General features: G+C 48.3%; 2 protein-coding genes across 2 annotated transcripts; both read left to right on the top strand.

Annotated features, from left to right (window-relative positions):
* Window positions 1-10,400: 10,400 nt before the first annotated feature.
* ALPK3 (alpha kinase 3) lies at window positions 10,401-54,829 on the top strand. The gene is made up of 14 exons (XM_065872511.1): window positions 10,401-10,691; window positions 15,835-15,873; window positions 19,615-19,736; window positions 29,778-29,895; window positions 30,482-31,709; window positions 43,723-45,814; window positions 46,466-46,613; window positions 46,989-47,116; window positions 47,266-47,301; window positions 49,546-49,826; window positions 50,385-50,473; window positions 51,277-51,500; window positions 53,837-53,885; window positions 54,493-54,829. The coding sequence occupies exons 1-14, from the start codon at window positions 10,555-10,557 to the stop codon at window positions 54,827-54,829; spliced, it is 5,028 nt and encodes a 1,675-aa protein (XP_065728583.1). The 5' UTR covers window positions 10,401-10,554.
* Window positions 54,830-58,761: 3,932 nt separating this feature from the next.
* Window positions 58,762-111,666, top strand: SLC28A1 (solute carrier family 28 member 1). The gene is given in 23 exon segments (XM_065871772.1): window positions 58,762-58,772; window positions 68,956-69,067; window positions 69,626-69,646; window positions 69,649-69,716; window positions 70,945-70,947; window positions 71,662-71,691; window positions 71,693-71,751; window positions 75,805-75,988; window positions 83,173-83,317; window positions 83,976-84,089; window positions 85,703-85,771; window positions 95,771-95,851; window positions 97,249-97,329; window positions 99,972-100,097; window positions 104,427-104,437; window positions 106,568-106,741; window positions 106,862-106,969; window positions 106,971-107,017; window positions 110,121-110,198; window positions 110,948-111,046; window positions 111,209-111,223; window positions 111,226-111,319; window positions 111,594-111,666. Coding segments are annotated over 23 exon segments (1,803 nt in total).
* The last annotated feature ends 31,126 nt before the right edge of the window (window positions 111,667-142,792 follow it).

Raw genomic sequence — 142,792 nt, forward strand, 5'->3', positions numbered from 1 at the left:
GTGCATCACATTTGCTTGTGGCGTTCCGAAGCACATGCAGTGTCTCTGTGACCTTTCATTCTCATTGGGATTTATCTTGCCATTTGAAGATCATTATTTTGGTGAGGCTATTCCAGAAAAAGTGGCCCAACCCTCACAGGGAACATAGTTCCCTCAGGGTCCAATATCTTCTGATCTTTTTTTTAAAAGATGTTTTAAAATAGTTGTGCTATCATTTGTTATCAGAAAATGCTTGCTGTAACAAGCACTTATCTGCTGGAGTGAATGCTCTACTGATCAAGTTAAACAGATAAGATCCCCACCCTTGTAGAAACTACAATTTAATACACTCTAAGGCTTGACAAATGACTAGTATTTATTTTCCAACTCCTTTATCTCTGTAAAATGATATGCCGAATTACTATAAGCTAATTGGTGTAGAAAGAGCTCTTCCCTTAACTTATGTAAACAGTCTGGCTTTTGAAAACAGCTGTGGTTCAGCAAGTTCAACACACTTTGCCTTCCCCAAGACTGCAGAAAAACCCCTCTGCCTGCCCTGGTCATCACTGTGTATTCAGCTCTGGGCACACTTTCTTTTACTTGTTTTTAATTTTTTTTTTTCATTTTTGGAAAAAATTAATACACATACATGGTAAGACGTCCAAACAATGCAAAAAGAGAATACAATGAAAAGTAAGCTTCCCAATGGAGGTCAGCCTTCAGTTCCACATCCCCCTCTTCAGAATTAATCACTGTTTCTATATCTTATGTATCCTTCCTGAGCAATTCTATGCATTTACAAGTTTTTAAATATGTATATTTATATATCTATTTTTAATACAAATGGTAGCATTCTATACACAGTGTTCTGAAGCTTGCTTTTTTTTTCACTTATATAATGGAGATTGTTCTAAATTCATCCAGTGGGTCAGTCTAATTCATTAAAAGCTCATAGTACAGTTCCTTGTATACACTAGTGGTTCAAAGAATGTTTGAATGACTGAATTAATGCATGTATGCGTGACTGAAAGAATCTGATTTAACCGGTAGCTACAAAGTTCTCTCAGGGTCTGATCTGAGACAGAATCTTTTGGATTCTGGAACATTTCTCCCTGTCTTTTCCAGGGGATTCAGGCTGTTGTCCAAAGCCTGACCTTTTCCACCAACAGTTGCCACAGCAGTCTTAGAAACTGGGAGCCTTCAGTCCCTCTGGAGGAAAGAGCAGACTAAGACTCAAGTCCCAGTATGGGTTTGTTTTTTTGTTTTAGGTCTCTATTTAAAATGCTTTTTTCTTGGGGAATTCCCTGGTCATCCAGTGGTTAGGGCTCCATGCTTCCACTACAGGGGTCTGGGTTTGATCCCTGGTTGGGGAACTAAGATCCTGCAAGCCGCGCGGTACGGCTGAAAAAAAAAAAACAAAAAAACACCGTTTTCTTATTGGAAAATGATATAGCATTATTAGAGAAATAAAAAACATGCATATTTATAATCCCATCTTTGCAGTTGTTTTCATTTTTGCATATCATTTTCCAGTCCTTGTTCTGTTCACAGCTGAGTTTATGGTATAATTATGGTAATAACAGTGGTTAACATCAAACATTTCTATATGACAGACATTATTCTCACATTCCTTCTCCTGTTTAGTCTCATAACAATCCTATGAGATAAATATCAATACTACTATTATTCTTTTGGAGGTTCAGAGTGGTTGACCCTAAGGTCATGGAACTAGTAAGGGGCAGATCTGAGATTACTCAGGTGTGACTAGCACTGCACTGCCTCTGATTTTGTATCCTACTTTTTTCTACTTAACATTATGTCTGGACACTTTCCGTTTCTACATAGCCTTGAGAATAAACTCACTGGCAGTGTAATAGAATGAAGAAATCCAGTGACTAGAAATCAAGAGCCCTAGGTTCCAGTCTGGATTCTGTAACTAAGTCATTTGATCTCTCTTGGCCTCAGTTCTTGCATCTGTCAAATTGGGGGTGGGGCGGCGGGAGTTTTAAATTCCTGGGGATCTAGAGTTGAGCCTGGCTACATTTTATTTTCTTGATCCTGTATATATTTATGTAAAAATAGAGGGGACTTTCCTAAAGGCAAGATCTCTTATTGAATTTCTTCCTTTGTTTAATTGTTTTATTTATGTACTGACTTTTGGCCTAGATATATACAAAAATAGAAGACCCCCCCCACTGTCCCCCTCCCCCGAGGCAATATCACTTTTATTTGCATTTATTTATATTTAAATTTGTATCAGATTTCTGCTTTTTCAATTAGAATTTTAGTTCTTTTATGAGTAACTATTTCTTTTGGCTTTTGTCAAGCCTTTCCAAGTTTGAACTGTTTATTTTGTAATTCCAAAGCATCTTCAGATTCTTCTATTTCCCAGGTATCTATTCATTAGAGACCTAGGTCCAGATGAATTCTTGAACTAGTGCATCGTGTCATGTATTGGCCTTTTAACATGCTCTTATTTTTTATAATATTTACTATTATTTGCAAATTGAAATTGAGTTTTTAGTGCATGAATACTGAAGACTCAACAAATGTGTAATTGATTGTATGGAAAATGTGTCAAAAGGATACGATAAAGCCATTTAAGTCAATTCTAAAATTGGAAAAGCCTCCACCGTAGTGAGTGCTCATGTGACAGTGGGTCAGTAGCACCATCTCATTTCATGGATGGGCATGGTATTTATAGATAGATAGATATAAATAGACTAAAGTCTACTAGATACTACTTGTAAAACTTAATACCATAGTCTTTGCCTCTATTTTCTGTGAAAACGGAGAAAGTTGATTATATCTTTGATGCTTGAAGTGAGTAATTTAGCTCCTCTTTGATATTTTAAACTAGGATCTCCACTGTTTCCAGGCCTCCCTTTTCAGTTATAGCCCAGGGCACACTGTATACAATTCCTATTTTCTTCCAGGGTTTTCTAGTCCTTAGACCAAGTTGCTTGTAATTTTGCCCTAAGACCCATTGTGCATATAGACAAGGTTGCATATTTTTGGTATCTGAGGAGGAAGGTGAGTTCTGCTTTCTAAGAAGCTCTTCGCCTGAGAAGGAGGTGTCGCATTTCTACCCTCGGCTGGATCTGAGGAGGGTTTTGAATATGATTTTTAAATGGGGAAAAGGAGAACATGAGGTGAGGGGAGTGGGGAGGTGATGGTAAGGAAAGGCACAGAAAGTTGTGAAGGAGTAGGCAGGAGAGTTAGAACAGACAGAGAGTTTAGAACCTGGAAATAACACTTGCCTTTTAGGATGGGTGATGATGGTGGTGGTGGGGTTAGAAAGTAGGAGTAGCTGATTAGAAGGAAGTGTGGCAGGTGCTAGCAAAAATGGAGGCAGTGGCTTGGTTTGTCAATGGCATCCCTTGGGTTGAGCAGTAATTGCAGCAACTATTGCCAGGAGGTATTGGCATGTTTTAAAGAATGAGAAGATATAGCTGTTGTGGAATAGGAGGGCCGGCTGAGATACAGAAGGACCCTTAAAAAAAAGACTTGAAAGGAAGGAAAAGGACCAGTTCACTCTGCAAGAAGACCCGGAGAGGACTGGGCTGGGATGGTGTCTTTCTAAGAATGTGGAGTTTGTGCCCTGGGCCTGGCCACCTAACTGCTGCCCCCTGACCACAGAGTCACCCTCTCATGTAATGGTAACTTTATTCTGGAAGGGACCTACATTTGAGGCAGAAATTCCTGGCCCCTCTAATCGGATGTTGAATCAGAATAGGTGGACTGGGGAGGGCACCTGGCTGGGGCAGCTCTACACTTGAGTCCCAAATTCCCTGTCCAATCAAACCAGAATCAGGAGTGGTTTCTTGTTGCCAGTAATCCTTTAATTGGTGTCCACTTACCCCAGCATGGCTGTGGCCACATCTCCAATCCCTGGAGTGCCAGAGTGGCCAGCTCATCCCAGAGCAGCAGGACCTAGAGTCTCCACCCTCCAGGATTAGGGACTCAGCTGCCTTGAGCTGGGAGCTGTGGGAGCTCTCGGAGGGAGGTCAGACAAGCAGTCTAGAGCACTGCAGATTGGCTGGCAGGAAGGGCAGCTTGCAGCAGAAGGACAGAAGTTTCCTACAGGAGGGCAGAGCCAGCAGAAATCTAGGGCTTTGTTGAACTCAGGGCTGAGACCTTTAAAACGAGTGGAATCAAGAGAAGGAAAAATAGAGCAAACTGGTGGGATGGACATGTGTTTGATTAACTTACTATGCTACTGATGACTTGCACTGAGATGGGCCATAGGTCTGGGGAGCTTTGATAACTGGTGTGGAAGCTGATGATGCTCCATAAGGAAGGTGTCACTGACCTCTGACCTCAATTCCTGTGCCAAAGCTTGTGGAAAAGGGTACTTCAGCCTGAGTCCACACAGGTGCCAGAAAAGCAAAATAAGATGTTGAGTCTACTGACCAGAGTGAGGTTGATGATAGTTGTACTTTCCCTCGAAGAGCTCACCTGTGAAGTGTGACATTCATGGCACAGTAGCTTAAGGTGGACATGTTCAGAGGGGACCATCCAGCTTGGTGTGGGACCCTCAGTGCCGTTTCACTCAAGGCGCTCTTGAAGGAACTTGAGGTTTCATCAAGAAAAGAGATGTTTCATGATCACTTTTTTTATACCTTTGCAGGGCTATTATATCAAAAAGGAGTCTAGATTTCCTCTGTGTGGCCTCAGAAGGCAGAACAGAATTAGACTCCATAAAAGGAAGATCCTCCTAAAAGTAAAATGGGCCACGTGGAGGAGTAGCATATTTCTAATCCCCGGAGATGTCCATACACAGGCTGGGGGGACCCCCAACAGAAGTGTCCTAGAGAGTGCTGAGGCTTCACAGTGGCAGGACAAGGCTAGAGGTAGAGGCCAAGTTCTCTTCCTGCCAACCCTGAGTGGTCCCTGCCCCCATTTCCTCCCCTCCTCACAGCTGGGGCCACATGTGCTTCCACTCAGACTTCTTCCTACCCCCGGCCAGGGACCTCTTCTGACCCCTAGGAGCTCCATGGTGACACTCAGGCACTGGCATCTGGCCACTCTTGTTGGGCAGGCCTGGCTCTGACGTCTGCTTCAGCTCTGGTCGTGGGGACGCTTCTGCTTTGTTCAGGAGGCCAAAGTTTGCACTTTATCACCCAATTCTGGTAACCCATTACTGCTTGAAAATGTGACTGGTTTCCTTTGATCTCTTTTGAGAAGTAAAGGTAGTAAAGGGAAGTGAAAGATAAGGTAAATATTCCAGGGAAAACAAACGTGATCATCCTCACAGGTTGCGAGGAAGGAGGCTGGGCAGGGGAGGACAGGAAGAGCTGATAGAGCGGAAGTTTGAACACCTTGGAAGGAACACTGTATATGTTGAAGCAGAGGTTAGTGCAACTCAGAAATGATACAGCTAGCCTGTCCTCCTTCAAAGTGGAAGTTCTCACCAATGGTCTCACTTGTCCCTGTACTTTGAAGGAATAGTTGACCACTGCAAGCGAGGAAGGCGAGGGGAGGTTGGAATCTTGTTTGGAACAGTTGCTATAGGGAAAGGAAAAGGTCAGATTGGGGAAACGCAAAAGGATTGCCAAGCTCCCTGAGATCGGACTCTGGTTGGAAACCAGAAATGTTGGCCAGCCTCAGAGCAAGAAGCCCACAGCCAGACTCCAGGTTATGAACCAGCAAGGCAAACTTAGTAGAAGGTCAAGGGGCAAGTGAAATGAGATCCCTGAGGAAAGCATAGTTGTCGTTGAAGTTACTGTCCACTCTACGCTGTGTCTCTGTGTAGATGGGGATGGGATGGGCATCATAAAGAAGTCAGGAAGGAACTCATGAGCTGAGAAGTTATGGGGGAGTTGGAGACTGGAGTTGCCCTAAAGCCGAAGGCAGATTTGGTACATGGAAGGATAACAGGATGGCATTTTAGAGGTGGAGAAATTCCTCTGATGAGGTTCAAGTGGTGGACATTTGATTGGGTTGCTAAAGGGAGGGGGGGGTGAAGGTCTCTGGGAGGATGAAGTCAATGGACCTGTTGCCAGGTTGTTGACTGAGTTATTAGAGAGGCAGGGGACCAGAGCCTGCTACACGGTGGCACTCAGTGTGAGGTGGCCTGAATTCAATAAGTTCAGGTAGAAGATGATGAGAAATGTGGAATGGTGTCCTGATAGCTAATAAATATGAGGTAACGTATGCCCTTGGCCAGTGCTTCAAAGGAAGGTGGATTGTTCCCTTGGAATTTTGTTAGTATTAGAAGAGAGAGAGCTGAGTAGGAAGGGCAGGGATGGGACTAATTCAAAATAAAAGTCATGTTCAAACTCATCCAGACCTTGATGAGAGGAGCTAACGTAGTTGAGTCGGAATGTCCTGGGAGACCCTGTCGTAGTCTGAGAGTAGCTTCCCTTGTTACACTGAGCTAAGGATGTTAATTAACAGTAGCCCAAGATTTTCTTACCACGGGCACCCAGTTTACTCTGGGGCCCCAGGAAGTTCAAAACAATCGGGAGAGGGGATCCTGGCACCAGTAGCAAGTTCCTACAACACTTCATCAGTACTCCTATTTAATAGCAAACACTGCCTGCCTTGTATTATGGTTATTTCCAAACACAGAACCACAGCACGCGCTCCTCTGTGCTCTCATGTGCAAACCTCTATTAGAGGATTGATGGCGATTCTGTTTTAGTTTTCTGTCTTTCTTTCAGGCTTGAGAGGTTCTCAAGGGTAGAGACTGTAACATTCATTTCTTCACCCTCAGTACTGCCATAATGCCTGGCGTGTAGTAGTCAGCAGTGAGACTTAATAAATACTTGCTGAATCAACAGCTATGACCTTCAGGATCATAAAGGATCATGACCTCACTCCTGTTAACAAAGGAGAAAGATAAAGCTCAGGGATGGTGAGCCACTTGCCCAAGGTCACACAGCCACTCAGTGGAAGAGCAGGATTACAACCTGAGTCTCTGGATTTCTAGCCTAGTTCTTGTTAAACAACACTTTACATATCCTCTCTCTCCTGCTAGGCAGTAAATCCAGGAAAGAGACTGTGGCTTTTCCATCTCTCCATCCTTGAATGCCTTGACACTCCTTACTCAGCTGTGCCCGTATCATCATGAAAGTCTGCTTGTTAAATTGGCATATAGCAAGAAGCTGGGAAGGACAGATTATACAATGGATGACAGGAGCAGAATTCAAAAAGAGTCAGATAAGAAGGAAAGGGAACGTGTGATGAAGAACATGAGATTTAACTTTAAAAGAAAGGTGAAAGTTTGCACTTATGATAAAAAAAGACTTTATAAGCAGGAGTGGGAAAGACTTAGAGGAACAGTGGTTCATGTTGAAACTTTACAGGCTCGGGATCAGTGAAATAATTTGGCTGCCAAAAAAGTTGTTGCTGGGACTTCCCTGGTGGCGCAGTGGATTAGAATCCACCTGCCAATGCAGGGGACACGGGATAGATCCCTGGTCCGGAAAGATCCCACATGCTGCGGAGCAACTAAGCCCGTGCACCACAACTACTGAGCCTGCACCCTAGAGCCCGTGAGCTGCAACTACTGAGCCCGCAAGCCGCAACTACTGAGCCCACGTGCCACAACTACTGAAGCTCGCGCACCTAGAGCCCGTGCTCCACAACAAGAGAAGCCACCGTAATGAGAAGGCGGTGCACCGCAACGAAGAGTAGCCCCCGCTCACCGCAACTAGAGAAAGCCCGCAGGAAGCAAGGAAGACCCAAGGCAGCCAAAGGAGAAAAAGAAAAGTTGTTGCTAATTGTGTGGAGCCCAGACCCAGAGAGGTGCTAATTCAATCGTGGGCTGCTCTGGTTTGACCTCTGTGGGGGTATGTGTGTAACATTTTCAAAAGGAAATTGATAAATTGGAGAGTCACTGGTGTAACTAGCAGCACCATATCCACTGTCGTGAGAAATGGCCTGAAAGGGAATTCTAGGTTCTTCATTGTACTAGGCAAGGCCTTCAGGATCTGGCCTCTGCCTAATTCACTTCTCTCTCTGTTTGCTCAAATCCTTTACACTTGAGTGACATGAATGCCAAGCTGCTTCACACCTCCATATCTTTGTGCATACTATTCCCTCATCTGGAATATTCTGTCCACCTGCCCCCACCCACAAGAGTCTATTTGTGAGTCTATTTGTGATCATTGCCTACGCAATTATCAAAACCCTTCTTCAGCTTTAGTTTCTTCCTTGTAAACTGTCCTAACCAAATCCCCAGACAGAACTAACCACTCTTTCTTCTATACTTTATGCTCCCCTATGCATGGCTTTATAATTGTACATTTCACCTTGCATTGTATTTTGCTTATATTCCTGTCTCCCCTATGAGACCATAAGATTCTTGAAGGCACAGATCCTGTGACCCTTGCCTCTAGCACATGTGCTCTAGCCTGATACATGGGTAATCACTTAAACAAATGAACCAAAACTCCAAGCAGGCTTTCAGATATGTGCAGGACTGTCCTGTAGACAACAGAAGAGATTTTAATATGCCCACCTCCGGAGAGCCAAGAACAAGGATGAATGGGGGCATGTGGTCAAATTTGGCAAATTCGGGCTCATTAGAAGACGAGGCTTTAGTATTGGTTAGGACTCTTAGATTCCACTAATAGAAGCCTAACTTGAATCAGCTTGAGCAAAGGGAGAACTTTTTGGGTATGGATTCCAGGAAATGGTTGAACTGCCAAACTGCAGGAAGGCCATGGACAAAGGTGGATCACAGGAACACTTGCAACAAGGCACCTGAAAGCCATCAGGACGCTGTACCCCTTGCCTTTGCTTCTCTCTGTGTCAGCTTCCTTCTTCCTCACTGCAGACTGGCCTCCTCCACACAGCAAGAAACGTGGCTGCTAGAAGCTGGGACCTTGCAGCTCACAGCTTTCCACCACAGAGCGACAGGTTTTCTTTCCCAATTCCAGGTGAAAACATATTGGTGAAGAACTTTGATTGACACAGCTTGGGTCTGATGCTTGCTTCTGTAGTCAGGGAGATGGGTACCATGAATAGACTGGCTTGAGTCAGAAGGGAGGGTGTGGGGAGTGGGGGGAAGGGAACATGTAGGATCAAGGCAGTTGCCATTGGAACCACACAGTGAAAGTGAAGGAAGAGCCATTTCCAAAAGGAGTGGGGATGTGAGTGTAGCTTCTAGAACAGAGGGGTTGTACTCCTTTGCTCCAACTTTCTTTCTTTCTGGCTGCATTGGGTCTTTGTTGCTGCGCGCGGGCTTTCTCTAGCTGCAGCGAGCAGGGGCTACTCTTTGTTGTAGTACACAGGCTTCTCATTGCGGTGGCTTCTCTTGTTGTGGAGCACGGGCTCTAGGTGCGTGAGCTTCAGTAGTTGTGGCACTCGGGATCAGTATTTGTGGCTCATAGGCTCTAGGGCGCAGGCTCTGTAGTTGTGGCGCATGGGCTTAATTGCTCTGCGGCATGTGGGATCTTCCCAGACCAGGGCTCGAACCCGTGTCCCCTGCATTGGCAGGCAGATTCTTAACCACTGCACCACCAGGGAAGCCCTCCAACTTTCTAATAATTGTAACCATCCAGCTCCAGGTACTTTCTGGATGCTCTCAAGGATGTAGGAGACGAAAGAATGGGTAAACAGACTGTGGTCATTCCCAATATTTACAACCGGGTTTACACAGTGATTAGAATTTTGCTCTCAGAAATTGTTGAATGATTGTTTTTCTGGGCATTAGGACTCAGCCCATTTCCCCCTCGGGTGCTGGGAAATCGAGACTGAACAGGGTGGAGAAGGAGGTTCAATTATTCTAGAGGTGTTTACTGAACCGCTAATCTACTAGATAATGGAGAGGAACATTCTGAGGAGTACTGGCCTCATCCGGAACTGAGGTCACTTATGCAGGTATGTGGGTTTGGGTTTGTCTAAGTGCTGGATCAACAGCCACTGGCAAGGCCAGGGTCAGTCAGGGCTGCTGCCAGCAAGAGGGGTGGGTCCCTGGCTCCCTGGTCTCCCACTGGATCCAGCCCCCCAGGTTCCGAGCAGCTTTTCCGCCCCCTCGCGCCCCCCGCCCCCCGCTTCTTTGGCCTTCCAGGGCTTTGGGTCGCACACCCCACGCAGCTCCTTGGGTACTTCTGCACCTTCCCCTTGGCAAAGGCCGAAGAGCCCGAGCTTCCACACCTGCGAAACGGGGGCGCGAGCAGGAAAGGAAGGTTGGCAGGAAGCCTGGGTCCTAGGGACCCGGTGAAGGGCATATGCTTGGTCTCCTTTCAAGAACCGCACCCCCCTTTCCCCTCTAGCTCCGGGAGGCCTCCCCGGGCGGCTGGTCCCGACGCCAGGGCGGCTGCAGGCGCGGAGGGGGCGCTCCACACACGTCGGGCGGTGGGCTGAGGGAAGGAATCGACGGACCCTCGGGCACGGCCTGGCGGGGCTGGCGAGGCCCCCGCGGCCCGGCGCCCCCCGGCGCCTCGGAGGCCACGCTGGCCGGGCCGGGGGAGGGACAGCAGCAGGTGACGACGGCCTGGCCCGCGGCTATAAATAGGGGCGCGCGTCTGCCGCGGGCGGGAGCGGCGGCCGGCGGCGCGGCTCTGGCGGGCGGGGGCCTGGAGAAAGGGCAGGGGCCGGCGGCGGGCGCGGGCCGGCAGCAGCATGGGGTCACGGAGGGCCCCCGGCCGCGGCTCGGGCGGACGGTCCGGGGCGGGGGGCGACGGCGAGGACGACGGGCCCATGTGGATCCCCAGCCCCGCCAGCCGCAGCTACCTGCTCAGCGTGCGGCCCGAGACGAGGTGAGTCGCGCCCTGGGGGCCTGGTCGGGCCGGGGCGGCGTGTGGGGAGGGCGGAGGCCTTCGGATGGGCCCCTGGAGCGCTGGCCCGAGGCCTGGGGAAATAGTCAGGCCGGACCGGCCCTCACGGCCCCTCACGGCTCCCCTGACCTCTCATGGCCCGTGGGCCTCTAGCCTCCGGCAATGCGAGGCTCTGGGGACGAGGAAGGCCCTCCTTTGGGGTGTTTTCACAGGGGCCTGAACGCTCTCCTTATCTCCCCTACCTCACTCTCGCCCCTCGCTCAGCTACTCCCGGGCCTCGGATTCCACAGCTCACGATAAGGAAAGCCAGAGAGGCTGACATTCTTGCCGGCTGGAAGGGAGGGGGAGAACATTCTCGGGGGTGGGCAGGGGAGAGGGGGAGGTGGGGGTCGCTAGGGGCACTGCCCTGAAGGGGGCTGCTTCGCTCCGGATTCAGCGGAAAAAATAAACTCTTTAGAGAAGGGTCTTCCCCTGGGCCCAGGACTTTGGTCTTCCCTGGAATCTCGGTGGGAGCTGGTGAGGTGAAGGCGTTGCTCGAGGTGCTGGTCGGCCCGGCCTGAAGATTCAGAGCTTGTGACTCTGAGAAAGCCAGTTTCCCTGCCCAGTCTGGGGGACTGGGATGCCAAGGGAAGGGACCGAAATGATGAGCCCTTTACTTCTCTTTCAAGAATTAAAGAGGTGTGGATGCTTTGTTTTGGGAGCTAGGCTACCCACCCGTGTAAAGACTTGCAGACAATAGAGGGGCATTTTGGCACTCAAAGGCACCCAGACACACAGGAACACATTCATTACCATGGAGACGGACACTTCCTGTCCCCTCTGGACAGCTTCGTTTCCCTCCAACTCTGGAGTCTATTCCAAAGGGAATTGTGATGGTTGGCTATTGGGTTAGTGGTTGTGTCACAGCCCCAGAACTTGTCTTACCGTAGGTCACACAGAAAGCAGCCAGTCCTCTGAGAAGCTGTCTGGAGACTTCTTGTCCTCTGTTCTTAAAACAGCACAAAAACAGGCATCAAGGACATTCAGGAAAAGTCCCAGGCACTTCCTCGTGGATTGGCTGAGTTCTGTTGACCTTGGAGTTGGAAAAGTTCATATGTAACCGGAACCGGTTTCTGCATAAAACTCGTCAAATGGTGTCACATGTCTGGGACAGGGCTGAGGGCTGGTGTTAGTGATTGAGTCAGACTCAACAAGGTCCCTGGCTGCCAGAAAGAATGCCCCTTCTTCCTAGCCACTGGCTCTATGGAAAAACTGGCATGACATTTGTATATTTACTCCAGTCCATGGTGAAGCTGACTGCCTTCCAGGAGCCTCACGCTCGTCTCACACTTGTCACAGTGATTTGTCTGGGCTTTGCCTCCTGTGTCTGGCCTTTGTCAATACCAGTGGAACAAGGAGAAGCGGGAAGCAGGGCCCTTCTCAGAGACAGCATTGGGGTGGCTTGAAAACCAGGCAGAACTGGGAGGGCAGGGGATCTGGGCTGTTAGGAAAAAGGCTGGAGAGTGGACACATGTCCACTCTCCAGCTGCCGCCTGAGAAGTTGTATGGTAGATACAATTGCACATGTGATGAGTGCAAAGCAGTGTGTCAGCCTGAGAATTGCAAGTGGATTAGAAATGTCTGGCTTCAGTCCCTTTGGACCTAAGTGAGAATGTTCTTAAATGGAGACTCTTTTCATCAAGTGTTTGGAGGGGCAGGGCTGGGGCAGTGGGAGAGAGGGTTTTCTAGCCCAGGACTGTGGGCTGTGGTTTTGCCTCTGCCACCTGGCCACAGACCCCCGCCCCGCCCCCAGTCCTGAGAGACAAAGAAGGCTAGGTTTCTCTTACCTCTGGAAAAACCTCTGGCCAAAGAGGGGAGACTGTGAAAGTGAATGGGGCTGTGTTGGGTACTTGGGGCGGAGGCAGTTCACAGCTGTCTATCAAGGCCTGATTCCTGTGTTAGAGCAGGCAACCATATAGTCTTCTGTCTCTCAGAGCAACCTGACTGCCTGTGGGTGTGGGAAGAGGGCCCAAGAGATGGAGGAGAAAGAGGGTCCCTTGAGGACTTTGCCAGTCCTGGCTAGTCCAGGACTTTGCCTGGCTCCAGCCTAGATGAGCCCTGACTATCCAAGAATTCTGATCAGGAGGCAGGTTCCGTCCCACTCACTCTTGACTTCAGTGTTTTCGGGTCTACCTTGATACACAGCTATCACAGAGTCATCATTCTCATGGGACCTTGGGAGGGTAGGCTGTCCCTGGGAGCTGATGGACAGCTGGGCTGTGAGCCAGGCCACCAGAAGCCTTGGCCCAGGTCTAGAACCTGTCTTCCTGTGCATACCTTTCCTTCCTCCAACCCTGGAGGGATTTCCAGTCCATAGCCAGCTCAAGGATATTTCCAGTACCCCTGGGGTCAGAGGTTCAACATGCAAGTAATCCCCCCAAACTGTAGGCCCTCCCTCCTAGGGCATCCAGCCTCTAGGACCTCACCCCTATAGGAAGGTGGGGCATGGGTAAGCTAGAGTAGGTTAAGGAACCACAGTCGGGTGGTTGCAGTTATTACTAACTCGCTTCCAAGGGACACTTAGAAGTTCCAGAAATCTCTGACCACTCATTTCTTGGACACTCTGGTCCAAGTGGGCTCGGAGGAGCAGCAGAGCCCATGATATTTGCTATAGCTTTGTGACACCTCTTCTGTTCTGCTTGGGTCAGGCAGGTTGTCTAGGGCTTTCAGGGAAACTGAGGCAACAGGCCAGGACTTTCTGAGGGCCTTTTATGTCCCAGAATATATGAAAGCCAGGAAGAATGGGAGGCCCCAGCTTCCAGGGCCAGTCCTGGTCCCCCACGCTGCCGCCCCCTCTCCCCCCAGGCCTACTTTTCTCCTTTATGAAGAGACCTTTCCTTCCTGGGCCCTGAATTTCCATTCTATAAAATGAAGGTATCATTAAGAACTCTTTTAGCCTTTCTACCCCAACATTTGATGCCTCTAATTCTGACCCACTCACAGTCAGTAAATGGGGAGTTCCCTTCCTGGGTGAGAGCCCTGAACCTTCCTCTGGCCCAGTCAGCAGCGCACAGGCACCTTCTGAAGACAAGGTGCCTCCACAGCCCAGGACTCCTCCTGACATGGCTAATTATGTAAGGGTGAGGCCTAGAGAAAGCAGGATGATGGAGCCAGGGAGCAGAGCGTCACAACCCGCCCTAGAGAGAGCCAGGATGGGGTCACTATCACAGTTCAGACCCTTGCCCACTGGCAGGTGGAACCTATCGTTTTCTGTCTGAATTAGAGAGCTGATTCTCTCCCTCTCCATCCTAGGGAAGAAATCCAGACCCAACAAAGGAGAAATCTCTCCACTCTGAGGAGAAAGGCAAAGGTCAGGAAAGGATGGAGTTGGCTAGTGCCTTGAAACCATGGGAGATGTGCCCTCTTGGCCTCCAGAGGGTTTTTGAAGCTGTGAGCAAAGGCAGCTGCATTCTGGAGCAGCAGCTCCCTCTGGGGGGCAGGACCCTTCCAGACTGAAAGAAATACTTCCCTTCTCTCCCTCCCTCCTCCTCCCTCTTTCTCGCTCTTTCTTCCATAAAACAGAGATTGAAGACCCACAGTATGCCTAGCACTGTGCCAAGAGCTACAGAAGCTACAAGAGCTAGGTTTGAAGGCTGGGTAGGCAGGATTTAGATGAGCAGAAGGAAAGAGGGAGGGCTTTCTGAGCAGAGAGGACAAAAGTGAAGTCTCAGAGGCCAGGAATGGACCTGTCCATGCCAGTTAGGCGACAGGTCTGGTTACAGTGGAACCTGAGTATTGGGAAGTAGAGAACCGTGTGTGATGGGGTGCGAGTAGGTGAGGGAGGGCCTTAAGTGCCCAGTCAAGGAGTTGAGACTCAATATAATACACAGTGGGGGGATTGTAGCTTTTTTTTTTTCCAGAGAGGTGGTGTGATGACGGGTGAAGGAGAAGGGGATTGTGTGCTCATCCAATATGGAGGCACGAAGGTCTAGATCAGAACACAGCAGCAGGAATAGAAAAGGAGAAAGAAGGGCCTAGAATTATGGACTAACTGGACTCGGGGGAGAGGAGGAGGAGTCCAAGATGGCGGATTTACAGCTTCAGGAGAGTGCTGGTAGTATCCACAAACCCAGGAGCCCTGGAGTGGAAGCCATGTTTTGGGGTAGAGGATGAGTTTGGTTTTTTTTGTTTATAAAGATACAGGCTGTCAGTGGTCAGAGATGCAGACAGAGTTCCATTGAGCAGACTGGACTGCTGATAACGAAGGGAGACCTATTCTTATGGTGGGGACAGACTGAAGGGAGTGAGTGTGGTTGGGTGGCCCCTGAGATCTCCCAGAGAGCCGTGGGAGATCGTGGCCCTAGACTCCACTGGAGATATTTCTGTTAGGAAAACTGGAGGCAGAGGCAAAAGTTGACTCATGTCAAGTGGGCTGGATCTCCACTAAGGGGCAGCTCTGTGTGAGTCCTCACCCCCCAGTGGCCTACACAGCCCCTAGCTGGTGTCCACTTTCAGCTGCCCCAGGGCAGGAGGGATGATCAGGGCCTCTAAGTGTAAAGGGCCTTGGGCTGGTCTGACCGAACTGGGTGCCTCCTGGCTCCTGTTGAATTAACTGCTTTGTTCTTCTCCTGTTCTTCACACTCCCAGCTGGTTTGCCTTGCGTGGTCTGTTTAACCGTACTTTAACACGTTAATGGGTGTTCTCCAAGCCACCTGTCTCCTTCCCAGCCTGTGAGGGGATTTCCAGGAACGGGGGCTCTTCTCCCCATAAAGGCCGAGGGTTGAAGCAGGAGCTGCCCCCAAGCTGGCGTGCTGTGGAGTGGGGAAACGTGCCAGGAAGCTACAAGTGATTCAAGGACCTGGGACACACCTTTCTCAAAGCTCAGCCCCTGGGGGCCTCCTTCCTGCCTAACCATTTCCCCGGACTCTGTTGCATTTAACGAGCTCTTGGTTTCAGATACATTGTGTCGAGTGGTGAGGCCACTTGCTAACTGGAGCTGGCCAACTAAGACAGCTGGTCCCTTTTAATAGAAAAGCCCCTGGGCCCCAGATGGTGGCCGATTAATACTTTGCCGACTGTTGTTGATTTCTCCTCCTCCTCTCCTTGCTTTTTTGGCCTAATGATTCCATTTGCTGTTTTTGCTTAGCTTATCAAGCAACTGGTTGTCTCACCCCAGCTCTGGAAGGTAAACGCACCATTGCATTACATTTCTCTGACTGCTTTTTTTCTTGGGTGTGGGCATTGAGGGGCCTCTGGGTGACCGCTTTTGCACTAACCAGGCTGCATGGGGTGAGGGGAAGGTGGAGGGTGGTTGGGGAGGGTGTGAGAGGGCACTCACGTGAGCATGGGTCTCACAGGGGCCAGAGTTGATGCCTGCATGCACCATCCAAAAGGGGTGCTGGGACCCAGAAATAGGCCAGGGTCCCTGAGATGCCTGCAGCTGTATCTCTGTGCCCCTGGGAGAGGCACCATGGGACCAGAACAGAGAACCACCAGTCATGTGCCCCATTTCTCCCCCATCCTAGGCTTTCATGGTTTTTGTAACCACATATCTAGGTTTGACACCTTATTGTTTATCTTCTAACCATGGATACTTCCTTGAAAAAAATTTTTTTTCTCAGTCCCATAAGTTCTCCTTCTGTCATCTCTTTCTCCCAATTTCCCTCTCCTTTGGCTCTTCTCCACCTCTGCAGACTGTGAACCCTGTAAGGTCAGGGAATACCATGTTAGTGTATTCCTACATTAACTTGTTCTCTGAATCTGCTTCAGAGACAGATCGGGGCCTGAGCAGGCCCACGGGCCGGGTTTGCCTGTTGAATGACTGTCCTCTTGCCTCCTTAGCTGGGGACAGCTCTCCACCCCTGGCAGAACTGACAATTATGATCAAAATGGGAACATTTCCTGGCTACTTCCAACCGCTTAGGCCTCATCCCCGACTCTGGCAGATTTGGGGAGAGTTGGCTACAGTTTCTTTACACAGAGAAAGATTTCTGCGTAGCCAACTGGTTTCTGAATAGCTAATAATTAGTGCCTACCATGTACGTTTCCTGTGATAGGCAAGAATACTGAGAGACCTTTGTTCTGGGTGGCTCACTGTCTGAAGGGGTAGAAGAGAGGGTATCACAACTAATTCAAAGCAGAGTGTGGTAAGTGCTAAAAGAGAGAGGGTCTTCGAAGTCTACTTAAAGCAAGGTAAATAACCAAACCTAAGGGCAGGGTTAGGTTCCTTTGAACATGTTGAAAACCAGTGGTGATTCTGGTGTTCTATAGAGACACATGATTAGGCTGTGATATCCTTATGAAGTCACAGAATTGTAAGGACCTGGAGGTGTCAGGGTGGGACCAGACCATTTTCAAATGCATGGACTTCCTGGCTTTCCAGGGGGCAGGAAGCAGCAGACTCAGAGTCCATCCCATGTCTGAGTGGTTTGGAAAATGGGAACAGAAAGTGGGTGACATTCAGTAGAATATGATAGTATATGCAGTGACTCTCCCTGTCCCCCCAAATGTACCCCAGATCCACTCTCCTAGAGGGCATTCTTCTAGCTATACTTTTCAGCAGTTAATATAGTTAATAATATAGTTAGGACCTAGTCTGGAAAGTTTGAGAAGATAAGCATTCTTTCTTATTCAAAAAAAGTAATGAAATAACGTAACTACCTGTTGTTGAATATCTAGTGTGAGCACTGCAAATTTTCTTAAAGCATAATTTTCCTGTTTTCTCACTTACCCAGTAGCTTATTTTCTTAGATTTGCCCAAGCAGCTTCATCCCTAAGAGCCTAAGCTGAATATGAGATCCAGGCTCATGTTCATGAGTAGGGTAGGATTCAGATTATGTAGGGAAGACATAATTAGGTATGTTTTGAATTGGTTGCAAAATCATAGAAGTCGGGCTTCCCTGGTGGCGCAGTGGTTGAGAGTCTGCCTGCCGACGCAGGGGACACGGGTTCGTGCCCCGGCCCGGGAGGATCCCACATGCCGCAGAGCGGCTGGGCCAGTGAGCCATGGCCACTGAGCCTGCGCGTCCGGAGCCTGTGCTCCGCAACGGGAGAGGCCACAACAGTGAGAGGCCCGCGTACCGCAAAAAAAAAAAAAATCATAGAAGTCTGATTACTTTTGGCATGGCACTTTCCTTTAGAAACTGTTGGTTGGGATTTGGTATTCCCCAAAGTCAGAAATTGCTGCTAGTATGAGAGCAGCAAGAAACGTTTTCAGATGTAATTCCCGAGTGTCGGGGAGTTGATAGTCTAGATCCTGAAGGACCCTCTATTTTGAATGGATTAAAAGGGAAAAGAAAGGACAGTAAGTTGTAAGAAGACAGTTCTTACAACCATCTAATAAGTTACTTAGGTTCCAGGTGAGAGCGTGGCAGGGAGTGTTACGGCAGCCTTAACTGCAGTCCCAACTCAAACGTTCAGGCACGTGAGAAGTTGGGATCCCCTTTCTGGGTAGTCTTTGTGGGGAAGGACTCCTGTCAACTGCTCAAAGGCCCAGGTGTCTGCATTCCTGTACAGAAACCATGGCTGGACCCCCTCAGTCCAGAAGTCTTACTTGATCCCAGATACTCTTCCTGGGATGTGACCTTTCTCCTCAAACTCAAGTCCAGAATGATAACCACAGAAATGATAAATTGAATGTGGAGCCCTCCCCACAAAGTAGGGTTTAGCTTCTATTTGCTTGTGTTCCCACAGACTCTTACCTGCCCCTGGTGGAGAGATTACAGGCAGACACACACTGCCCGCGGGCGACTACCCGTTCCTCTGAGGCTCAGAGAAAGGCAGCTCTGAGTGATTTGTCTTCCCCCACAGCAGTTTCTCCTGCTCCCCTTCACATTAGCCCTTGCAGTCCTCCCTGCTGCTCACAAGAGGGCGTGTGAGTTGGGAGGGGGAGGAGGGCTGGGCATGGCTTGTGCCCCACACAACCTGGCTATGTGGTTACACGTCACGCCTAGGGATGCATTGTGTCTCTGCTGGCCCATGGAAGGGTTTGGCATGGTGGTTTGCTCGTGTGTGCACGCAGGAGAGGACTGTAAGTGCTGAGCAGTGCTGGTGAGTCTGTGCTGGACTCAGTGAACGCACAAATGCCCCTGAGTTCTGGAAGATGGGCTATCACGAGGGAACTAAAAGCCCTGGCTTTTGCAGTGGTGGATCTGTTTGTGATTTGGCGGTCTTGCTGGTTGGTCCTGGAGCTGCCAGCCGTGTATTCACTTGAGCATGTGGATTTAAGGGGGGAGCAAGGGAGCCATGACTGGCTTTCCACTGGAAGTCCATAGCCCTCTTTAGGGTGAGAATTCATTTGAGTCTTTCTTTTCTAATACTCCTAGGAGCTAGAGGCCACCCTTGGATCTAGACCCCTGGCATTGACCAGCTTATTCTTTGTCTACTATGGGTCTATGCTCACAAATGCAGGGGCTTTTCTTCTGAGCCTAAGCTTTAGGAGAGGCCCCTGAGCTCCTAGGACCTATGTATACATGGGGTTGGCTGGCTTTTCCCTCTGTGGCATGAATGGAGGCTCTGCTGTGCTGGGGTCTCCATCTCTGAGGCTGGGCCTATCCACGTGTGTGTATCCCCCATGCACGAGCTTCCCTGAAAGGTGGAGTGTGAAGCAAGACTCCACAATAAGGATGGAATGGGGATGCCAGGACTGGTGGTCTGGCATGCTCAGGAGTCTGGTGCATGGTCAGATGCTGCCTACTGTAATGGGTCTGGGTCAGGATCCCATTCAGCCCCTTGGTAACTTCCCTGCTCCCAGCCTGGCCAAGAGGCCTAGGCTTTCTGGAGGAAAGACTTGCCCAGGTGCTGGAGCCATGGCCACAAGATGACGGATGGACATGGTAAGATTTAAGCTACCTTGGGCACCAGGGTGTGGCATAATGCGGTGGAGGTGGGAGAAAGGCTGCTCTGAATAGTTCTTTGCCTTTCCTAGGAGCACCTTCTGCTCCGTCATTGCTCAGCTAACAGAGGAGACCCAGCCGCTATTTGAGACCACGCTCAAGTCCCGGGCTGTGTCCGAGGACAGCGACGTTAGATTCACCTGCATCGTCACAGGTAATGAGGCCATCTGTATGATCCATGCCAGGGCTGCTGCACAGGTCGGGGTCTAAGGGGGCTGTGGGGACAGGCACGGAGAGGGGTTGGCTGTGTGCACAAAACTGTGCAAGTTGACATTTGTCTTCTTAGCTTTCTCTCCAGTTTCATCTCCCTGTGTGGGCTGGGGTCCCTTTCTCCTCCCATTCTGGAGCCACATATACACCCTGCTCTTCTTCAAAACCTGTCTTCTGTAAAGGTTCCTCACCCTCAGACATACATACACGACTGCTGAATCTTATTCCAAGGAAAGAAGCTCTCCAGTCGAAAGAGGTTTTCAAGCCTACTCCTCAAATATCCCCATTTTACAGTTGAGTCGTTTGAAACTTGGGAGTCTCAAGCCTGAGAGACAATAATGTAGAGTGATTCTGACCACAGACCCTGGAGACAGACTGCCTGGCTTGGAATGCTGGCTTGTCCCCTTTCCAATTATGTGGTGCCGAGCACCTCACCTGCAAAGTGGGGACAATAATAGTATGAATACATGCAAAGCATTTGGAATAACACCTGGCATACAGTAAGTACCGTATAAGTGTTAGAAGTGAAGACTGTCATGTGTGCATTTCACTGAACTCCGTGGTGGAATTTGAAGCAACAGGTTGGCAGAATAGGAAGCAGAGACATACTCCTTGGAAGGGGGGGATAAAGGGGTGAGGGTACTGGGAAGCTGGCCCTGGGCATTGTATCTCTCCCCCAAACCTCCCAGCAGTGGCTCCATTGCACTAACCCGACCTCCTTCAGGGCCTGCAGGACTCACCAATGGGTGCCTATCTCTCCCAGCTCTGCAGCCACCAGGTCAAGATTCCCTCCAAGAGCCCATTATTTTCAGTAAATCAAGGGCGTTGGAGGTTTCCAGCTATGACATGTCCTGATTCTGGGGAACCTGTCTGCCCCAACCAGCTAAACATCTTCTCTGGGACTGGGTTCCCCTGGGCAGTTTTCACCTTGCCCAGAACCCTCTGTACTAAAAGCTGAGAACACTTCCGAGGGATGCAGAGATGCGCCTGCATCCCTTAACTTTGTACAGCATAACACCTTTTGCAACGTTTATCTGTTTCCATTGTTGTCAAATTCTTACAAAACCCTGTGAAGTCAGTGCTATTATTAGTCAGATTTTACAAAGGAGGAAACTAGAATAGGTTAGGTGACTTGCCAAAGCCCACAAACCTAGTGAAGAGAAGCTGCTTTTGGTCTCTGAAGCATCTGATGCTGCTTGCTTATGCCTGCATCTGCTATGTTACTGTGCTTCTCTGCTTCCCCTCACTTATCTCCTTTATTTATTTATTTATTTATTGGGTCTTCATTGCTGCACACGGGCTTTTTCTAGTTGTGGTGAGCCGGGGATACTCTTGGTTGCGGTGTGCGGGCTTCTCATTGCGGTGGCTTCTCTTGTTGTGGAGCATGGGCTCTGGGCAGGCGGGCTTCAGTAGTTGTGGCACGCGAGCTCAGTAGTTGTGGCTCGCGGCCTGTAGAGCGCAGGCTCAGTAGTTGCGGCGCACGGGTTTAGTTGCTCCGTGGCATGTGGGATCTTCCCAGACCAGGGCTCGAACCTGTGTCCCCTGCATTGGCAGGTGGATTCTTAACCACTGCGACACCAGGCAAGTCCCTCTAATAGCCTTTTAAAATAACTTTCCACAAGATCAATGCCATTGGTACCCTGTCAGTTACTTTCCTTAGAGACATCCCTATTCTTCCATGTGAACTGGTGGCCTTTTAGGCCTAATACACAGCTGTTATACTGGGTCTTTCCTTTGCCTTTCTTCTGGGTTTGATTCAGTTTCCTGGATCTCATGTCTTCCTTTTTCTTGGCTTACTCTCTGGCTTTATTGAGCTGCATCCTCCGGTGGCTTCATCAGGTCCCAAAGATGGTACAATAGCAGGAGGCATTATGATGACAAGCTCTCAACCTATCTCTCCTTTGAGTCATTCTGCTCCAGTATGACTTAGTTGTTCTCTGCGGCTGGTACACAGTCATCATCCTAGGATCTCCCTTCATCATTGTCCTGTGGATTTCCTTTACCCCTCCTGTAATGGATTTCTTGTTTATTTGTGTTCCACATTTGTCTCTTTCTTGATTTACATCCTTGTTTTGGTAGCTTCCTAGGAGGAGTACATGGTAAGTAAATGTTAGACAACTTTTGTCTGAAAATGTCTTTTTTTCCTGCTTTACTCTTGATGGAGAGTTTGGCTAGGTATAGAATTCTAAGTTGAAAATAATTTTCCTTCAGAATTTTGAAAACATTACTACACTGCCTGCTTCCAGTGTTTCTGTTCAGAGCAGGAAGACAGTTTGATTCCTGATTCTGTGCATGAGACCAGTTTTCTCTCTGGAAGCTTTTAAGAGTGTTTTGATATTTCATAATGATGTATCTTGTTACGGGTGTCTTCATCCAGGGGCATGCTTGGATGCTTTCAGTCTGGAAACTGATGGCCTTTAGTTCTGAGAAATCTGAGATTATTTTGATGTTGATTTCTTCCCCCTGTTTTATCTGTTGTTTCTTTCTGGAACTCCTGTTATGTGCATATCTGCTCCCCTGGACTCATTCTCTTATTTTCTTATCTTTTCTTCCCTTTCATCTATTTGTCTTTTTGTTCTTTCTGAGATTTCCTCAGTGTTATATTTCAACTTTTCTATTGGGTTTTTTATTTATAAGAGCTCTTTTTTAATCCTTTTCTAGAACATCCTGTTCTTTTCACGAATGTAGTATTTTCTTTTAACTCTCTGAGACTGGTAATGATAGTTTTCTAAACGTTTCCTGAATGGTTTGTGTTTCTTCCAGTTTGCTTTTTTTCTCTTTAATTGTTTTGGTCCTGAATCTCCTGCTTATAGGCTTTCCTCAGATATCTAGGAATCTTTGGTTGTCAGATAATGAGTAAGAGCAGGAGACTAAAAAGCTAATTGGAAGTTCTGAGCAAGTAGGAGGGGCCTGAAACCTTGGGTCTTCACTCTAGGGTGACCTGGCCACCACTAGAGTTGGGAACTGACAAAGTGAGTTTCTTTAGTTCCTTCCTCTTGGACTAGCCAGATTCCCTAGCGAGTATTCTTCTAGTGTCTTGCCTGAGTTTTCTGGAAGCTGTGCAGATGAGAGGATTGGGTGGGCTCTCAGCATAAAGCATTTATTTATTTATTTATTTAAAATAAGTTTATTATTTATTTTTGGCTGCATTGTGCGCGGCTTTCTCTAGTTGTGTCGAGCGGGGGCTACTCGTCGTTGCAGAGCTCGGGCTCTAGGCGCGTGGGCTTCACTACTTGTGACTGTGGGCTTTAGAGTGCAGGCTCAGTAGTTGTGGCTCACGGGGTTAGTGGCTCCGTGGCATGTGGGATCTTCCCGGACCAGGGCTCGAACCCGTGTCCCCTGCATTGGCAGGCGATTCTTAACCACTGTGCCACCAGGGAAGCCCAAATATTTATTTTATAGATTCGTTTTTCTATAGAATATTCATGCCCTCCACTGAGCTGGCTTACCCTCAGGGCCAAGTTTTACCTTTCCAGTTACTAAACTGCATCTTTGGACATGGGGGGAAGGAGCAGTTAGTTACACAGTGGTATGGAGTGGGTGAGGGGATCCAGAGATCTGACTGTTTTCCACACCTCTTTTTACCTTTCCTTCTTTCCCTTTATCCCCAGTTCCAGAGATATCTGGTTGCCAGTTCCTATGCCCTTTGAGGATTTCCTGGTGTTCAAGGGGTAGTTCTCAGTTTCTCATTGGGTTAAGCTGTCTTGGGTCTGCTAAGTCAGTTTCTACTTGTCCATCTGCTTTCCAGCTTTCAAAATGTTGTTGTTCCTGTTGCTCTCCTTGCCCTTATTCTCCCCTTTTTTAGTGGCTATATATATACTACATACACACACACACACAATTGTTTTTTAAATAAAGAAAATCTCATTAGTGTGGCTTAGTGGGTTTGGGAGAGAGAATGAAAATAGATGGTATGCTCATGCTGCCTTTTTACCTAGAAGCCTGGCAAGTTCCTTATCATCTTTCAAGGCCCAGCTCAAACAGCTCATCCTCCAGGAGGTCATCTCCAGCATTTCCACAGAGAGCTCTTGCTCTGTCCTTCACAGTACAGCTTCTTGGTCCATATATCTCTCTCCCCAGTGAGACCGTGAGATCTGGGGGATAGAGCACGCACCTGACACATCGTGCCTCTGGAGCAGGCACGAAGAAGGCGCTCAGTACATATTTGCCAGTATGACCACCGTGACCCTGACTGTGTGGACAACAAAATCAGTGTCTTTTCCACTTTCCACATTGCCTGTTCATTGCAGCTGCAGCTTCAGTGCCTTGACAACAGTAGCTGCTGTGGGGGCCTCCCTCCTTTCCTTCTTCCATTCTGTCCTTTGTAGCCATGGACTCTGAGAGCAACATGCTGAAGCCGACATGAGTCTGACTTACAGAGTCTTGGAGTATTTTACTGGATGCCCCCAAGGTCATCATGGGAGTAAGCTTTTCCCTGTCTCAAGCCCAACTCAAAGGAACAAACTTTTATCCCCTCAATTGCCATAATACCCATGTCTCATGATGACCAGCCAGGCCCATGGTCTTCTGCTCAGGAGCACCTGCCATGATGAGATCTACGACTCTGCTGAGTAAGGCTGTAAGATTTCTAGGGCTCTAGCTATCTCTAACATCCACACCTTAGTCCACTGTCATATCTAGTTCCTTCCTCCCCCCTCCTCATCCCCATGTATATAAAAAAAATCTCAGGTTACCTGAGTCTTTTGTAGCAGATTAAGAAAGAATTCTCTGTGATCACCATAGCACTCTGTAAGTAAGCCTTTCCCAATTAACAAGGAGAAAAGGTAGACTGTAAGAGAGGGGCCCGGGGGAGGGGAAAGCATTATGCAGAAAGATCAGAGAACAAAGGAAACAGGGCTAGAAACTGGGTCTCCCCTCCGCCCCCATCTGGAATGGAGGATGGTGGATGGGTGTATGGCTCAGACTGGCCTTTGTATGAGACTGGTGTGGTGATCCTGGCTCGTCCCATGGAGATGGAGTGACCTCACTTCCTCCCACCCTGCTGGTAGCACTCCTTGAATGAGGTTGTGATGAGTCAGTCTAAGCAGGGCCCTGCCAGGAGTAAGTGATGCTTTCGTGGTGGGTCAGGACCTAGTCCAGGTGAGGAAGAGGAGTCTGTGCTAGTGCCCCTGCTGGCTGAGCTCTGAGGGAAGCCCTTCGGGACTTGGAGAAGTGGTATATGACCCTGGGGTTCTCCCCTCTCAGAGTGGGCATATGGGGGATAGCAGGCCTTGATTGGACCTTCTGGCTCCTGTCTCCCCCAGGGGCCCCTCTGGCCAGAGTGCAACTGTCTTCCTTGAGGCTGCCCATCTCTGTCCAGCATGGTGACCCCTTTCCCCCACTCTCCTCAACTCTGTTGTAGATTCTATGTTAGCCTGTGTGTGTGTGTGTGTGTGTGTGTGTGTGTGTGTCAGGACAACTGGGCAGAGGGACTTAGCCTTTAGACAGAACCAAGTTCTTGAAGAAACTCCTTTTAGAGAAATAAGTCTAAGATAATGACTGCCGGGGGCAGAAACTTACATATTAGTCCCAGAGTCCCCAGTGGAAAGAGCAGTGGAATAAGGAAAAGGACACCAAGGGCTTTGTCATGTGCCAGCTGTGCGACCCTGAGTAAGTTACTTGATTTCTCTGAGTCTCATCTTCCTTTTGTGTAAAAGGAAGGGATTGTGTAAAAGGGATTCAAACACCTGCCTTACCTGTTTTATAGAAGAGAGGGATTTGAATTTTGGCTCTTCTGTGTATCAACTGGATGACTTTGGGCAGGAGCTTTAATTTCCTCTTCCTTAAATTGAGGATTAATAACAGTACATTCCTCATAGGATTTATGAGAGGATTAGATGAGATAATACATAAAAAATGTACAGGTCAGTATCTGGCATATAGTAAGTCTTCAGTAAATGTTCACAATTGTTTTCACAGGTTTGTTATGAAGACCAAATGAAATTTTATATTTGAAAGCTCTTTGAAACCTCTAAATTTACATTCATCATTATTCTTCTCCTGAATCTGAGCTTCTCCAAAATGGGAATGGTTAGGATGAGGCTGTAAGTCTCCGAGCTGAGTTCTGGACTCAGGCATGCTGGCTGTGGAGCAGAGGTGTCAGTGTAGGAAGGGGAAGAAATGTTTTGTCCCCAAATAAAGTTGTTTCCAGAATCCATTGTTGCCGTGGAGCCCTAAGCTGTCAGGTTGGCCCCCACCTAGTGAAGAGGCACCAAAAGGTGGCATGGGGGCTGAAGCCCCAGCCTTGCCTCCCTCCCTTCTTGCCCCATCCCTGCCCTCTCGCTACAGCCTGACTGGACTCGGATGCCCTGGAGGCTGAGGCCTGACTGGGCAGATCATGGGGCAGGGAGGCTCTGAGCCGGGCCCTTGTAGGGATGAGATCACCCCATGGGATGGTGAGGACATGCACGGTGATGTAACCAGGGGCTTTAGCTCACTGTGGAAACATGGGGCTCGCTTTACAGTCAGGGCTGCCCAGAGTTTGTTCCTAGCTGACCCAGCTGCAGCCTCACCTCCCTTGCTCCCTACTCCTGTGCACAGTTCCGCAGTGTGTCCTTTGCTTTCCACCCCACACTCTACTGTTGTGGTTCCTTTGTCAGGCATGCCCTTCCCACTCACCTCTTGTTTGCTCACTTATTCCCTTCCTCATTTACTCACTCATCCAGCAGATTTTTTTTTTTATTAAGTAGCTACTCTGTGCCAGGTGCCGTCTTAGGTGGCAGGGATACAGAAGTGAAGGAGAGATGATGCTGACTCACATGGGACATAAGTCCAGGAGGGGAGACAGACAAGGGGATAGTCAGTTACAGTATTGTGATTAATGCTATGAAGGGGGGAAGTACAGGCACTGAACCCACGTTTTCTGAAACTCTACCCACCGTCACAGCCATTTCAAATGCCGCTCATGCCATAAAGCCTTTCCTGATTCCCCAGCCGGAGGTGCTTGTTCCCTTCTCTGTACCCTGAGCCGTTAGTGCATTGCTTCATTCATTCACCTATAAATATTTAACGAGTGTTGATTCCATACCAGGCACTATTCTAGGAACTGGGGACATAGCACGAATAACACGGATGAGTCATGGAGCTGTTCTTTCCCCAGGGAGTTGGAGAAGATAGATGTAAACCAACAACCTCATCAGGGTATAATATGTCAGGCAGCAATGCATTCTATGAAGAAAAAGAAACATAGTAAGAGGGCTAAGAGTTTCCAGGGAGACAGAGTCGCTGTTTCACACGGGCTGGTAGGGAAGGCCTCTCCAAGGAGGGAATGTGTGAACAGAGGCGGGAGGAATCCAGATGTGATTCTCACCTGCTTTTAGAGGCCAGCCAGCAGGGCCGTGTGGCAGGGGTACCGCAGGCAAGGCAGAGAACGGGAGGAGCTGAGGCCGGTGCGCTAGCGTGGCCCACGTCATGAGGGCCTTAATGACATGGGAGCTACTAGGGTGTTTTGAGCAGAGGAGTGCTATCACTTGACTTTATTTACTTCATTTTAAAAGGTTCACTCTGGCTGTGCTGAGAATGGGCTGAAGAGAGGCCAGGATGGAAGTAGTGAGATCAGCAAGGAGGTTGTTGCAGAAACTGAGGTGTCAGATGATGGTGATGGACCAGGTTGGCGGCGGGGAATGGCCAGAAGTGATCAGATCCTGGATACAGTCTGGAGAAAGGGCCCATAGAATCGTCTGATGGAGTGGACGTGAGGAAAAGAATAAGGATTGCCTCCAGGTTTCTGGCCTGAGCCAAATTAGAAGGATGAATTTGCCGTTTACTGATATATGTGGGACTTGGCTTGGAGAGGGGAATAAGGAGCTTGGTTTGGGACTTGTTAAGTTTGATCCCTATTAGACCTCCAAGTGGAGATGTCAGGTACGCAGTCAGAAATAAGAACCAGGAGTTCAGGGGAGGTCTAGGCTAGAGATACAAATTTGGGAGTCAGGAAGATATAGCTATTTAAAGGCTGAAGGACAGGAGTAGATCCCCTAGGTATTATGGCTAGAGAATGGAAAATGGTTCTGAGGCCTGAGCCCTGGCCTAGCTAACACTTATAGTCTTAGGTGGTGATGGTGGGGGAGCGGTGGAAGAAAGAGATTAGGAAAAGTGGCCAGTGGAGTAGGAAAGGCACTCAGAAGGAGTGGCATCCAGGAGCAAGCGAGGAAAAGGTTTCAAGAAGGGACGATCAATGCTGATAGATCGGGTAGACGAAGCTTAAGAAACGCTAGTGGATTTGGCGATGTGTGACTCATGGGTGACCTTGCCAAGAGCAATTCTGGTGCAGCGGTGGGTACAGAAGCCTGATTGGAGGAGACGGAGTGAAGACAGTGAATACAGACAACTCTTTCAAAGAATTTCTCTATAAAGGAGAGAATAGAGAGATGGGGGCAGGAGCTAATGGGGGACATGGGGTCAAAGAAAGTTCTTTTAAAAGAAGGGAGACAGTACAGAGGCTTGTATGCTGATGGGAATGATATAAGAGAGGAAAAGCTTGATGATGCAGGAGAGGAGGAATGATTGTTGGAGAGATGTCCTTGATGAGGCAAGAGGAGATGAGATGCAGTGAGGGTGTCTTTAGATAGGCATGGGGGTAGTTTATCCATAGACAGTAGGGAAGACAGAGAATGTGTACCCAGATACAGGTGCATCCCTCCCTTGTGCAGAGACCTGTCTTATCTTTTCTATAGTACAGTTGGTTCCCTGAGAGCAGAGAGCTGTCTGTCAAGCTCCTATATCTTCATAACCCTTGCTTGGCAGTCAGCACACACCTAAGGGAATATATGTTAGGAGTCTTTAATTTCTAATAAACATTGCAAATTAATTGGAGTCAGCTTAAGAAATGAAGCAGAATTTTTTGGTAAGGCTTAGATGGGCTTCTTATGGAATTGACAAGTAGGAATGTAGCTGTGCCCAGGCAAGGAATGGAGCCAGTATTTGGAAGGATATTGGGACTCTCTCTGTCTTCTATTTTTAATTTTGGCTGCACTGGGTCTTCGTTGTGGCGTGCAGGCTTCTCTCTAGTTGTGGTGTGCAGGCTCAGTTGCCCCGCGGCATGTGGGATCTTAGTTCCCTGAACAGGGATCGAACCCACATCCCCTGCGTTGGAAGGTGGATTCCTAACCACTGGACCACCAGAGAAGACTCTCTCTCCTTTTTCTTATTCTATCCTGAACATCAACTTCATTTTCCATCTCACCGTCGATCAGCTTTGTCTGCTTCTCAGTCCATGTGGCAGAACATGGCTGTACCCCTTTTCAAGACACTAGGGTAGACCGTCTCTAGGTTCCAATTCCCAAATACTAGGTCAAAGAATTGGATTAGATTAACTGATTATGTGTCCATTACTGGACAAATCAGCCAAGTGTCCAGGGAGGAAGGGACATGTGACTTTTACAGTTGGAAGCTCTTTGTGAGTAGGGCTGGAAATCCAGAGAGGAGGGGCTGGGAAAATACCTCAGTCAGTTTCACAGTAGTGAATGGATGGGAAGGTAGGTGTGGATGGGTGGGTGGATGGTTGGATGGTTGGATGGATGTTTTAGCTGTGTCATCAAATACTACTAACAGTTCAGGAACCTGGAATGAAAGAAGGAGGGCTCTTGGCAGTGGTGTTGATATTGGGTATTGGTGAGAGACCTCCGAGGATAGAGCTGTTACTACTGTTGAGGATGTAGAACAGGCCACTGAAGAAAGGAAGCTTATTACTACCAGCCAAAGCTTTCTGGAAACTCCTTGCTTCCCTTCTTACCAGAAGCTAGGCAGTTTCTCCTCTATATTTGCCTTCCAGCTGCTGAAGGGGAACAGTTTTAGGCTTTGACAGGGCCTAGCTTCTAAAAATAAGCTGAGCCATATGATAGCCCTCTTCTTCCTACAAGCCCCGGGGGCAGGTGGGCCAGTCCAGTCTCTTCACGTGGTCTGGGGAAGCCATGGCATCCTGTTCTCTCCTCCCACTACTTTGGAACTGGTCTCCCTGCAACCCAATCTCCTGCTTCCCTCTTAGGATACCCAGAGCCAGAGGTGACCTGGTACAAGGATGACACAGAGCTGGACCGCTACTGTGGCTTGCCAAAATACGAGATCACTCATCAGGGCAACCGCCACACACTGCAGCTCTACAGGTGAGGGAGAGGGGCCTGTTCTGCTCTCTCTGCCCTCCTGAAGGTCCTATGGCCCACGTCTGCCCTTAGAAATGGAGTCAGCTGGATGAAGACGCCCAGACAGGATCTGGGGGTGGAGGCGGGGTTCTGCGGCTAAGCTGAGCCACCTGCTGAAACGTGTCTGCCTGCCAGTGTCTGGGGTCTCCTAAGGCCAGGGCGGGAGTACCTCTGACAGCCAGAGAGCTGAGTGTAACCAGAGGGGGTCCTGACCCATAGCAACATTTTCCATGAGGTCAGCTTCCCAAAAAAGCTCCTGTGTCATCCTTACTTCACAAGGGGCTGTGTGGGTCACCTGCTTCTGAAGGGAGCTCTCCTGGGCCCCAAGTCTAATCTGTCCTGGAACAGCATGACCTTGGCCAGCTCCCACCCTCTTGCCAGCCTCAGTTTCCTCAGCTGTAGTGGGGAATTTTGGAGGTGGTGCTGTCGGAGGTGGGGTGTGGCACTCGGGGCAGGGCTGGCAGGGGGTGGGGCGGGGCGCTCAACTCTGCGAGGCTCTGGCTGCGAGGATTGTGGGCTCTCACCTCCCATCTCATGCTCCTGCCTCTAGGTGCCGAGAAGAAGACGCCGCCATCTACCAGGCTTCTGCCCAGAATGCCAAGGGAATTGTGTCCTGCTCGGGGGTCTTGGAGGTGGGCACCATGACCGAATACAAGATCCACCAGCGCTGGTTCGCCAAGCTGAAGCGCAAGGCTGCGGCAAAGATGCGTGAGATTGAGAAGAGCTGGAAGCACGGGAAGGAGGCCGTGGAAGAGGCCGACACCCTGCGCAAGCTCAGCCCCGACCGCTTCCAGCGGAAGCGGCGGCTGAGTGGGGCCGAGGTGCCAGTCCCCTCGGCCCCCACCCGGGAGGTTGAGAACGGGACACCGGTGGCTTGGCAGGAGGGAGAGACGGAGCCTGGTCAGCACCCAGGTTTGGGCCTGATCAACAGTTTTGCTCCTGGAGAGGTGACCACCAACGGGGAGGCTGCCCCTGAGAACGGGGAAGCTGGGGAGCATGGCCTGTTGACATACATCTGTAAAGCCATGGAGCTGGGGCCTCAGAGAGCCCCCAAAAAGGAGTCTGGGGCCAAGAAGAAAAAGAAAGATGAGGAACCTAAGCAAGGTGTGCAGAAGCCAGAGGTAGAGAGGGCAGCTCGAAGCCACCATTCCTCTGAAAACTGTGTCCCCAGTTCAGACAAGCCTGACTCCTGTGGGACACAGGGGCCCATGGACATGGAGCAGGTTCAGACCCAGCCCAGGGGCAGGGCCGCACAGGGGCCTGGATCCTCTGGAGCAGATGGCACCACGAAGCTAGCCTCTGCTGTGGGTACTCAAGACCAGGCCCAGAATGCCCCTGTCCTAGGCCCAGACCAGGAAGTGTATTTCTCCCTGAAGGACATGTATCTGGAGAGCACCCAGGCAGACAAGCCTCAGGGGGAGGAGGGAGCCCAGGCCCCCAGTGGCAGGACACCTGGAGAGCTGCCCTCAGGGAAGGTATCCAGCAAAGCCAGAGGTGAGAGGGAACCTGCTGTCCCTGGCCAGCCCACGCCCTCAGCCCCACAGCAGACTAGGCCCTTCAACAGGAAGAGATTTGCTCCTCCGAAGCCCAAAGGGGAGCCCACCACCAGCTGCAAGCCTGATTCTTCCCCAAGTCAAGATCCAGAACCTGGGGCTCAGAGCTCAGGGAAGGCCCTGCCTCAGGCCTCTGCCCAAGTGCCCACACCCCCCGCCCGGCGGAGACAGAGCACCCAGGACAGCCCCTTGCAGGGGCAAGCAGGCCACAGGACTCCAGGAAAGGTAAGTGTGGGTGTTGGGTGCCTGGAGGCCGCTCGGGAAAGATGACCTCATGGAAACTGTTGCAACAGCTGGGCAGCCAGTGAGCAGTGGGATATTTATAGAAGAGGGTGGGGTGAGGTGGAGTGCTGGCCAGGAGCAGGGGGCCACAGGCCTGGGCCTCGCCCCAGGCAGTCCCCAGATGCCAGGCGTGTGGGCAGCACAGCCTGACTGTGACCATCTGCTCTGACAACATGGAAGTTCACTGCCAAGGGGACTATGTCGCAGAGGGGGGCGGAGGAAGAGGATGTTCTTTGGGGAGGAAAGAGAATGGGGAGACTGAGGAGCGGTCTGTAGTGTGCAGTGGGTCTTGACCTGGGTGCTTAGTAGAGGATTGAAAAAATATGCACTGTCCAGAAAATTCTGACTTGATCTGGGGTTTTATCTAAGATTTCGGAGTCAGGTATACCTATATGCAAATCTGACTATCCTTAACATTGTGCGATCTTGGGCAAGTCATAAAACCTTAATAAAAACAGTGCCTACTTCATAGGGCTGCTGTGAGAATCAGGGTGCTTGGCCCAGGGCTTGGTGCATGCTAAGAACGAAATAAACGGCAGTAGGTCTGAGACATTACTGTGGTGGGAGGTAGAGGCAAACTGTTTTCCCTGAGAACAGGAGTGCTGACATTCTTCTGGGGATCAGGTAGCCAACAGAGAGGACAGTGGTTTTGTGTGGAGACGGCTAAGCTGAGCGGCATCCAGGTGGCAGCATTGAGGAGTTTGATGGGGGTAGGGGGCAGGGGAAGAGGGAAGAGGGGAGCGGGATTGAGAGGATTAACAGAAGGAAAACAATTTATCCCGTTTGGTCAGTGTTTCATGTTTCAGGGGCAGAGGGCAGGCAGTATTTCACAGGAGTGTAGAGAGAAGGAGTGTTTTTAGAGTGGGGCAGAAGGAAAAAGTGTATCAAGACTGGGGGTGGGTTGGATAAAATAGATGGGATATACTTATACTAAGAAATGATTGGTTGTCTGTCTGAAATTCAGATTTAACTGGGTGTCCTGTATTTCTCTTTGCTAAATCTGGCAACCCCAAGTGGAGACAGCATTTTGGCGGGAACTAAGATGAAATTGTTTCTTGGGGCAGAGGAAGCAGGAGCATGGGTCCCAGGAGACAGGAGGAGCAGCTGAAAGCAGTGTTTCACAGGGGTCAAGGCAGAAGGCAGACGGCTTCTTGGAACAGTGAAGGGAAACATGAGGGACAAGCTGCTGCAGTACCTCCTGGAGGGCAGTGGGAAAAGGATGCTTCCTGGAGGGGCTGCCTTTCCCACACAGAGAGCTTTCATGGGGGCAGGAGGGAGAGACCAGTTTCAAGGGTGGCCAGGGGAGGTGGTTTTCTTTCAGTGTGTGCTGAGGGTACTGAGGTTAGTCTGTGGGGACGGCAGTTCAGAGGTCTTTGGAGTGGGGTGAACCTCAAACCAGACTCTCTGAATCTGTTCATGACTCTCAGCCTCTCATGCCTGGTCTCAGGAGATCTCAGCAGCTGCAGTGGTGAGTTCCTAGGAGCCCAGATGGGGCCGCTCCACATGCGGACAGCAGGGCATATGGTAGGGATGGCCCTCATGGGCCCCTAGGGAGCACATTTGGGAAGAGATCAGGCTGGCGGCCAAGTCTGTGAGTGAATCTGGCTTCTCTGCCCACAGCGGTGGGGAATAGCACATCCAGAATGGCTGCATCCTCCTGACAAGGCCCTCCTGGCCTCTCGCAGGTGGGACGAATGGGCTGGGGCACTGCAGGCACAGGAGAGGCTGTCTGCAGAGGTTCTGCTGTTTCTGCAAAGGGCTTTTGTGGCTTTTTTTTTTAGTACTGAAAAAAATTGTAAAATGTATCATACATGTGAAAAATGCATTTAACAGCTATATGTATTTTTGAAGCTGTTGCTTTTTAGTAGCTGAATTTGATTGGTTTTTCATATTCTCATTCTACCAAATCTTTTTTAAAAAAGCTTATTTTTTGATTATGAAAGAAACACATGACCATAGTAAAAAATATGGGGGAAAATTCTAAAAGCTGAAAGGAAAAAGTAAAAATTCACCTATAATTCTACCATCCAAAGACATCTTGATATATCTACCAATCTTTCTGTATATGTATTTTGTTATTTAAAAATTTGATTTACATTGTTATTCTGATTCAGTTTTATATTCTCCTTTTGTTATTTCTCATTATTTCATGAGCAGTTTTTCATGGTTCCTGAAAATTTTCTGAAAAACTTCATTTTTAGTGGTTATGTAAGATGCCACAATATGCATATTTTAACCATTTCTTCAATAGTGTTTATGCTTTTCTTCCTTATTCCAAGGTTAGTTAAATATATATGTGTATTTTTAAAATTTTTGTTTGAATTCCTTCATTTGACCTTTAAATTAATCTGGAATTGATTTGTGTGTATAGCATAGTATCAGTCTCTAGCTCAATTTTTGGTTAATAAGTATTCCCCCAAAATCAACCTTTTCCTATTAGTTTGTGATTCTTTCTTTATACACTAATTTTATACCCACTAAAGCCTATTTTAGTTCCCATATATACATCGATCATAATCCATTAATCTGTTTGTTGATTCTTACAACAGGATGATCTCATTTTAATCGTTGTAGCTTTCATTTCTGGCAGAGCAACCCTCTTATACTTCTTTTAAACATGTTTCAGCTATTCTCTCTTGTTTATTGCTCTAGGAAAACTTTAGAATCATTGTTTGAATTTTTCCAAACTCCCAGATAACATTGTTTTTTACCTTGTATCCTTATATTCACCATTTTAAAAAACTACATTTTCAAAAGGTGATGAATTATTTTTAACAAGATCAAAAGCATATTACATCCTTTCATGGAAGACTAGTCAGATTTGAATTTTGAATGGCCTTTTAGTAAAATTTGTTAGGTTTATATTTTTAAACAGCTTGATCGAGGTATAATTTATACACCAATAATAGTCACCTATTTAAAATGTACAGACCAATGTACACAATTCACAGTTGTACAGCCATTACCACAATCCGGTTTTAAAACATTTCCATCGGGCTTCCCTGGTGGCGCAGTGGTTGAGAGTCCGCCTGCCGATGTAGGGGATGCGGGTTCGTGCCCCGGTCTGGGAAGATCCCACATGCCGTGGAGCGGCTGGGCCCGTGAGCCATGGCCGCTGGGCCTGCGCGTCCAGAGCCTGTGCTCCGCAATGGGAGAGGCCACAACAGTGAGAGGCCCGTGTACAGCAAAAAAAAAAAAAAAAAGAATGCCCATAATATCCCCAGATAAGAAGAAATTAGATAGGTTAAAGAGAGGAAGGAAGACATTCTGGGAAGGATAAATAGCATGAAGCAAGGGTAAGTGGTAGGTAGGAATGCACACCTGCCTGTCCTAATCTTTTTTAAATTAAAAAAAAAAAATTTCTTAAAAAATTTTTTTTTTTTTACCATACCGCACAGCACATGGGATCTTACTTCCCTGGCCAGGGATCACATCTATGCCCCCTGCATTGGAAGCACAGAGTCTCAACCACTGGACCGCCAAGGAAGTCCCCTGCGTATCCTCACTCCCAGTCTTGGGAGTGAGACAGAAAGGGGAGAGAACTAACATTTTTTGAATATCAGCTTCCAGTAATGCTGGGTTAGATAATTCCAACCAACTTTCCTACTGAGAGCAACTAATAAAGCTGAGCAAAATATTAAAATGTCTTCTTGAAGGCACTGGAGAGCTAACAAAGTGAAGAATCACTTGCCCAGGATCTGGGAGGAGATGGAAATCCAGAATGGTGAGCTCAGCCTTTGGCATAGCTTTTGTCCTGGGGTTGTTTGCCACTCCAGAAGGGGAGAATGAGAGACTCAGCAGTGTTGTAGACAGCCTCAAGGGACTTGGGAGACCAGAATTGGAGCCCATGGTCTCAAGAGTGGTAGCCCTGATAAACCCCCTTGTCTTTGGGTTGGGAACCTTGAAGGTTTGTACCATAGGATTAAGGGAACCAGAAGCAAATTACCCTCACAGGGGTTGAGGCTTAACTCTGAGTTACCTGGGTGACCAAGAAATATCTCAATCCTTGAAATCAGATTAAGGTGGTTCAAGATACCTTGCTCCCAAGCATCTGGAGGACGATAACATCATCTAAAGCCACAAATTATTTTTGAAAAATGTTTCAAATATAATGTTCAGCACCTAAATGAAGATAACCAGGCACACAAAGAGAGGAAAACGTGAAAAAGGGGACTTGCCCAGCAGCCCAGTGGTTAGGACTCAGCACTTTCACGGCTGTGGCCCTGGGTCAATCCCTGGTTGGAGAACTAAGATCCTGCAAGCTGCGTATTATGGCAAAAAAAAAAAAAAAAAGAAACATGAAAAAAAGCTAGCAAAAACAGCAGACAATATATTCCAACTTTTGGAATTATCAGACATGAACTATTAAAACTAAAACTATACATTCTATATTCAAGAAGATAAAAAGGCAAGATTGAAGATTTCAGCAGAGAACTAGAAACTATAAAAAGTGGCAAAGACTTTAAAATGAACCAACTAGAAATCCAGAACTAGAGAATACAGTAACGAATGTTAAATTAGTTATCGTGGTTATGGTAGTTCCAGTTCTGGATAAGATGGAGTAAATACCATCCACCCTGTATCTCCCACTGAATGCAACTAAAAACTTGAGCCAAATGCATGGTGCAGCTACTTGATGACTTTTTTAAAAATATATATTTATTTTATGTATTTATTGTTGGCTGCGTTGGGTCTTGGTTGCTGTGCGGGTCTCCTTGTGGTGAGCGGGGTCTACTCTTCGTTGCAGTGTGTGGGCTTCTCATTGCGGTGGCTTCTCTTGTTGCAGAGCACGGGCTCTAGGTGCGCGGGCTTCGGTAGTTGTGGCTTGCTGGCTCCAGAGCGCAGCCTCAGTAGTTGTGGCGCACGGGCTCTAGAGCACAGGTTCAGTAGTTGTGGCCCAGGGACTTAGTTCCTCCGCGGCATGTGGGCTCTTCCAGGGCTCAAACCCATGTCCCCTGAATTGGCAGGCGGATTCTTAACCACTGCACCACCAGGGAAACCCTACTTGATGACTTTGATAAGGAAATAGTAGCAGACAGACTGAGGAATAAGACCAGAATTAAGTACCACTGATTCAGCAGTATTTACCCTTAAAAAAAATCTAGTATTACCTGGCCTGGTCTTAATGCAATCAGAAACTCAGAAGTAAGCATCAGGATGAACAGAGAGAGCTTTAGGAGAAGCCCTTTTGAACAGGCTTGAGGAATAGGAGAGGAATCTCCTGGTAGTGACAGTAGCAGAGGCCACAGGGGTCTAAAACTTTGAGGGAGGACTGGAAAAGGGAATCCTAGGGACCCAGAAAGTAAAGGGTAGATCATACACAGGAAGAAGTTTGGGAAAGTGACTTCATAAGCTGTTTATAAATTCCTGGGTTTATTCTCACGCTGTTCATGCATGGATCTGGTTCTGAACATTGTATCAAAAAGAACTAAGAGGCCATCATCCAAGTCCCAGACTGGCCACTGGGTGGCACACACACAGGACAGATCTGAATAGCACTGCAAAGACTTTGAAAATGGAACTGACACTGAAACTACAACCTCAGAATGTTGAATGGAACTTGCAGCCTGAACACAACCAAGTAGAGTGTCTGCTAAGACAAAAATATTAACGTTCTCTATAGGATTTATATAAGAAACCAGAATCTCATAATATTCAAAATGTACCGGATATAGTAAGTATTATTTGGCATATGAGAAAATCAGGAAAATCTCAACTTGCATGGGAAAAGGCAGTTAAAGAATGCCAGTGTCAAGATGGCAGATATGTTGGAATTATCTGACTTAAAAGCAGTGACAAGAAGTAAGGTTGAACACTCTGGAAATAAGTGGAAAGATAGAAAGTCTTGGCAAAGAAATACAAGATATAAAGAACAAATTGTTCATTTTAGAACTGAAAAATAAAATAACTGAAATAAAAAAGACTTGCTTGTTGGGCACAACAGAAGAATGAGGACAATAGGGAAAAAGTCAGTGCACTTTGAAGATAGGTCAATCAAAACTATTCAATCTGAATAACAGAGAGAAAAAGACATGAACAGAGCTTCAAGGATCTGTGGTGCAATATCAAAATGTCTAACATTCATGTCATTGGATACCCAGAAGGAGAGAAGAGAGTATGGTGCAGAGAAAATATATGAAGAAATAATGGCTGAAAACTTCCCAAATTTGGCAAAAAAACCCCCACAAACTTACAGATCAAGAAGTTCAGCAAACCCCAAATAAGAAACACCCACAGAATTCCATGCCAGGAAACAGCATAGTCAAATTGCTGAGAACTGAAGACAACAACAGCAATAAAATCTTGAAAGTAGTCAGAGAAAAAACGACGCACTATTTATAGGGGAACAATAACTTGAATGACTGCAGATTTCTCATCAGAAACAATGGAGGTTAAAAAGGAAGTGAAATAATATTTTTTAACTGCTGAAAGAAAATGCTTTTCAATCTATAATTCTACATTCAGCAAACATATCTTTTAGTATTGAAGGTGAAATAAAGACATTCCAAGATAAAGGGAAACTAAGAGAATACAGTACTAGCAGACCTGTTCTAAAAGAATTGCTAAAGTAAAATTTTCAGACAAAGGGAAATGATACAAGGAATCTTGTAAATACCTGGGTAAACATAATAGATTATTCTTCTCTTCTTGAATTCTTTTCAAAAAATTATTTATTTATTTATTTGGCTGCGTTGGGTCTTCGTTGCCGTGCGCAGGCTTTCTCTAGTTGCGGCGAGCAGGGGCTACTCTTCGTTGTGGTGTGCGGACTTCTTGAATTCTTTAAAAAATGTTTGAAGGTAAAAAGTACAGATTATAACATTGTCTGCTAAAGTTTTTAATGTATGTAAATGTAACATAAAGAGGGAGAGGGTAAAGGGACCTATGTGGTGGTAAGATTACTACATTTCACTTGCAATGGTAAGATGTTGACTCTAAGTAGACTGTGGGAAGTTAAGTGTATGTATTGCAAGCCCTAGAACAATAATTAAAATAGAAATATAGTAAACATTACAATATGTAAATTAAAGTGGAATACTAAAAATTTTCAAATAATCTACAAGAAAACTGGAAAGGGGAAACAGGAAGAAATAACAGAGGGAACAAATAGAAAATAAATAATAAAATAATTGATGTAAATTCAAACGTGTAAATAATTATATTAAATATAAGTAGTCTAAACACATGAAGTAAAAGACAGAGATTGTGAGACTGGATCAAAAAAAAAATTCCCAACTCTATACTTTTTAAAAGAAATTGACTTCAATTCCAATGATATAGGTAGGTTAAAAGTAAAATAATAGAGAATATATACAATGCAAACACTAATCAACTGAAAACTGGACTGGCCATATTAATATCAGACAAAGCAGACTTCAGAGCAAAGAAAATTACCAGGGAAAAATAGTGAAGTACATAATAATAAAAGAATCAATTCAAGAAAATGAAAATGAGTTTGCCCCTAACAACAGAGCTTCAAAATACATGAAGAAAAACTGGCAGAACTGAAAGGAGAAATAAACAAATCAACAATTATAGTTGGAGACTTTAACACGCCTCTCAATAACCAATTGAACTAGTAAACAGAAAATCAGTAAGAATAGAAAAGAACTGAATAGCTTTATCAACTAACTGGGCCTGTGCTGAGCCCTCTTTGAAAGGGAAGAGTTCACAGATTAGCAGGTGACACGTGCATAACTGCCACAGAGAATGAGGGTATAATAATAGAATTAGGTACATTTGCCATGGGTACATAGGATAAGAAGCCACGTACGTTTTGCGGGGTGGAGAAGGGAACTCAGAAGTCTTCTAAAACAAGAAGAAACTTGAGTGAGGTCTTCAGGGAAAAGAAGGAGGAGTTCTTCAGGTGAGCAATGAGAAGGCTGAGAATGTCCAGCAGAGAAAAACAAAGTGGTTATAAAATAGCACAGTAATCAGCATGGTACGTTAGTGTTGTTGGATGGAGGGACCCAAGAGATGAGGCTGGAGAGACAGACCTGGGTTCTCTGCTGAAGGACAGCCCTCACTGATCACACAAGGGCCTATTTACTTATGCATTTTCATTCTTAATTGGATTTTGTTAAATATGTGTCATAGGCACATGGTATAAAATCCAAAAAGTATAAAAAGTATTTAGAGAATATTAGATCTTCACCCTTTCCCTACCACCACCACCCCATCCCTCTTCCTGAAATAAGTTGCCATAACTGGTATCTTGGGCATCCTTCCAGAGCTATCTTCTGTACATTTACAAATATGTGTCTCTGTATTTTCCACATAAAGGTGGCATATGATACTTTCTGTCCTATACCTTGCTTTTCTATTTGGGTATTTATTTTATTTATTTGAGGTGTGGATGTACCATAATTCATTGGATCAATCCTGTATTGATGTAATTTAGACATTTTCTAGTCTTTTGCTATTATAAACTATGATGCAACGAGTATCCTTGTATATATGTCAATTTGCACATGAAAGTATATCTATAGGGTAAATTCCTAGGAGTGGAACTGTTGGGTCAAAGAGTATAAGTATTTTTAGTTTTACTAGATAATGCCAAATTACTATCCATAGAGGCTGTGCTGATGCCTGTTTCCCCATACCCTGCCGGGCAGGGAGTATTCTTAAACTTTTTGCTCTTTTAGGCTAGGGCTTTTAGGCTTTAGCCTGTAAGTGATGATAAGCTGCTGAGAGGCTTTTAAGGTGGGGAGTGTCACAATCAGATTTATTTTTTATTTTTGTATTATTATTTTTAATTTATTTATTTTTGGCTGCGTTGGGTCTTTGTTGCTGCATGCAGACTTTCTCTAGTTGCAGCGAGCGGGCATTACTCTTTGTTGTGGTGCATGGGCTTCTCATTGCGGTGGCTTCTCTTGTGGAGCTGGGGCTCTAGGCACGCAGGCTTCAGTAGTTGTGGCACGCAGGCTCAGTAGTTGTGGTGCACGGGCTTAGTTGCTCCGTGGCACGTGGGATCTTCCCGGACCAGGGCTCGAACCCATGTCCCCTGCATTGGCAGGCGGATTCTTAACCACTGCGCCACCAGAGAAGTGCCCAGATTTATATTTTAGAAAGATCACTTGGGCTGCATATTTGGCAGAGGCAAAGCCTAGAGTCACGGATACCAATTAGGAGGCTTTACTATAGTCCAGGCAAGATAGAATTGTTGGCAGCTTAGATTAGGGTGTTGGCAGTGGAGACAGAGAGGAGGGAATGGATATTGAGATACTGAAGAAGCAGGTTCAGTAGGACTCAGGGACTGATCAGTCTGCAGGTGAGGGGGAGTGAAGACAGCTTTAATCAAAAGTTCTGTTCACATGAGCCTTGTGTGTAAAGTCAGCATTTTCTTTGTAAATGTATAGATCTCATGTCCATATTAATATTTTCTAATCCTGGGACTTCCTTGGTGGTACAGTGGTTAAGATTCTGTGCTCCCAATGCAGGGGGCCCAGGTTCAATCCCTGGTCGGGGAACTAGATCCCGCATGCCGCAACTAAGACCCAGTGCAGCCAAATAAATAAATAAATATTAAAAATATATTTCTTAATCCTAGAATATCAGAAGTTAAAAAAAGGTTCTAATATATTCCTAAGTGCTGTTTGTTGGCTCCAAGGTTTTTTTTTTTAATTATTTTTTAAATTTTATTTTTGGCTGCATTGGGTTTTTGTTGTTGTGCGCGGGCTTTTCTCTAATTGCGGTGAGCACGGGCTTCTCATTGCGGTGACTTGTTGCAGAGCAGGGGCTCTAGGCACACGGGCTTCAGTAGTTGTGGCACACGGGCTCAGTAGTTGTGGCTCGCAGTTTCTAGAGCGCAGGCTCAGTAGTTGCGGTGCATGGGCTTAGTTGCTCCGTGGCATGTGGGATCTTCCTGGACCAGGGCTTGAACCCATGTCCCGTGCATTGGCAGGTGGATTCTTAACCACTGCACCACCAGGGAAGCCCAGCTCCAAGGTGTTTTTGTTCGTGTCTTACTGGTTCTCAGAGAAGTTGGAGGAGCGTTTTTACTAACATTCTTCGGTCAGTGAGACTTATATTTGATGGCTCCTGTTATTCACCAGACTCTTTTATATTTTTCGTATTCATACCATTCATTCAGAATTCCATACGCAGTAAAGTAACTTTAAATTCTATACTTAATTTAAATATAATTTAATTAAATACATATTAAGGTCTCATATGTTCCATTTGCTTTGGTTTTGTGTGTGGTTCTTCTGATACTTAGAAATATTTGTACGTAGTAATTTATAATTTAAATTTTATGTAATATCATCCATAATTTTATCTGTTTAGTCAGTGTGTTTTACTTTTTTATGATGAGCAGTGATCGTGCTTCCACTTCCTCCCTACCTTTTTTCCCTTTCATTTTCTATCTCCTATTATCCCAAAGTTTTATTTCTAAGTGACTATCTTTGTATAATTGAATATGCTGTATTTCTGTTACCTGGGTTTTCAGCTTTGAGTCATGCCTTTGATTCCTGGCTTGTATAAGTGATACAATTAAGGCATTTAACTCCACTTGTCATCTTCTTCCCCCTTCCCCTTCTGTGCTAGTTGTATCGTTTCTGCATTGTCAGGGCATAAACACTGACATTCTGATCTGCCACTCTAAACTTTTTTGGTTTTAGGCTTGGTTCTATGGTTAAATATATGTTCAACGTTCACCATCAATTCTTCTGCTGTGGTTTCCCCAGTCATCTTTTGGTTGACCAAAGTTTGTTCTCCAGTAGTTTCCTCCAGGGCCACGGAACACTATTCCTTAAGTTCTCGTATGTTCAAAATCTATTTTCTTAGCAATTTTCGTGTATTTTTGCTCATGTTTTTTGAGAACTGCCTCCGGTAGGCTGCTCCACTGTTCTTTTCCTGACTGTTGGACGTCTCCCTTGTATGTCTTCTGCTTGATTTCCACCCAGTCCTCCATGATCCTACAGCTCTTGCAACCTCCCAGAGTTTCATCTATCTGCTTTTGGCAATCCTTCCCATTTTTTTTTTTTTTTTGAGACTGTAGGTTTTATTAGCCTCCATTTCCACTAACAATGGAATTTGCTTTGATTTTTCTTGTTTACTTAGTTGGTTTTGATTATATCCAACATGAAAAGAGGCAATTTACTGTTTTATGCCAGGATGTTTAGATAGAAGGTCCTTTAATTATATTTAAATGTGTGACCATGTAGTGTAACAACAAAGAGCATGAGATTTGAAGCTAGACACACCTGGCTTCTAAACTAAACTCTACCGCTTACTATCTGATAATGGACAAACCATATTCCTTCTTTGACCATCAGTGTTCTTATCTCTAAAATAGAGATGATTCTTGCAACTATTTGGTATTGTTGTGAGGAGCGAGGTAATACATATGTGATAAATAGGGGCCTAGCATGGTGTTTTGCAAATAGCGGGTGTTCAGAAGGGTAACGTTATAATGTTTCACGGATCTCCTGGCATAGGTGTCATTCGTAATGACTTTAACCCTCTCTGGATGGCATTTTGTAATTGCCACTCACTCAGCATTAATGATGATGCTGTCCCTGATGCTATCAAGGAGACCCCCTGGCACTCTCCCACTTCACTCATAATTCTATCCAGGACAGTTAGTGCCACAAGAGAGGGACAGATTGACTGCTCGGAGGCCCTGGGGAGAGGACACTCTCCTCCGAATGGCAGGGTTGAGGGGTGGGGTAGCACGTGATCAGGGGCTGTCAGGAGAGGCAAAATTTCTTCGGGGAGAGTTGGGGAGGGCCAGAGCTAGACCTGGATTCTGGATATTCCCTGGTGTAGACTCTGGGATCAGGGATTGGGTGGGTGGGCTTGGGACTCTGTCACCCCCAGCAGGCCTGAGAAACCAGGTGGCAGGATTCTCATCATGGCAGTTCTGGATGAGGTCAGAGGAGGCTGGGATGTTGGATTGGAAAGAGATCCTAAGGCATGTGTAGTTAAGTTCTTGCTTCTGTCCATGTGTTCTCAGGTCCAGGAGTCCCAGGCAACCATGGCTCCTACCACATTGGCCAGCAGCAGCTCTGATATGGTCTCTGCTGGTTGCAGCACCTCCAGAAGTCAGGACATCATTGAGCCCATGGACACAGAAACCCAGGAGGACAGGAGAGCATCTGCTGATCAGAACACTGGAGGCAAGAAGAATACAGAGATGGATAGGAAGATGCAGGTGGATGGGAGGACGCAGGGAGATGGAACACAAACCACCCAGAGGACACAGGCAGATAGGAAGACACAGGTGGATGTTGTGACACAAGAAAGTGAGAGGTCAGAGTCAGGCAGGAATTCCCAGGAGGACGTGATGGCACAAGGAAAGGTGGGGACCCAGGCAGATGAGAGGACACAGGCAGACAGAAGGGTGCAGGAAGACAAGGGGACATGGTCAGAGGGGAGTATTCCCACAGCTGTGAAATGTTGGTCAGAGAAGGCGTCCATGACCGGTATCAGCCCACAGTCCAGGGCTCCCAAACGCCCACCTTCAGAGGATCCTAGGTCCCCTCAGATTATTGAATGCTTTGAACAGACCCCAGAAGAGTTCTCCGTCCCAGACAAACCCGAGTTTATGCTCAGACCTGACGAGGCAGCAGGAACGGCCTCCGGGAGCCGTGAGGAAACTGTGCCAGGTCCCCTGGCGGGGGGCCTCACACGCGGGGCACAGCTGCCTCCTGAGGGCAGTTTGGAGCAGGTGGGAGGAGAGAGATATCGAGGGCCGGAGCAGTCAGGTCCAGTTAAGGACAAGGCCGAGGAGGGCCTGTCCCAGGGCCCCAAGCAGGAACAGCCGGGAGAATTGCTGCCTGTGGATCTGGGTGGCTGTCCTCCAGCGGGCCTGAGCCCCCAGGTGCCCACTCTGCCCTCTCTTCCTGGGGCTGGCCTGACGGATAACTCACAGCAGCGGCTGCCCAGCACCCCGGCTTCTCAGCACATGAGCACAGCCGCCTTCCTACCCTCTGGGGACAAGGCCTCGCTGAGTTCTGCCCCCCCACTGCACCTGGGGCTGGGCACCCCCAGCCAGAGTCACCCGCCAGGAACCAGGGCAGCAGACGCTGAGGGGGCCTGCGCCAAGGTGCCCGGCGTGGAAGGGAGGACTTCAGGCCCCCAGACCTGTGACCCTGGCCTCATAGACTCCCTGAAGAGCTACTTGCTCCTGCTGCTGAAGCTATCCAGCTCAGAGACGAGTGGCAGGGGCCCAGGGGCCCAGGAGGAAGCTGCCGCTGGGGATCAGGCACCCTCACCCTCTCTGGCCCCCACCGTGGAAGTGGCCGGTCTGAGTCCCCGGACGTCACGGCGCATCCTGGAGCGTGTGGAGAACAACCGTCTGGTGCAGAGCGCGCAGACTCTGCTGCTGAGCCCCTGTACCTCCCGCCGCCTCACTGGCCTCCTGGACCGCGAGGTGCAGGTTGGCTGTCAGGCCCTGGCTGCTGCCCGGTGCCCTGGCCCCAGCCCCCTCTCTGTCCCTGCCATCGTGGTAGGTGAGGAGGAAGGCCCCGGGGTGGCCTCAGGAGGATCCAGTGAAGGTGAGGGAGAGGTTTCCCTTGAGGGGCCTGGCCTCCTGCCGACCTCCCAGGAGAGCGGCATGGGTGGGCCGCTGGGGGGCGTGGGTGGACAGGCAGCCCCTGGGCAGGGACTGCTGTCAGCAGAGAGCAGAGCCCAGGAACCCTTCCGAGAGGAGGAGATCCCAGGGGAAGCTCTGACAGATCTCCCCGCAGCTACGCCCGAGGAACTGGCTCTGGGGGCCCGGAGGAAGAGGTTTCTCCCTAAGGTCAGAGCAGCAGGAGATGGGGAGCCAACCAAGCCCGAAGAAAGGGAGAGCCCCTCGGGTTCCCCCCGGGGGCCCCGGAAGGGCCTTGCACCGGGGCCCCTGGGGAGTCCAGGACGGGAGAAACGTTCCCCTACTCAGGGCAGAAAGGCAGACCTGCTGGAGGTGCCGCGGGCAGAGGAGGAGCCGGCAGCAGGGGCCCTGGGCTCCAGCCCCAGAGCCAGCAACCTGGAAGCAGAGCTGGCCCTGGAGGAAGGCAAGCAGGGCACTCCAGCCAAGCCAAGGAGAGCCAAAGACCTGCTAAAAGGTGAGCAACAGGTACGGCTTCCCAGGAGCGGGCTGCCCGGAGCAGGGCCCTGCTGGGGTAACCCTGCCTGCTAGAGGTTTAGCGTACCTCTGTAAAGGGTATTCTTATGTAATAATCCCGCAGGCTTTGGAATCGGAAAGGCTGCTTGGAGTTGGAAGTAGTACCAACTTTGTAACATTGTGAGGGTTACATGGGATAGAATAAATCAAGTATTCAGCACGGGGCCTGGCTTCAATAGTATCCTAGCTCTATCATCATCATCACCACCGTAATCGCCTTTTTGCAGACTTGTCCCGCGAGTACAGAGTGGTATGGACAGGATTCAAACACAGGGTCTTAGGTTTAGGAGCCTAGGCTGCAAACTGAAGTTCCTCTCTTGACTGCTGTCTGCGGCCTCAGCTGTGAGGCTCTCCCTGGCCTGGAGTGGAGGTGCCATACTATGTTCTTTCTAGCTAAGATGTGTGCTTTGAAGTCAGGGCAAAAGCCTCAGAGATACAGGTGGGACTCAAATGGGGGCTGTGTGGAGGCTTGAATCCTGTTTTCTCTCAGCCTGTGCCACCAAGGACACCCAGGGAAGCAGGGGTAGGGCTAGAGAGGGCACATGATGGAGGGGAAGTGGCTTGTTCCTCTCAACTGTGCCCCTGCTTCCAGCCCCACAGGTGATCCGGAAGATTCGGGTGGAGCAGTTTCCTGATGCCTCGGGCAGCCTGAAGCTCTGGTGCCAGTTTTTCAACATTCTTAGTGACTCGGTCTTGACATGGGCCAAGGATCAGCGCCCAGTGGGCGAGGTGGGCAGGAGGTAAGCCTGCTGGGTACCACCTCCACCTGACCTGGCTCCCTAATAAATTATAGCAACAATACTGTGGGGGAGATTGTCCCAGCACTTTGGATCTACCTCCTCATTTAATCCTCACAAGAACCCTATGAGGGAGATTCTAGTATTCCCATAGTGAAGGGGAGAACATTGAGGCTCAGAGGTATTAAGTCACTTGCCCAAAGTCACACAGCGAGTGCAGTCCTGACCTGTGTGATGCAGGCCCTGCTCTTCCCAGAGCTCTCAGAGACAGGGCTCACAGCATTCTCTGAGAGCGGGATCTGCAAAGCCTCAGGACCACAGGGTGGCCCTGGGCTGTGCCATGGTGATGGCCTCACGGAGAGGGTCTCCTCTCTGCAGTGCAGGGGATGAGGGGCCAGCGGCCCTGGCCATCGTGCAGGCGTCCCCCGTAGACTGTGGCGTGTATCGATGCACCATCCGCAACGAGCACGGCTCGGCCTCCACTGACTTCTGCCTCAGCCCCGAGGGTGAGTGTGAGCTCTGCCCCCCCTCCCCGGGGTCTCTGCCTGGCCCCCACTGGGGGTGGGGTGGGGAACAGTCGTCTTTGCAGAGGTGGAGCTGTCTCTGGGCAGACCTGCCTGAGGATAGTGGCTTTCTCTTCTCTTTCTCTACACAGTGCTGTCAGGATTCATCTCCAGAGAAGAAAGTCAAGGTAGGTGCCCCTCAGGGGGAGGAATGGGTGGGCCTGTGTCCCTACCCTGCTATCTACAGGGGCCTCTTTAAAGACTTGGAATCTGTTCTAAATGCCATGTTTATCTCCACATACAGCCACCCTTTGCCTCCTAGTTTAGGATATGGTTTGTGGAGGAAGATGGGGGAGGACAGCTGTTTCAGAAGATGAGGGGGGAGGAGGTAGCTAAGGGGACGTCCTACAAGGAGTTCATTCAGCCTGTGCCCTTTACCCATGTCAGAGCCCTTGATCAAGAGCAGGACCGCCCATTTGTCCCCCTGCCGGCTCCCTCCCCGGAGTTTCTCGCAGTGGTCTGTGGCCTCCTGCCTTAGATTCACACAGGGAGCTTGCTGAAAATGCAGTTGGTTGAGCCCTACTGCAGGTGCTCTTAATCGCAGTCTCTGGGGTAGGACCTAACACAACTGCATGTCAGTAGATGCCCTGGTGATTGTGGTACACCCCAAAGTTTGATAAGCATTTTAAAGGCTCAAATATTAGGGGAAGAGATGTATTGCTCCTGCAAAAGACACTCTGAGGATTAGGACCATGAAGGCGGCGGGTGATGGAAAGGTTTCTAGAGTTTCATTTGCCAACTAATACCTTAATTCTTTCCTTCGTTCACTCATTTACTTATTCATTCAACTAGTGCCTTTTGTTCAGTTATCAAATCAGATTTAATCAATATCAAATATAACCTCACCTAAAAACGCCTAAAAACTTAGTAATAATACTTAACTATCATCAAATATCCAATCAGATTTTCCCAACTTTCTCATAAGTGTTGGTTTATTTTAATTAGGAACCACTCAGTGCTTTTGGCTAACATAATCTCTTAAATCTATCAAATGTATAATAGTTCCTCCTCCCTCATTTGTTTTCCCTCCTTGCCATTTATTTGTCGAAGAATTTCTTACATTTTGGATTTTATTGATTATATCACCATTTAACATGTTGCTTCACTGATGTGCTTCCTCTAAACTGGTAATTAGCTTGAGATGCTTGCTCCAATTCAGGTGCAAATTTTGCGTGTGTGTGTGTGTGTGTGTGTGTGTGTGTGTGTGTGTGTGTGTGAACATTTCACAGGTGTGCTGTGTATTTCCTTTGCATCCCATCTGGAGGCATGTGATGTCTGATTGTTTTAGTAATGTTAAGAATGATCACTGGGTTCATTCAGGTGTTTTCTGCCCGATCTATCCCTTTTAAACTTTAAAAAACTGTATCTGATATAACCCCTGTCATCATCTAGGGGTTTTAGCAGTCACTGATTATCACCTAAGTCCTTTATTTCATTAAGGTTTGCAACGTGGAGTATTTTAATTCTGTCATTTCTTCTTTATTCATTAGCTGAAATTTTTTGGAAAAGAAGAAATGGTTATTTGGTAATCCTGATACATGTAGGTCCAACAGAAAATGAAGGAAAAAATACTTTCTTTTCCTCCTTGCTCTTACTAGATTTCAGAATAATGAGTTGGTGCCCTAACATCCTCCAAAGGTCACAAATGAGGGGTTTTTTTTCCAGAGGGAAGGGGTTTTTTTACTTATAATTACGAAAGTATGGATTTTTAACACATTTGAATGTTCAATACTTTGCAATTATTTTGCTGTTGTTGTTGGTAAGATTGTCTCATTTTTTGCCAGTAGAAGCCTCTTCAGGTTGGCTCTTGTGTCCTTTTGACAAGTTGCCAATTGTTTATGATACCTTACTTGCTTTCTGGTCCAGAGATGTTTCAGGTCAGTCTAGGACACTTCCTGCCCTAGACCTGGAATCAACCATTTCTTCAGGGAGTTCTGGTTCCTTTTAGTGGAAAATGGTATTTAGTGATCCCAATTTGAGCACTAGGAGTGCTCACTGCTACTGGATTTGTCTCACAAACTTTTTGTTTCAGTCAAACATGTCGGTTGACATGGAGTCATTTATTCATCTGATCAAAACACTGAGTTCTAAAACAAAGTAATTCTGATATTCTGTATTGATTGCTGCTTCCTCAGAAAACCCCTGCTTTCCACAGACACTGGCTGAGCCCTTACTCTGCACACGTGAGCACTGTTGAATGACGGCGGTTTTACCAGATACAGTGTCTGCCCTCAGGAGGTCATAGTTCATAGGGCGCCTCCCACAAGTGCACACCCAAAGAGAAGTCATGGACAGAGTGGTGGGGTGCTATGGGTCCCACAGCAGTCGGGGGGGAGCTTCTAGTTTTCCACATTTCTCCTGTTCCCCTTCAGTTGGAGAAGAGATTGAGATGACCCCCATGGTGTTTGCTAAGGGTCTGGCTGACACTGGCTGCTGGGGGGACAAGCTCTTTGGGCGCCTGGTGAGCGAGGAACTACAAGGTGGTGGACACGGGTGTGGCCTTCGGAAGGCCTCCCAGGCCAAGGTCATCTACGGGCTGGAGCCCATCTTTGAGTCAGGCCTCACGTGCATCATCAAGGTGTCCAGCCTGCTTGTGTTTGGGCCCAGCAGTGAGACTTCTCTTCTGGGCAGAAACTATGACGTCACCATCCAGGTACTGTCCCATCCCCCTGCCCCATCCTTCCACTCTCTCATCCCTCCCCTTCCCAGCCTGGGTCCTACTGGGAAGCCCAGTATGGAGGAGGAAGCCACCTTAGTCTCAACTTTACCTCGACGAGAGCCTGAGATGTAGTCCAGGCTACATCTTTGGGGCCATAGTTTTCAAACTGTATTTTTCAGCAGAAAACTTCCTTCACTGCCCTCAAAGATATCTTTCACAGAAGCCTTATTTGGGACTTAAAAGGGGAGTGACTGTGGGCGGGGTCGGTACCTTGCTCTCCTGCAGTGGGGCCCCTGGGGCATTGCCATCTATCACTAGGGCTCCAGGAAGCACACTTTGGAAACCACTTTGAAAACAAGTCCAAAGCCTCTTGTTTTACAAATGAGAAAAATGAGGTGCAGAGTAGGGAGAAGGGTAGGAATGAACCCCACCTCCCCCAGGGCTGGAATCCTCCCTGCAGCCTCTAGCAGATGGCCTTCCCACTAAGAGCCAGGCAGATAGGGAACGGGGATGCTTCCTTGCCGATCATAGTTGCTTCTCTTCAATCCACAGGGGTGCAAGATCCAGAACATGAGTCGAGAGTACTGCAAAATCTTTGCGGCTGAAGCCCGGGCTGCGCCTGGCTTCGGGGACGTGCCTGAGTAAGTGCACAGGGAGGGGGCCGTGCAGTGTGCAGACCTGTTGACTTGAGCTTCTGCAGAGAACCATGATTTCACAGCCTCCTGGGGGCCTCCTGAGTCATGATCACGTGTAAATGGGCCCCCAGCTAACCCCATGCTCAGCTCAGTGGTTCCACAAAATCTAGAAATAAAGACCTCAAGATTCACTGCCCACTTTAGAAAAGCTTCTGCTCTGGTCTTCAGTCTCTTCCCACCCACCCTAATTCCCCACTCCTTTGCCCAGTTTTTGCTGATCGCAGGGTTTGGGCACAGCAGGTTCTGGGCCTCTCTGAAGGTGATGGGGTGGGCTAAAGCTTCCAGGCAAACTGGTCAGGATTCTAATGTGGTAGGTGGGCAGGGTCAGTGTGGATTTTTGTAGGAGTCAGCTACACATGGAAACTGTTTTCATTTTGAGACTTGGAACTTCAACTCTTGAGTATTAGGGTCTAGCTGGCATTGAGCACAGTCTGGTTGAATCCTCTCAGAGGTATTCCTTTCTGTTTGGCACTCACCCGTCTTAGTCCCTCACTCAAGCACAGAGGCCTCCTGGGGCTATAGCAGGGTTCAGTTCTAATCCCACTGACCTCAGAGAATGGAGGAGGCCACCATTTCCTTTCCTGAACTCAGGGTGGAACCCCCCTTCCTTGCTGTCCTTCAGGCTCAGAGCTGAGAGTTCTGTTCTTGGAAGGGCCTTCCTTTTGGATCCAAGAGTGTAGAATTGAGGTGGAGGGAGGAGCTCTCTGGGGCCATACTTCCTGCTCACTGCAGGGTGACACTATGTTTAGGATCATCCCACTGTATCTGATCTACCGGCCTGCAAACAATATCCCATATGCTACCCTGGAGGAGGACCTGGGCAAGCCCATGGAGTCTTACTGTTCCCGGGAATGGGGCTTTGCTGCAGCTCCAGCAGCATCTAGCAGCTCTGAGGCCCTGCAGAAATGCCAGACCTTCCAGCACTGGCTGTATCTGTGGACAAATGGCAGCTTCCTTGTCACAGATTTGGCAGGTATGAGGGTGTGAGGTGTGCATGTACCTGTGCAGGAGAGCATGCGGAGGGGCAGGGTCACAGTTCTCATTTACTAGTGTGCAGAGCACTTTTGCACATATTCTCCTTTGCTTTCACAGTAACCTTGTAAAGTGCGTTGGACAGGAACCACTTTGTATGCAGCGCTAATACATATCAGGGCCTCACGGAGCCTAGTCTATAACCGCAGTTGTATTTAAAGGAGTACACTCCAGGCTTCACTTAAAATTAAAAAGGAATTTACTTCAAAGACTGTTACATGGGATCTAATTCAAACCCCACAACCGCGTTTTCAAAATCTCCCTTTCCTTCTTCCCTGCAGCTCTGCTGTGAACTTTCTTACTCTCTAACTTCCTAAACTCTCTCTTCCATCCCCACACACATAGCTTTGCAGTCTCCTCCTTCCCTGCTCCCCCCTCTGTCTTTGGTAGCTTTTTATTATGTAAACAAACTTAGTCTCTCTTGCTTCTTTTTAGTTTATTTCTATTTCTCCCATTACTCAGATTCTCCCCAACAAAGGAAGGCCAGCAAGCATGAATTCTCCTTCCTTCTTTGACCACTCCTCTCCAGGACTACTCTCTGTAACCAGACAGGGCAGGGGAGAGGAAAAGATAAAATCCTCTCCTCAGTGAGAGGACTGGAATGCTGCGAATATCACACACTATTACATTTTATCCCTGATGTAAATAAGTGAGAAAACCAAGGGCCAGAGATAGAAAACTGGCTTAAGTGTGCTTTGCATTGGGGTTAAAGAATAAATATTAATACAATAAATATTGTATATACAACTCTATATATTGAAGGGAGGGGGGCTAGTAACACATTAAACCATTATCATTCACTCTATTTGTTAACTCATAAATTTTTCTTTCCTTCCTTCCTTCCAACATTACTAAATATTGGGAAGAAAAAAAGGTGAATTAGGAATAGCCATTGTCCTCAAGAAGCTATGATAAGTATACCAATTTCTACAATGAGATGATAACATAATATAGTAGAAAGACTTGAGAGTCAAAGAAATTCAAGCCTAGGTCTCATCATTTTCTAGCTGGGTCTCTGTTTTACAGAGAAGAAAACAAGCTCAGACAGGTTAGGTCATTTAATCTCTCTGAGCTTCTGTTTCCTTTCCCTCTCTAGGAATAATCATATCTTCCCTGCCTATCTCTCAGACTTGTTAAGAACATTAAATGAGACCGTATTTATGAAAGCCCTCTGCAAACCAAAATTCTGTGCAAGTGTAAGGGATCATCATTATTATAATGCAAAATGGAATGTGATAAATGCTGAAAGAGAAATAACAAAGAAATTAATATTTATTGCATAACTACTGTGTTTCAGACACTAAGTTATAGTCCTCCACATACTGTGATCTTCTCAATTCCCCTGCAAGATGGGCAGCATTATCCCTACTTTTACTGTTGAGGATTAGAGATAGTAAGTGACTGGCCAAGCACACACAGGTCCAAAGTGACAGAGCTGAAATGTAAATCCAGGTGTGCCTGGTTCTCAAGCCCACATTTGTGCCACTCTATCATCCACGGGTACTCAGGCCTGTTAGTGAGAGGTAGGTTCCTGGAGGAAGGCAATCGGACAGTGTACGAACAGGGAAGGAGAGTCACAGGCCTGACGCATGAATGCTAAGATGCTGGGGTGGCCTGGACGGGGTGGGAAATGTCTCCTTTGTCACCACTTGCCTGGATCTGTTCTTCAAGGCTGTCTTAACCTAGGAGCCCACCTGGGCTTCTTGGAGTGCTTGCTTGCTGCACTTTATGAGTAGGTGGAAGCCAGTCTTATCCAGTGTTAACGTTTCTGCTGGCCCAGCCCTGAAATACCTTCACATTTCCACCTTTCTCCCTCTTGCCCAGATGGGCTAATCTGTTATGAGGAAGGAGAAAGTTTGAGCTCAAAGCCAGAGGCCAGCTCAGTTTGTGACCTAATCTCATCCAGTAGAGGCAGGATTGCACAGCTGGAAGACTTTTGGATCTAGGAGTAAGAAAGACTGAACTTTGATTCACGGTGGTCATTGCACACAGACAGTGTTCAATTATTAGATGAATGAATAAATGTGACTTTGCTGCAGTCACTTAACTTTGAGCCTGTCTCCTCACCTGTGAAAATGGGAATATTATTACTGCTAATAATACAGAGATACCCACACAACCCATGAGACAGGCCAGGGTGATGCACAATGAGAGGGTACCTGAAGATGTGCCCCGCAATCTGGCAAGTTCCCATCTAAAGTGATATCCATCTTGGAGACACGGGGGCCCTAGAACCAGTCCAGGATGCCATCAACTCCCCACTCTCTCTCTTTTCAGGGGTTAACTGGAAAATGACTGATGTGCAGATTGCTACCAAACTGCGAGGGTGAGTGCTCCTTGGGGACAGAATGCCCTCTGAGAGTCTGCTCAGGGTGGAAAATGTCAAAGTTCTTCTGGTTCTTCAACCCTGAGGTGCTAGACCTGTGACCAGAGAGTCCCACTTGCACCCATGGCCATGTAGTAATGTCTCAGGGGCCACTGATCCCCACCTGCTGTGCCCCTGACCCCAGATCTGGACCAGTAGCTCTTGACGCCCATGCACAGGACCACCTACATCCTGGGCTCTCAGTGTACCTGCTCCCCTTCCTTCTCACTTGTGAAAGCTCATCAGGGTGCAGATAAGCAGGGCCCTGTGAGTAGAGTGGTGAGCAGGAGTCTGCTCTTATTTATGTTAATAAGGCAGATCGTCCTCACACCGAGTGACGTCCCACCCGATGAATTCCGTGGGCCAGGGTGTAATGAGACCTCAGTTTAGAGTTGAGGTTTCGGATGCTGCCATCTGAGGTGGCCTCAGGTGGACTCCCCAGCACCCCGAGGTAAGGTAGGATGGACCTTGGGCACCACACCCTGGTTGTGGCCACCCCACAGTCTGCCCCCCCAAGGACTCTCTCTCTGGGTGGGACTCCTACTCAGCTCTTACTGTTTGGCTACAGATACCAAGGCCTCAAGGAGAGCTGTTTCCCTGCCCTGCTGGACCAGTTTGCCTCTTCCCACCAGTGCAACACCTTCTGTGAGATGCTGGGGCTAAAACCTCTCAAGGGCCCTGAGGCTGCCCACCCCCAAGCCAAGGCCAAAGGCTCCAAGAGTCCATCTGCCGGCAGGAGGGGCCCCCAGCTGAGTCCTCAGCCCCAGAGGAAAGGCTCTCCCAGTCCCCAGAAGAGTGCCCCAAGCTCCAAGGCCACCCCTCAGGCCTCAGAGGCAGTCGCCACCCAGTTACTCGGACAGCCTCCCATCCAAGATGGAGGCTCCAAGGCCCAGGGCATGCGGTAGCCCCCACAGGAGGCTGGGGGCCTCCACCCAGCAGCAGACCAACAAGGAAGCAGCTCGAACCGATGGAGACGTTCCCAGTACAGGACTAACCGGAGCAGGTGCACTGAGGCGGCACCACTCGGGGCCTCTGCCCGCAGCCTCTCCTCATCAGATGCTTGGTACCTGACACCCAGCCCGGTGGCCTCTCCTGGTGCCATCGTCCCCGCGGCTCCGAGGCCCTACCTCCCGGGGCCTGCAGCCTAGCCCTCCTTGAAGTTTACACTGGCCACTGCTGGAGGCTCCCTGAGTCCTCTGCATGAGTTCTGCAACCAACCCCTTGCCCCAGGCCCTGCCGTGAATGTTGCACTCTGGGGGCACGCAGGCCAGCACCTACCCTTTTCCCTTCACTTGGCCCTGATCCCTCCGTATCCTCAGGGCTCCAGACTTCCTCTGCGGTGTCTGGCCTGGTGACTCTCAGGGTGTCTTTTCCTTCGAGTCATTTTGCCTCATTCACCCCAGCTTATCTTGCAACTAACCTGTCCCTGAGCCCGAATGGGGCTCAGGGCCCTTCCAGAGACTGTCATATCCTTGTGTCTTTGGTGATGTGTGTTCATGCTCTTCCTTCCCCCATCACTCAGGCACTCAGTCACCTGCCTACCATGCTCCCTTGCACCCCATCCCCCATCCCTGGCTTTGAGCCCAATTGCAGCCTGCTGCCTGCCTTTCACTGAGTTCTGTTTGTTCCCCTACCCGCGGGCTTCCCTAGCCTGACCCCCACCCTACTCACCATACCTAGGTGAAGAGCAGACCCTCTGGCCTCTCAGCCCACCCCAGGACACTCCTCCCCTACTTCTCCCAGGCCCTCTGCCCGTGAGGCGAGAGCTGGCATGAGGATTGCATCAGCAGCTGTGGCCAGACGGAAGGTGTTGACTTTGTGGGACCTTGTGCTCCATACTGAAAGGAGGTGGGGTCACAGTGAATTTCACATCCCCTCTTGACCAGGGATAGAGGGCTGGGACTCTTCTCCAGAGGGCATGCACCTGGGAGCTGTAGGAAGAATGCAGTCCACCCATGTGCAGGGTGGAGGAGTGTCTCTGTGCCTGGGAATTAGGACCCCCTGCTCCTAACCATTAGCTCTTGACCCTGGGACTCCAGCTCTGGGCCTCAATATAGGCTCCCAAGGAATTGCTGTGTTCGGCCCAGCACCCTGGGCCCTTCCTGAGAACCCTTCCTTGAGGCCTGGGATGGGGTGGGTCTGGAGCTAGCCTGCTCCCCTTGGAATGCAATAAAGGCAGCAACTGTGTATCTTGCTCGCCCTTATCTGGTGTGGTTGTAGGTATATGGGGTCAGGGTCCCGTCTCCCCAGGCGGTTCTCTGAAGGCGTCCTGCAGTCCCAGGACCCACTGGAAAAATGAATCCATGTTTTGGATCCTAGATTGGCATTCAGCCTCAGCCTTCTGTGGCTACAGCTAGACAGTCTGTGCTTCTTGTACTAATGGAATGATGGCTTGTGCCCCTTACGAGGGCGCGTAGGCCTTTGGAATTGCTCATTCATTTGGAAGAGGAATGCAAAGGAAGGAACCCAGGAAGGAAGAGCAGAGCTGGGGCTCTGGGGAAACGCCCAGTGTCTTTGGCTGCCTCCACTGGGGCAAGACCAGCCCGGGGGAAGACCAGCTCCTGCCTCTCAGCTACTCACTGACTGTTTCCTGCCTCCCAAGCTGCAGGGGCTTCTCATTCTCAGCCCCACCCCATCACCCAGGCCTTTCCTTGCCTGACCTTTACCCCCCTCCGTTTGACATTTCTGACTTCTCTACCTCCTCTTGTGCTCAGGTGACTCTGCCCACTTTTTCCTCTTGCTCCCAACTCTCCCAGCCTGCATATCCAGATTGCCTCGGTGAACTGAGAGCTGGAATATTGTTGATTTGTTTATTCATTCATCCATTCATTTGGCAGACATGCTGAGCAGACTTACTTTATGCCAGACCCCGAGCTGACCACTGCTGGGAGGCAAAGATGCATGAGGTGGTCTCAAAAGAGGCGCTTTCCATTAGGTTTCTTGGGTTTTGAGCAACAGAAATGGACTTGGACCTTCGTGGGAAGGGTGTTGGGGGTAGTTCACAGAACCAAAGGAATAGCTGAACAGTTGGCCTTTAGAAGGGCAGGAGCCAGGGTAGCTCCAGAGCTTGCCTCCCAGGAGCTGCTGCCGGTGGCTCCAGTGGATCTCCCTCCACTCAAGGTTCAAATTCCTGTCCTGGAGCTCCGGGCATCGTGGACTGGGAGAGAGGTAGTTTTCCAAAGGATGGGGATTCTTACCAGAAGAATGGTGGAGGGTGGAAGGGTAGAAAGGGCTTGGCAGGCAACCACAGAAGATACTCTGACACACACAGACACACACACACACACACCTTTCTTCCCATCTGATGCACTACAACTCTCTTACATACAACCAAAAGCAAATCGCTCTCTGCTTGGGGAGACCATTCAAGGTAATAGTCAATGACTAAGTCCAGGGGTAATGACCAGGGCTACCATTCTCCAAAGTCCAGTGTCACTAATGATACTCTTCCCTCTTTGATCACAATCTCCTTTTGAAATTCTGCAACCTGTGGAAATTATATAACCCAACAAGAAGGGAAGTATGAGTAAAGGCTACGGTCCATTTCTATAACTGGTCATGAGAACTAGTATTTATGACTAGGGATTTTTTTGCCCTTTGGAGTGACCCAAATCTTCAGTTCCAAAGTTGAGTTCCTAAGCGGTCCTGCCTGTGTGGCAGGCATTAGCCACTGGACATGGCAGTACCAGGAAGCACTTTAGGAAACCCCCACGTCTGTCTGTACCCTGCCCCCTTTTAAGTAGCCACAATCATATTTTCCCTCGATAGAGTTAATCATCCTGGCTCCTCCTACGTGTCACTATATTTACTCGTATCCTAGATATACTCCTATCCTAGCTATGTGTGGCTCAGAGGTACAAGCAGCCTGAGACGGCCAGGTGCCTAGGCTTCTAATTCAGTTGAATCATTACTATGAAGTTTTGAAGATATGTTTTCTTGGGAACTAAAGCCTCTACACCATTCTGGTCCTAAACCTCAGATATGAGAAACGCATTGAGATGTAGTGATAACATGCCCCTCTTCACCCTGCTTCCTGGCCTGTAGGAGAAATAGCACCATGAATTGGTTGCCGGTTTGGAGCTTATGCTACATCTTGCAGGTCTTACCCAACCTTGCAAGGTATTGTTTTCAGCTGGTGCCTTAGCTGAGTTTTCAACAAACCATTTCACCATATTATCAAGCTAACTGCTTCTAGACTGTGGGGATCCTGACAAGATGAGCAAAGGCCATAGGCATCAACCCATTACTTTGCTATAAAGTGTATTTCCTGGTTGAATGCAATATGTGGAGATACCGAAATGCTGTTTACAACAGTTGATAATTCCATGGATTTTTTTTTTTTTTTTTTTTTGCCGTATGCGGGCCTCTCACTGTTGTGGCCTCTCCCATTACGGAGCACGGGCTCCCGACGCGCAGGCTCAGTGGCCATGGCTCACGGGCCCAGCTGCTCTGCGGCATGTGGGATCTTCCCGGACCGGAGCACGAACCCGTGTTCCCTGCATCGGCAGGCGGACTCTCAACCACTGCGCCGCCAGGGAAGCCCAATTCCATGGATTTCGATGGGAGAGGCATGATGGGTAAGGAAAGCAAACCCAAATCCAGAAGAAGGACCCCTAATGGTCAAGATAAGTTCCTGCCCTGTTAAAGCCATAGCAGAAGTGTAGACTGAGGCGAGCTCAGCCGTAGGGCAGGAGGAGGCATTATGGGAGAGTGAGTGATGCCCACACACAGCTTGCCTGTGCCTCCAGAACCCTATCCTGGAGCATTCACCTAATGATGGTGGCCATGCCTGATTTTGGCTGGGTGGATCTGACAACCCCTGTTCATAAGGGCCACCATGGCCACCTGGTAGGCTGTAGCCAAGCAGTTAGACTCCCCAGAGCCCAGTGGCAAGTCAGAGGGCTGTGTGTCAAAAGGATAATAGTTACTTGTTGGCCAGCGTACCACTTGATTCCAAACTCTGGGTTCTCCTGCCATATTTTTTTAAATTTTTTAACATCTTTATTACAGTATAATTACTTTACATTGTTGTGTTAGTTTCTGCTGTATAACAAAGTGAATCAGTTATACATATACATATGTCCCCATATCTCTTCCCTCTTGTGTCTCCCTCCCTCCCACCCTCCCTATCCCACCCCCTCCTGCCATATTTTTTAAATCAAGACTTGTCACAATCTCCATGTGGCTCCCCAATATGCCACAGACAGACCCCTCAAGCACCACTGGCTCTGCCAGGTCATGTGGCCTCGTGGCAGAATCATATGTGCTAAAGGCCTATCCTGCTGGAGAGCCTTCACTTGCTCTGCACCATGCCCAAAGCTGGCAGTCTTCTGGGTCAGTCAGTAAACGGGTTGGAGCAAGATGCCCCAAACTGACAATTTTGCCTGGAATTGGGCCTTAGTGGTAAGGAATTCAAAATGTAGGAATTTGTCCTACATTAATGGAGGAACTATTCTGACCTCAACAGACCCCTTGATCCCCAGGAACTTTATTAAAGGAACAGACATTTGCATTTTCACATGCTTTATCTCCCACCTCTGACTCACATATATACGTCTTACCAAAGCATCTAGGGAAACTGTTGATCTCCAGACCCTATCAGCATGATGCCATCAGCGTGCTGGAACATTGCATTGCTGAGGTCAAGGTCCCTGTGAGGCAGTCTGTGGCACAGAGCTGAACAGCTAAGATAATATATATCATTCAGCAGGACAGCAGTGGAGTACTGCTGCCCTGCCAGCTGAAGACGAATTGCTTCTGATGTTCTTTGCTCATCAAAATCAAGGGAAAAAATGAATTCACTAGATCAGATGGTTCATACCAAATGCCAAGAGTTGGATGAATTTGCTTTAGCAAGAAGACCATTTCTGGAACAGCACCTGCAATTGGAGTTAACACGTTTTAAAGTTTACAACAATCCAAAGACCTCCTGGCCAGGCTGAGCTGTGGTAGGAATCACTATGACTTCACTCTTAAATCTGATAGTAACACTAATTTCTACAATTCCCTCACAAATACGGAATCACTGTTGGTTTACCATTTCGATCGGGAGCGGGAATTCTGATGGCTTGTGCTTCTCCTATCCTATTATAGTCATTCTTACCCCGCTAATCAGAGCCATTGCGGGGGTTATGCGTGTTTCAGAATATATCCATTTCAACTGTACACTCAAAATAACCTTTCATTGGCTTTGAGTTTCCACCGGGTCTACTATGGCGCAAAATTTAGTCTATTAAACATCTCTATGGATTGGGAGACCACATGCTCTTCTACTGTACCCAGAAATTGGACTTGGCTTGGAGCCAGTGTCCTACAGAACCCCTCTCCCCAAGTCTGAGTACTTTCCTTTCCTTTGCGTTCCCAGATAAGTGAACACAGATCCCTTTGGGGAAGGCTGCAAGGAAGGTTAACAATATGCATCTCAGTGTTAAAACAAGGTTTTTCTTCAAAGATAGTTGACTTCCTCTCCCTTGAAAGTCTGGAAATTAAGTGGGAGATTTTGACTCTACCTTTGCAGCTGAGACAGACCTTTTTGCCCAACCAGAAACCTTTGGTTACAGTAGTAACTAGCTGGTATCTTAGGCACTGTCTGGTCTTTTTCATTCCTGGGGCCCAATGGTTAATTAACCACAGCTAGAGGTTTGGTTTCCATACCCATGTCCATTATGATGACTCCTCTACTGTGTTCCTTCTGTCTACCTCTGCTGCTGAGATCAGGAAGTTTATTTCATAGGAGCTCTTCCAACCAGAATTCCAGGCCTAGAGAGGAAAGCCAGCAGAGCCTCGCCAATTTCTCATGGCAGGGAGTGAGACCATCTTCTGGGTCATGTCAGAGGCCAGAGGGCAGATGGGCTGGATGCATGTCAGGGACCCAATAAAGCATTCTTGTTTCCTGAAATCTGTGAGTTCCTGCCTTTCTTGGAATGTTGGTCTTTTGTTATAATTTAGCATGGGTCAGTATTTGGTCCAGATTTGTATTATCCACTCTCATCTATAGCCCCCCCCCTCCCCCTGCACAAATGGTAAGAACTGTATCTGGCTGTATGAGCTTCTATAGAATCTCTGGTGAGTGAGAACATATCAATAAACAAAACCTGAATCAAAATTCTGTTCCACTATCTAGGTCAAACAGCCTTAAAAAGTTTCCATAAATTTCCCCTATATTTTTTGGCAATGTATATTAGCTAGCTCATACAGTTTCTTCTGGGAGTAACTCTTCTTTTTCCTGATTTGATTCTGCCTCTTATCCCCTGGGTTATGTTGACTGTGGATTCTGGCTACTGGCAGACCAACAGTGTTGTGTGGGACGGGGTCTGGGTCTCAGTTTTGTACCTTGATGTTGTCAGTACCCCTGAGCTGATCACACTCAGGGAGCCTGTTTCATTCATTAAACGTACAAGGAAATGGAATTTTCACACTAAAAACCCACCTTGCTAATTTTTTATGAGACATGTAACCATCCAGAAGACTGGACACTTTACCTGACAAGGGAATTCTTCCCTTCTTCTGAAAGGAGAACTTCAAGGGAAGCCAAATTATCAGAAGGTTGTTTGAGCTGAGAACAGACAGACCTCAGTTCAAATCCACCTCTACTAGCCATGTGAGCTTGGGCTTGTTGCTTAAGCCCTTGGAACTGAGATGCACGTGGGTGATTGGAGCTAGGTCTAGGTAGGAGTGTTAAGAAAATTCAGCTGAGTAAAGATCTAATTGGCCTTATTCACAAATTGGGCAGCATCGCATCTGGCAAGTATCAATAGAAAGGAGCTCTGAGGAGGTGTACAAAGTGGAAGGTTTTTAAAGGCAGAAGGAGGGTGGGACCATAAAGTCATAAAGGAAAGAAAGGATTATATCAGGCAAGGTCACCTTCCCTTGGGGGAAAAGGGGAAGTCTATCATGCAGGTGAGATGACCTCACTGAGCTCATCAGGTAATTCCAGATTGATTGGTTAAAGGTTGCAGTCTTGGGAGTGGTTGAAACTGTAGTAGAGTCTTGGTTTGTTCTCCTGGGGACAAGTGACTCCATTTTGTGCCTGTTGTTCCTTTTTCTAATAGAGGCACCCCCTACTGACACCCAGAGGTCCTGGAATCCATGAGGCACCGTCCTCAGACCTCAGAACTGATGTGGTTCAGAGATGGCTCTTTCCTATTATTTCCAAAGGGCAGCGAGAGATAGCAGCTACCGTCTACTCAGCCTCAGGGGATGCATCACGCATGAAGATGAAGGACCCTCATGCATGGCGTACGGAGTAAATAACTCGAACGAGAATCCCCGTCTCAGGCCAAGGAATCTGCTTAAGATGCACCAGGTGTCCTACTGTGTAGACTGTGTCACTGGCAGAGAAATTTCATTAGGGCTCTTGTTTTCTCACAGGGCAAAATGTATATTCTTGGAGCAGTTGGAGTCAAATGATTCAGATTATGTGGCTGAGTGCCCATTAAATCAACCCCTGTGGAATTTGTGCTGGGTCTTACTCAGGAAGTTGCTCAGAGACACAGTATCCCTGGTTTCGTGGAGTCTGACTAGAGAATACAATTCACAGCCATTAGGTCTAAGTGTGGGCCCAGAATCTATCCTGCCTGCCAAGCTGGGAGACCCTGGTGTTTCTCCCTTCCTTCAAGGTGGGGTGGCTAACAACATCTCCACCCCACCCCTGAAAACCGTGTTTCCAGCTCTCGTCCCGTGGGAAACAATCAGTACTGCCTCCTGACCCACAGGCTGGTCAGTGATTAGCCCCTGGGCTGGGTCAGGCTCTCCACGAACCCCAACAGGCATAGAAGTGAAGGGACTGGGACACAGTCTTTGGAAGAGGGAACCTAGCTCCTAAGGCACAGTGGCATGGAAAGCAGTGTCGCACAGCGAGGCATGATATAGGCTTGGCAGGCCCATGCAGGAAGGAGAGTTGGTGCCAGTCAGAGAGGAGACGGTGCCTTGCGTCCTGTGGCACGATGTTACTGGTAGAAGCCCACCTGGGTGGAGGGAAGCAAGCTGCACCTGGAGAGTCTCAGTGTCTAGATGTGATCCTCAGAGGCGTTCATTTTTGTTCTTCCTGACCGTTGTATTTAACTTGTGATGCCCATTTGTCAGCACCTCCCCTATGACACTACTGGTCTGTGGTAGATTCATTTGAGCGGCTCCTCCCAGGAGGCCTACAGCCCTCCTCATGGAAACTTTTATAAAAATAGCTAGCTTTGCTCTAAGTGGGTGCCACATCAGACCACTGCCCCGACAGAGGGAAAAAATGGAACAATCAAGGAACTATCTTTGCCTATATAATTAACCAGCTTATCAACTGTGACTCCGTGTCAGGCTCTGGGCCAACAAGGCAATGGAGATCCAAATTAACAGCTCCCACAGCCCCTGCCAATGGCTGGCAGGAAATACTGTGCCTCCCAGAGGAGGATATAGCCTTTGGTATAAAACCCACAAAAGCCACGGATATCATCCTTGAATCACGTCATTCACAGGATGACGTGAATTAAGACCTACCTTTGTGGAACATCTTAACCTGCTTCAAACTGAAAAAGGAAGCATCTCAACCTCTCATTATATAAAAAGCTAATATGAGATGGAAAGGCAGGAGGGATAGAAGGTAAAAAGAAAACAGAGACAAGGGAAATATACTTCACAGTGTGGCAGCCAGTTAAATATTTGGAAAGAGTGATCGCTTAGCTGTTTGGGGAAAATCCCCCTGCCTGGTGGCCATGGGCCCTCATGGGCATGGGACCAGGCGTCTTACTTTACCAGCCCTTCACTGTTACTGAGACAGATGAACCCCCAGACCCATTCTTTCATCTTGTACTGGACAATGGCCGTTTGTGCCCATCTGTTCCCAATGAATAGAAAGGGTCAAGGGGTGGACTCTAGCAGGAGGCGCTGGGATAGTCATGGCAAGTAAGCTGGGGCAGGGGAGTTTGGCCTTTTGGGTGTTTGGAGTATTTCCTTCCTCTGTGAACACCTGGACTTGATGTATAGGTGCTAGAAGAGCACTGTGCTCTCAGTCTCGTGAGGGTCCCTCCTTACGGAAAGTGTGTAAGAGTTACAAGCAGAGGGCATACACGTCTAAGATATTTCCTCAGTTTTTTTTTTTTAATTTTATTCATTTTTGGCTGCGTTGGGTCTTCGTTGCTGCGCGCGGGCTTTCTCTAGTTGCGGCGAGCTGGGGCTACTCTTCGTTTCAGTGCACAGGCTTCTCATTGCAGTGGCTTCTCTTGTTGCGGAGCATGGGCTCTAGGCACGCAGGCTCAGTAGTTGTGGCTCGCGGGCTCTAGAGCGCAGGCTCAGTAGCTGTGGCGCACGGGCTTAGCTGCTCCGTGGCCTGTGGGATCTTCCCGGACCAGGACTCAAACCCGTGTTCCCTGCATTGGCAGGTGGATTCTTTAACCACTGCGCCACCAGAGAAGTCCCCTTTCTTCAGTTTTTGTATTTTGCTCTGTGTCATCAGAATTTGTACACTCTAGTTTAGCATATTTCTTCTAGGACTATAGGAATCCCATCTTCCAATGCCCCAAATGAGAAAGGAACCATTGTATTGAATGTCCTTTCTGCTAACCACCCAGGTGTAAGAGAGAGAGAAGCAGGTTTAGGAAAGAGGAATGACAAGCTCATGCTCACGGAACGTGACCAGGGAGGAGCCTCTCTTTTTAGTCACTGCTTGGACACATGAATAGGTGTGATGAAAAAGGCCTTATCTGTGAAGAGCCAAGAGGTGAGAGCAGGCAAAACTGTGAGAAGAAAATAAGGGGACTGTTGAACGTCCCTTCTAACGAGGTCTGCCTCTTACAGTTCTGAATGTTTCACTCACCCCTTGTAAAAATATCCTCTTCATTATATCAGAGTATGGCAAGGAGAAGGGACTCTACCACTCAGACCAAGAATTCCCCTGAAACAGGAGTGGCCCCAGAGAACTGAAGCCAGAAACAGGTAAGGGGTTGCCTCTGAGGAGTGGGACAGGGATGGGAGAGGTGAAGCAGCCTCCTCATTATAAATCCTTCTAAGTGCTTCTGTTTTGTTTTGATTGGAAGGGGGGAAAGATACACGATACACACACACACACACACACACACACACACATTGCTATATATATATATATATATATATATATATATATATATATATATATAGCAACGCGCGGGCCTTTTTGTTTGTTTGCAGTTTCACATTTATTTTTGGCAGGAAGGAAATCATTGCAAACCTCTTGACTGACAATGTTCGCCCCCTGGAAACGTGCACATTCCACATGTAGTATTTCCCCAGTGATGCTGGATTGTTTATCACATTCAAATGTCCAACAGAAAACCATGACTACCCAGACACTAGCATCTCCACCACTTGGTGGGTGGCGGTGTTAGTCTACAGAGAAGCTCCCTGGAGAATGGAACAGGAACAGACACTATCAAATCTACAGTAAAATAGGAACAGAGGCAGCCACTTGATTTTGCACAAGTAAAGGCAAGCACTTCAAGCCATCCACTCTTCTCGAACCCTGGCATGCCAGCTGTCCATCACAGCACCTTTAAAAGCAGAGGCACAGGGCTTCCCTGGTGGCGCAGGTGTTGAGAGTCCGCCTGCCGATGCAGGGAACACGGGTTCGTGCCCTGGTCCGGGAAGGTCCCACATGCCGCGGAGCGGCTGGGCCCGTGAGCCATGGCCGCTGAGCCTGCGTGTCCGGAGCCTGTGCTCTGCAACGGGAGAGGCCACAACAGTGAGAGGCCCGCGTACAGCAAAAAAAAAAAAAAAAGCAGAGGCACAAATGTCACAAGTGTTTGACCATAGGGCTGTGCATTTCTTGAGAATCTGTGGATTTCTTGAGAAAGCCATCTTTAATATACAGCGTTGTAAAATGTTACCAAGTTATAGATTTACAGATTTCCTTTTTATACAACAAGTTCAAATGCTGCAACTGTGACAAGTCTGTGTCATTAGATATATATATATTCCTTGCCTCGCCCTGCTCTGGACCTAGCACCCCAGCCCTGGCTCAGTTCCAGGCCTCACTGTACCACCCCAGTGAGATCATCTCCTCAGGAAACAGGCCACAGGGAGTCAAGTGACATGCCAAGGTTGCACAGCTGGATGGAGCACAGCCAGGACCCATGAAGTCCTCCAGCTCTTGTTCTTTCCCTGGGGTCTCATCCCAACCCACCCAGCCTCCCAACCGCCCAGCCTGTGGCTCTCAGCCAAATTCCACTTGAAAAGAGCACTTGGTTTCTGGGGGCCAGGATCGCTGTTGACTGCTCCTCCTTCAGGGCAGGAGCAGGGAGCAACACAGGGTCTCCTGGCCTGGAGGAGGAGAGCAGTGTGTCCAGACAGTCCTGAGATGGGACCTGTGACAGCGATGACACCGGCCAGCCTGATGGTGCCAGCCTCTCTGCCAAACACCTCACCTGCATTTGCTCATTTAATCCCCATCAATATTTATTTATGAGGTAGGTACTATTACCTAGCGTTTTACAGATGAGGAAACCAGTTAACTTTCAGAGCCAGGACTGAATCTAGACCTTTGGGCTCTAAGCTCCGGGTTCATTTCAAGACACACAGCCTATTAAATCCTTGTTTGAGAGATCAGGGCACACGAAGATGTCAAGGCTCGAAGGTGCAGTGTAGGGAATGTTTTGGAAAAAGTTTGGCTCCTCCTGGATGTGTTGTGCCTCCTGGCTTCTCTCTGGGCACCAAGAGAGGAGGGGGAGGAGAGAGGAGAGGATGGAGGAGGGGGGAAGGGGAGGGGAGAGGGAGCAGGAAAGGGGGGAAGGAGGGGAGGAAGAAGTTAGAAGTGGGCAGAGGTAGAGAAGCAAGTACAGTCCCGTCTGCCCTTCACTGGGGCTTGATGAGGCCCCCTGCCAGGGCAGCTGCAAGCCCATCCCTGTGGAGGCTGCCCATGGTGGCAGGTGTTCTGCTCAGGATAAACCAGATGATGCCACAAACATTTAGTTTGTAATCAAGGCAGCACACAAGCCTCCAACAGAGTGAGTGGGGCACAGTGTGGATCTCCACCCAAAAGAGCAAATTGCAAAAAAGCTGGTATAGTATAAGCCTCTTTTGTAAAATGAATAACCTAAAAGAGTATTCACTTATGAAAAATGTCTGGAGAAAAATTCCACAAGCTCAGTGGTGGTCATATCTGGAAGGCTCAGATTAGAGGGATTTTTTAACTTCCTGTGTTTTGTATATTTCTATAATGTTTAAATGTTTGCTGATGTATGTGTAGTACTTTGGTAATCAGAATGACAAAAAAAATGTTTTTAAAGAGAAGGGGTACCCCCCACCCTTCATCCATCATGGTTCCCAAACTTCCCAAACAACCAGCATGTGCTTGTAACTCCGCCTCTGGGTTACCAGGAAGTGTTTATGCATCATAAAGGATTTTGTCCTGTGTGTGTATGATTAATTATTAAGAAGATGTTGTCAATCCTGTCAGATAAGTTTAATGTTTAGTTTGAGGACTGAAATGTTAAAGGCTTTGTCCATTGACTTTGCACGCTGTTGCTTAGGTGTCAGTTAAAAAGCCATGGAACCAAAGGGCAAGCTGTGATTTTGTTTTGTTTTCAAGACCACTTAGACCTGAAACACTTTTACTATTTATGGCGCTACACTGCTTTCCTTATCTTCAAGCTCAGGAAAATAGGTTGCTGTTATAATTACTGATCCAGTGAGGAAAGGGAGACTGTGTAAGATGCAAAACGAACGATAAAACACATGATCCAAAAAACTGAGTAGCACTGATGGCAGGTGGAAAAGGAGGCCCCAGGAGGGGATGTGGGGAGAGTGAGAGTAATAAAGCTGAGCTTCCTGGAAGAGGTGGGCCTGTTTGGGAGCAGGAAAGAGTGGAGAGGAAGGCGTCATTGAGGAGGAAGGCAGATTCAGTTATGAGGCAGGAGCTCGGCAGGCCAGGCCTAGAGTGAGGCCCACTTGCCCCGTTTCCTCTTTTCCCTGAGAGAGGCCAGGGTCCCTACCCCAGCTGTGGCCCTGGGCTCTGGAGACCGTGCTGGACAAAGCCAGGTGGGAGGCCCAGCCAACTCCAACTCTGGACTCTGCCCAGGAATTTCCACTGAGATGAGAAGACAGGCCAAAGCGCAAGCAGGTTGGATCCAGCCCGTCCCCGTGGAAACACGTGCTTCCATCTCCCTGAGAGGGACTTGTTGACCACAAATATGTGAGTAGGAAGAAGAGCCTGCCCCTCTCCGTGCAGCTGTGTGTCTCTGTTTGCGTGTGTGCATGGGTGGCTGGGCTTTCCCAGGCTCTGCCTTTGTGTGTACTTCCCTACGTGGGCCTGCTCATGTGTGCCCTTGCACGTGTGCTCCTGGGTATGTGAGCTTAGCCAGTCTGGCGCTTGGGCAAGGTAGGGTGCTACCCAAGGGGAAGAAAAAGAGAGGGGACAGGAGTGAAGAGAGATGGAGTCTTCGTTAGGGCTCTTATTTACAGATGAGTTTAGGCCTATGAACTGAGCTTCAGCAAAGAAAAAAAGAAAGAAAGAAAGAAAGAAACAGAAAAAAAAAAAAGGACTGTATTGGCTCCTGTAATTGAAAAGTCCAGGGGTAGTACTGGTTTCAGGTATAGTTGGATCCAGGGACTGGAATGTTGTCTTCAGGATATCGTCTCTCCATCTTTCAGAGATGGGAGACTGTAATACAATGAAAATATCACTTAATGGCAATGGTTTTAACCTGTTGCGGTGAATGATGAAAGCTAAGACCTGTCTTCAGAAAAATGCCTTTCAGATACATACACATGCTATACATAATTCCCTCCTTTCCTACTCTATGAAGTGGGCAGACCTTGCCCTGTTTCTGCCTGACCTCCCAGATTTACAAGGACTTGCCTCTCACAGGTTCAGGAGTGCAGGGAGCGGGGGCCTTCCTCTGTCACTGGGGCCCCTGGCACAATGAGGGTTGAGCTATGCCAGGGAGAGGCTATGTCAGGCCACTGCTCCCTGCTCCCCGCCTCCTCCCTTCCATCCTCTGCCCTTCGCCCAGCCTCTCATCTGGGTCCTGCCTGGCCTCCCCTTTCAGCTTTGGGCCCTGACTTTGTCTCTCAGCTGCAAGGTCTGGCGCACGGAGGACGACACACCGAGCCTAAGAGAGGCCAGCTCTCTCACATCAGCGGCTGGTGGTTTGGAGAACATGGGGGCTGAGCTGTTGGAAAGCCTGGCCTGTCCCCTCCCCGACGCTGGTTTGGCCCCTCCTGGTGGGAGGGGCCTTTGTTCATCATCTTCCTCCCACCCCCGCCTCCTCCTCACCTCTTTGCTTGAACACTTAGGACCCCCGCAGTGTGTTGACCTCCTCCACACAGAGCAGCCCCCTTAATCACTCATTAAACATCTGTGCACACCTATCATGTGCCAGTAGAGCCGCCCTCGTCAGAAAGGTCAGGGAAGGGCTCACCCAGGAAGTGACATTTCAGCTGTGATCTAAATGATAAGGAGGAAGGCACTTCCCTGGCCATCCAGTGGTTAAGACTCTGTGCTTCCACTGTGGCGGGGGCGGTGAGGGGGGCGCGGGTTCGATCCTTGGTTGGGGAACTAGGATCCCACATGCCTCGCCGCACAGCCAGAAAAAAAAAGAAATTAAAGGATAAGTCCCCAGCCCACTCCTGAGGCGACTGTGGGCACACTGGTGGCAGCCTGGGTCTCTCCGCACTCCAGGCCCCCAGCTGTAATTCTCGCGTGAGGCGGGAGGCACACTCCGGTCCATCTCTGCTGGCTTTAGGAGGAAGGCCGGGACCCTGGCACAGGGACTCAAGCCCTGCAGAAGTCAGGGACAGTGGGAGCAAGGCTGGCCCGGAACCCTCCTCAGGGTGGTAAGTCGTCTCCAGGAAGGATGTGGGCTGGCCTGGGGAGGAGGCCCCTGTGGGGAACCTGGCCTCCTGACAGGGAAGGGGCTTGCTGGACCTTTGCTGAAGAAAGGAGTAAACGTGTTTTAGCCAACAGATGAGTCCTGCTGACCTCGGCCTCAGAGGTGAGCCGGGCCAGAGGTTCCCAATCTGCTTTGAAGCGGCCAGAATGAAAATCCCATGGGGGACCCCAGTTTATACTGACTGAGGGGCTGCTCTGGTTGAAGTTGGATGGGGGCCCTGAACCAGCCTGGTCCCCTCTTTACTCCCCATCTGCCTTCTACCCCATTCGGTCTCTGGGGCACCTCAGGGAACCTTGAAGCTTAGTTTGAAAACCCCTAGACTGGGCCAGGCCCCTCCTTTCACATGGGGAGGCTGAAGCCCAGAGAGGGAGAGAGATGGACCCAGGTCACACAGGCAGCAAATGGAACCTAGAGCTTGGCCTCCTGACACCCAGGTCTACTGGGGAGGGGGTGGTCCTGACTGGCCAGATCCTGAGCAGATGAGAGCGTGTTGCCAAAAACTTGGCTTCTGCGCACCAGTGCCAAATCGAATCTTGGAGACAGAGTTTTGGGTGAAGTAGAAAAGCATAGCTTTATTGCTTTGCCAGGCAAAGGGAGACACAGCCGGCTCCCGCCCTCGAAAACTGTGTGTCCCCACCCAGGAGCATTTGGTGAGGAGTTTTATAGCAATGGTTCAAGGGTGGGATGGCTGACAAGACTAGGGTGTGTGCAGGGCCTGCACCCCTTTAATTTTGTTTCAGGTAATCTTCTTGATGAGCTTCTCTGGTTCCTTTAATCTGGGCTCAGGTGGTCTTTTCTGGAATGAAGAATGCTGACATTTCCCATCTGTTGGGTTTTAGTTCTGTAAAGAGCTCAAAGATATTGTTATGTGTTTCCCTTGAAGGGGACCCAGGACTCTGCCCCAAAGTTGCACTATTGTTTCTTGACTGTTCCTCCCTTGTCTCTGCATGCCTTCCCTTCCCTGATTAACAACTGTTTGAATCTGCCCCTTGGGACTCAGGGAAGGTCACGGAGGCTGGAGTCTGTTCCCTACAAACAAGAAACAGGGGACATAGGCTTCTGTGCCCAGAAGGTCCATAGGGTCCTGCTCGGTTTCAAGCATTCAGCCAGGTGGGGTTGCGGATTCCATCTGTCTGCCTTGGGACGAGATTGAGGAAAAATGCCTCACTTAGGAGGTGGGCAGTGGGGACAGAGAGAGGGGAGAGAGTTTCCTTTAAAAAGTGACTGGCTGAATGAGTGTGAGTGAGCATCTCCTACATGCTCAGCCAGGGAGACCTCAGAGGTATTCAGGTACCAGCCTTTCCTCCGGGGACAGACAAGTGACCAAGTGACCAGACAAGAATTGGCATTTGCACCGGGTCCGGAAGGCAGTGGGGCTGTGTGATGGCTGCCAGTGGACTGTTCACACTTCCTCTCTCTGGGAGGTGCTGTTGACTCAGAGGATAATGTCCCACAGGAGTAAATGCAGAGCTGGGCGCCTCCCCACTTTGCTCCTCAGACAGTTGGAGACGGGACAGGGGAGGGGAGGCAGCCATCGTGGTCTGTGCATTTCTGTATGTTGGTAAGGTTCTTCCTTATTGTCTCAGTTGGTTCCTTCCCAAACCCTGGAGGCAGGATGATCACTGGGGTAGTGGTGCATCTCCAGGCTGAGACGCAGCTGGTACAGACAGAGGCCAGAAGGAGTGGACGGCCTGAGCCATTCCTCAGTTTGCTCTGGGCTAGGGTTGCCCTGTAACCCTGTGGGATGTCAAGGCCAGTGCCTGGCTCGCCCCATGTTGCCATTTTACTGGGGACATACCTGAGTGGCTTCTACCTGGAGGTGTTGAGAATCCCCACAGGGGTGGGAGTCTGGGGGCGCCACTCATAGACCCTGCTGGTCTTCTCTCCAGGAGGAGCCTGCAGCCAGCCCTGAGGGTGATGCTTCTGCAGGGAGCATGCACAGCTGCTTCGATGGATCTGCACAGGCCTGCTGTGTACTGGTGAGCTTGGGGCCCAGCCCCACCAGGGAGACAGGCACTCCTGCTTAGCCCCATGGCTCCCACCACCCAGGTTTCAGCCACCTCCACCCCAGCCATCCATGTCTCAGGGCAGCGTCATTCACTTACCCAATAACTCAACAAAGGTTTGTTGAGCACCAACTCAGGGCCAGCTCTTGTTCCAGAAGCTGGGGAATGAGGATTGAACCAGACCAGATCTTGTTCCCAAGGTACTCTCTGATCAGTAAGTGAGAGGGGAACAAATATTTCCACATGATGCCGAGAGCCATCTGGGAGCACCAAGGAAGGATGTGGCGGTGATCAGGGAGGACTTCCAGGAGGAGGTAACATTCCAGTCTCACAGATTGAACAGGAGTTAACCAGGTAAAAGGGGAAGGACAATAGGAGTGAGAAGGCAGAGGAACACACAAGCAAAGGTGAAAACCTGCAGTATGTGGGCAGGCAGCTGATAAACATTCAAGTGTGGCTGGAGGGTAAAGTTCTAGACCGGGAGTGCCAGAGGATGAGGCTGGAGGGATGAGAAGGGGCCAGGTATTGGGAGGGAGTTGGAGAAACTTGGATTTTACCTCCAAGGCCAGAGAGAGCCATTGAAGGATTTAAACCAGGAAGTGTCAAGTTTGGATTCACATTGTGGAAACCCAGAAGAGGCAGGCGGGAAAGACGGGAGAAGGAGATGTTCAGGACCGCGTTCCATATGGGAGAAGATGAAGTGCTGGAGGATGGAAGGGGGTGGATCTGAGAAATCTTCGAGAAGCCACACCAGCCAGACTTGGGAGCTGATCACCTGTGCAGGATGAAGGAGGCCCTGGAATCCAGGATGCCTCAGGGTTCTGCTTGGACCACGGGGCTGGGTGATGCTGCCCGCCAGAGCCAGGGAACAGGGGTGGAGGAGGGGATCTCAGCAGGGAGGCGGATGGTGAGCTGTTTTGGACAGTGTGTTGGAGGTAACCGCTGCCAAGCCCTCCAGGAGGAGAAGAGGTTTCCCAGGGGTGCTTGGAGAACGAATTGAGAGGTGGTTCACGGATGGAAACCTGGGGACCAGCCACACGGAAGGAACTAGAGAGGAAGAGGAGTCCTGAGACAGCCTGAGAAGGCGTGCAGGTGGGGGCAGCAGCAGGACACCAGGAGCAGAGTCGGTGCAGAAGCCCAGGGAGCGAAGGGTTTCAAGAAGGAGGGGAAGATCACCAGCATCTCTGCGATAAGCGGACCAGCGGGCCAAGGATGGAGCAGTGTCCGTGGGATTTAGGGACAAGGAAGTCATGGTGACTTAGGGTGGACTTGCAAAAGCTGGATGGAGAACAGGAGGAGAGGCAGTGTAGACGGTAAGTCTAGACAGCTCTTGTGAGAAATTTTTAAATGAGAACTGGGCGGGAATATTAAAGGAAGGCTGTGGCAGTGTCAAGGAAGGGGGTGTGTTTGTGAAGGGAGACACTTTGACTGTGTTTATGAACTGAGGCAGGGAGTTTGTAGAAAGAAGGGGAAGAGTGAGGAGGTGGAGATGACTGGTGGAGCAAGGTCCCCTGGGCACGGGGAAGGAGGGGTCCAGGGCCCAGGCGGAGGTGCAGATCCTCACAGCTGAAGGCTCAATTTGGCTTGGCAGGTGGGAGATCGACAGGGGAGGTGGGTGTGGATGCAGAGGCCTTCATGGGGACTACACAGGGGAGAGGACATGGAGGCATGACAGCAGGGGCCCCAGTCTTCATGATGAAATCAAAAGCAGGATGCCCTGCTGCGATGGGGCTGGTTCATGGCCCTGGCAGCTTCCTCCTCGAGATGTCGGACACCGCGAAGTCTTCCTTTGGCAGGAGCTGAGCAGGGCCGTCTTGGTTCCCCTTGTGTCCACTTTCACTCAGACTCAGATTTGTTTCTCTTGAAGAAATGATTGAATTCCTTCTAGCAGATAATGGAAATGACCTACCATATCCTATTTCCACTTTTGTCTTGGCTGTCAGGAACTCAGTCTCAATCATTAAATCCTCCCTTACTTTCTCCATGTTTGGGATTTTGATTCCCTCCAGCTCTTTGATATCTTTATTGTATCACGTCTTCTATGGCAAGGCTCTTCACGTACTTCCTGAAGTAGGTGTGGTAGAGAAATGAAGCTCATGCTCTCAGCACTTAGTCTGAGCCATAGCAATGGCTTCCTGGCCTTAGGTGGGCTTTCTCCATGGATGCAAAGATAACACTGGAGGCTGACTGACAGGGAGGGCCTCAGCGTCCCCAATCTCAGAAGAGTGTACCTCTTGCCCATATTTCCAGCCAAGTCCCTGGAGGCCTTTGATGGGCCTAGCTCGGGTCATGTGCCCATCCCTGGGCCCAGGGGATGCTGTGGTCTCCCACCCCTGAAGTGGGTCAGACACCGCGGGACCACATGGGCTAAGAGTAGGGAGGGGTGCCCAAAAGGAACAGAAAATCCTATCACTGGAGAGGTGAATGGATCCTAGAAGGATGAAAATACTTCCTAATACATGTCTCTCCCGTGTCCTTCCTGGAGGACTTGTCCACACAGCCCTCTCTCCTACACGACGTGCCAGTTCCTGCTGGCCACAGACAGACCCAGGTTGGAATTCCAGTCCAATTTCCTCCCTGTGTGAGTCACTTCACTTCTCATCTCTAAATGGGGATCACCACAGTACCGACCCATGAAATGGGTGTGAGGAGTAATTCTGGCAGTGCTATATATAAATCGTGCTGACCTTGGTGCCTGTCTCCCACCAGCTCCCCCTCCTTTGACTTCCCGCAGCCCTATGCCTGCATCCCTGGCGCTGCCCTGCAGAGCCTCACCTGTGTGCTTCTAACTAACCCCCATACAGGTGTCCCAGCCCACAAACTTCTGCATCAGAGAAGAGTAACTTTATTTTTCATAACTTGACTTATGGAAAATAAAGTTTCTATTTCAATTTCATTGTTCCAAGTGAGGGATAGGAACTGAACGTCTGTCAGTTTGGAATATGCCTTCACCTCTTTCCTCAGGAGTCCCTGGGGGTGATTATCCACAATCAATCAGTTCTCAAGGGTCTGCTAACCTGTCCACTTCCCCAACTGGTCCTGGGTTCTCTGCCGCTGCAAGTAGCCATGGAGACACCCCCATCTCCATCGTGGGCCTGTTCTGGCCTCCTTTCTGTCTGAGCCACTCATAGAGATCATTTCCTCTGCTTCGGTGCCTGCTGAGGTGTGTGGAACCTCAGAAGCCTTCTGCCTGCCCACGCATTCCATGCGTATTCCTCTCTGTGACATTTTGCTGCCTCCCTGGGGCAGGACGCCTTTGCTTGCAATGCCACAAATATGCCTGGGCTTTTGCCACCTCCCCTGGCTCAGAGTCCTCTTCTCTGGGACCCACGGGTATCCTCTAACTAGTCTGGCAGCACAGGGGGAGGGGGAGGGGGAGGGATTACACTTATTCAAAATGTTCCATCCCACATTTTTTATCCAATGGAAAGGTTATAAGTCCTTTCTGTTCTTCAAGGGCTCTGGCTCTTGAAATTCATAAGCCAGGGAGAGATAGTTCCCCTCTGCTATCTGCTATCATATTCCTCTCTTGAGGTATAGCACAGACTGGCTTAGCTGCTCAGATGGGGAGAAGGGCAAAGGGGGAAAAGTAAATTCCAGGAAGAAAAATGGTCACTGATGAATATTCAGAACGGGATCCTGACACACAAGTGAATGCCTTCCTGGAGCCACTGACTTATCCACCTCCGTCCTCCTCGAAACCTAATGTGGCTCTGGAACATAGCAGGCGCTCCGTTGATGCTCAGAGATTCATGCTGTCTTGCCTCCTCCTTAAACATCTCCCTCAGCACTTTGGTCAGCACTGTATAGTTTGCAAAGCCCTTCTACACACATTCTGTCAATTAACTTCATAATGACCCTCTGACAAAATAGAGGCAATGGTGCTCATTTCCAGATGAAGAAACTAAGGCTCAGAGAGCTCTGGCTGGAGTAAGGTGGAGCTGGAGGATAGGGCTGCGGGGTCCTGCAGATGGCAGTGTCATTATGGATGACCCCGGCTCTGTTTCATCCTCCACCTACTCCCAGCATTTGCTGCCTTCCTGCTGATGGCCTGCCTCCTGGATTTCCAGAGGGCCCTGGCATTGTTTGTCCTCACCTGTGTGGACCTCGTCTTCCTGGCCCACAGCCTGCTGAAGAGGCTGCTGGGGCCGAAGCTGCTGAGGTGTGTCAAGCCTCTGGGGCATCCCGGCCTGAACCTCTGGTTTAAGAGGTAAGTGAGGCCCCAGGGGAGTATGGGGGTGGACAGGCACATTGGCAGAGGGCCTCTGAGTCACCTGCGGGGTCACAGCCAGGGCTGGGTGGGGAGGTCCTTTGTCCTTGTCGCACCAGAGGGCTCCTGGGCCATGGGGAGCACATGTTACTTGCCTGCCTCCTGGGAGCCCCGGAGCAGGTGTTGCTGGGTGGCTTCAGAGGCATCTTTGTGCCATCTTTGTGGCATTTTGCCAGTTCCCACCTGAGTCTCTGCTCCAGTTAAAACAGGTGACTATGATACCTGAGGACAGGAATCAACAGTTTCCTAAATTCAGATATCCCAGCCCATTCAAGCAGGGAGGGCCCATATCAGTGCCTCCTATCAGATCACCTGGAGCATGCGTGAGACATACAGCTGCAGGGGACCACCCCTGGAGTCTGATTCAGCAGTCTGAATTGAGGTCCAGGAATCAATATTTTTTTTAACTTTTTATTTTATATTGGAGTATAGTTGATTAACAATGCTATGATAGTTTCAGGTGTACAGCAAAGTGATTCAGTTAAACATATACATGTATCTATTCTTATTGAAATCCTTTTCCCTTTAGTTAATGCTTTTAGTTAGCCACCAGGGGATTCTGATGTAGCCGGCCATGTTCCTGAACAACAGTTTGGGATACCCTGGTTTTTAAACTGGATTCCTTAGAGCTCTGGAAACCTTGGAGGTACCACAGGGCAGGTGAGGGAGATTGGAGAGGGGAACATCAGACACCCTGCCTCCCAGTCTCCATTTCAACCAGACAGCTCTATTCTATTTGTTTTATAAACAGGTTTGCAAAAAAAAAAAATTTAGCTGGAAAAAAATGTTTCTATGGCTTAAAAAAGGTACTCTTTTCTGTTGATGAAGAAACTGGTGCCCAAAGATAATCAATAACTAAGCCAGGCAGGTGCAGGGCATAATGGTGTTTCCCAAAGTAAGACCCCCATACCACAGCAAAATGCTTTGAGCCAGCCTATAAACAAAGTTTTAGTTTTATTTATACATAGATTTGTTTTTACATTTGCCTTCTCTTTATTAAATAGATTTATAAAAGGATTTATTTTTACAGTCATCTTCTGTTTATGACAAATCACTGATACTGGTTTTCCATTTGAGGTATTGTTATAAAGTTACCGTTAAAAAAATATACGCAGGTAGGGAGTTCCCTGGTGGTCTAGTGGTTAGGATTTGGCGCTTTCACCGCCATGGCCCCAGGTTCAGTCCCCAGTTGGGGAACTGAGATCCCGCAAGCTGCGTGGCATGGCCGAGGCAAAAAAGAGAAATACATGCAGATAAACTAGACTGTATAAAAACTAAAATTTTTTGATTCAGAGGACACCATCAACAAAGTGAAAAGACAACCCACAGAATGGGAGAAAATATTTGCAAATTATATACCAAAAAAAAAAAAAAATCACAACAAGATACCACTTCCCATCTACTAGGATGGCTATAACAAAAAAGATAAATGATAGCAAGAGTGGGCAAAGATGCGAAAAAATTTGAAACCCTCATAACACTCCTAAAAGAAATGTAAGACGATGCAGCTGCAATAGAAGACAATGTCAGTTCCTCAAAATATTATACATGGAGTTACCATACCCAGTACTTCCACTCTTAGGTATATACCTAAGAGAAATGAAAACATATATCCAAAAACTTATATGCAAGTGTTCATAGCATCATTATTCATAATAGCCAAAGTGGAAACAACCCAAATGCCCATCAACCATTAAATGGCTGAATAAATTGTGTCTATACATATAATGGAATATTATTTGGCCATAAAAAGAAGGTAGTACTGATAAATGCTACAATAATGACAAAGCTTGAAAACATTATGCTAAGTAAAAGACACCAGTCACAAAGAACCATATACTGTAGGATTCCATTTATATGAAATGTCCAGAATAGGAAAATCTATAGAGACAGAGAGTAGAGTAGTGATTTTTAAAAAATATTTATTATTTATTTATTTGGTTGTGCCGGGTCTTAGTTGCGGGAGGTGTGCTCCTTAGTTGCGGCTCATGGGCTCCTTAGTTGTGGCATATGAACTCTTAGTTGCTCATGCATGTGGGATCTAGTTCCCTGACCAGGGATTGAACCCGGGTCCCCCATATTGGGAGCTCGGAGTCTTAACCACTGCACCACCAGGGAAGTGCTGATTAGTGACTGACTAGGGCTGGAGGGGGATGGGAAGATGGAGGTGGTGAGTAGAGGTGTGGGGTTTCTCTTTGGGCTGATGAAAATGTTCTAAAGTTGATTGCAGTGATGGTTGTACAACCCTGTGAATATACTAAAAACCATTGAACCATACTCTTTTTTTTTTAATTAATTAATTAATTTTCATTTTTGGCTGCGTTGGGTCTTTGTTGCTGCACCCAGGCTTTCTCTCTAGTTGCAGCGAGCAGGGGCCACTCTTCGTTGCGGTGTTCAGGCTTCTCATTGCGGTGGCTTCTCTTGTTGCAGAGCATGGGCTCTAGGTGCATGGGCTTCAGTAGTTGTGGCACGCGGGCTTCAGTAGTTGTGGCTCGTGGGCTCTAGAGCGCAGGCTCAGTAGCTGTGGCACACAAGCTTAGTTGCTCCGCGGCCTGTGGGATCTTCCTGGACCAGGGCTCAAACCCGTGTCCCCTGCATTCGCAGGCAGATTCTTAACCACTGCGCCACCAGGGAAGCTCTGAACCATACTCTTTAAATGGGAAAATGGTATAGTATGTGAATTTTGTCTCAATAAGCTGTTTTTAAAATACATGCATTTGATTTCGGCTTCCAAAATCAGATCAAGATGGAGTAACAGAGACCAGGTTTATCCTCTCGCTTGAAGCAACTAAAAAACCAGAACAAATAGTATATGGCTCTTAAGAAACTGGGCATCAGGCAACAATGGACAGTGATCCTTGAGAAATAGGAAACAAATGAAATGAGCTCTATGAGCGCCCCAACTTACTGCATTGAGGGGGTTTCCAGGCCACAGTGCAGGAAAGGGGCATTAAGGTGGGGCCAGTAGATTTCCTGAGTTGAAAAGACAGAGCTTGGACTTCAGGAAAGCCAAGGTGGCTAGAGTTCACAATGCAGTGTATCTGCTCCCGGGATCTGCAGAGGGCTCTCCTCCAGTATTCAACTGAGTTCTGATCAGTGAATGCGTGTGAGGAAACTATGCAAGGCCTAGAAAAGAACCACTGAAAAGGATTAGAGAACAGTGCCCAGAGATCGCACAGGGTCAGGAATAGTGTTTGCTCTCAAAAGTCAGAGTGGAAAACCTCATAATTCACCAGATATTGTTTAGAGTACTAAGAAAGATCTTGGGTCAGTAATAGGGGAAAATTAACCACAGAATAAACCCTGCCCAGGCTCTACCTAACAAATTTTTTAAAAACTTGAAAGAGTCAAACAGAGCATCAGTTAACCATGGCACATTAAGTAGGCAAACAGACAAGTAATTGAAATCTCCAAAGGAGAAGGAGGGAAGAAAAAATACTTGAAGAAATTATATCCAAGAAATTCCAAATCTGATGAAAATTATAAACCCAGACATCCAAGAAACTCTACAAACCTACAGCACAAGAAACATGAAGAAAACCACACCAAAGCACATCATAATCAGAGAAAGCATTTGACAAAATTCCACTCCCGTTTCTGATAAAAATTCTGACCAAGCTAGGAATAGAAGGGAACGTCCCCAGTCTGATAAAGACCAGCTACCAAAAATCTACAGCTAACCTCATACTTAACTGGGAAAGACTGAGTGCTTACCCACTGAAATCAAGAACAAGGTAGGAATGTCCATTCTCACCACTTTTATTCAGCATTGTACTGGAGGTTCTAGCTTGTGCAGTCGGGTAGGAAAAAGAAATAAAAGGCATGTAGATTAGAAAGGAAGAAGTCTTTATTCACAGACAACAGGATTGTCTACATAGAAAATCCTATGGAATCTACAAAATAACTAGTATAACTAATAAGTGAGTTTAGCAAGTTTGAAGGATACAAGCTCAACATACAAAAAACAAAAGTATTTCTATATACTAACAACAAACAATCATAAATTAAAATTATAAATGTTATTTAGAATAGCATAAAACATATGTGATACTTAAGGATAAATCTGACAGAAGACCTGCAAACCTGTTCATGGAAAACTACAAAACATTGCTGAGAGAAATTAAAGACAAATAAATGGAGCAAAATACCAAGTTCATGGATTGAAAGAGTCAATATTTTTAATATATCAATTCTCCTCAAATTAATCTATAGATTCTAAGAGTATTCAATCAAAATTGTAGCAGGCTTTTGGGATAGGAATCAAAACATGATTCTAGAATTCATATGGAAATGTGAAGAACCTAGAATAACCAAGACGACTTTGAAAAAGATGAACAAAGTTGATGAATTTACACTACCTGTCTTTAAGACTTATAAAGCTACAGTAATCAAGACAATGTGGTATTGGCATCAAGACAGACAAATAGATCAATGGAATAGAATAGAGAGTACAGAAATAGACCTACATATATATAACCAATTGGTTTTTGACAGGGGTGCTAAGACAATTCAGTGAAGAAATAATAATCATCTCAACAAATTCCTCTAGAACAATAGGATATCCATATGTAGAATAAGAAGGAGGAGAAGAATAGGAGGAGGAGAGAGAAACAAAGGAACTTGGATCCATGCCTCAAATTATATTAAAAAATTAACTGAAAATAGATCATAAACCTAAATGTAAAGACTGAAATTATAAAACTACTATAAGAAAACGTAGGAGAAAATCTTTGTGACCTTGAGTTAAGTAAACTTTTTAGATACAGAACCAAAATCACAATCCATTTTTTAAATGATAAATTAAACTTCATCAGAATATAGGACTTTTGCTCTTCAAAAAGACTTGGTTAAGAGAATAAAAACATAAGCTATGATTAGGAGAAAAGCTTTGAAAGTCATATACCTGACAAAGGACTTGCATCCAGAATGTATTAAGAACTCTCAAAACTCAATAATAAGAAAACCCAGTTTAAGGGTGGGCTCAATATTTTAACAGATGTTTAGTTAAAGAAGATATATAAGTGGCAAATAAACACATGGAAAAATGCTCAACATCATTAGTCATTAGGGAAATGCAAATTAAAACCACAAAGAGATACTGCTATATGTCTGCTAGAATGACTAGAATTCAAATGATTAACCATACCAACCATGTTGGCAAAGATGTGGAGGAACTGGAACGTTTACATACTGCTGGTGGGAATGGAAAAATGTACAATGACTTTGGAAAACAGTTTGGCAGTCTCCTAAAAAGTTAGATCTACCATATGAGTCACCCATTCCACTTATAGTATTTACCCAAGAGAAAAGAAAGCGTACGTCCACATAAAGACTTGCACATGAATGTTTGAATGTTCATAGCAGCTTTATCCGCAATAGCCCCAAACTGGAAACAACCTAAATGTGCATCAACAGGTGAATGTATAAGCCAACTGTGGTATATCCACACAATGGAATACTACTCAGCAATACAAAGAAATGAATGCATGCAAAAACGTGGATGAATCTCAAAATAAAATAATTACACTAAGTGAAAGAAGTCAGACAAAAAAAGTATGTACGGTGTGATTCCATTCCTATGAAATCCTAGAAATTGCAAACTCATCTAGTGACAGAAAACAGATCATTTGCTGCCTGGGGATGAGGGAAGGAATTACAAAGGAGTATGAAGAAGCTTTTGAGGGTGATGGATATAATACGCTCACTGTGATACTGGTGATGGTTTCATGGTGTATACATATGTCGAAACTACCAAATTATACACTTTCAACATGTTCTATTTATTATGTCAATCATACCTCTAATACCAGGCGGGGAAGGGTGGAGGGAAGGGATAGTTAGGGAGTTTGGGATTGACATGTACACACTGCTATATTTAAAAAGGATAACCAACAAGGAGCTACTGCTCAATGTTATGTGGCAGCCTGGATGGAAGGGGAGTCTGGGGGAGAAAGGATACATGTATATGTACGGCTGAGTCGATCTGCTGTGCACCTGAAACTATCACATTGTTAATCGGCTATACGCCAATATAAAATAAACAGTGAAAAAAATCATATCTCTAATAAGGCTATTAAAAACAACCCCCTTCCAAAAAAAAATAAAACCCCAAACATGCATTTCAGTTTTTATAAAATGAGTTAACTTCAAGGAAAATAGTACAGGTGGCACAGAGACAGGGCAGAGATCGTGCCAATGGAACTGGGATGATAGGAGTTTGGGAAACACACCAAAAATAAACAGTCAACTCTGGGGTTAGCCTGATGGATTTCAGGTCCTGGGTCCTCCTCTTACCGGCTGGTGACCGTGTACAGAACTAGTTAAGGGAATAGATTTGCTGCCAGAGTGCCTGGGCTACGATCTCAGCTTTGCTACTTTCTAGATGGGGAGCTGTGGGCAAGTCATTTAACTTCCTGGGCCTCCGTTTCTTCATCTCTAAGATGAGGACAGTTACTGGAAGTCTCTCAGCACCCAGCGTAGTTCCTGGCACATAATAGGTGCTCAGCGAACCTTATCTGTGGTTATAGTACCCAGTGAGTTGAAGACTGGGTCGGGGCTAGACCTTGAACACCCAGTACCCAGACCTGGGCTCTTGAACGTTTCAGGCTGCCTCCTGGACAAGCAAATCCCAGCCCCAGGGAGGGAGGTGTTGCTGTAAAAGTTGCATCCAGCCCTAGGTCTCAGGTGCTCAACTCTGCATTCCAGACTGACACTACTGCTTCTGGGCTTTGGGGGAGCAGAGCCCATGGTCCATGGTGCTGAGTTCTGACCCACACAGGCCCCACCTCACCCTGGCAAGGTCAGAGGCTGGGCTGAGCTGAGCATCATTGCAGCTTTGAGAATTCCTGCCTCTTGATGGAGCCATGTGCTTGGCACCATGCTAAACTGAGTACACACATCCTCTGATTTAGTCCTCTCAGCAACCTTGAGAAATGGGGTGTCTTTGGCTTTGTTTACCCAATGAGGAAACTAGACTCAGAGAGGCTCTGTGGCCTGTCTGAGGTTACACAGCATTCTCTCTCTGCCCTCACCAGCCCTGAGTACCCTTTCTCTGGGGCCCTGGGTGCTGTTGTGTGGGGGTGAGGAGCTGCTGACAGTGATGACTTTCTGCCCCTCTCCTGCAGGGAGCCCTTTCTAGCCCTTGCTGCTTTCCTGGCCCTGATCCTATGGCCGGCTCTGGACACCTCTCAGCGGCCTGAGCAGCTGGTGTCCGGAGGAATCTGCATGTTCATCAGCCTCCTCTTTGCCTTCTCCAAGCATCACCGCGCAGTGAGTGCTTAGCCATCAGGTCCAGAGTGGGCGGCAGCCCCTTCTCTCTCTGATATCAGGTCCCCCCCGCCACCATTTCACAGTGTGGTTAACACCTTCCCCCAGACTCCAGCCAAGCCTCCCAGAGATCCTGATGCACACCTGGGTGTAGGGATCACTGCTAAGGAGTCATTAAATGCTGAGAGGTAGCAGCAGCCCTTAGGAGTCCAGCTCCCTTCTGTGGGGGTGGGGAGAGTGCACTGAGGGAGAGAGAGTGGGGTCAGAGTGGCTGGGAGCCCTGACTATATAGGAGGGATGGGGGAGGATCCAGGCAGACAAAAGTTACATGGAAGCCGGACACTGATGCCACAACTCCAGCTCCACCTACCCTGTGATGACCCAGGACCAAGTACCATGGCACACTCCTTGGTTAGATCTTGCTCTACCCCTGCCCACTTCCCAGTCACATTGCTGCCAAGTGTGGCCTATTCTGAACTTCATGGGGAATGTAACCATTGGCAACTGGCCCAGAGCTCTGGCTGGGTCCAGCCCTCATCCTACAGACTGGCCAAATCTCCCATAGCCCCACAGCAGTGCTGTGCCCTCTACCCTCACCCAACTGTTCCCTGTGGATCTCCCGAGGAGCTGAACTCACCAGGACCTTTCTATCGAGTGGCAGGTATCCTGGTGGGCTGTGTCCTGGGGTCTTGTACTACAGTTTGCACTTGGACTCTTCGTCATCAGAACAGAACCAGGATTTATTGCATTTCAGTGGCTGGGCGACCAGATCCAGGTGTGTACATGGGGTGCAGTTGCCCAGGGCATGTTGGGTTTCCAGGGAATGGAGGAGAAGCCTCTCTGCTGGAGGGAGGTGGGCTGTGAGGACATAGAGAGGGACCGTGACCAGGATGGTGGGTGTGTATGGGGCCCCAGACCAGCTGGGCAGCTGGGGGCTGAGCATTGCAGCTGCTCCTTCTCTCAGGCCTGGTGCCACCTGCCCAGACAGAGCAGTCCTTTCAGAGGCTGGGTCTGATGTGGAAGAGAGTCTCAAAACAGGTAGGTTCCTTGTGGGAAAGCCCACAAGGCATGTGGCCCTCAGTGGTCATAACAAAAGGAACTTAGAATAGTCAAAAGTGCTTTAAAAATTGCAAATGATTTGCTTTGTATGTGTATATGTGTGTTTAAAAATAATATTCATTTTGGGCTTCCCTGGTGGCGCAGTGGTTGAGAGTCCGCCTGTCGATGCAGGGGACACGGGTTCATGCCCCGGTCCGGGAAGATCCCACATGCCGTGGAGCGGCTGGGCCTGCGCATCCGGAGCCTGTGCTCCGCAACGGGAGAGGCCACAGCAGTGAGAGGCCCGCGTACCGCCAAAAAAAAAAAAAAATCATTTTGTTGAAGTTATACTTTTTTAATTCCATTTTTTTATTGTGATGAGTACACATAACACAAAATTTACCATTTTAACCTTTTTGTTTTCATTTTAACCATTTTTGAGTGTCATTAAGTTACTTCACATCATTGGGCAATTATGGTTTACTTTTTTCTTTATAAGTATGTTTCATATTTATTTATCTTTTATTTATTTATTTAGGTTGTGCAGGGTCTTAGTTGCAGCATCTTTAGTTATGGCATGCAGACTTCTTAGTTGCAGCATGCAGACTCTTAGTTGCGGCATGCAAACTCTTAGTGCGCCATGTGGGATCTCGTTTCCTGACCAGGGATTGAACCCGGGTCGCCTGCATTGGGAGCGTGGAACCTTACCCACTGGACCACCAGGGAAGTCCCATGATTTACTTTTTAAAATATACATTATCAAGGACACAAGGTTGATCCTATACTCACCCCTCTCTCACCATCTCAAATTTCCATGTGCTCTCTACAGGGAGAAGGAGGGCACGCCAAAGGTATCTGCATGGGTGTCGTGCAGGAAAAGACAGTGGTTGCTCTGGGCACACCCCTCATTTGATAGATGAGAGCACTGAGGCCTGGACAACTGAAGTGACTTGGCCCTGCAGTCACAGTGCTTGTTCTGGTCCTAAATACAGGTCTCTTGTAGAAGCATAGCCAGATTGCAACACCAAGGCCAGGAGCCCGGGATGGTGACATCGGTGGGGAGGGGAGTGAGCAGACACAGCGGGCACCACCTTTGACAGCCTTCTCCAGGCAGCTCACTGTTTACTTCCTCCTTTGTCTCTTCTTTATCGTTCTTGTCCTAACAACTCTCATCTCTGAGTATTTCTTTACAATTTATTGAAAATGTGTCTCTTCTGGAGGACGTGCTTGGAAGGAGCAGGTGCCCATGAGTGTGGCTTTAATGACACACATGGTGCCCTGGCCCCTGTAAAGCCCACGACCTGGGCGGAACTAGTCCTGCAGCCTCCATGTTTTGTTTTCTCCTTTCAGATCTTCCTGAGCTACAGGTCCAGCTTCTTGTCTGGGGAGGCTCTGGTCAAGGATGCCTTTGCATTTCAGGTCAGCTTGACTCTTGGCCCGTAAAGCCTTTAACAGCCTCTGCCCTCCCGCTCCAGCCCAGGCAGAGGGGGAGGGCTCCGGCAGGCAGAGCCCTGCTACTGGAAGCTAATGAGGCTTAAGCCTTGGGGTCCTGAGAGGGGCCCCAGCAATGCACTCACCTGGGGGTATGTTTTCAGTATATTTTGTAAAACTTGCAAAAGTAAGATATATCTGTATTCTTTTCCAAAAAATAAATGAATCCCCAAATCATAGAATTGCTGGGAGGCTGAGGACAAGAAGAGAGGGTGAGGACATGGGGATAGCACCTGCTATAACCTTAGCCTCTGACATGCTGCAGGGACCTAGAACTGTAAAGGACAGTTTCCAGGAACGCTTACGCTCCAAAGATCCTCTCAGGGTACTCCTCCTTCAAGACCCCTCACAGGTTACCTCTGCCAGGAAGCCTGCCCTTATTAGTCCAGCTGCAAGCTCTAAGTCGCTCCTCTGGACTCTCCTAGACCTACAGTCCCTCCCTCCTTCTTTCCCTCTTTCCTTCCCTCCTTCCAACAAAAATGTATTGTGTGCCTTCTGCAGTGCAAAATATTATAGGGGAAATTGAGATAAAGACTGAAAGACTTTATTGTGTACTGGTAGAGCCCTAACTGTAATTTAAAACAAGGCAGGCTGTGCCGAGTATGCGATGATGTGACTGCTTCACTGTTCCGGGGTGCAACTGTGGTTATATTTCTTCTTTCCCCAACTGACCGCCCAAGCACCCAAGTGCCTCCTTTAGTAAGATCTCGAGGGTAGCTCCTCTGCCTGCCTCACATCCACATTGTCTCAGGACCCTGCGGCTGCTCCAGGCTTAAGTTCTACTTCCAAATGCCAGGTAGAGAGAGACGGAGACGTGGGCCCCACTTACCCAGTAGCTGGCCCCAGTTTCTGCCCTGTTACCATAGCAGCACAGATGGGAGTTGGTGCTGCCCACTCCAGCACGTCCTGGACCACAGTAACCATGGGGCTGCCGTGCAGGATCCCATGCGTAGGTTCCAGAGATTTCTGCTTTTCGCCATTACTCAGCCATCGTTCCCAGAGCCTCCCCACCCTGCTTGGGGGTGTTGGGGCCCAGAGGCTTCCAGCCCAAGCCATGGGTTTGGCATGGACTTCTGGGTGTCAAGCCAGTTCACGAGTCCAGACACCTCCAGCCCACCCCCAACCCTGAATCATGGTGAGGTCCTCCGGGAGCTTTGGTCTCTGTTTGCGCCAGCAACTCTCTGGGAAACATCCACTCCATCCAAGGGGTTCCAATAATGTCAGCCCTAGGAGGAAATGGGGAGGGACCAGGTTCCTGTCCTCTCAGGACAAATTTGTCCATCATGTTTTTCTGAGATCACTTCAGTGTAGGGAGAGGATCACTTCTGTGTAGGCCTCTGTCAGCCCCTCCAAAGGTTCCCTAACACCATTCTTGTAGGGCAGAGGTGGGCAAGGGCTGCTCCCTTTACATTTGCATTTCCAAGTAGGGGCCACCAAGGTTTCAGGGAAAAGCAGTGAAGTCCTGCTCCAGGGTGACTTCTTTTGTCCACCAGACAGAGAAACAGCGGCGGTGGCTTCTCACACTTTACAAGGCAAACTACAACACTCTGTGATTCGACCTCCCCAGGCAGCCAGGTTCCAGTGTAACTGGCACAAAGGAAAGTGTCTGGGGAGTCCATTTAGGGAGACATTTTAAAAAATAAGGACAGTGAGGATGCCCCCTTAAGGAAGTGGCATTTGAATTGGAGCCTTAGGACAGGAAAAAATTGGAGGCACAGAGATAGTCAGGAAGAAGAAATGGCTGGGTAAAGGCGTGGAGGTGAGAAAGTTCTGGGCTGTCTAAGGTACAGGGCGTAGTTCAGTTCGACGGGCATGTAAGCTATTTGAAGGAAAGGATGGATTGGAGGATAAACTACAAGTGTGGTGGGGCTGTCTCTTGAAGAGTCTTAAATGCCAGGCTGAGGTGCCTGGATTTGGTCCCCAGGAAATGAGGAGCTATTGAAGACTTTTGAGCAGGGAGGGACTTGATTGGAGCTTTGGGACAGTTGTGATTTCAATAGTAGGTAGGAAGGGTTGTAGCCAGGATGCTTGGAAAAAGGGACCAGTGGGGAGGCTGCCTCACACCCAGGTGATGACTCCGGGACCACCAGACTGCCACAGTCCAGAAGAGAGGTCACCGTGGGGAACGAAGTGGGGGTGTGCGGCTGAGAGACCTGCTCTATGAAGCTCATCACTTAGCTCCACCCATTGCAGCTGTTACTTTTAGCTGTTTGAGGACAAAGCCTGGGTCTTACTCATTCTGGTGTCGGTTAACTGACCCTGAGCCCTGCAAAGCCCTGTCCAGTGCCTGGTACACTGCTTTTTGCTGAATGAATGAGATGGATAAATGATGGTTCTTCTGTGCAAGTGGGAAGTCTCTCTGCCTGCTGGGAACGTCTGGCTCTTTGAGGCCCTGGCTATGGGTTGGGCTCCCACACAGCCAGCCTCCCCCTGGCTGGGCCACTGTTCCCATGACTGTGTGGTCCTGAGCAGCTTGTCCTTTGGCCCAAAACCAGGGTTGAGCTCTTCTTTCTCCAAACCTCCCCAGCAGAGGCCAGAGCTTCCCAACCTTCTAGAGCCAAAAGCTACACACAGGCTTTGCAGCAAGATCCAGGGCCCCTAGAAACAATTTTGTCCCCCTCTGACCTGAGATTCTGGTGGAACAGTGAAGAAAAGCTTAGGGAGAAGGAAGTCATAGTAACAGCTACTAGTTATGGAGCAAGGACTCTATGCCAGGCACTCACTTCACCTTTACAACCCTATGGGGAAAAGAATATCATTATCCCCTTTTTTCAGGTGAGGAGACTGAGGCTCAGAGTGGTTGTTGCTTGTGCAAAGCTCATAAAGCTGGAGAGGATCGGAATCAAGATTGGAATAAGCCCGCTGCTCTTGCTTATTCACTTCTGTGCCTTGATATCAGAGCCCTTTCCTTGGTAGACAGTGGTAACGAAGGGGTCTCAGACCTTGGATCTTTGTTTTTCCCTTGGTTTAGAAGAAAACAGTATATCTTTGGTTCATTTGGTTGAAAGGGACAGAAACCCATTTGAAACTTGCTTTAAAGGGAGGAGAGAGGGAGGACTGTTTCTTGGCTCACAAACTGGAAGGCAAGGTAGAACTGGTGCCAGCTGGAACCAGGGCCCCAGAGCTGCCAGGCTCAAGGCCCTCAGCCTTGAATCTCTGCTCATCCCAGGGTATTAGCTTCATTCTTTCATACCAGATCTTCTCCTGGCCCCCAGCAACACCAGATACTCATTCTTACATGCATGTCACCCAGCACGGGGGAAATTCTTCTCTGCCTGCTCAAGTTAAAAAATCCCAGGGTGGGTTTTGGATTGGTCTGCCTTGGGTCACGTGACCATTCTTGACCCAATCACTAAGGCCAGGGCAGGGGATACTGAAGTTGGAGTGACTGGAGTCTCATGTTCCCACCCAAAGCCAGGGAGTCAGTTGCTCTGACTGAGTGGAAGCCACCCTCTGAAACTCACCATTTGAAGGATTATTGCCTAGGACAGGCAGGTACTATTAACCCCCCATTATAGAAAACAAGGCAGACAGCTCCCTGTAGGACCTGGATTAGCTCTGTTTTCAGGGTGCCCTTCTATTCTAGGTGAGCATCTGTGGCCTAGTATAGGAGCAGAGCACACGTGGCAGATAGCATACCTGCCTGGGAGAAACAGCAATGGCATGGACCCTTTGATCTGGAGTCCCTCCCAGCTGTAACGTGGGGCCGCATTTGGGAGTCTAGGCTATACTTCCTGATCGGGGTGCTTAGCTCCTGAGTTCATTGGTTGTAAACGACAGAAACACAGCTCAAATTGATTTAAACCAAAAGATTAAACAGAAAACAAACAAACAGAAAGATTAATTCTGATAACTGAGAAATCCAGAGGCTTCAGGTCCTGCTGGATCCAGGTATGCAGCATCACCTGGGATTTGCCTTGCTTATATCCTGGTTCTGTGTTCTTAGACTTGGCTTTAGTCTTAATATTGGATAGGCTCTCTTGAGGTTGTGATAAATAGGTACCAGGCTTACATCCAACCAACTTAGCAACCCTAGCAGAGAGAGAGAGGCTGTTTTCCACTAGCTCCAGCAGGAAATCCAAGAGTAAGCTCTTTTTAGCCTGGCTTGGGGTATATGCCATCCTTGAACTGTAGCCAGGGAAGATACCTCACTTTGATGGGCCAAACCTGGAGCCTCTGGGCTGAGAGTAGAGGAGAGGTGGTTTCCTAAAGGAAAGTCAAATTTTTTACCAAAAGAAGTGAGGGAAGGGGCATCCAAGCAGCTGCCGTCCACCAGAGCCACCACTCAACTTCTCTCCCAGTTCAGCAAAGAAAGTATCACCTGGCTTGCTGCTCTGTCCATCCCCTCGCCAGTGTTAGCTGTGTGTCTCTCCTCCCTTTCTAGAAGAATATGTACACACCTGCTACTTGCATCTCTCCCCGAATCACCCTTCAGAACCATGCATTCATAGACCGTTGGGCTAGGAGGGAGCTCATTGATCTTTGGGCCTCCTGTTTATATTACAGATGGTCAAACCATGCCCCAGAGAGGAGCAGTGACTTGGGCATAACTGTGCAGTGAGTTAAGGTAGAGGCAGGGCTAGAACCAGGTTGTTGGACTTCAATTAAGCGATGTTTTCTTCCTCATACTCTAAGTAGAAGTCAGTGACATCAGGTATCCCTTCCAAATACAAAAAGCATCCCTAATAACAACAATGATAAATTTAAAACCAGTTAATAGCTGCTAAAGACTTTGAGATTGGCTGTTCAGTCAAGAGAATAAAAACAGGAGAGGTGAGTTTATCATTAACCAGGCTTAGCATTTCCTAGTCAAACGCCAACTATTCCCTGGCCCCAGGGAGGCCCTGTCCTCCTCTGCACAAATTCCTGGCCAGTGTATTATTAGCCAGTGGTCTCCTTAGCAAAGGCGTGTGGGAATGAGGGAGGACTTAAGACAAATACTCCATGGCCACAGAACTCCCTTTCTCAACAAGATTTACTAATCACAAAGTTTCATTCACACCCTGCGCCCCTGCCTATCTCTCTCTCTCTCTCTCTCACACACACACAGACACACACACTTGCCGAGCGTGGGGCTTATCCTCAAGCTGGGGGTAACTTTGCTAGTGCTGAGTCGAATGGAAGACTCAAGAGTTTTCTTTCCATCCTTTCCATGAGTCATGTGGCCCTAGTCCAAGGTCTTTGGCCCATGTCAGCCTGGGGAAATCTCTGAGCTCACTCAGGTTTTCAGAATCCAAGCTGCTTCCTGCTGGGCCACGGTCCAGCTCATTGCTCCTCCAGGAAGCTGAATCTCCCTGGGACTCCTTCAGCCCTCAGTGTCCTCTGGCACGGTCGACGTGGCAGCCACCTCCTGGCTGTATGGTCTCAATTAGTCATTCCACCTTGGCTCCATCTCCCTTCTAGTAACTTTCCACCCACATGATCGCCTCCCCCCCACACTCCCACACCTTCCTGGGTCTGGCCGACCTGGGAGCACATGTTCACTCGCTCACTTGTTCCTTCGCTATCACTCCAGCCTCTGGAACACGCACCCACTCACGAAGCTCAGCAGTGCTGATGAAATGTTCTCCCCGAGGAACCCCTAGGCAGAAAGTGTTTTCATCTCCCAAGGGATTCAGGGTGTCTGCCTGATGCAGCCTCTGCAGTCCCCAGTGGTCATCAGCACCAAATTTGGCCAGAAAAAAACACATCAAGTAAGAGAAGAACTGACAGGTGCCATTGGATTTAGCCATTAAGGGGTCACTGGTAGCTGTAGTGAGCGTGATTTCCAGAGGAGGGAATGGAAGGGAAGTGGAGACGGGGTGGGTGCTGAAAGGAGGGGGATGGGATGATGGAACTGGAGAGATCTTATGAGAATGTGGCATCTGCAGAGGCCTCTGAAGGAGACTTTGACAGGCAGAGATAGACAGGCATGGGGGCAGACTGGTGAGGTCATTCTGGGTGAAGGGAATGGCATAAGCAGGAAATCAGGAGACATGCACAGCTTATGTGGCCTTGGAGTAAGTCCCTTCCTCCTTCTGCAAGGTCGGTGGACATTGCAGCAGTGTCCTCCGAGGAATTTTCCAGCTTTGGGTATTTTTGTTTACTGCGGCCTGGGGCTAGTGACAGGGCTTAGGCCTTGGGGGCTGGGGGTTTGGGAGCTGTTGGGACAGCCTTAGGAGGGCGTCAGCAGCCCTGGCTCAACTCCCTCCATAGAGAGGAAGCAGCAGGACCAGGCCCTGAGTGGGTTTAGCCCTGCCTTCAGAGCCTGTTTCCTGGGAAGAAGATGGCGTCTGCTTGGAGAGTCTGGTCTAGACTCTACAGCAGTGGTTCTTAGAGTGTGGTGTCCACATACCAGCAGCATCGGGAAAGGACAAACTCTCAGGTGCACCCCAGATCTACTGAATCTAAAACTCTGGGGGTGGGGCTCAGAATGTGCATTTCTGACAAATTCTCAGGTGATGCTGCTGGTCAGGGACCACCCTTTGGGAACCACTGGCTTAGAGGCGCTATACTTTCCTTTTCCCTTGAGTAAGGGTGAGTGCTGGTACTAGCAGGACCGGCCTGCTCTGAGTTTCCACAAAGTGGTAGTCAGGACTTACTCGAGGCTGCTACACCCTGGGCTGAGGCTCTGCCTGGGAGGGGATGCCTCCCCTGAAGACAAAGAAATGAGGTTCCAGGACTGGCACTAGGACAAACCTCCTCAGGGTCATGGTAGGTCCTTGGCAACCTGCTTAGTGGTTGTCTCTTTGCAGGTGTGTAACCTTGGGCAGGTAACCAACATCTCACAGCCTCAGTGTCCCCACTGTGAAGTGGATTTACACTGACCTCAGTTGCTTTGAGGATCCGTAAGTCACCACACGTTGTGTACCTGGCTCCTAGCAGAACTGCATAGTGCACAAGCGGTAGGAATTAATGGCACTTTCCTCCCTCTTCCCACAGCCAGCTGCCTGCCCTGTCTTCCGCCATCTCACATGCTACAGGGCCCAAGGGTATTTCCTGGACTGTCAGATCATATTGGCCTCAGGGCCCTTATTTAGTATTAAATGTCCCAGCTTCTCTTCCACCAAAGATCCCCATCTCCCAGCTAGAAAATGTCTCTTGGTTGCTGCCAGGAGAAAGTCCCAATTCTGCAGTCGGGTTCCGCTGCCCCAGGCCCTCTCCTTGCTGGTCTGAGCCATCTGTGCTAACCTGCCAGGCTGCCGAGTGGTCCCTCGTGTGATAAATTGAACAGGCAGTCTAGACAGTACGTGATCCTCTCTGCATTTTTCTCCCAGGGAGAGCAGGATGCTGTCACCACCTTTGTGTCGGGGGGTGTGTCCAGCACCAGGCGGCCATGGGGAGTCACAAGGCAGGAAGAGCGTTGCTCCACCCAGTGCCTGCGTTCCCTGTCAGGTGACACTCCCATGCAGTGAAGCTGGTGACAGGGATGTCAAGTGGAGCAGATCCAGACAGAACGCGCGGCATTCATCTGGGACGGGAAAGGGAAAACAACCTCAGCAGGCCTTGTTTCTCTTCTCCAGGGGAGCTGCCTAGGCAGAGTCTCTGTTCTCATCAGGGACCACTCTGTAGTCCCGATTCATTTTGAACCAGAGCTTGAACTTGATTGCTCTACACTCTCCTTCTGAACAATGAAAACAACTCTTCCTCCACCCCTCACCCCTCTCGGCAGCCCCTCTTCCTTCCAGCACAGCTAAGCTTCTCCTGTTGTCTCTATACTTCCTCATGTCCCACTCCCTCCTTGGTTCGCTGATACCCAGCCTCTGTGCCCATCCCTCCTGACACTGCTCTCACCTAGGTCACCAGGGAGCCCTGAATCGCTAGGTGCCAAGCATCCATCTCAGTCCTTACTGAGTTCTCTGATGCATCTGGCACAGCTGATGGACCATCACTTCTAGAAAAGCTGCCCTCAATTTCCATCGCACCCCTTCCTGGAAGTCCGTCAACCACTCGGTTTCTTCTTTGTCTCCACCACACGCTCCTCCTCCTTCTCTCACCCTTCAGGGATGCTGACCCCAGGGCCCTGTCCTCAGCCACTGCTCTTCTCTTCCAGGGCAATTTCCTCAGTGAACTGCATCTGCCCCGTGGCTTCAACCTGCCCTCAACCGAGCCCTGGCCCAGACCTCTCCTCAGAGCTGCCGGCCCTTCTGCCCACCTTCCCAGTCCACAGTCCACTCAAACCCACAGGCATCTCAAACCCAGCAAGTCCAAAACTGCGCTGCTGAGGTGCCCCCAAAGCTCTCCTGTGCCCGTGCTCCCCTCCCTTGAGAAGTGTCCACCTCTTATAGAAAATTATAGGAGCAGGTGAGAAATTAGAAATGGAGAAAGAAGAAAACAAAGTTTCCACAGTCCCAGCACACAGAAGCAACTACCTTGACTATTTGGGTGTATGCCTCCCAGCCTTCCTTCTGTGCTTTTAATATTCCATCTTCCCCACTTAACATTCTAGCATAAGAATGCTCCCATGTTATTACTAATTCTGCATAACTTATTATTTTAAAGCTATTTGGAACAGATAGCACATTCCAACTGTACAAAAGGGGATTTGGTAAAAAGTAAATCTCCCTCCCACCCCTGACCCCCAAGTCATCCAGTTCCTTCCCCAAGGCAGCTGCCATTCCTGGTCATTTGCATATCTGTCTAAGGATATCTGTGCCCACACAAGAGCACCTGCAATGCCACCTGCACCTTTTTTACTCATAAAGTAGCACACCATGCACCCTGTTCTACACCTTCTCTTTTTTCATTTATTTAAAAAATTTTTACATTTATTTATTTATTTGGCTGAGTTGGGTCTTTGTTGCTGCACACGAGCTTTCTCTAGTTGTGGCGAGCAGGGGCTACTCTTCATTGCAGTGTGCGGGCTTCTTATTATGGTGGCTTCTCTTGTTGCGGAGCACGGGCTCTAGGCGTGCGGGTTTCAGTAGTTGTGGCACGTGGGCTCTAGAGTGCAGGCTCAGTAGTTGTGGCACATGGGCTTAACTGCTCCGCAGCATGTGGGATTTTCCTGGACCAGAGCTCAAACCCGTGTCCCCTGCAGTGGCAGGCGGATTCTCAACCACTGTGCCACCAGGGAAGCCCTCTTTTTTCATTTAACAATCTATCTTGAGAATCACCCCCAAACTACTCATAGTGAGTTCCTCACTCTTGTTTCCTGACTTTGAGTGCACCACTGCACAGCCACACCATAGGTTATCAAACTAGTCCTCCACTGAGGGACATTTAAGTTGTTGCCAATCCTTGTTATTCTAAGTCAGGCTGTAACAAGGAAGTGCGGGGCAGGGAGGGGGAGGCCCCGGGGGAGAAGGAAATGGACATGAGGAAGCTTTGAAGGAGAAATTGAAGAGGCTTGGAGTAAGTGAAAGGCAGTCATAAGCCTGGTAATAGGAAAGAGGGTGACAGGAGGAAACGCAGATGGCTGGTCCACAGTGAGTGTCATTCGGAGCTCACTGGCACTGAGTGGAAGTAGAACACTAGAAAGATGAGGGCATCTGATTCAGGCCCGAAGCACAGGAGGGAGGTTAAGGCCAGCGTCATGGGCCAATTGAGCTCAGGGTGGAGGACGGACCCTGTGCTAGGAAGGTGCTGGGCCCTGAGCCAACTCCCAAAACCCTCACAACAACCTGAGGGGTAGTCACTTCCTCCCCATTTTACAGACAAAGAAGCAGGTGATAAAAAGTGGTGGACTCAAGTCCTGCTTCTCTACCACAGCCCAAGGGATGCCTGGGTGGATGGTCAATGTTTAGAGGGGAACAGAGCGGACAGCTGCCTCCAGAGAGGCCCCATATGCAATTTCAGGCACTGAATTCAGAGCTTCTTCCCTGACCCCATTGGGTCTCTGAGTGGCAAGCCCTTGGATGAAGTGGCTGTCTGGGGCCTCCGAGGCCCTGCGTGGTACCCTGCCACCTCTCTGCCTCTAACCCCAGGGTCTGTGCTCTTTGCTGGCAGGTTTTGCCCATCATTGTTTTCTTCATCTGTACCATGTCCGTTCTCTACTATGTGAGCCTCATGCAGTGGGTGATCCTGAAGGTGAGTTCTCAAGGTCCCAGCCCGGGCCCTCCCAGAATCACAGGCTGACAAGAACCACACTCTCCCAGAATGCCTTGCTCCCAAGCCCATACCCTCCCCAAATCCCCTGCTCTGAGGGCCTGGACCTTCCAGCATCCCCTGCTCCCCAGCCTTCTCTCAGAGTCTACTACCAACCAAACAACTTTTCACAGAGTCTCTTGTCATGCTACTAAGGAGAAATGGCACCAAAATCCAGTGGGGTCTTTGGGGGAGGGAAGTTTACAGAACTGGGGCTGCATTGAGGAGAAGTGTTAGGGGAAAAAATAATTTATACCAAAAAGATCTTGAGAGCAGTGGGTCACGTGGGCCAGACTTAGCTGATATAAATGTCAAATCCTGTGCTTATGTTCATAAAATCTGCTGCACAAAACCGGGATGCAGGAGACAGACAGCATTGGACAAGAGATTCTGAGATTTTTAGCTGATTGAGCTCAGAATAAACCAGTATCATCAGGCAGCTTCCAGAAGTGCAGCCTGTGGTATGTTAAGAGTGCACAGTGCATGGCGTAAGGGAGACAGTTATCCCCAAATCTGGAGAATGTGTTCAACCAAGGGGCTATGACAAACTGAACTATCAGTGGGTTCAGTTTGAAAGGGCCTGAGACCATACATTCCATAGAATGGCTGAAGGAAGTAGGGATGAAGGGCCGAAAAAGAGAAGGCCAGGGTGAAGAAGGTTACGGGTAGGATTCTAAACACTTATAGAAGGTTAGGGAAAAGGCAGCCTGAGAGGTACCTGCAGTGGAGAGAAATTCCATGGAAGCAGATTTCACGTTGATTAAAAGAAAGAACTTTTTAATACAGTGTTTCCCAAAGCCTTTCACAAAACTCTAGTTTCACAGCAAGTTAATAAATGCTACTAGGTAAAGGGATCCCATGGTCAAATTATTTAATCTATTTTAATTTTGGCCGTGCCATGTGGCCCAACCAGGTATCAAACCCGCGCCCCCTACAGTAGAAGCGCAGAGTCTTAATCACTGGACCGCTAGGGAAGTCCCTTGGTCAAATAATTTTATGAAGCTAAGCTAGACACCAGGCTAAACAAATTTAAACAAGTTTTGTGCAGGACTTCTCAGAGCCTTTAATAAACTGGTAAGTATTGGTCATCTCCAAGATGTGTGTGTACAGCAATTCTCAAATATATTTGACCAGGGAATCCTTTTTTCATGGATGATAAGCCCCCATCAATGGAGGTGAGGAAGGAGAAGATGAATGGACCTTTGGGGAAACGTAGGTAAGGGAGTTCTACCTGGATTGGGAGTTGGAAGGAAGACTTTTAAGGTACTTCCACCCCTGACTCTCTCTGTCCCTGGGGCTTGCTGATACCAATCCACAAAGAGCACCCTGCTTCCTTCTAGATCTCCTGGCTGATGCAGGCCACCATGGGCCCCATGGCCACGAAGACCCTGAGTGTGGCTTGAAACACCTTTGTGAGCCAGGTCAGTATTGCAGCCTCCTTCCCTCAAGGAGGGTGGGTGGCCTGGGTCCCTAGAGCTCTGATTCAGTCAGCAGAAGAGCCAATCAAACCTTCTCCCAGGGTCACCAAAGGCTGCTGCCCTAGGGATGCTCCATTTGGGGATATACTCCTTGCCTGGGTCATGCCAAGGAGGATAGTATCTCCCTGGCACCTCCTACCACTCTAGGCCTAGGCTGTCTTCATCAGCTTAGAGACTCACAAGTCCTACAGATGGAGTCCAGTGTTCTCCTTTTATACATGCAGAAACTGAGGCTCGGGGCTGGGAATGCCTTGCCAAGATCCCACAACATAAGCCAGATCTTAGAATCCAAGTCTTCTTCTTCCTGGACAGGGTTCCTTCCACAACATCAGTTTGTCTTTTTTTCCCCTCCCTCTTTCTGAAAATGTATTTTCCAATATAAGTGTGACTCTGAAGGGACTATCAGTCCTGAGTCCCTTTCAGAAGGCCAGACCCTCCTAGGGGTAAGACTCTGGTGACTGTTCCAGAATCCTGGCCCATCTGCCCAACATGTAAGTCACAAAAAAAACATACTTGCCAAAGTATGCCATATTTCACTGGGCAGTTTAGGAAACTTTGGAGAATATTTGCATCTTTTTTGCTATGATGGAAGTGTGTAGATTTCAAAGGTTTTTTTTTTTTTTTTAAGCCAATTAAGACAGGCATACTCTGAGATAAATAGTCCAAAATCCCTTAGTTGTTCAAAATGAGGCAAAAGAGAAAAAGATATTTCAGTATCAGCATTTATTTTATATAAAATGCTGCAAATGTAATCAATGGTTTTTGCTGAGAAAAGACAAATCTTAGGTGAATATGACACGATAACCGGAAGAGCTCCAAAGGCGAATTAACTTTTGCTGGGATGGGGAGCCTTCAAGGATTAGTGGTATCATTTCAAGCTCAGTGTTGGCAGGCCTGGGCCCTATTCTCTTCTCTGGCCACAGTCTGTCCCCAGGGGATTGCCCCAGCCCCATGGCTTAAATACTTCCTCTCCCCTAAACTCCAGTCTGATATATATCCAACTGCCCCCTTGACCCTCCACTTGGATATCCTTAGATAATTTACTAGGCAAGTCCAAACAAGCAGAACCCTTGATTCCCTCCCTCAACACACACGCACATCTCCAAGAGTTTCCCTTCTCAGTAAATGGCAACGTCTTCAATGAGGTTGTTAGACAAAAATCGAGGAGTCATCCTTCCTTCCTTTGCTTCCCTTGCTCCCAGCTGCATCCAGTCCATCAGCAAGTCCTGCCAGCTCTGCCCCACATCACATCCCAGACCTGCCCTGCTGCCCTTTTTCTTTTTTTTTGCTATGAGCCACACTTGTCTCTCACCTGGACACGACAATCACCTCCTCTCTGTTCTCCCTGCCACCATTGCTGCCCCTACCCATCCTTCACACATAGGCTGGAGTAGCCCTTTATTTATTTATTTATTTTAAATTATTTATTTATTTATTTTTTGGCCGTGTGGCATGTGGGATCTTTTTTTTTTTTTAATTTATTTATTTTTGGCTACTTTGGGTCTTCATTGCTGTGCGCAGCTTTCTCTAGTTGCAGCGAGCAGGGTCTACTCTTTGGTGCGGTGCGTGAGCTTCTCATTGTGGTAGCTTCTCTTGCTGCGGAGCACGGGCTCTAGGCGTGTGGGCTTCAGTAGTTGTGGCACGGGGGTTCAGTAGTTGTGGCTCATGGGCTCGAGAGCACAGGCTCCGTAGTTGTGGCACATGGGCTTAGTTGCTCCGTGGCACGTGGGATCTTCCCGGACCAGGGCTCGAACCCGTGTCCCCTGCATTGGCAGGCGGATTCTTAACCACTGCACCACCAGAGAAGCCCAGCATGTGAGATCTTAATTCCCCAGCTAGGGATCGAACCTGCGCCCCTGCATTGGAAGCGCAGAGTCTTAACCACTGGACAGACAGGGAAGTCCCCTGGAGTGACCCTTTAAAAACCCAAGTCAGATTATGCCTCTGCCTGCTGAGATCCACTGCTTACCCTGCCTTGTCCATCTGCCCTCCACCTCCCCCATCTCTATCCCTATTCCATAGCACAGTCTGGAACATAGTATGTACTATAATTATTTATTGAATGAATAAACAAATGGCTCCAGGCTTCCCCACGTGCCCTGAACTAAACACACCATCGAATGCCCCAGTTCCTTTCTTTCTGGCAACTCCCATGGCTTCACTAAACGTTCAGACTTGGAGTTACATCTGCTCTGGTCCTTTGCACGAACAGAGGTAATTCTTTGAACCTCTCTGACCTTCTGCTCTCCTGGAACGTGGAGACGACCACTTCTTTCCTAGAAGGTTGTAAGTGATGAGTGTGAGGGGCTTAGCTGGGTGCCTGGACGTGGGAGGCACTTGACACAGGGGAGCGTTATCAGGCCCAAAGGAAGGGCTGGGGGTCCTTCCACAGAGCTGGGCTGATGCTGAGGTTCAGAGAGGCTCAGCCAATTACAGACTCTGGTCCTCACCCCACCCTGCTGTCTCTTCCCCTGGGGTCCCCAGCCCTCACTGTGACCTGCTCACTCCCAGGTGGAGGGGGTACGCCCCAAGTGCCCGTGCTAGCCTGACCAGCGCCGCTTGTTTGACATCTTTCCCGTTTGCAGACTGAGGCTCCTCTACTGATCCAGCCCTACTTGGTAGACATGACACTCTCTGAAATCCACGTTGTCATGACCAGAGGCTACGCCACCATTGCCGGCAGCCTGCTGGACGCCTACACCTCCTTTGGGGTATGTAGAGCCCTCCTTCTGCTTGCTGAAAACCAAGAACCTGAAACCCACCTTTGTGGGAGCCCCACACAGCTCCTGGCCAGAGCGACCTGGGGTCTTCTCTTATGGGCTACGTCCTAAACCAGGGCTGCTGTGATGGTGGGAGGAGAAGCTTCACCTGAGTAAGGCAGGCCAGGTGGGCTGGACCATTTGGGCTTCTCACGTGGCCAGTGGGAGCAAAGGTTTCCAATATTCTGCTTACTGAGGCAAAGCGCTAAGTGTTTTAATATCCACATTTCAAGGATGAGGAAATTGAGACTCAGAGAGTAAGTGAGATGCCCAAAGCCAGGATTTGAGCCCAGACCTGTCTTGACTCCAAAACTCAGACACACAGTCCCCGACCTAGGCCACCCCTGGAGCTTTGTCCTACTCTTCCTGTACCCCGTCTTCCCACCTCCTCTCCTTTACACCCTCTCTGGGCACAAGTCCTTCCTCTACTCCTCAGTGATTACTTGTGTAGCTTTCTGAGCACAGTACATTTCTAAATCAAATTCCAGTGGTATGAATCAGGCCCTTAAACCAATCACAACACTAGTGCATGGCAAGCAGAGATGAATCTTCAATGTGTCCCCTACAAAGTGCCTGGTAATAATGCATTACATTTGTGTAAAACACTGTACTTGTTTATGTTTTCACATGCAAGTCTTTCAAGTTCTTATTTTTTTCCCCTTAAATATCGAAGAAATTCTTGCTTCTTACAGAAGTGAATAAAGTAAAAAAAATAAAACACTTCACTCCCACTTCCCATGGATAACTGCTCTTACTAGATGAGAACAGCAGTGCTCAAAGTGTCCTCAGTGGGCCAGCAGCGACACCTTCACCTGGGAACTTGTTAGGAATACAAATTCTTGGGCCCCTCTGTAGACCTGCTGAATCAGGAATGCTGGGGATGGGGCCCAGTGTCCTGTATTGTAACAAGCCTTCCAGGTGATTCTGATACTCGCTCAATTTGGGAACCACTGACTTAAAATATGTCATTCCAGATATTTCTGTGTAAAAAGTCATTTAAGTACATATAACTGAATATACATATACTTGCTTTTTTTTTTTTTTTTTTACTAAAGGTCAGGTAATTCTATTCACAGTTTTCTGCAACTTGCCTTTTTCTTATAAAATTCTGAGCATTACATGAAATCCGAAAGTGTAAAGGAAAAAGTTGACAGAGCTAACTAATAAAAATGAAAAACCTGTGAAAGGTAAAAAAGCACAATTTTTTAAAAGTTTAATGATTGATCAAGAAAGAAAAGTTCATAAATGATAAACAGATATTCAAGCTCACTGATAAATTAAAACAATAATAACTTATGTTTCTTCTCAAGGATATGCAAAATTTTACATGCCTCTAAACGGCAAGGCTGAGGGGCATTCATATACTCTTTTTTTTTTTTTTTTGGCTGCGTTGGGTCTTTGTTACTGTGCGCAGGCTTTTCTCCGGTTGCGGCGAGCGGGGGCTACTCTTCATTGCAGTGCGCGGGCTTCTCATTACAGTGGCTTCTCTTGTTGCAGAGCACAGGCTCTAGGCACGCGGGCTTCAGTAGTTGTGGCACTCGGGATCAGTAGTTGTGGCTTGTGGGCTCTAGAGCGCAGGCTCAGTAGCTGTGGCGCACGGGCTTAGTTCCACGGCATGTGGGATCTTCCCGGACCAGGCCTCGAACCCGTGTCCCCTGCATTGGCAGGCAGATTCTTAACCACTGTGGCACCAGGGAAGCCCCACATACTCTTTATGCGAGTGCAATTTGCTCTAACCTTTTTGGAAAACACCTATCAGTCAATTTAAAAATACTCCTCTTTGATCTAGTTAGGAATATTATGATACAGAAATATTTTCACAAGTGGTCAAAAGATGCAAAATTCCAACATTATTTGTAATAGCTAACAACCCAAGAAACATAAATGTAGAGCAGTAAGGGAATGAGCTGGGTAAGTTCATCCGTGCAATGCACGGTCACAGCCCCTAGGGTGAGGTGGGCCTCTGTGCGCTGGTTTGGAGAAGGGCAGCCTGCCTCTCCCAGGGCCCAGGCTCTCCTGATGCTGTGTGTGAATGGGTCGGGGGATGAAAGAATGACCAGTATTGTTCTCAAATTCCACCTGTCTTTCTCATCTCTGTGTTTGAGGATGGCCAAGGGGATGAGCTAACCTGCCCCTCAGTCCCTCCTTCCCTCAGGACACCTGGGCCACACCAGGAGGCTCAGCTCCGCATACCCACAGAGCTGTCTGGGCAGGATGGCTGCTGCCTCGTGACTTTTCAAGAAGGCCCCTTGCACTCTGAGGCTTTGTCTTCTCCGCCCAGCACCCTCCACCTAGAATTTTAGAGGTCATCTGGTTTGCACCTTTTCTCACCAAGGCCTAGGAAGGGCCCATCAGAGCTGATGCATGCCACACCCCTCCCCCATACCTCACCACCAATTGATTTTGGAAGGAATTTGATATTTCAAAAATGAAAACTTGAAACTTTGTTCCTGAAACTTTTTTCATGGTGGCGTATTGGGGGAGGGGTTGCCCTGCTATCTTTGGGACTTAGAGCCTTTAAATGTCTTAACCTTGCTTTGGGTCCCACAAGCCAGTTAAAAGAATGGTATTCTTTCTATCGCATAAACGTCGTTGCCATTACTTAAGACTAAAGTACTGGAAGAACTCTCTCCCTTTTCCACAATCGCCTTACAGCTCAGCCTCCTTTCCTTCCCTGTCCCAGGCCAGAGTCCAGGCCCAGCCCCAGGCAGGCGGGCCTTCCCACTGAAGGGGCCTGGTACCCACTTCCCTTTAGCTCTACAGAATGTGCAGAGGACACCAGGATCAGCCTAGTGGTCGCGGGTCTCCATCCACAGCCTCTGGTACGGAAGCCCCAGGCTACCACCATAGCTGGCCTGGTGAAAGGCACCTAGTCCACCTTCCTTCCCTCGGCGTCTGGATCAGCCTCCAGGCTGGTCACAGAGAAGCTCTCTTCTGCCCCCGCCTGGCTCTTGGCTGCCACTACAGCAGCCCCCGGGCTTCCTCGCACAGCCCTTCCCATCCTCTCCCCTCTCTCCTTTCATGCCCTCTTCCAGGCAGTTCCTCACTGTATCTTGGGCTCTGCCCTTAGACCCTGAATTCCAAAGAGAATCCCCCCTTTCTCTCTCCTCCTTTCTCTTTGATGCTCAGCTTCTGGCTGGCTCTTCCCTGCACCCCTCCTATTGCTAAAATTTGGATATTTCTAGACCTGTGCTGTCCAACACAGCAGCCACTAGCTATTAAGTGGCTATTAAGCCCTTGAAATGTGGTCGGTCTGAAATGAGATCTGCTGTGAAACTTAGTATGGAAAAATCAATTAATATATTTTATTGATAAGTTTTACACTGATTACAAGGGTAGAAAATGATGTTAGGTATATTGGGTTAAATTAAATACATTAATGAAATTAATTTCATCTGTTTCTTTTTACTTTTTTAATTGGCTCCTAGAAAACTTAAATCACAGCTGTGCTATATTTGTATCAGATGACACTGGTCTAGACCTTCTCCCTGGTCTGAGGTCCCAAGTGTTACTTGACTGAATGCTTTCACTGTGACCTCCACATACATGTCCCTTTTCAGTGTGTTTCCCAAAAACTCTAAGGTAGGCACGAGCTCTCTCTGCTAAAACCCCAGAAACTGGTCTCCCTACCCACCCCTGTGGCTCGGGATCATTGTGAGTAGAGATCCAGATGTGTGCCTTGGGCTGTGAACACAGGATGGGTTGCGGGGATGGCCACTGATGTTTCTCAATCAATTGTGCAAGAGTGGGAGCCCCTGGGACAGGGTCTGGGAGGCCCAAGCAGGGCCAAGTAAGAGTCAACCACATGCTTAGTTTCTACACCTGTAAAATGGGTGGAATTACTGCCCACCTCACAGCAGTCTAAGAATTAAATGCCATAATAAACAGAAAACACCTGGCAAGGGACTCCCCTGGTGGTCCAGTTGTTACGACTTTGCCTTCCAATGCAGGGGGTGAGAGTTCGATCCCTGGTCTGGGAGCTAAGATCCCACATGCCTCACGGCCAAAAAACCAAAACATAAAACAGAAGCAATATTGTAACAAATTCAATAAAGACTTTAAAAACGGTCCACATCAAAAAAAATTTTAAAAACAAAAAAACACCTGACATGGTGTTGAAAAAGTGGTTGTTCTTTCTCTGACATATTAGGGTCAGAAGTCCAGCCTTCTAAAACTGGCCCATTTTATGCTTTGGAGTGTCTGGATTTATTTCTTTTCTCAGTAAAGACCTTTTTGAAAGTTCAGATGGATGGCTCCTACCCTCTATCCCTCTTCACATAGGACACCTTTAGGTAGAGGAAGGAGGGCCTTGGGCAGGAGTGGGCCCTGTCATGCTGGGACAGAAGGCATTCCTGACCTGGTGTCTGGAGGCAGCGCTGGGGAATGTCATGGCCCTGAGGCATAACTGGCAGCAGAGAGGCCGTGTGTGGGCTGACCCAGTGCCCCCGGGAGCCCTGCCAGTGCAGGACTCAGCCCTTTCCAAGATGAGAAGGAAATGACTGCCTGGGGCATTTGAGGCAGTGGCCACGACTGGCCCATTCAAAGGACAGTGTCCATGAATGTGCAAGATGTGCTCCCCACTGAGACTCGAGTTGACAAACCAGATGTGGCCTCCAAGCTGGAGGAAAGGGGAGGGTCCTGGCTGGTAGAGGGGAAAATCCCAAGATTCCAGATGTGGTATTGTGCCCGCTGGAGCTGGGCGGCTGAGGAGGAGGCCAGCAAAGTCCCAAAGCTTGGCCTGGAAAGTCCAGAGAGGACACCTGCCTGAGGCTGGCTATTTCCATGAGGAGCAAGGCCTGCACACCCAGTGGCTGTGATGGGGGCGCGTGGGAGGTGGGTGCTGGAGCTGGTACACATCTTAAGTGGTTTCTGCTTGCCGCTGAAAGGAAACAAAGGGGCTTTAAAAGAAGAAGGAGGAGGATATTACAAGGCTTTCAGAGCCTCAGAGGGTCTCTGAGGCCTGGTTCCTCATCAGTAGTTCCTGGTACTTCCATGGGCTTCTTTGGCCGTCTGCTTTATTCGCCTGAACATGTAGCTTAAACTTACCTCCCCTCCTTTTGTTCCTTTTTTATTTAAAAATTTAAAACTGCAGTTGATTTATTACAAACTTTAAGAAGAAGTCTATTTTACTTTTCTGCTTATAAAGACAATATATATCATGTGGACGTTTAGAGATATACAGAAAAGCTGAAAGAAAAGAAAATCACTCTGGCCCCTCTAGCCAGGGACAGACAACTGGTTGACATTTCAGTGTATTTCTTTCTGATCTTCTTTTTATGCATAGTTGTGGAGTTTGTTTTTTTCCCTATCATTGTGGGTATGCTCTATATGCAAGTATGCAGGCATTTCTCCACAGTATTGTGAAGCCTTGGTAACCATTGTTTTTGATGGCAGCTTGACAATGCATAGCCATCCCCCCATTGTCAGATGTTTGGGTTGGTTCTAATTCTCCCATTTGGTAAATAACACAGTGGTGAAAAAGTGTTCCATCTCTGTGAAGAGAACAGGGAAGCAGAGGGTTTGGGACCACAGTGAGGATGAAAATTCCGGAAGGGAGAATCCCGGGGGTCTGGCAGCTCCATCATCTTGCTGTGAGGGCTTCTATAGCGTGGCTCCAGGAGACCGACCCAGGGTCAAAGGGTGGGTGTTGTATGTTGTAGGGGCAGATTTCCTTAGAAACAGCTCTCTGACCACAGGAGTAGAGGTGATGGGCTGCCTTGAGGTCTGATCCCCAGTGTCAATCGCATTGACGTGTTGAGCACTGTCCTTGATTTCTCTCACCTCCTAACATCTCTTTATCATAGTCTTAGCAACCTTTGTGTAACATTGAATTCTTAAAAAATGTTGAAAGACACGACTTTTGACAAATGTGCTTGTGGATACAACGGGCATCCCCAACTGCACAACTTCCTGAGGGTCTAGAGCAGAACTGCCCTAGAGAAATATGAGTCACATCTATAATTAAAATCTTCTAGTAGTCATCTTTTAAAAAGTAAAAACGAAGCAGGTGATTTTAATAAAATGTTTTATTTAACTAAATATATCCTAAGTATTGTCATTTTAACAAGTAATCAATATAAAAATTATTAATAAGGTATTTCATATTCTTTCTTTTTTTTTGACTCAGTCTCTGAAATCTGGTGTGTATATTTGCAACACATTTCAATTCAGATCAGCCTCCTTTCAAGTGCTCAAAAGTCACACGTGGCTAGTGGTTTCTGTCTCGGACAGCATCTGTGCTAGGAGTCTGGGTCTTATCCTAGTGCTTGGGCCAGCCTCTTTCTCTCTCTGGCCTCAGAGGGAAAACAAGGACCACTGGCTCTGAAATGCTCTGTCCAAGGTTCCTCTTTGAGCTGTAGGGTGGGGAGCCCTGCTGTTTGTGGAGATAGGCCAATAATGATGACTCTTGATCCCATCAACAGAGATGCTCAAAACCTCTTAGAAGCAGCTAGCAGTGGGGCTGCCATGTCCGTGAGGGTCGTGACCAACGTCGCAGCCAACCTGATTGCTTTCCTGGCTGTGCTGGCCTTCATCAATGCTGCCCTCTCCTGGCTGGGAGACGTGATGGACGTCCAGGGGCTCAGCTTCCAGGTACAGTTCCAGCCACCCACGCAGCCTGTGGAGGTGGTGGTCCTGGTCGGTGGGTGATGGTGGGTGGACACCCACAGATCCCAGACCAACCCCAGTCCCAGCCACTCCTCTTGCCTCATGCCTAGGCTCATCTGCTCCTACATCCTGTGGTCAGTGGCCTTCTTGATGGGAGTGGCCTGGGAGGGCTGCCCGGTGGTGGCTGAGCTGCTGGGAGTGAAGCTGTTTCTGAACGACGGGCGCCGAGGAGTGGGCCGGTTCCAGGAAGCAGTGGATCTCTGTGAGTGTCCCTGTCCCCTCCCTGGGGCAGGGCGTGATGTAGTGGCTCCCCTGTGGGCCCGGCTGAGACACACTGAGGGGCTGCTCAACCTCCCACATCCCGTTGCCCTGGGCAACAAGACAGCTTCAGAGGCCATCTTTCTCAAGGCCTCTTAGGAGGCTGAGGTTGAGAAAGAGCCCCGTTGGAGGTATCTGAGCTCCAGCTGTAGACAGGCCACCATCCTGTGCGGCGCTGGGCCAGCCGCTGCACCTTGCCTCTTCTGTTGGAAAACAAGTGTAGAACCTGCCACACCTACCCCGAAGGAATGGATGGGAGCATCTAATGAGCTAAGAGAGTAAAACGGGGAGACCTCACCACCCCATTCATCTTCAATATATTGGATTCAGTTCAGGGGTTGGTTTCTTCTGTTAAGACTTATTTGTTTATCTATCTATCTATTTATTTATTTAGTTGCAGCACACGGGATCTTTTTCTTTAGTTGCAGCATGTGGGATCTTTTAGTTGCGGCATGCGAATTAGCATGCAAAGTCTTAGTTGAGGCATGTGGGATCTAGTTCCCGGACCAGGGATCAAACTGGGCCCCCTGCATTGGGAGTGTGGAGTCTTAGCCACTGGACCACCAGGGAAGTCCCTGTTAAGACATTAAAAAAAAGAAAAAAACTATAAAAGCTGTCTAAAATGAAACTCTCTAAAATAATAACAGCTGTATGTAACATGATTGAGAATGACAAAATTACCCATCATCTTATCATCCCAAAATTACAGCTATTATAATATATAATATAATTATAATTAATTATATTATAATAAATATAACAATATAATATATAATTCCATTATTTGGCTACTATACACAACGCTGAAATGAATAGCTTTTTGCACAGGACTTCTCCCTCCTCTCCGAGCATTTCCTCAGGAGCTTTCCCAGATGTGGGATGACTGAATCACATGGCACGGATCCTCGTGTGGTTGCTGCCAGTATCTTTCCCAAGGGGTTGTAACAACTGAAACCACCCCAGCTGTGCCTGTGAGCATTGATTTTACCACACACTGAACAGGGCTGAGTAGCCTCTTAAAAAAAAGTTTTGATACGTCAAGGGACAAATAATAGTTCATTGTTTTCATTTGTTACTGGGTTACTAGGAACTTTTAATAAAAAATTTTTTTCTTGCCTTTTAAATTATTTTTTTAATCATAAAGGAATGTACTCTTTAGTTTAAAAAAAAAAAGTTTGTATGGAGTAAAAAGCCCAGGTTTCCCCTCACTCCTCATTTTCAGCTCCAGTATCACTCCCTTCTCTAGAGATAGTGGGTGGTATGTGCCTTCGGGATCTTTTTTAAATGAACTTCATTCCTTCGGCAAGTATTTGTTGAGACCTCTGAAGTGCCAGGCCCTCTGCTGGGTACCAGGGATAAAATGGGGAATTCGACAGACATGGTCCCTGGTGACATGGAACTTACACCTAGTGAAAGACACGAGCAAAACGCAAGAAAGCAAAGGAATAAAATATCTTAAAACCACAATTTGTGGTAAGTTCTCTGATGGAAACAATAAGAGGAAACAGGGAGGGGGTCTTCCTTGACTGGGCTGGTCAGAAAAGGCCTCCCTGAGATGTGGTTATTAGGCCAAGACTTGCAGGGAGGAGGAGGGGCCAGGAGAAATTGGGAAGAGCATTCCAGGCAAAGAAAGAGGCACATGCAAAGGCCTTGAGGTTGAAAATCACTTGTTTGGAGAACTGAGAGGAGAGCAGTGAGGTTAGAAGAGGTGGTAATTGTAAAAGAGAGTGACACAGGCCGAGGAGCAGTAGGAAGTTACTGAAGGTTTGACTTTTGACATTTTAAGATTACTTGAGCGGCTTGGGAGGGTGATTGTAGGTGAGTAAGCAGAATGCAGGTACCTTAATTTTTTTTTCATCAATTTGTATAAACTCTGTGTGTTACAAAGATATTAACCCTTTTCTGTTACATTTTCTGCATATATTTTTCCTTGTCTTTTTTTCTCCCCTTCATTCTGTATTCAGGGACTTTTTTAAACACAAAATTTACACCAAATCTTTGCATTTCTTCTGTAATATCTAAATTTAGAAAGTTATCTCCATTCCAAAAATCTGGCAAGGGTTAAATTCCTGAAACAATATGGTGAAGTAGTTAAAATCATGAGCTTTGGAGTCAGACAAAACTGAGTTCAAATTCTGACACAGCTGCATTTTTGCTGTGTGAACTTCCTCAGTCACTTCTGTGAGCCTCAGTTTGCTCCTCTCCAAAATGAGAGTAATAATATTATTTTGTAACAATAATAATTATTCTATATTTCCTATTTGATGTTTAAAATATTAATCTGCTTCAGTGATTTAGAATTAATTTTTTATATGGTGTGAGGTATGGGTCTAAGCCAATCTTTTTTTCCAAATTGTTCCATTTTGGCTCTTAACACTTCTAAGAAATTACACAACCATTCAGAGCAAAAGGGAAGGAGAATTACCTTGCTTAAATCCCTCCGCTGTGCCTGGTACTTCCTGTACATTAGATGATCTTTATGACAGTCTTTCCAGGCAGCTACTATTACTCCCACATTCCTGATGGAGAAACTAAAACTTAGGAGGCTATCGACTTGCTCAACCTGAAATAGGCCGTGACAAGCCTGGAACCCAAGCCGACTGGGCTCCGAATCCCTCCCTCTCTTCACTGGGCCACCATCCTGCTCTTTGGGCATGACAGCACCTCAAAGGACCTCAGCCTGAGCGCATTCTCCGTAAACAAAGGTACGGGGCTGCAGCATGTCGGGAAGGGCCGTTCACCCACTGCTCCTGGGTACAGAGCTTAGTAGGGCCAAAGTGAGAGGACTGGGCCAGCCTGAATCATACCCAGAAAGGCTGGTAATTAAGGAGATTCAAGGGCAGATGAGGAGGGGGCTGTGTTTGTGAGGTTGTGCAGCTTGAGTTGACTTAGAGGTAGGTGTGCATGGCTGGGAAAGGGCGGCACCGAGTGCTTCAAAGGTCAAAGGCACATAGGCAGTGGGTGAAATTAAGGCCAGGGTACGGGGTGGTTTGAGCAAACTCCCGTCCCATCTGAGGGAAGCCCTTCCCCGCTCATCTTCTGTCTTCTCAGGTCAGAGCAGAAATACGACGTTTGCCCTCTGTGGATTTGCCAACTTCAGCACCATTGGGATCATGCTGGGAGGCCTGAGTGAGTCCTATAGGGGCCTCTCGGTATCCTGGAGAGTCGGGGATGGACACTAGTCCTGGCTCTGAGATATTTCTTGGGGATCTGTAGGTCTCAGTTCTCCCATTAGTCTAAGGCAGAGCCTGAACAAGGCGGCCATGGAGCTTCCTCCCAGCCCTGGCATTTCATGATTTCTCTGCTGCTGGGGTAGCCCAGGAGGTTAGCACCTTGGCCTTGTAGGCCAAGCCTGGCTCAGGGCTCTGGGGAGGGTCGGGAGGTGTGGTGGTGACCTGCCCTCTGAGGCTTTAGTTCCCGTACCCGCAAGGGACAGGCAGGCCTGGAGGGTCCTAGGGGAGAAGGCTCTGCACAGCTCTCAGCTCTTTACAAAAACCATTTCCACCCCCTGCAGTTCCCTGCCTGGTAGTGTAACCATCCTGTTTTGCTGAGTCTTGCAAAAGTGAATGATGGCCCAAGTCACTCAGCTAATAAGTGGCTGAACCTGTGTTTAATCCCAGGTCTGCCTGACTCCAAACTCACGTTCTCTTCCTACAGTTGCCACTGATGGCATGTGGGGTGGGGGGCGGTGTGGAGTGTTACCTAGGGGCCCAACTCAGGCCATGGAGGACTCCCAAGCTCAAAAGCATCAGGAGGACAGCGTCTGTCCCTCTGGCCACCCAGAAGAGAAAGGGGTGTCAGCAGATGCAGCTGGAGGCACAGATATAGGCAGAGGGGCATGCTGAGTCCTGGCCCTGAGCACTCCTGTCCTCTTGCAGCCTCCATGGCCCCCCAGCAGAAGAGCAACTTCTCCCAGATCATGCTCCGGGTGCTCTGCACGGGGGCCTGTGTGTCTCTGGTGAATGCCTGCGTGGCAGGTGAGTGCAGGCCTGGTGGGCTCAGGACTCAGAGCCCTGATTCTCCAGCTGGCCCTGGTCCAGGGCCAGGCACTGGGGCTCTGGCCTCTCTGGAAGTCCTTGGGTGAGGTTGGAGGGTAGTGAGGGGCTGGGCCCTGCCCACCAGCTGCTTTCCCTGCACAGGGATCCTGTACATGCCCGGGGGGCTGAGGTCGACTGTGTGTCCTTCCTGAACACGACCCTCAGCAGCAGCAGTTTTGAGGTGTACCAGTGCTGCCGCCAGGCCTTCCAGAGGTGAGAACCTGGGCCGTGGGGCGGAGGGACCCTGACAGTGATGGGGTGCAGGAGGCCCAATTTCCCGGTGGAGGCCTTTGGCACCAGGGCAAGGGATAGAAATGTCATGGCTGTGGCTGATGTGACCAAGGGAGGAAGAAGTGGGGCTTGAGGACCAAACTTAGAGATGAAGTTTGGGCCAGAGACATGGAGCAACTTCCCCAAAGTTGCACAGCCTTTAGTGGCTAGCAGAGCCAGGCCTAGAGCTCAGACTGCAGCCTTTGCTTCTTTTCAGCACTGACCCGGAGTTCACCCTAGAGGCCCTGGACAACTGCTGTTGATTTTATAATCACACGATCTGTGCATAGCGGGGACAGAACATCTCTATGCCTTCTGGAGTCTCTTCTTCCCCAGGAAGCAGCTGTCCCCATCTCTCTCTCTCCAGGCCCACCCCCTTGGGGAAGCCGCAGGGCTTAGACCCACCTCAGTCATAAATTGGGAAGGGTGACAGGGTGAGTGGGCAGAGTGAATACATAAGTAAATGAGGGTTGCCCCCCCACTCGTCACCACCTTTCTGCTCTCCCATTTCCTACCTCCCCAAGTGTGAATTCTCAGGGTCACCTCTGCCTCTTCTCTCCTCTCTATAACCAAACAGCTCCCTGCTCTTCCATATACCCTCTGCCCTGGGTCTCCCCCATTTACCCTTCCCTTCTGCTCCAGGGCCCTCAGCCCTGGCATTTCAGCTGATTCCTTCCCCCTCCTCTCTAGGTGCTGGAATCTTGCTGTGGTTTAGCCCCTGCCAGGCAGCTTCTCCTGGAGACCCCTTCCTCTACGTCCAGAGACTCCCCACGGCCTTCCTCCGTAGCACGTCCCACACTGGTGTCCTGTGGAACACTGTCCCACAAGGTATGCAGAAGTTTCCATGATCCACTGCGTTTGGGAAACACTAAGCTAAAGAAAGTTAGGGGTTTATTGTTTGTTTGTTTACTGTGGACTCATCCGTTTGACGTGGGTATAATAGGAGACATTTTTCCAATTTGGCTATAAAAATCTTGTTGATAGAAGTATCTCTTAGTTGAGGATTCCATGGAAAACAACTGGGGAAATATTGGTTAATGTTCAGACTGCTTTACTCTACATAACTGTAACACTTGCAAATGTAACAGAGCACTGTGTGTCAGTGCACTGTTCTCAGTGCTTCATACTTTGTAACTCAGTCCCTACAACAACCCTGTGAGTCAGATACTATTATTATCCCCAGTTGAGGAACCAGAGTCCCAGAGAGGTTAAGTAACTTGCCTAAAGTGGCACAACTGGGAAGAGGAAGAGGCAGAATCCCCGCCATCCAGTTCCACAAGCTGGGGTGTTTCATCTCTCTGCTAGGCTGCTAACGTTCAAGGAGCTCGGTTGTGTGACTTCCTCTGACCCCCTCTGCTTGCCTTTTCTCCCCAGCCCAATCCCTCTGCTCCAGTAGGTCAGGCATCTGATGTGTTTTCCCTGCCTGTAAGCCTTTGTTTCTGGAGTTCCTGTCACCCAGCACATCCTGCCCTATGCTCCTACCACCTCTATCCTCATTTCCCCAGCAGCTTTGGCTGCGGTGAACTGCAGTGCACCTGTCCCTGAGGCCACAGGGCCCCTGTTCCCTCACCCACCTCTGTTGGATAATGCTTCCCAGCTGGGGCCTGAGGCAGAGGGAATATGGAGCCTGGTCAGCAGTTACCCTGCTCGGTCAAGGATTTGGGCTCTACTGGGCACTGGTCTTGCTCCTTGTGACCCCCACAGGCTAGCCCTGGGTCCCTTCCTCAGGGCCCGAGTCCTTGCCCTTAGCTCTGCACAGCAGAGTCTTGGCCTGACTCCCATACCCCATGGCTAGGCTCTTGCCTTGCAGCTTCTGAGTCAGGATTGGCCCAGATGCCTCCACTCACCCCACCCACAGCCGTGACAGGCATTGCTAATCAATCACAGGACTCCTTGCACTGAATCCAGAAGGGGCTTCAGAATCCATATCAGCTCAGTGCTGGATGAGCACACCTTCAAGTAATTCTAGGTGCCTTTTCCAGGTGGCACACTATTTGCCACTCTTGTGCTAAGAAACAGACCCAAAGAACCCAAACTGCCATTGATTTTGTCTCGCTGGCCTGTGAAGGTCTAAGGTTTTTGTCAAAGACTAGAAATCAAAGGGGGTAGCAAAGAGGGATTCTTGCAAAGAATGAATCCTGTGTAAGTGGTTTGTCCACTCCGGGTTTATGTATTGTTTATTTATTCAATCAAGGGATATATATTGAGTACCTACTTTATTACTTGGCTTGGGCCACCATAACAAAGTACCACAGACTGGGCAGCTTAAACAACAGAAATTTATTTTGTCACAGTTTTGGAGGCTGGAAGTCCAAGATTAGGGTGCCAGCATGGTCGGTTTCTGGTGAGGTCTCTCTTCCTGGCTTACAGAAGGCCACCCTCTCACTGTGTCCTTTTATATGGCAAAGAGAGAAAGCAGCTCTCTTGGTGTTTCTTTTTTTTTTTTTGTGGTACGTGGGCCTCTCACTGTTGTGGCCTCTCCCGTTGTGGAGCACAGGCTCCAGACGCGCAGGCTCAGCGGCCATGGCTCACGGGCCCAGCCGCTCCGCGACATGTGGGATCCTCCTGGAACGGGGCACAAACCCGTGTCCCCCAGGGCTTGTGGGGCACCCATATGTGGCCTGGTCAATGGATTTGTTGAGGCTCTTAGTGAAAATAATGCCAGAATAGGATTATACAAGTTGCCATTTAAACTGTCGTATATATTAGCACAGAATACACTGTAGTATCAGGTTATCCACTAGATAATGAAAAGATTTTTTTTTCAACTAAAGCCCAGTTCAATAATTTAAAAAGCCATTTTTATTCATATTTGAATATTTTTATTTCACATTTGAAAGTGCCAAATCCTTGTCACTAGACCACCAGGGATATATCAAATATTTGAATGTGACTGCGTGTTTTTACATAAATTAGTTTTCTTAAAATACGTAGATTCTGTGTTCTTCTATATTTAGTGTAATAGCCATCAACATAAAAGATATATTCATCATTTTTTAAAAATTTATTTTATTGAAGTATAGTTGATTTACAATGTTGTGTTAGTTTCTGGTGTACAGCAGTGATTCAGCTCTACACATATATATAATAGTTTGCATCTGCTAATCCCAAACTCCCAATCCATCCCTCCCCTACTCCTCCTCTGTCTTGTTTTCTATGTCTGTGAGTCTGTTTCTGTTTCATAAATAAGTTCATTTGTGTCATATTTTAGATTCCACATATAGGTGATATCATGGTATTTGTGACGTACTTTTTGTTTTACTTTCTGACTTCACTCACTATGATAATCTCTAGGTCCATCCATGTTGCTGCGAATGGCATTATTTCTTTATATTTTATGGCTGAATAGTATTCCATTGTATATATATGCCACCTCTTCTTTATCCATTCATCTGTTGATGGACATTTAGGTTGTTTCCATGTGTGGCTATTGTAAATAGTGCAGTGAACATAGGGGTACATGTATCTTTTCGAATTATAGTTTTATCTGGGTTTATGCCCAGGAGTAGAATTGCAGGATCATATGGTAGCTCTATTTTTAGTTTTTTTGAGGAACCTCCATACTGTTCTCCATAGTGGTTCCACCAATTTACATCCCCACCAACAGTGTAAGAAGGTTCCCTTTTCTCCACACCCTCTCCAGAATTTGCTTTTTGTAGACTTTTTTAAAAAAATAAATTTATTTATTTTATTTTACTTTATTTTTATTTTTGGCTGTGTTGGGTCTTCGCTGCTGCATGCGGGCTTTCTCTAGTTGTGGTGAGCGGGGGCTACTCTTCATTGCGGTGCATGGGCTTCTCATTGCGGTGGCTTCTCTTGTCGTGGAGCACAGGCTCTAGGTGTACGGGCTTCAGTAGTTGTGGCACGCGGGCTCAGTAGTTGTGGCTCACAGGCTCTAGAGCACAGTCTCAGTAGTTGTGGCGCATGGGCTTAGTTGCTCCGCGGCATGTGGGATCTTCCCAGACCAGGGCTCAAACCCGTGTCCCCTGCATTGGCAGGCAGATTCTTAAACACTGCGCCCCCAGGGAAGCCTGTTTGTAGACTTTTTAATGATGGCCATTCTGACCCGTGTGTGGTGGTACTTCATTGTAGTTCTGATTTACATTTCTCTAATAATTAGTGATGTTGAGCATCTTTTCATGTGCCTGTCGGCCATCTGTATTTATCATTTTAAATTAAGCCCTGGCGGGATGGCCTGGTCATGGACTCCTTTCAGTCACATGACTATATGAATGACCTCATTTGGAGAGATTAGTAAAAGTCTACATTGGAAGCCCTTTCTGGATTGGAGACTCCTGTCCCCCTCCTGCTGCCCTCTGCTGCCCCCTGCATGTGCCTGACCATGAGCAAAAGGAATTGAAAGGGCTTCACTCATGGAAAGGGCTGGATGCCCAGAGCATGGTGAGAGCAGGGCTGGCTCTTTCCCAGGCAGGGCTGGCTGTGGCTGCCCACGGAGCTGACCACAGACAGGCTCAGAGCAGCCAGAGATGCTGCCCCTGGGGGCACCGCAGAAGGGCTGTCCTGCCGGGGGGACGGGGGGAGGTAAGAATAGTATGCCCTGTAGGGAAGGTCACTGTCATAAGCTCAGTGGGAAGAGGCCCAGACAGGAGCCCATTGGTGGGTCCGGGCTTCACTCTGATGTCTGGGAGTGAGGGGTACATGCAGAGCGGGTGTGGAGAAGGGAGCAGCCCAGAACACCAGAGACTGTGTTAGGCCACACCCAGTGGGGTCCACTCTGTGCTGAAGACCGTTTCCCCCCCAGTTCGTCCTGGACCAATACTTGTATAAAGGACAATACAAGTGAATTACTGGGAAAATAATAATAAAGGCATCTTTATTGTTACATTCAACACACATAAGATTACTCTGTCAAATTGCTATGCAGTTTCTGAATGTCACTTTCAATATCGATATTTACATTATTATAGATCTAGAAGCAGATGTGGACCACACCAGTCCATGCTGTGAATAGCTCTGTCCTATAGCATTTTCTGTTAATGAAAACTCTTCAGAGAATTGTTTCTTCAGATGATTTGTCCTGCATTTCAGATTCTCTAAGGGGAATTGGGAAAAGGCCGTGGAACTCTGGTTGGAATCTATGAAACCTGCCTTTCATATGAGAGAATGCATGCAAAATTGCAAGGACAATAGCAGAATTCCAAATAATTTATGCAAATGCTCCCCACTCAAGGAGTGAAGCATAACTCCCCATCTCGTAAGTGTGTGCTATGCTTAGTAACTTTCTTCCAAAGAGTACAGTATGGAAATGGGGGAACAAGAAAGGAACTTTGCTGTAGAGAAGTCTGGTAAACACTTCCTTAGCCAGGTGGTCATGGTTAACCCCATCAGTGGTAAGTCCAGTTGATAACACATACCCTTGATACGTTGTGTTGAGAAGGGGAATTCACCTCTGTGGTCCTCCTCCCTGAAGCCCATAACCCCAGCCTAACCATGAGAAAAGCATCAGGCAAACAAATTGAGACACAGTCTACAAAATATTGATCCTCAATAATCCTCAAAACCGGCAGGGTCATTAGAAGCAAGGAAGGTTTGAGAAACTGTCACAACCCCAAGAAGCCTAAGGAGACATGATGACTGAACGTGTATTGCAGGGCTTCCCTGGTGGCGCAGTGGTTAAGAATCCACCTGCCAATGCAGGGAACACGGGTTCGAGCCCTGGTCTAGGAAGATCCCACATGCCGCGAAGCAACTAAGCCCATGCGCCATAACTCCTGAGCCTGCACTCTAGAGCCCATGCTCCGCAACAAAAGAAGCCACTGCAGTGAGAAGCCCGCGCACCCCAACGAAGAGTATCCCCTGCTCGCCACAACTAGGGAAAGCCCACACGCAGCAACGAAGACCCAATGCAGCCAAAAATAAATAAAATAAATTTTAAAAAATGTGTATCGTAGTGGGTTGAATTTTGTCCCCCCCAAAGCTATGTCCATAGAGAATGGACTTGAGGACACAGGGAGGGGGAAGGGTAGGCTGGGACGAAGTGAGAGAGTGGCATGGACATATATATACTACCAAATGTAAAATAGATAGCTAGTGGGAAGCAGCCGCATAGCACAGGGAGATCAGCTCAGTGCTTTGTGACCACCTAGAGGCGTGGGATAGGGAGGGTGGGAGGGAGATGCAAGAGGGAGGAGATATGGGGGTATATGTATATGTATAGCTGATTCACTTTGTTATAAAGCAGAAACTAACACACCATTGTAAAGCAATTATACTCCAATAAAGATGTTAAAAAAAAAAAAAAAAAAGCTATGTCCAAGTGCAAACCCCCAGTACCTGTGAATGTAACCTTAGTTGGCAATAGGGTTTTACAGATGTAATTAGGTTAAGGATCTCAAGATGAGATTATCCTGGATTTACTGTGAGCCCTAAATTCAATGACTGGGTGCCTTTATAAGAGAAAGGAGAGGGAAATTTGAGGCACACAGGCACGGAGATGCACAAATAAGGCCATATAAAGATGGAGGCAGAGATCAGCATTATCAGCTCCAAGATATAGCCCACCCTATCGTAACAAGCCAAGGAGCACCTGGGGACACCAGAAGCTGGAAGAGGCAGGAAGGCTTCTCCCTTGGAGCCCTTAGAGGGAGTGTGGCCTACACACTTAGGACTTCTGGCCTCCAGAACTCTGGAGAGAATATATTTCTGTTATTTTAAGCTACCAAATTTGTGGTAATTTGTTCCAGAAGCCCTAAGAAACGAATACAGGTATCTTGGATGTGATCCTGGAATGGAAAAATGACATTAGGGAAAAAGTAATGAAATCCAAATATAGTATGGAGTGTAGTTAAAAACATATTAATAGCAGTCCATTAGCTGTGACAATATACCATGGTAAATGGGTGAGGGATTTATAAGAGCTCTGCATTATTTATGCAGCCCTTCTGTAAATCTAAAACTATTCTAAAAGTTACAAGTATATTTTTAAAAGTACATGGGGAAAAAACCCTGCCTTGACACAAGTGCTCTGTAACTTGTAAGTCAGCCTGTATGTAGCTCTGTCCTAGACAATGCACGTCCCGGTAGGCAGCCCACCAAGTCTGTGAGTTGATCAATGAGCCACATTTACTCCCTTTCCACCAATTCTTCCCACGGCGCTGATCTCATCTCTCCCGACCCCTCACTTTATTTCAATAATGTGCCTTCAGCTGAATATGAATTAGTCCTGGCCTCTTTACAACCCCATGAAAAACATCATCTGCTTGAAATTACTTTTGACTCAGAAGTAGTGAGCCCTGAGTTTGGACAGGACCCTATATATCATTTTGAGGGTGTTTGCCCCTCCCAACTTTTCTGAGAATTTTTATACCCACTGCATGGATGATCTCTGTCATCATGCTTTTATGTTTGAATCACAAGACTCCACCCCCATGACTATCGTTGATTGAACAAGTACTGAATACCTGACTCAGGAGAAGCAAAGCTACAGTCTTGCCAATGGTCTTTCAGATTCTTGGGAAAGAGTTCAAACTGAAAAAAAAAATAAAAAAGAAAGAAAAAGAAACAGAGCTGAAAGCTGAGTTACCACAGTGGGCCTGGCTTGGAGCTGATCTCATTCCCACCCTTCCTATAGCCTAGTTGCTCAACTTTTCCTCTGATTCAATGAGAGCTGAATTCTTTCCAGAATCCCCTCTAGCCTGAGCTAATGTGAGAAGGTTCCTTTTACTCTGCAAGCAAAAGGATGCTGCCTAGGAGAGCCACATTGTCAAACTCCCCATTCTGCTTGGAATCAAGTGGTCATCATCATTTACTTGAATACCATCCAAACAAGAATCTCATTACCTCTCTGTGCAATCCATTTCATACTGGACAGCTCCACTTCTTAGAAGGTTCTTTTTGATTTTGCATCAAAAAGGGTTCGCTTTTGATCCCAGTTTTGCCATTCTGGGATACTCAGAACAAGTCCAATCTCGTGTGTGTGTCTTTTTTTTTTTTTTTTAACCAAAGTAACACTTGCTCATTGGTTTTATTTATTTATATAAATTTATTTATTTGTTTTTATTTTTGGCTGTGTTGGGTCTTTGTTGCTGTGTGCGGGCTTTCTCCAGTTGCGGCGAGTAGGGGCTACTCTTCGTTGTGGTGCGCGGACCTCTCATTGTCGTGGCTTCTCTTGTTGCAGAGCACAGGCTCTAGGCACGCGGGCTTCAGTAGTTGTGGCACGTGGGCTCAGTAGTTGTGGCACGTGGACTCAGTAGTTGTGGCTTGTGGGCTCTAGAGCTCAGGCTCAGTGGTTGTGATGCATGGGCTTAGTTGTTCCGCAGCATGTAGGATCTTCCTGGACCAGGGCTCAAACCCGTGTCCCCTGCATTGGCAGGCGGATTCTTAACCACTGGACCACCAGGAAAGCCCGCTCATTGGTTTTAAAAAGTCAAACTTTGGGACTTCCCTGTCGGTCCAGTGGTTAAGACTCCGTGCTTCCACTGCAGGGGCCATGGGTTCAATCCTTGGCCAGGAAATTAAGATCCTGAATGCCGTGTGGTATGGCCAAAAACCAAACAAACAAAAACAAAACAATAATAAAATAAAATAGCATTAAAAAATAGTCAAATTTTATAGAAACCTTGTGGAAATGTTCTACTTCCTCTTCCACAAGACAGCCCCTTCAACTATTAAAAGATGGCAACCATCCAGTCTTCCTTTCTGTGAGCTGGGAACCCTGAGTTCTTTTAGTTGTTACTCACATAGCATATAATAGTTTCAAAAATTGCCCCAGATCTGATCTGTAGTTGTTCTGTACTCATATACAGACAGTTCATGAGTCACGAGCAAATCCAAGGTTGAAGCCAGAGCACAGGGTGGTAAATATGGGTGTAACCAAGTTGGTGTGTTGGGACTAAAGACTAGATATAGCCTTGGGGAGGTATTTAAAAGAGGCAGACCTATTAGCAAGGAAGAGTGTTAAGAAGCTACATGCCTGCTTCAGAAATCCTCAAAGCTGATGGCTTGCGTGTTGAGAGTGAAACACCAGGAGGAGTTGTCATGGATGGAGAGAATGGAAGAACGTCTTGGCCTAGATCGCAAAGGGGACCAGAGATAGGATAAGAATGGTGTGGATGGGACCTCATCTATTGGGACATCTATTATAACTCCTACTTACCCGCAATCAAGGGTACAACAAGTTCCTAACTTGCCTGGGAAGTGATTTCCATTCCAGATGTGGAGGGAAATGGCTGCTTTGGACCAAGTTCTGACGAAGATGTGGAATGGTGAAGTGGGAGTAACCATGCCAACAGGGACTATGTGAGTGGAAGTGAAGGAGGGGCTGACATAGCCAGGCACTTATTCCACACTTGAAAGTACAGGCATTCAAGAAGATGGCTCTGAGTGGAAAGTCAGAATGGAACTCTAGTTCTGCTGTAGTAAAATATCCCAATGAGGAAGGGAAGGCAGAGATGACAGAAGAAATCAGCATGGTTATAAGTGAATATCAGGAACCCGGCTTACAAGAATTTCAAAATAACAGGCACCAAAATCTGACCGAAGGACACATGACCCAGCATAGGAAAGATGGTTGGTTGTCCTCCAATAGTCATTCTCCCTTTTCCCTTTAGTAATAACTACATATCTAACTGAGCCAGTGGCCTACCTTAAAGACTACATTTCTCAGTCTTCCTTGCAGCTAGGTGTGGCCATGTGACTAAGGTCTAATCAATGGAGTGTGAGAAGTCCAGCAGGCAGCTTCCAGATCATGCCCTCAGAGAAGGGGCCAGCAAAATTTTTCTTAAAGGGCCAGATAGTAAATATTTTGGCCCATATTATATCTTTTGCAACTACTCAACTCTGCCCTTGTAGTTTGAAAGCAGTCATTAGACAATATTAAACAAATGAGAGTGGCTATGTTCTAATAAAACTGGGTTTTCAGAAACATGGCCTACGTGCAGTCTGTAGCTTGCTGAACACTGCCTTAGATGAAGGGACTCATCCTCCATGTCCCTGGTACGTTTCATAATTTTGCTCCATGACAGTTGGAGCACAGATGGGAAGGTGAGCCCACTTAGGCAATGGAGACAAAGGCAACACTCTAGGGACAGGGCACTCACCAGTTAGAAGGAGCCTGAGCCCCAGAGGTCTTTGTAGAGCAAGGCTGCCGTGACAATGCAGACTTTATGTGAGTGAAGAAGAATGTCTATCTATCTTGTACATATTATTTGGGATGTCTGTCACACACACCCTGCCAATGGACAAGAAGAGCAAGACAGGCAGGTAGAAAGAGCAGGTTTGCTGCTCTGTGGGGTTCTTGATGAACAAATGGGAAACAACGAATGAGAACCAGCCATCAACCCTGGCTGGTTCTCTGGCAGTGTGGGGTGGGTGCAGTCCACTGGAGCCTGAAAAATGACCACTCCCACCAATAAAGTCCAAGTTTGAAATATAACACTCACTGGCCACCAAGACTTAAAAGAAGAAAGAGAGAAGAGAAGAAGGAGAGAGTCCTGATACACATGTGAGAGGAAATGGAGAGAGAGCTACATGGCCAAACTGTAAAGTTTTCCAATTCAGCTTCATGACAGGAGAGCACGAGAAAGAGAGAGAGAGAGAGAGAGAGAGAGAGAGAAAGGAAGGAAGGAAGGAAGGAAGAAGGGAGGGAGGGAAGGAGGAAGGAAGGAAGGAAGGAAGAAAGAAAGGAAGAGAGAAAGGAAAGAAAGGAAGGAAGAATGGAAGGAAGAAAGAAAGAAGGAAGGAAGGAGGGAGGGAAGGAAGGAAGAGAAAGAAAGAAAGAAAAAGAAAGAAAGAAAGAAAGAAAGAAAAGAAAGGAAGAAAGAAAGAAAGAAAGAAAGAAAGGAAGAAAGAAAGAAAGAAAGAGTCGTGGTAGGGTCATACCATCTCTGCGCCTCAGGCTTCGGGAAGCAGACAGTCGAAAAGAGGCCAATCAGCTGTACAGAACCTGTGACTGTACAGTGACCTAGCCCACTAGTAAACGTGGCCTGATCCATAAGGTAGACTCAAACCAAATAGACCTGCGTTCCCTCCTCTTGGAGAACAGCAGGATGGAGTTAGAAGAAGGGCATTCCTCCCCACTCCTCAACCAGCTCCCCTCCTGCCCGCCAAGTGTTGCAAGTTGTGTATAGAGCTTAAAAGAACAAGGAAGAGGTAAACTCACAAGGACTGTTTGGAAGAGATTTAAAATTCTCATACAAGTTTGTGCGGCCATCTGACTTCTCTCCTAACAGTCACCTTCCTTGTCTTTTCAAGGTGGGGCTCTTTTTTCTTTTTTTTTTTTTTCTTGGCCACACCTCGTGGCTTGCGGGCATCTTAGTTCCCCAACGAGGGATTAAACCTGGCCCGGCAGTGAAAGCACTGAGTCCTAACCACTGGACCAGCAGGGAATTCCCAAAATGGGACTCATTTTTCATCTGTAAGTAAGATAGGTAATAACTGACGGATCCCGACCGGCACCCAGAATGCTACAGCTCTCCCAGACATCGGTCCATGCTTTGCATCCAGTGACTGCATGTGCTTAAACCAACGTGAGTGAGTCTGATGAGGCTTGGGAAGCTACTGCACCGACTGCTTCTGTCATTCAGCTCCAACTGACAAAGGACACATGTTTTCCCAAGCAAAAATTTTGTTTTTCTTTCCAAGAAAAAAAGATAAGTCGTTTAGCGTTGGGATGGGAAACTCACTTTGTAAACTAAAGATTGCTTTTATCTCCTGAAAGTTAGTTTCTCAATAAGATTCTTTTCTACTTTTAGAGGCATCACTTATTTATATTCTAACCGGAACTGTTGTTTTTCAAAGCCAACTCCTCAATTAGAGGGGAAATAAACTGTATCAAAGCACACAGCTCTCAAGGGATCTTTTCTTCCCAGTGCCCTGAGGGCAAATATCTCTAATCTCCTCTAATCTCCTTTGTTGGGGCCTGGGGCAAGCTGGGTTTTGCAATGTCAGCTGCTCTGAGCCAGAGTGTGGCCAAATGCCAGAGGCAGGGACCAGGGTTCTGGTGAGAACAGAACCTATAGGTGAGAAAATCTGGTGGCTCCTATGGGAAAGGAGGTGGCCCTCCAACTGAAAAGTTTCATCACTCAGTGAATCAATTTCATCTGTCTAAGCTGGAATGAATTGCAGGAAGCTCAAGCCAGCAGCTCTCAAGGCACCAGTGGGCTTTATCACTTGGGAGGTGTGTCACAGTCATTTATTTGTTTCCCTATAGCAGCGAAAGTACTGGAGTTTATGAACAATTTAACTTTTTAATAAAAACTATATAAGTCAGAGTGGTATTTTACTCAGAATTCTTTTGGTTGTAAATGACAGAAAACAAATCAAATAGTTTAGGAGAAAAGGAAATGAGGGGCTGTCTAACCAGGAAGTTGCAGGGGGACAGCTCCAGACAACGGGACTCAGGGGTGGGTCCAGGCCTCTCTCTGTACCTCTCAGTCCCTGCTTTTCTTTGTATTTGTTTCTTCCTGTGTACACAGTGACCTCCTGCTGTTGAACCGGCTTTCTCCCTAAGGCTGGATCCTGGCCATCAGAAAATCATGGATTCACATGGGAGCTCACTTCCCTGACAGCTAGTTGAGAAAAAAAGGGCAAATCTTCTAGTGTGATCGATCCTCCGGGGTCATATGCCCTCCTCCAGAGCAATCACTGAGGCCTGGAAGGTGGGGGTGTAATGACTGGTCCAGTCTGGCTCTTTGCTCCACTCCCCGATCTATCACTGTGACCCAGGAGGCAGAAGATGGCAGCTCCTGTTGGACCGCATGGTTGGAGACAAGGGGTTGGACAATTCCCTCAAAGAATGGGGGTGTTGTCCCCTGAGGAAAGGCAGCTATTTTTTCTATATATCTGTAAAGACTTGCAATGGTAGCACATCTTTTAAAAGCTTTGAGATAATAGAAATAATGGAAATTCAGCTTTTGAAATAACCTGGAGAAAAGGGACTAACATTTTCTGAATGCTTACTGTGACATAAGTTATTTGCATATGCCATCCTGTGTAATCCTCGAAAACAAAAACGAACACAACCTCTGAAGGAGATATTACTCTCCCCATTTGGCCAGCGAGGGAACTGAGGTGTAGAGGAGTGAGGTGGTGTCCTGCAGCTCAATGGCTGAGCCAGTTTTTGAACTCAGTTGTTTGACTTTAATCCCAGACTCTTAACCATCATAATGCTTTGGCTTCCTCATTAATCTACCCAATGAACAGATATATGTGTAAAATACTTTAAATTATTCCTGTTCTGGTTAATAGTATTGGACTTCTGTGGTGGCTTACAAAGATGGCTGCAAATTCCCTTTCAGAGGCCACTCTATGTCCCCTCTCCTTTCATCTGGGCAGGCTTGTGACCACTTTGACCAATAGAGTCTGGGGGAAACAATGCTGGGGGACTTCGGAGGCTGGGTGTCTCAGTCAGCTTGGGCTGCTATAACAAAATACCACAGACTGGATGGCTTAAGCAACAAACATTTATTTTTCACAGTTCTGGAGGCTGGGAAGTCCAAGATCAAGATGCTGGCAGATTTGGTGTATGGTGAGAACTCTCTTCCTTGTTTACAGTGTCCTCCCTTGGCTGAGGCCGGGGGGGGGGGGGGGGATGCTCTGGTCGCTCATCTGTCTTCTTATAAGGTCACTAAACCCATCATGGGATTCTACTCTCGTGACCTCATCTAAACCTAATTACCTCCCAAAGGCCCCACATCTAAATACCACCACATTGGGGATCAGGATTTCAACAAACGAACTTCGAAGGGACACAAACGTTCAGTCCATAGCACTGGGTCATAAAAGGACAGGCAGCTTTGGCCTTGTTCACTGGGATATCCACTCCTAGCACCCTGATCTAACAGGTAAGAGGTTTCAATACTCTGAGACAACCATGCTTTGAGGAAGCCCAACCCACAAAGAGGGGTCACATGGGGGCACTAAGCCAGCCATCCCAGCTGAGCCCAGCCTTCAAGTCATCCAGCCGAAAACGCTAGATATGAGTGAAGGAGCCTCCAGGTGGTTCCAGCCCCCAGCCATTTGCATCTTCCCAGCTGAGGCCTCAGACATCATGGAACAGAGAGACAAGCCAACCCTGTGGAACCCCATCCAAATTCCTGACTCACTGAATCCTAGAGCATAACAGACAGTGGTTGTTTGGTGTGACTAGGTTTGGGAGGGTTTATTATACAGCAGTGGATAGCTGGAGAAGCTCCAGAGTAGGAATCAAAGATGTTTGGTCACAGAGTGTTTGAATTAAGAGGAAGATGAAATTGAGGACTAGTTTGTAACAGCCAAGTAGCAAAGTAGTGGTTCTTCCCAGCAGGGAAACTGTTGCAAAAATCCTGGGCTCCGGGCTGCAATCTCCCTTCCTCCACCAGGTGGAGTGGGTGCACGGGCTTCTCCCTCCCCGCCGGTGCCCAAGGCACTGTGAGAAAACAGGTCGGTGCTGCCAGACTGTGATGACCCCACCCCAGCCTGGATCCCTGGCTCCAAGGCTGCAGAGAGCAGAACCCCAGGAGGGCCTGGGTGAAGCCGCTGCTGGGAGCCACCTCCTTCTTTTGAGGAAGTCAGCGCCTCTAAAGGAGTGCAGGACCTGAAAACAAAATTCTCCTGGCAGGATCTACCATCCCACGACAGGAGGGTTCAATCTCCCCGTAATGGGAGCCCCTTCAAATTCCTTAGTTTCCCCTCCCATCAATCGGATTTCATAAAGGGGCATCGTCCCCAACCGTCCTGATTCAAGGCTGGGATCCATGGAGAATTCCCTATTTACTCCCTCCTTCCCTCATTTCCTTTTTTCATTCCATTCAAACCAGAGTACTCCCTATACATGATTTAAAATGCCAAACAGTACCATAAGGTTTATAACAACAACAACAGAAAAGAAATTCCAGCAATTCCCTACCCCACTTTCCCCATCCCTGAATCCCTCCTTCAGACTCTCAGTTGCTTCTTCTGGTAGTTACCTACATATTTCTAAATAATGTACTCATACTGCTTTTTTTTTTTTTGAAGTATTGATTTTAGATGCTGTATTTTTACTCCCCGTTATGGAAGATGAATCATTGACTATTTTATACCACTCATGCCCTACTTCTCCTTCTTGCATCCTCCCAATATGGTAATATCACAATTTTTGGTAAAGACCGTATTCCATTAGTGCCTATTTACCTCATTATGGCTATATGTCTTGTTCATTCATGAACCACTATAATTACATTTCCTTCCTTGCACATCTTTTTATCCTTCTGGAGATATCACTATAATTCTCCTAATCTAATATTGTAAGATGCACCATTATTTATGTACCACCAAGAAACTAAACTGTGACACTCCATTGTTTGCAGGATGCATCTCAGTATCAGAAATGTTATAATGTGTACATTTTCAAGTTCATATAATACAATGTTTGCCTCCTCTTTGTTGCTGAGTTTTCTTTGCAGTTATCATTCTTCCTAAATTTTTAAAGAATACTTTTTTTTTTTAAGCCAAAGACCTAGTTTCTGTAGGGTCAAATACATCAGACACTATATCTGATTCACTTTTTATTTTAAATTAATTAATTGATTTTATTTTTGGCTGCGTTGGGTCTTTGTTGCTGCACGTGGGCTTTCTCTGGTTGCCGTGAGCGGGAGCTACTCTTCGTTGTGGTGCGCAGGCTTCTCATTGTGGTGGCTTCTCTTGTTGCGGAGCACGGGCTCTAGGCTCGTGGGCTTCAGTAGTTGCAGCATGCGGGCTCAGTAGTTGTGGCTCTTGGGCTCTAGAGCACAGGCTCAGTAGTTGTGGCACACAGGCTTAGTCACTCTGCGGCATGTGGGATCTTCCCGGATCAGGGCTCGAGCCCATGTCCCCTGCATTGGCAGGTGGATTCTTAACCACTGTGCCACCAGGGAAGTCCCTGATTCACTTTTTTCCTGGGGATATTCCTTTTGGAGCCTTCCATCCACTGACTCCAGCCTGCCATACAGCTGTCACCTGGGACTTCCCTACACCTCCCTCCGGTGTGGATCAACTATTTTCTTGTCTTTCTCATTTTGGTGGAGAATGCATACACAGGAGATAACATTTTCTGAGGCATTGCCTACCTGAAAATGTCTCTCTTCTATCATTACGCTAGGTTACTAGTTTGGCAGGGAATGGAATTTAAGTTTGGAAATAATTTTCTCTTACAGTTTTGAAGACTTTATCCAACTGTATTCTGGCTCCCAATGTTGAGGCTGAGAAAGCTGATGCCATTCATTCTGATTTTTGATCATCTCTATATGAATGGCTTTTTCCTTCCTGGAAGCTTTTAGAATCATTTCTTTATCCTTGGTGTTCTAATGTCATAATGAATCTTTTTCCATTCGTTGTGCTGGGAATTAGGTGGGCCTTTTTTTAATTGATGTATAGCTGATATATAATATTATATGTTACATGTGTACAATATAGTGATTCACAATTTTTAAAGGTTATACTCCGTTTTTAATTATTGTAAAATATTGGCTATATTCCCTGTATTGTACAATATATCCTTGTAGCTTATTTTATACCTAAGAATTTATACCTCTAATTCCCCTATCCCTATATTGCCCTTCCCCACTTCCCTCTCTCCACTGGTAACCACTAGTTTGTTCTCTATATTTGTGTCTGCTTTTTTGCCATATTCACTAGTTTGTTGTATTTTTTAGGTTCCACATATAAGTGATATCATACAATATTTGTCTTTGTCTGACTTATTTCACTTAGCATCATGCCCTCCAACTCCATCCATTTTGCGGCAAATGGCAAAATGTCATTCTTGTTTATGGCTGACTAGTATTCCACTGTGTGTGCGTCACACACAGTGGAATACTAGGTCTCACATCTTCCTTATCCATTCATTTATTGATATGGGTACTTCAATATCTTGGCAACTGTAAATAATGCTGCTATGAACATTGGGGGTATGTGTATCTTTTCAAGGTGGGCCTTTCAATCTGCAATTTTGTGTCATTAAGCTCTGGGAAGTTTTGTTTTGTTTTGTTTTGTTTTTAAATTTATTTATTTATTTTTGGCTGCATTGGGTCTTTGTTGCTGTGGGTTTTCTCTAGTTGAGGTGAGCGGGGGCTACTCTTCGTTGCGGCGCGCGGGCTTCTCATTGCTGTGGCTTCTCTCGTCACCAAGCACGGGCTCTAGGTGCATGGGCTTCAGTAGTTGTGGCTCGCGGGCTCTAGAGCACGGGCTCAGTAGTTGTGGCGCACAGGCTTGGTTGCTTCGTGGCATGTAGGATCTTCCTGGACCAGGGATCGAGCCCATGTCCCTTGCATTGGCAGGCAGATTCTTAACCACAGTGCCACCAGGGAAGTCCTCTGGGAAGGTTTTTTTTTATCATTCCTTGATAATTTTCTTTCACTTCCTCTATTCTTTTTTTCTGGAACTATTATTTGACTGTTGGACCCTCTGGATTTATTGTCTACTTTTCTTACCTTTCTTCTGTGGTCTCTTTGTTTGTGACTTTGTTTGCTTTCTGGAAATTGTCCTTAAACTTATCTTCCAACTTCTCTCTCAACTTTTTTCCTGCTGCCATGATTTTAATTTTCAAATGTTTCTTCCTTATGATTAGATTTTCTTTGTTTTTAACATCTTGTTTCTGTTTCATGGGTGCAATACCATTCCCTACGTCTCTGAGGATATTAATCATTCTAAGGCATTTTTCTCTGTCCATCTGTGTTGTCTCTGGGCCCGCCATTCCTTTTTGTTTTGTTTTTTAAATTTATTTTAATTTATTTATTATTTATTTATTTATTTTTGGCTGTGTTGGGTCTTCGTTGCTGCACTTGGGCTTTCTCTAGTTGCGGTGAGCTGGGGCTATTCTTCATTGCAGTATGCAGGCTTCTCATTGTGGTGGCTTCTCTTGTTGTGGAGCACAGGCTCTAGGTGTGCGGGCTTCAGTAGTTGTGGCACATGGGCTCAGTAGTTGTGGCTCGCAGGCTATAGAGCACAGGCTCAGTAGCTGTGGCACACGGGCTGAGCTGCTCCACGGCATGTGGGATCTTCCCGGACCAGGGGTCAAACCCGTGTGCCCTGCATTGGCAGGCAGATTCTTAACCCCTGCACCACCAGGGAAGCCCTTGTTTTGTTTATTTTTACTTCTGTCTTCCATATTAGATGCTTTCTTCAGATATCTGGTGATCCTTTGTTTTTCATTCATACTTTTTTTTCTTTCTTTTTCTTTTCTTTTTTTTTTTTTTGGCTGCTCCACTTGGCTTGTGGGATCTTAGTTCCCGACCAGGGATCGAACCCATGCCCCCTGCAGTGGAAGTGCAGAGTCCTAACAATTGGACCACCAGAGAATTCCCTTTCATTCATACTTAACAATGAGACCCTGAAGAGTTGTTTGGATACTGGGGGCTGTGAGGAATAAAGCTTATCAACTGGTGGGGCTCATTGTGGGGTAACTGGGCCAGGATCAGACATCTCACTGGGGGAACTTCGAAATGTCCTTACTTAGAGATCACTTTTCTAGGGTCATTGTGTTTCTCTAGAGAAGAATGTTCCAGGGTCCTGCCTGAGGTGTATCCATCGGGCAGAGAGAATTCTGGAAATGGAGTGGCACAAAGGGGGAGGAGGTGGTGCTCACCACTTAGCTTATAAACTCTCACTTAATCCCTCTTGTAAAATACAGAACCTCGGGACTTCCCTGGCGGTCAGTGGTTAAGACTTCACCTTCCAATGCAGGGGGTGCAGGTTCGATCCCTGGTCAGGGAGGTAGGATTCCACATGCCTCGTGGCCAAAATACCAAAACATAAAACAGAAGCAATATTGTAACAAATTCAATAAAGACTTTAAAAATGGTCTGCATCGGGCTTCCCTGGTGGCGCAGTGGTTGAGAGTCCGCCTGCCGATGCAGGGGACGCAGGTTCGTGCCCCGGTCCAGGAAGATCCCACTTACCGTGGAGCAGCTGGGCCCATGAGCCATGGCCGCTGAGCCTGCGCATCTGGAGCCTGTGCTCCGCAATGGGAGAGGCCACAACAGTGAGAGGCCTGCGTACCGCAAAAAAAAAAAAAAAAGAGGTCCACATCGAAAAAACAAAAAAATCTATTAAAAAAAATTACAGAGCTTCATCCCTTCCACTATACCTGTTTCCCTGATTCAACCTGTCCTCAGAATAAAACTCCAGTTTCCTGTGTGTGCTTTGGAGGCTGGGGCAGTCTCAGGGCTACATGGGGTGGGCTAGTGGCCTGGGGCTCTCGCTTCCAACGTGGTCCCTGTCTTCGGCCCCACCTCCACTCCCACCTTCTGTGGGAACAGGCTCCTCTGATTCCTCCTTGGCACACCTTCTTGTCTCTGCCACCTTCTCCTTCTACGTCTCATCTTCCAAAACTTTAATATCTCTTCCCTCTGTTGTTGCCGCTCTCGTTCTCTTTGTCCTTACCATTTCATCAATATCTTATTTCTCTCCTGTATTTTTAGTGGGGTTTTGAGAGAAAACAGCTGAATGCATGTGCTCAATCCACCAAGTTTAGCTAGCAGACCGGAGTCTACTGTGCAGGGGCAGAAGAGCAGAGTGAAGTGAGAATGTGGGCTCCAGAGACAGGCACACCTTTGGTTGAGTTCTGGCTTCACTTCTTCACATCCCTGTGTGACCTTGGGCAAGATAATGAACCTCTCTGAGCCTCAGATTTCTCATCAGTAAAATGTGACTAAAATCACCTCTTCACTCACAGAGGTGCTGTGAGCACTAACTCTGATAAGGCAGGATTTTCACCCAGCCCTATTTGAGTGCAAGGCCATGCTCTGAGCCATCAAACCAGCCTGCTTCCCTAGAGAATGAATCAGAGACGGGCTTCTCTTCCAGCCTGGGCCCCACGATGAAGAAGACACATGGAACAGAGCTACCCCCAAGCTGACTTATGTTGTGAGTGAGAGAGAAATCTTTTTTTTTTCAAATTGTGAATAGTCTATTTAAGAAAAAAGTCTTTAACAAATTGATATGACAAAATTAATCTATTACAACTCCAAATTGCATGTTTAATTCGTAAGAGAGTTCATAGCAATGCCAAATCCTATATAAACATTGTGTTCACACTATGTATTTGTTATGGTAACAACTGTTGGGTTAAAAATGTATTCAGGGGGGCTTCCCTGGTGGTGCAGTGGTTGAGAGTCCGCCTGCCGATGCAGGGGACGCGGGTTCATGCCCTGGTCTGGGAGGATCCCACATGCCGCGGAGCGGCTGGGCCCGTGAGCCATGGCCGCTGAGCCTGCACGTCCGGAGCCTGTGCTCCACGACGGGAGAGGCCGCAACACTGAGAGGCCCGCATACCGCAAAAAAAAAAAAAAAAAAAAAAAAAATAAATGTATTCAGGGACTTCCCTGGTGGTCCATTGGGTAAGACTCTGTGCTCCCAATGCAGGGGGCCCAGGTTCGATCCATGGTCAGGGAACTAGATGCTGCATGCATGCCGCAGCTATAAAAAAAAGATCCCGCATGTTGCAACTAAGACCCGGCGCAGCCTAAATAAATAAATAACATAAAATATTAAATTAAACAAATAAGATAAAAATGTTTTCAGTTAGCATTTTTGACTTAGTGGGTGACACAAAGTAGAGTCAATAATGATCCAGCTACCTTAATCTTTATCCTCTGACAGATTAGGTATACTTCCACATTTAAATAGATGTTTGTTTTTTATAATTCAAGTTGCAAAGTTACATTTACATACGTTTTGTGATTGCAGTCCATTAGGAGTCATTTAATTTCATAACAGAGTTGATTTTTATCACATCGAAAATGAAAAAAACTGCATTATTTCATTGTAAGGTTGGAAGCATAGTATGGTTGTAAACCACTAAGACTCTGAGTTTGCCTGTCACTGCAGCATCACGTAATGAAAGCTGACTAATACAGCAGCAGCCTAAGGGGGTCCGAGTACCCCAAACGATGTTGGGTGAGGGAAGCTCCAACCAGGGAAAGTCACCAGGTAAGACTGGCAGATGACAGAGCCAGGAAGTGTGTGAGATTGACAACAGCAGTACCTGTGACAGTAAGAGACGTGCCCTTCCTCATGCAGAAGAGGCCAGATGATTTGTTGAGATATTAAGTTTGTATCCCTCCCTCCCCTGGCTCTTTCAAGCAGGGAGCCAGTCTCTTGGTATTTGCTTGCTTTGGGTATTTTGGGTGGTCAGAGCACAGAAGCTTCCGGAAGTCGATGGCTCTCTTTGGTAATAACCTTGGGTCTGTGGAGATTCTGTGACACATCCTAGAAGAGGAAGAAAGGGTGGGCTTTTAAGAGCTAAAAGGAGGGAGAGAGAGAGATTTCTACCCAAGTCGGGAAAGGGACAGAGTGTGATTAGGGCAGGGGAGGGTAGGGAGAGTCCCCACGCCCTGACTCCAGGCAGTGTGAGGAGGTGGCAAGGCCTTGGAGGGAAAGGCTGCCAGGTACACTCAGGGAGGGGCCGCTAGACGCAGAGTGCACACCTCTTGCCTGCAATTCCCACACCCCGCGGGGCACCCCAGATCAGCTGAGTCCCCACGCCTGAGGGGGTACAAGGGCTGGGATAGGGGACAGTCCTGCAGCCACTGGTATGACCAGAGGGGTCACCCCAAGGCTTTGGTACTGTCTTAAGGTGCCGGCACCTTGACAAACATTGGAGTTGGGGGAGGGAAGCTCAATGATATGCCTGAGATTGAATTTCTTAGCAGCTCAGTGGGATAGTGACTTAGAGTCAGCTTTAAATTGAATTAGAAGAAATAAAGAAGCATGCCAGACCGCTGCAGCTTTGCAGTCCCTCAGGCAGTCCCGAACCCCACCGCTCGCTCCCATGCCCACCAGCAAGCAAGTGGCTACCGGACGGGAAGCTCCTTACAACCCTCCCCCCAGGAGTGGAGGCTGACCAATTGCATGTCCCTGGGCGAGGGGCCCCCAAATCCTCCATCCTGAGGTCCTGCTAGAATGGGCTGTCAGAACATTTCCTGACCAGAGGGAGGTGGGGAAGCAGGGCCCAGGTCTGGGAGCATGGGAGAGGCTAAACCACCCAATGGCGGGCATGGGGCACAGGGTGGGACATCTGTCACCCCACAGTGTGGCAGTGGGCAGGGCTGGCTCATCTTCAGCTCTGGCCCGACCAGGCAGGATACCTTCCTAGGGGTCCAGCTACACTCTTGTCTTCTACTATCAGCCACTGCCCACCAGGCCAGTTCATGATGGGATTGACCCAGGACAAGCCCTGGATGACAGCTGAGAGTACAAGGGCAACTGGGTGGTTAAGAGGCAGGTGGCCCAGGTGGTCCTTTCAGGCAAAGTGCCAACTTCTCATCATGGCTCATGAGGACGGTTGTGATGCAGCCCCTGATGACCGCCCTCATTTCATCTCTAGCCACTTCCCAGCACAGCCCCTCCCTTCTCCTAGTTCCAACCTCCCTGAGCTGCTTCCAGTCCCTTGAAGGGACCACATTCTCTCCTGCCTTGTGGCTTTTCTACAGGCTGCTTCATGTACTGGAACACTCCCTTCTCCCACTTAGCTCATTCTACTCATCCGTCAGGACTCAGCCCCTACTTGTCCCTCAGGACCAAATTTGGTCTTCTGTTCTAGGAAACCCTCCGAACCCCCAAATCTGGATTGGGGATCTGTTCTAGGCACTGCACAGCACTGGTTTTCTATCTTGGTCCTTGTCATACCTGTTATACAGGATTGTTTCACTGTCTGTTCCATAGGCTATTGTGTAATCTCTTGGATGCAGGAACTGTGTCTGTTTCATTTGTTATGGTACCTTTAGTACCTGATGTCTGATAAGGGGGATGGAAAGGGAAAGGGAAGGAAGAGAAAGAGAAGGGAGGGGAGGGGAGGAAAGGGAAGGCTGTTTTTGCCCTTCTTGCCTTGCCCACGAACCTTGAGACTTCCTTGCCTTTGAAGCTCTTCAATAAGGAAGCCTAGCATCCGGCCTGGATGGCAGTTTAGTTGAGGTGGCTCAGGAGGCTGTGACTCCAGCAGTCCAGTCTCCGGCCTGGATTAAGCACAGGCTGGGGTGACGATACCCAGGGCAGCTGGGAGCCACGTTGCCGGAGGGAAATTTTAACTGCAGCCAAGCAGAAAAAGAGAAGTCAGAGGCAAGGGGAAAGCCTGCATCTGTGTGAGGTGCAGCAGCGGGACGTGCTCAGAGGGCGGGTTGGGATGAAGGAGGGACACCAGCAGGGACTGCTTGTTGATCCCAATATCTGTTTCCCCCTCTTTTCTTATAGTAAGTGTTTAACGGAATATATGGCCACCAGAATAAAATCGCCATCTCCCGGCCTCCCGTGCAGCTAAACGGGGCCACGTGATTAAGTTTTGGCCGGTGAGATAGAAGAAACATGTTGTATGACTTCCACAAAGTGTCCTGAAGGGAGGGTCCATGCCCTTCGTCTAGGGTGACCCACTCGTCCTGGTTTGCCTGAGACTCTCCTGGTTTTAGCACGGAAAGTGCCACGTCCTGAGCCCTCCCTCTGTCCTGGGCAAACCGGGGGAGTCAGTCAGCTCCTTCTGGCCAGCCTGTGAACGTGAGAGAAAGCGGCCTGGAGCCATGAGGCGCAGCCACGTGCTGGGGATCGAGAAGGCTGGGCTGCTAGACCGGTGCCTGCACAGTGAGTTCCGGCCGCTCAGATGGTCCTGAGTCTGGATCACCTGAGCCTGCATCTCTGATTACTCCCTTTGGGCTTTGTTGACCAGTGAGAAAAATCAACGTCTGTGCTGTATAGGCTGCTGTTACTTAGGCTTCTCTGGCACATGAAGCTGCACCTAATCCAGTTGTGCAGGGGGTGGGGGCTTGGTGGGCAGTCCTGAAAGTGCTCACTGTTCTCCGCAGAGCTGCCTTGGGGGCTGCCCCTGGGAGTGAGGGACTGATGAGGGGTCAGGTTTCTACTCCCATCTCGCCAAAGGCTTCAGTGCTTCCTGCGCTTATAGCCTTTGACAAAATTGTTCCCTTCCTAAGAAGCAACTTGAAAGCCACTGGTTCTCCAGTGCATAAGCCTAACCCCCAGGAGAGACCTGGCACCAGACGATGCCGCTGGCAGCAGCCCTGTACGGGACTCGCTGTTGCAGGGACCTCCCCGAGGGCCACTTTGGGATGGAATCTACTCCTGGGGGTGATGCGTCATGCCTCAGGTGGCCTTGTTTCTAACGAAGCATCGCTGTTCCTGGACATACTGCCTTCAGGAGCACCTGTGCAACCCGGGAACTGTCTGCGTTTGTGGATAAGGCTGAGGGTGAGTTGTCAGCTCGGGGATGCACAAGGCAGGGGTAAGTGCAGACATAGATTCAGCAAACCTGGGAGTAAAGATTTCCCACTGGCCCCACCAGAAAACTAGGCAGTTTGGGAGGTACTGGCAGAGCCCTATCCTGGAGGAATAACTGGGGTCCAAGACACCCAAGGCACGTGGCCTAGAACAGGGGGTCCCTGAAGTGCTACAGTTAAGCAGGAGATGGGGCAGCTCTCCCAGCCTGACCCCTAAAGGGAGGGCTTTGTCTTACGCTATCTCAGCCACCTCCTGGTTGTGCCGTTTCCTGCTCTGCAGCATGAGGGACATAATAATGCCTACTGCATGCACGTGGTGAGGGTGATGTGCAGAAACCCAGTCCAAGGCCTAGCTTGCTGTGGCTAAGCCGGTGGCTCCGGTCCGGTTCTCTCACAAGGTTGTGGTCAAACTGTTGGTCGGGGCTGCAGACCGTTGAAGGCCTGATCGGGCCGGAGGATCCACTTCTAAGATGGCTCACCCACGAGGCTGTTGGTAAGAGGCCTCAGTTCCTCTGTACATGGGCCTCTCCTACAGCTGCCTGAGTGTCTTCACCCCACGGCAGCTGGCTTCCTCCAGAGCAAGTGATCCAAGGGACAGAATGAGGTGGAAACCACAGTGACTTTTACCATGTAGCCAGCCTTGAAGTCACATGCCGTCATTTCTGCAGTGTCCTGCAGGCCACAGCGCCGTGCGCTATTTTTTAGTTTTTTGTTTTTTTTTTCTTTGCCGCACCGTGCAGCATGCAGGATCTTAGTTCCCCAACCAGAGACAGACCCCGTGCCCCCTGTAGTGGAAGCCCAGAGTCTTAACCTCCAGACCACCAGGGAAGTCCTCACAGCGCTATTTAACAGGGCAGGGGCTACACAAGGGTGCGAGTACCAGGAGGTGGGGCTCGTCAGGCTCTGTTGGGGGTTGGGACCACGTGACCGCACAACCGCTGAACCAGTCCTGGAGCACCTGTTGCCTGACTTCTTGTCATGTGACGTAAGAAGTCCCGTTGTTACTGTGCTGCTTACAGCCCAAAGCATCCTGATAGCCCTTCCCCAAAAGTCCTTTGTTTCTTTGGTTAAAACAGCCAGTGTTGGATCCTGTGACTTACAAACTAAAGTCCTTGACTGATACCAGAGAGTAAGTTTAGACCATCAGCCTTGAAGAGGGAAAGGTGGGCTCCTGGGCTGCAGGCCTCCTCTGTGACTGTCACTCCAAACCTCACAAATCTGACCTGGTTGTCCAGGGTCTAAGAATAAGCACTGTGAGGGGAGAGAAAACCTGGCTTTTCCCTGCCTAAATAGTCACAGTCAGGTAAAAATACTAAAGAAAAATCCTTGCTGCAATGACATGACTTTGGTTCTGCCTGATTCTCCAGCTAGCTCTGTGGCTGAGTCTCTGTGGAGGGATGGAATCCTTCTCCTTCTTTCTCTCCTGGCTGAGATTCCCTGCTTCCCTTTGGGATGGGGCTGATTCCAGCAGAGATGCCCAGGTTCTATCCCTTGGGTGGCCAGCAACCAGGAGGATCTCACAAGTTGCCACCGTGGGCCAGCAGAACACTAAATTTACACAAGTCTGGTCTCCTACCAAAGGGAGGCCAGAAATCAGGATTCTCCGAGCTCTCTGTAGCCTTCATGTGGGACTGGCAAGTTTTCACATTTCAGAAGGAAGAGGAGCCTCTTTGAGCTCACCCTCTGTGATCTTCTGGATCAGCTGCAGCTGGGAGCACGGTAGTTGGGTGGCCCATGGACGCTGGCAGCACCATCACTGCCAAGCTTACTAATTATGTGCTGGGAAAGACTCAGACCCCACCCATGCAGAGGGACAGGCTGCAGGGTGGGAAATTATATAGGGTCATCTTTTCTCGTTTTAATAAATTTATGTATTATGTATTTATTTTTGGCTGCGCTGGGTGTTCGTTGCTGCGCGCGGGCTTTCTCTAGTTGCAGCGAGTGGGGGCAACTCTTTGTTGCGGTACGCGGGCTTCTTATTGCGGTGGCTTCTCTTGTTGCGGAGCACGGGCTCTAGGCATGCAGGTTTCGGTAGTTGTGGCACAGGGGCTTAGTTGCTCCGCGGCATGTGGGATCTTCCCGGACCAAGGCTTGAACCCGTGTCCCCTACGTTGGCAGTCGGATTCTTAACCACTGCGCTACCAGGGAAGTCCTCTAGGGTCATCTTTATCCAACCCCATACTCCCCTTCAACTCAGAAGTTGTGTGTGACAAATGAAGCATTTCTTAGAAAGAAGAAGTGATGTCCATCACTGCGTAAAGGGCTCGCGCAAAGGGGTAAAGGGGTATATGGTGGGAGAGAATGCAGCAGCTTGGGGTCCTGGCTCCACCACACGCATGGTGTGGCCTTGGACAAGTCCCCTCTTGCCCCTTTGAAAAGAGGAGCTGGATCACAAAATGTTAGATCTAAAAAGGACAGGGAAGTTCATCTGGTGGCCTCATATGTCAGGTAGAAGGCTTTGGGCTGCAGATAACAGAAGGCCCAACTAAAAATAGCTTACACAACGAAACTGTTTTACGCCACCTAACAAGGAGTTCAGACGTTGGGCGGTTATGGAGTTACACTCAGGATAGCGAGGACGCAGGTTCTGTCCATCTTTCCACTCTGCCGCCCTCAGGTGTTGGCAGCTCTCCCTCACGGTGGTCAGGTTGCTGAAAGAGCGCCAGGCATCCCTTTCTTGCCCACCCATTCTGTAGGCAGAAAGCAGTCAGATGTCTGTCTCGTGTCCCTATTTTCAGAGTGAGGAAAACCTTCCCAGAAACCCCTCTCCGCACCATCCCCCAGAGACCCCCTACATCCCATTGACCAGGGGTGTGTCGCGTGCTCATGACTAAAGCAATCCCTGACACGGGGAAAGGAGTGACTGCGATTGGCTGGAACCAATCAAGCATCACCCCGTGGGCTGGGAAGGGCCCGGGAAGCAGGTGAGAGGAGAACGGCTCCCCAGGCCCTTCACCGTGTGTTGGGGAGGAAACACACCGTGTCTGCCATGGCTCAGCTCCTCCTTTCATAGGTGGGGACTGGAGGGGGAGGGGGACTTTCTCAAGTCAAGTCACACAGGAGCTGGTGGCAGTCAGGGGTGAATGCAGTTCTGACTCTTGGGCAGGCTGTTTCATCACAACCTGTTGGTCCTGGCCTAGGTGATCTCGAGTCTGGAACTAAAAATCTGATTCTCTCTGAAAACTTTTCTCTCTAGAGTCACCTTAAGTCCATGGGCAGCCTGGGACATAATTCTCCAGAGTTAACTCAAGCCCTTGAAGTCTGGCTCAGTAGGAGGCAGACAGGCTTCCCTGCCTTAATGAGAAGTTGCTATGGCTCGGTAGTTAAAAGCTCTGAAGGCAGGCAGAGCAAGATCAGACCCCATCCCTGCCTTATCCGCTGTTTGTTGAGCCCAGCGGACTACCCCGGCAGCAGCTGGCAGTAACACCTTCTGCCAGTGAGACTGTTCGTAACAGTCACCCCATCAATGATTACATCAATCCATGGCCAGCCAGCAAAGTACAAACCACTCGAGATATCTCAGGCAAAGCAGTGCTGATGAGAGGAATTGGCTAAAAGATGCTGGAAGAGCTGGAGACACAGAAGCATGACAAGGGTGTTTCCAAAGGGATCAGGAAGCTGCCAGGCCCCAGAAGGACACACACCTTGCGGCTGAGCTGCTAGAGGTGCCGCCCCTATGCACACCACCAGCTACTGTTGCCACCAACCCAGCTGCAGCCACTGCCGTGAAGCTGCCAGAGCCAGTCTGGCTTTTCCCTTCCTCCTGCATTCTAACCTCCTCTGTGCCTCCATGGGCTGAACCCAACTAGAAACCAGCTGGTCAGAGGAGTGGGATGGAAAAGAAGGGACGGTTGTCCTGTTAGATCATATGTGGGACAGAAACACGTGAGATGAAGGTCAACAGCATGGATCTCAGAGTCAGAGAGGCCTGGGTTGGTGTCCTTATTCTGTGACCTGGAGCAGGTCACCTCCCCTGTGTGAGTTTTAGTTTCCTCATCTATAAAATAGGAATGCTAATACTCATCTCAGAGTTCTTGTGAAGGTTCAAAAGGAAATGATCGTAAGGGGCTTCAGACCAGTGGCCAACAGCTTAGAAGGGGCTGGTTCCTGAACCTACCCTGCTCCTGCCTCTCACTTCAGGGCCTTTGTACTCTGTGCTTTCTCTTACCTCTGCCTGGAATGTTCCTTCCTATATACTTTTTAATGTTATTACTTTGTAGCCCAGATAGGACATTTTTAGTTGCAAGAGACCAAAATTTAGACCCAAAGGGCTTAATCAAAAGCAGAAGTTGTTAAAGCCGAAAAGTCCCAGCATAATTCTGACTTCAGGTATGGCTTGATCAGGGATTCAGGCAATAACATCAGCACACATTAACTCTGGATTGGATCACGTGCCTATCTCGATATCAATTTCTGTGGCTGGGGATGTGGTACATACGAAACATTCCACCCAAATAATTTGCGCTGATACTAGGCGTGACTGTGGTTTCCCAGAGGAAAATTAGGTAGCTATAAGGATGAATGGGTGCTGGGCAGGAAAAACAGCTATCCATTCATATTTCAGCTCAGGGAAAACATCCTGGTGCTCACTCTCCTCTGTTCAAGGTTAAGTCATTTCCCACTGTGCTACACAGTCAGAGCTCCTTGGACGTCACGGCATTCATCAGCTTATAATTGTACTCTGATGGAGCTGAATGAAGGAGTCTGCCTTCCACCCCAGATTGTGAGCTCCATTGATAGGCAGGGGCTATTTGGCCATCACTGTATCGTCAGTATCCAGCCCAGTGCCTACACTTGCTAGACGCTCAACAGAGTCTGTACGTGAAGGGATGAATCTGGGACCCCGGTTATTATGAGGCCCAGCCTGCTACTGTGACTTTTTCCAGCTGCACTGCTTCTTAGGCTGGAGTCTTTCCCCTCCAAAGTCTTCTCTCCCCTGCAAGCAGGCTTGGGCACACTTATACAGGACACCCCTCCCGAGAGAAGAGAATGACAGTTTTCCCATGGGACGTGGGAGGCCTGAGACCCAGAACTCAGGGCGGGTGATTCAGGCCATCAGAAGCAACTTGATGAATCAGGAGAGAGGCCAGAGGAAGAAGGAGGGTTACTTTGGATTAAGAGCTTTAAGAGGAGTGATTCATGATCGTTGCGGCTGACATTTAAAAAGCCCCAAATACTTCTGGTAAACAGTGTGCTGCTTTGCACTTTGCCTCCCGTTTATCCTGGGAATGAAGCAGCCCACAGTGGCTCTGGGGTGTATCATATTTCACTTTCTGCTTCTCAAGCATCAGTGATGTTTGGCTCCTCAGTTTCCCATGTGTAACTTACTATCGCCAAAACTTATTTTCATGGAAGTGCTTGCACAGTAGACAGTTTGGGCTTTGGCGTCAGTTAGGGCACAGTGTGCACCCAGGTTCTGCCGTCTGCTCTCTGTGTGACCTAGGACAAGTTACTTAACCTCCCCGAGCCTCCATGTTCTCTCCAATAGCGAAAAGATGACAACATCAACCTCACAGGGCTTTGGGGATATTTAGACTGGGATGCTTCTTTGTAGTGCAAATTCCAGGTTTAACCAAAGCTGTGGCAGGTGGATGGAAGGGGTGGGAAGGAGCATGTGCGTCAGGTGAGGGAGGAGAACGGGGAAGCCGCAGGGCTCTGGGGTCTCCCTGCTCTACCCAGGGGTGGGCGTGAGTCTGAGTCCCCAGTAGAAAATCTGTGAACTGACGCTGGAAGGGCTCTTTGCCCAGATATAAACTCTGCCAGACACAGGGCGCAAACAGCATGCCTTCAGGGCCTAGGAGACAAAGTGAGACACTGTGTGTGTGCGTGAGTGTGTGTGCGCACACGCGTGTGTATGAAGGTGTAGGGTGGCCAGTCGGCCTGGTTTGCCTGGGACTGTGGGTTTCCCAGGGTGCAGGACTTTCAGTGTTAAAACCTGGAGAGGAGAGTCTTGGGCAACCTGAGACACGGCTGGTGACCCTGTAAGTGTGTCTTTTCCCTGACTTGTGCCTGGAGCCCAGAGGAGCTTCAGCACCCTGAGGACTCCAGGGCCTGAGCTTTCACAGCCTCAGGAGTCAGTGCCAGGACCCAGCTGTTAACATGGTGTGGGGTGCCAGCAAAAGAGAGAGTGGGGGGTGATCTCACTGCCTCACCTCAGAACCCCCCTCAGACACTCCCAGAAGTAACTGGCTGAAATGTTGCAGGAGGCTGGAGGCCTGCCTTAGCAGAGGGGGAAAGAGCCAGCAAAATGTGGGTCATTACCACCATGGTGACCAAAGTGAGGTCTGGGGAAACATGGGTTCCATATAAGGGCCGAGCCAGAACCCGGCACTTAGTGTGATTTTTGTCATTATATTTTCTATTGGGCCATTGATAGTCTAGAGTACTACTTTTTACTTTTCATCTGGTCACTGTAGGGAAACCTTTCATGTTGGTAACTCTTGAATTGATTTCTGAGTATCCTGAATATAAAGCTACATTACTTGCCATTAATGATCAATTTTATCTCCAGTTCCAGGATCTGCGCTCTAATTTCTAAGCCACGTCTCATTGCACTTCTCAGACCGTCTAGATAACATTGGCTAATAGCAGCGCTGGTTGTTGCCTTTCGTTTTATTTCTGAATCCATTAATTATGCTCTAGTCAAGGGCTTCTTGGCCTTGGGGCACTCTTTAGAGTAGACCCGCTGAGTCCCAGCCCTGGGGAGTGTTCTAGTGCTTCACTCTTAAATATCCTGAAAGCTCTTAGCTGGAAATAAATATGCTTCATTGTATTAAAGAAGCATCTTCTGTTTTTAAGAGCCTTTGTAAAGGGTGGGTATTGGGTTATTAAAGACCTGCGTCAGCTCTCGTTCTAAAAAACCTCAGTGTCTTCGTCTGTAAAATGGGGGCAGGGGTAGGGGAGCAGGAGGAGCAATAGTAACCACTTCATGGGGCCGTTTTGAGGAATACGTGAGCTCACACACGTGAAGTGCTTGTCACACAGGCTGGCCGGTGCCATCGCTGTCACAGGTCCCATCTCAGGGCTGTCTGGACACACTGCTCTCCTCCTCCAGGCCAGGAGACCCTGTGTTGCTCCCCTGCTCCTGCCCTGAAGGAGGGGCAGTCAACAGCGATCCTGGCCCCCCAGAAACCAAGTGCTCTTTTCAGGTGGAATTTGGCTGAGAGCCACAGGCTGGGCGGTTGGGAGGCTGGGTGGGTTGGGATGAGCCCCCCAGGGAAAGAACAAGAGATGGAGGACT

Source organism: Phocoena phocoena, chromosome 2 (genome assembly GCF_963924675.1).
Source record: "Phocoena phocoena chromosome 2, mPhoPho1.1, whole genome shotgun sequence".
Classification (NCBI taxonomy): domain Eukaryota; kingdom Metazoa; phylum Chordata; class Mammalia; order Artiodactyla; family Phocoenidae; genus Phocoena; species Phocoena phocoena.

Bases quoted from the DNA above. Each gene is read 5' to 3' on its own strand.
- ALPK3 (XM_065872511.1), top strand. From the start codon at position 10,555: ATGGGGTCACGGAGGGCCCCCGGCCGCGGCTCGGGCGGACGGTCCGGG. The intron at 10,692-15,834 runs GTGAGTCGCGCC...GTTTTTGCTTAG, and splicing joins AGCGTGCGGCCCGAGACGAG to CTTATCAAGCAACTGGTTGT. The intron at 29,896-30,481 runs GTGAGGGAGAGG...TCCTGCCTCTAG, and splicing joins CACACACTGCAGCTCTACAG to GTGCCGAGAAGAAGACGCCG.